Source organism: Bufo gargarizans, chromosome 5 (genome assembly GCF_014858855.1).
Source record: "Bufo gargarizans isolate SCDJY-AF-19 chromosome 5, ASM1485885v1, whole genome shotgun sequence".
Taxonomy (NCBI): domain Eukaryota; kingdom Metazoa; phylum Chordata; class Amphibia; order Anura; family Bufonidae; genus Bufo; species Bufo gargarizans.
The window spans coordinates 115,204,892-115,349,070 of NC_058084.1; the positions used below are offsets into that span (position 1 = coordinate 115,204,892).

Sequence of the window (144,179 nt, forward strand, 5' to 3'; positions counted from 1 at the left end):
TCTCGATTGGGTTCAGGTCCGATGACTGTGGAGGCCAGGTCATCTGGCGCAGTACCCCATCACTCTCCTTCATGGTCAAATAGCCCTTCATAAATGATGGTCCAACTAAACGCAAACCGGATGGAATAGCATGCCGCTGCAAGATGCTGTGGTAGCCATGCTGGTTCAGTATGCCTTCAATTTTGAATAAATCCCCAAGTGTCACCAGCAAAGCACCCCCACACCATCACACCTCCTCCTCCATGCTTCACGGTGGGAACCAGGCATGTAGAGTGCATCCGTTCACCTTTTCTGCGTCGCACAAAGACACAGTGGTTGGAACCAAAGATCTCAAATTTGGACTCATCAGACCAAAGCACAGATTTCCACTGGTCTAATGTCCATTCCTTGTGTTCTTTAGCCCAAACAAGTCTCTTCTGCATGTTGCCTGTCCTTAGCAGTGGTTTCCTAGCAGATATTCTACCATGAAGGCCTGATTCACACAGACTCCTCTTAACAGTTGCTCTAGAGATGTGTCTGCTGCTAGAACTCTGTGTGGCATTGACCTTGTCTCTAATCTGAGCTGCTGTTAACCTGCGATTTCTGAGGCTGGTGACTCGGATGAACTTATCCTCCGCAGCAGAGGTGACTCTTGGTCTTCCCTTCCTGAGCCAGTTTCTTTGTAGCGCTTGATGGTTTTTGTGACTGCACTTGGGGACACTTTCAAAGTTTTCCCAATTTTTCGGACTGACTGACAGTCATTTCTTAAAGTAATGATGGCCACTCGTTTTTCTTTACTTAGCTGCTTTTTTCTTGCCATAATACAAATTCTAACAGTCTAATCGGTAGGACTATCAGCTGTGTATCCACCTGACTTCTCCACAACGCAACTGATGGTCCCAACCCCATTTATAAGGCAAGAAATCCCACTTATTAAACCTGACAGTGCACACCTGTGAAGTTAAAACCATTTCAGGTGACTACCTCTTGAAGCTCATCAAGAGAATGCCAAGTGTGTGCAAAGCAGTAATCAAAGCAAAAGGTGGCTACTTTGAAGGACCTAGAATATGACATATTTTCAGTTGTTTCACACTTTTTTGTTATGTATATAATTCCACATGTGTTAATTCATAGTTGTGATGCCTCCAGTGTGAATCTACAATTTTCATAGTCATGAAAATAAAGAAAACTCTTTGAATGAGAAGGTGTGTCCAAACTTTTGGTCTGTACGGTATATATTTATATATATAATATATTTGCCATTGACTCTACCCCTCTTACTTAGGGCAACCTAACACACATTGTACATACATCTTCGGGTGGGGGCCCTCCATAATGAGTTTATTTCTTGCTATGTCCTTCAAGGTCTTCCCACTCCTATGGTATTAGGTCTTCCCTGGTTGGTACCATATAATCCTGTTGTTGATTTGGCAGGGCAGGGAGATATTGGATTGAAGTTAGCATTGTAGGGACAATTGCCTAAGTAGAATTTGCTCAGCCACCTCCATTACAACTTTACCAGCATTTGTGTCCAACTTTGAATATGTTTTCTCTGAGAAGAGGTGTCAGGACTTACCACCCCATCGTCCGTATGATTGCCCAGGTAACCTGTTCCCTGGAGCAAAGTTGCCTAAGACCAGGTTATATAATCTTTCTGCATGTACTGCCAACTTATGCCTGTGCTTAAAATAGGGTTGCTAGGCATGGTCCGTCTATGTGTTGAAGGACGGAGGACGCAGAAGCAGGCTGCGTGCAACGTCAGATTACAGACAGCCAGGGACTGTAAGTAAATGATTAAAGCCAGGTCCTCTCCAGCAGCTGATAACAGTGCCTGGGCTGTGTGCACCTCTCCCTGTCCCTGTGCTTGGCAGACGCTCCCTCACTCAGCAGAGCTGGAGAAGTAGAGTCGAAGCAGCGCACAACAGGGAAGGGAGATCTGCCATCTGCTCAGTGTATAAATGAAAGCAACATGTGGTAAGAGGACCCCTTTGTGCTGCAGGAGATTAACCCTTTAGGGGGAGGGCTGTTGTTACTGACACTTTTGGGAGGCTATTGTTACTGGCTAGTGAGGGCAGGCGGGATTAGCCTCAAGGTGAGGGCAATGGCGGCCATCTTAACTGAATAGTGAAATTGCAGTTTTATGCAGACTGGTTGCTAAGGGCTGAATCTTATTAAATATGGGGTAAGTCAGTCTAATAGTAACTGTATCTGGAATATCATGTTATTAGTAACTACATATATGAAAATTGAAATTGAAAGTTTGACAGTTATCCTTTAAACCAGAAGGACGGCGCCACTTCAAAATCGCAGACAGATTTTCAGGATCCATCTATAGGCCAGACTATTTTTTCTTAGCCTTTGAAGGACCATACGAACCTGCTTCTGATAGTGACCGCCACGGGTGTTGTAGGCGGTCTTCCACTCGTCCCCTTGACAAATTCGGATCAAGTTGTAGATCTAATTTGGAGAAGATCTTAGCTCCTCTGAGGCGGTCAAACAACTCTGGAATAAGGGGAAGGGGATATTTGTTTTTGATAGTGATTTTATTTAGGCCCCTATAATCTTTGCATTGCCGGAGAGAACCGTCTTTTTTCTTTACAAAGAAGTCAGCGCCAGCCGGAGAAGAAGATAAATCCTCTGTCAAGATTTTCTTTGATATAGTCAGACATGGCTTGTGTCTCTGCTGGTGACAGAGGATAAATGCGACCACGGGGAAGTGAAGAACCAGGAACCAGATCAATAGGATAATCATAGGGCCTGTGTGGAGGTAACGTCTCAGCCTCCTTCTTATCGAAGACGTTGGCATAGGAATGGTATGCTGTAGGCAGATTTTCAAGATTTGGTGGTAACCAGGGTGATGGAGCAGGCTGAGCAGGCTGAACAGGAGAAATACACTTTCCAAGGCAGTACTGTCCCCAACGAAGAAACTCACCAGACTTCCAATCAAGAACAGGTTCATGGACATGGAGCCGTGGTAGCCCCAACAGGAGAGGATGAGAGAGACTTTGAAGAATCAAGAACAAAATTTCTTCTGTATGAAGAGCTCCTACGTGTAGTTTCACAGGTTTAGTAGAAAATTGTACGGACTCAGATAGTGCCTTTCCATCGATGGGTGACACCATCAATGGTTTCTGCAGGCCTCGGACTGGAATATGATATCGATCCACTATGGCTTGCTGCAGGAAGTTTTCTGCCAACCTGGAATCCAGAAGAGCCGTCTCCGTGAACCGATTATCTACAAACTACAAAGTTGCCGGCAGAGTCAGGAGAGGAATTATCTTCAGACAGAGGGCGTGTATGTGATGCCTCATAGTTGAAGAGAGACATACCCACACAAGCTCAAACACCAGTACAAGTCTCCAGCAGGAAGGAAACTCTGGCATGGAACATGGATAGCATAGTTAAGCTACCTGCTGCCAGCGAGGAAAAATAGGGAGCCCGGCGCCTGTGCCCGCAGATAGGGGCAGCGGCTCCAGCACGACCAACTCATTTTGTGTCTACCTATACGACCTGTCCACATGCTAAAGTCACTCATACTTTTCTGGTGGGTCTCTTTTGCAACTGTTCATTCCCAACAGACCGTGGACACACCTGTTGATTAGATTTTATTACTGACCTACCTGTATCTGCGGGTAAAAATATTATCCTGGTAGTAGTAGACAGGTACAGTAAAATGGTGCATTTCATTGCCTTACCCACATTGCCAAATGCTAGAATCCCGGCTCAGGTTTTTATCAGTGAAATTGTGAAGCTTCACGGGTTCCCTTCTGAAGTTGTTTCGGATAGGGGAACCCAGTTTATTTCAAAATTCTGGAGATCTTTTTGTTCTTGTCTTGGGGTACATTTGTAATTTTCCTCAGCCTTCCATCCGCAGTCGAACGCCTAGACCGAACGTACTAACCAAAACCTAGAGACTTACCTTAGGTGTTTTGTGTCTGAAAATTAGGAGGAATGGTCATCTTACTTACCTTTAACAGAGTCTGCTATAAACAATCTCTGTCAAGAATCAAATGGTAAGTCACCATTTTTTGGTGCATATGGTTTTTCATCCTCAATTTCAGTGAGGGGGGGGGCCTTCTGGGATTCCAAGGAAGAACGGTTTACGTCATCACTCTTTTCTGTATGGTGAAAGGTTCAAAGCAAGTTGAAAAATATGGGAGGCAGATATAAACGTATGGCTGATAAAAAATGTTTGCCAGGTCCGGACCTAGGGGTGAATGGCTATGTGTGGATGTCGACTAGAAATTAAGTTAAAGGTTCCCTCTTGGAAATTGGGTCCTAGGTTTATCGGTCCTTATTTGGTTCTTCGCTCCCTTAAATATCTGGTGCATTGGAGGGGTTACAGTCCGGAAGAAAGAATGTGGGTGCCAACGTCGAAAGTAAACGCCAGAAGGTTAATTTGTTCCTTCCACATTTCTCATCTAGAGAGACCTGGACCTGAGTGTCCGGTGGCCCCTCGTAGAAAGGGGAGTACTGTCATGACCTATCGCTGACCCTGTTGTGCCTGTGGTCAGAAGGTTGCAGTGGGTGGCTACATGCTTGGTTTCTCAAGAAATTGCTCCATGACCTAGTGGTGAGAATAGATTCTGGTCCAGGTTTTCCTGCTTAGGTTTGCAATTCTTTTTGTCCCATTTAGGAATCTGTAGCTTTCCCTCTCAGCTGTTCTCTGTGAAGCTGTTGGATCTGGTGCTGGTGCTGTCAGATCTATGGTTCTCTCCTGTTGTGGTTGTCTCCCTTCGGGGATTGTGTATTGTGTTGTTTGTCTTTTCCCTGTTGTTACCCTAGGTGTCAGTGGTGAGGACTAGTGCTCCCACCACCCTACTCACTACCTAGGGCTTATTTCAGGGTAAGCCAGGGGCAATGCATGTGATCGGCGTATGAGTTAGCAGCTTGTCTAGGGATGTCAGGGCGGTCACGTGCTAGTGCCAGGTGAGCTAGGGGTCACCACTCCTCCATCTTCCTAGTGGAAGGGAACTCCTCTTCCCTCCCCTCTGCGCCGCATGTCTGTTATCTGTCATATCAGATGTGATAGTCCACGTTTCGGAGCCTGCACGCTCCTTCATCAGTGGCCACTAATAAAGGAGTGTGCAGTCTCCAAAACGCATCTGGTAATGTACTAAATGCAATCTAGCAAGATCTTCTGAAAAATTCAATACCGAGACCCATAGCCACAGATAGAACCAAAATAAAAGAGGAGACTGCTTAACTAAAGACAAAAGAAAAGAACCATTGATAACACTCGACTGGAGTGAAATACCATTGACCTAAGAATTAGCAGCTACCTAGCAATCTAAAATACAGGCGGAACCAGCAACACGTGGGACGCCAAGTCTGGAAAAGAACTATCGTGGCTATAATGCTCGGTACAGGTGAAGTGGTTCCCATACAAGCTGCCCCCGCTATAGACATCAAGGCGGTAACGTAACTATATAATGGCAAACACGATCCGAATTTGTTTCACTTTGAAAGTCTGAATGAACATTCTATTATAATAAGGAGCATAACAACCCAGCGAAAGATTGACAAATCACTAATGATGAATTGAAATCAAGATGAATTGAGCTCTATTTATTATTGTTATCTTCCCAATTTTTTTCACATTTTTTCTATTTTTTGTTACAAACACAATTTTTTTACAATAACTGGGTATGAAAAATATACTTCTGGACTAATCACGTGAACTATGAACTTTTGCTCCTATTTTTAATTCAGACTAAATCATGGAACAATAGAAAGGACATCAATTATTCATTCAGGGAATTGAACTATTTCAGAATAAATATATTTTTCATACCTTTTCTTTTTATATTATATTTTATGAGTTTTTTATACAGTACAGACCAAAAGTTTGGACACACCTTCTCATTCAAAGAGTTTTCTTTATTTTCATGACTATGAAAATTGTAGATTCACACTGGAGGCATCAAAACTATGAATTAACACATGTGGAATTATATACATAACAAAAAAGTGTGAAACAACTGAAAATAGGTCATATTCTAGGTTCTTCAAAGTAGCCACCTTTTGCTTTGATTACTGCTTTGCACACTGTTGGCATTCTCTTGATGAGCTTCAAGAGGTAGTCACCTGAAATGGTTTTCACTTCACAGGTGTGTCCTGTCAGGTTTAATAAGTGGGATTTCTTTCCTTATAAATGGGGTTGGGACCATCAGTTGCGTTGTGGAGAAGTCAGGTGGATACACAGCTGATAGTCTTACTGAATAGACTGTTAGAATTTGTATTATGGCAAGAAAAAAGCAGCTAAGTAAAGAAAAACGAGTGGCCATCATTACTTTAAGAAATGAGGGTCAGTCAGTCTGAAAAATTGGGAAAACTTTGAAAGTGTCCCCAAGTGCAGTCACAAAAACCATCAAGCGCTACAAAGAAACTGGCTCACATGCGGACCACCCCAGGAAAGGAAGACCAAGAGTCACCTCTGCTGCGGAGGATAAGTTCATCCGAGTCACCAGCCTCAGAAATCGCAGGTTAACAGCAGCTCAGATTAGAGACCAGGTCAATGCCACAGAGAGTTCTAGCAGCAGACACATCTCTAGAATAACTGTTAAGAGGAGACTGTGTGAATCAGGCCTTCATGGTAGAATATCTGCTAGGAAACCACTGCTAAGGACAGGCAACATGCAGAAGAGACTTGTTTGGGCTAAAGAACACAAGGAATGGACATTAGACCAGTGGAAATCTGTGCTTTAGTCTGATGAGTCAAAATTTGAGATCTTTGGTTCCAACCACCGTGTCTTTGTGCGACGCAGAAAAGGTGAACGGATAGACTCTACATGCCTGGTTCCCACCATGAAGCATGGAGGAGGAGGTGTGATGGTGTGGGGGTGCTTTGCTGGTGACACTGTTGGGGATTTATTCAAAATTGAAAGCATACTGAACCAGCATGGCTACCACACCATCTTGCAGCGGCATGCTATTCTATCCGGTTTGCATTTAGTTGGACCATCATTTATTTTTCAACAGGACAATGACCCCAAACACACCTCCAGGCTGTGTAAGGGCTATTTGACCATGAAGGAGAGTGATGGGGTGCTGCGCCAGATGACCTGGCCTACACAGTCACCAGACCTGAACCCAATCGAGATGGTTTGGGGTGAGCTGGACCGCAGAGTGAAGGCAAAAGGGCCAACAAGTGCTAAGCATCTCTGGGAACTCCTTCAAGACTGTTGGAAGACCATTTCAGGTGACTACCTCTTGAAGCTCATCAAGAGAATGCCAAGAGTGTGCAAAGCAGTAATCAAAGCAAAAGGTGGCTACTTTGAAGAACCTAGAATATGACATATTTTCAGTTGTTTGACACTTTTTTGTTATGTATATAATTCCACATGTGTTAATTCATAGTTTTGATGCCTCCAGTGTAAATCTACAATTTTCATAGTCATGAAAATAAAGAAAACTTTTTGAATGAGAAGGTGTGTCCAAACTTTTTGTCTGTACTGTATGTTAGACAATTGTTTGCTCAATGCTATCATTTGCAACAGATTCATAATGCATTTGTAGCTGCTGCGGAAAATACTGTCCCATTCTTGGCCCTGTCCCAAATAGGATCTTGAATGGGGTCAGTTGTGTGCAGCCTTGGTGTGTGCCTAACTGAAAAGAGTGTTATAGGCAAGCACTGAACCCAATTAAGCCCTGTCTCCTTGGTCATCTTCAGCATATTTTATTTCAACACCCCATTCAGTCTTTCAACTTTGCTGTTGCTTTGGGGTCGGTGAGAGGTGTGAAACGCTAGGTGTGACCCTACCATCTTCCAGACCTCTTAGGCTAGACTAGCAGTGAATTCTGTGCCCAGATCACTCTCAATGACCTCAGGTACCCCGAACCTACAGTTTCCTGCATTAGTTTCTTAGCATTGGTGGTTGCTCTCTGGTTTCGGACAGGGTAGGCTTCTGGCTACCACTAGTCTATCACTACTAGCACATATTGAAACCCTTGGCACATTGGCATCTGGATGTGGTCAATTTGGATCCTTTGGAATGGGTACAGAGCTCTGGAAAGGCACTTGGTGGGCGTGGGTTCAGTCCTGCCTGGGTTGCACTCGGCACGAATGAGGCAAGACTGAGTATGTCTTACCAGGACCGGGGTGATTCCTGGGGCCACCCATATTTTGTCAATTAGTTCTTTCATTATGGTTTTAGATTGGTGGGTGGGCCTATGGGCAACTAAGGCTATCAAGGGATCGAGGGCTCTGGGTAGGCACACTCTCTTTCCTTGTGCCCAGAGTCTTCTTCTAGGGCTAACTCTTCCAACCAGGTTTCCTTTTCCATGGGAGGGGCCTTTTTCTGCATTTGTTTCAGTGGGTCCCATGTGACTTCTGTTTCAGGTCTTCCTGTGCTACCATAATCTGGTCTGACTGGACTCTTTTCTCTTCCACTGCTGCTTTCTTGGCTGCTTGGTCAGCTAGGGCGTTTCCTCTGGCCTAAGAGGTGTCATCTCGAGTATGGCCCTTTACCTTGATAATTGCCACTTGGGTGGGCAGGACTACTGCTGCCATTAGAGCCGCTACTGCTGAAGCATTTTTTTATTGGGGTTCCTGCAGCTGTGATGTGATCCCGGGCTTTCCATAATACTCCAAAGTCATGAACCACTCCAAAGGCATATTTAGAGTCTGTGTAGATATTGGCGGTAGAGTCTTTTGCCATGAGGCAGGCTTCAGTGAGGGCAATGAGTTCAGCCTCCTGTGCTGACTGGTCTGGGCGCAATTGTCTTGCACATAGCACCTCATGCTCACTAGTGACCGCCATGCCTGTATGGAACTTTCCTTTGTCATCGGCATACCTTGAGCCATCCACAAAGAGAGTCCAATGCGGGTTTGTAAGAGGAGTGTCTTGGACTGATGGTGGTGTCCCTACTTCAGCTTCCATCATATTATGCAATCATGCCAGCGAGGACGGTGTGTGGGTTGGGGACAATAGGTGTCTCGAGGACAGTGGCCTCGTTGACAGCTCAGAGATCCTGAACCATGCGATAAATAGGAGGTTGTCCCTTCTCCCTCTTCTTTCGGACTGGGTAAAGGGATGAGTTATAGGGAGAGGTAGTGATTTTGATTGCCCCATTCTGCAGGAGGGCCTGCACTTGGAGTGTAATAGCATCCTGTTGTGAGACAGAAAGCGGATATTGCGCTTTGTATGGGAGGACCTTGGGGTCCTTCAGGGTCAGCACCAGATCTCTGAGAAGCTCTGACAGACGTTCTTCAGTACCTCTTGCTTGAGGTTCTTTTGTTTTGGTTTCGTTTTGTCTTCTCATTTCCCTCTCTCAGCTGTCATCTAGTTGCACTGATTACATCCCTTTATATCCCCTCCCATACTGCATCACTTTGCGGTTTATACAACTTCCTGGATTGTGCTCACTGCTAGATGCTGCAACTGCTGGTTCCTCAGATATTTATTTTCCTTTATTTGTGTTTTCCTGTTGGCTTGATTCTAGGTGACCCTGACTCGCTCCGTATTAAGTGCAGAGAGCCGGTGGTTGTGTGTCACCACCAGACATCTGAGAAGCTCTGACAGACGTCTAGAACCTCCTCCTTGAGGTTCCTTTGTTTTGCTTGCATTTTCTCATCTCGTTAGCCTCTCTCAGCTGTCATGTAGTTGCACTGATTGCATCCCTTTAAATCCTTTTCCCATAGTGCATCACTTTGCGGTTTATACAACTTCCTGGAGTGTGTGCATGCTGTTCCTACTTCTCAGTCTTCTACAAGATAAGTTTACTTCATTTATTTGTGTTTTTCTGTTTGCTGGATCCCAGGTGACCCTGACTCCCTCCGTATCTAGTGTAGGGAGCCGGTGGTCGTGTCCCCTCACTATTATAGGGTATTCAGGTGTTATACAGTCGAGGTACGAGGATATGCGATCATCTACCATTGGGATTTTCGCATAGGCTGAGCAGTCAGGGAGAGAGCCAGGTCTGATGCAGGGCTCTCCCTTTTGTTCCTTAGTTTTGAATCCAGTCAGTCGTATATTCATTTTGTGTTTTCTAGTTTCCTGCACACCTTCCGTGACATCGTGTCCCCTCACTAATGTAGGGTTTTCAGGTGTCACTCAGTTTAGGTACGAGGGCATGCAATTTTCTATCTTTAATCCCGTTGCCTTTCGTCTTGACCTTCCTTAGACTTGGAAGATCCATAATGTTTTTCACAAGTCCCTATTAAAAGCTTATGTCCAACCCACTGTACCCTCCTCTTTGCCTCCTCCTCCGATTGTGGTTGATGGTAATCTTGAATTTCATGTCTCTAGGATTGTGGATTCTCGCATTATCCGCGGTTCTCTCTAGTACCTCGTTCATTGGGAGGGTTATGGTCTTGAGGAGAGGATGTGGGTCCCAGTGGCGGACATTAAGGCCACTCGTCTCATCAGGGCTTTCCATAGATCCCATCCTGAGAGGGTGGGCTCTGAGTGTCTGGAGTCCACTCGTAGAAGGAGGGGTACTGTCACCACCAGATCTCTGAGAAGCTCTGACAGACGTTCTTCAGTACCTCTTGCTTGAGGTTCTTTTGTTTTGGTTTCGTTTTGTCTTCTCGTTTCCCTCTCTCAGCTGTCATCTAGTTGCACTGATTACATCCCTTTATATCCCCTCCCATACTGCATCACTTTGCGGTTTATACAACTTCCTGGATTGTGCTCACTGCTAGATGCTGCAACTGCTGGTTCCTCAGATAAGTATTTTCCTTTATTTGTGTTTTCCTGTTGGCTTGATTCTAGGTGACCCTGACTCCCTCCGTATTAAGTGCAGAGAGCCAGTGGTCGTGTCCCCTCACTATTGTAGGGTTTTCAGATGTCACTCAGTCTAGGTACGAGGGCATGCAATTTTCTATCTTTAAGATCTTTGCATGGGCTGAGCAGTCAGGGAGAGCTCTAGAGCTTTTATAGGGCTCACCCATATGTTCCTTAGTTTGGGATCAAGTTAGTTGGATCTTTATTTGTGACTTCTAGTTTTCTGCAACACCATCCTTGACACACAGTGACTAGTGGGACATTAAGGCGTCAGATATCCTGGGGTCCTTTGGCCCAGAGGGTATCGGGGATGAGGTGCAATATGGTTTGCAGCAAATCCCCTTGCTCATATGAATCAGTGACCTGAAGAGTTGTTAATGCCATGAGGAGGCAAGTTTATTCCGGGTATAGGGCTGTACCGAGGGTGACCGTCCCGTCCTCTCTGAACTGTATGTTAGCTTGGATTTTCTGAAGAAGATCAGAGCCTAACAGATTGAAGGGGCATGTTTGGCTGACAACAAATTGCGACATGACTCCTGCTGGAAGGTGGAGCCGAGGGGTTTTAGCCTGGGAGAATCCAGGGGAATTGACTGAGAGTGGCTTGGTAACGGGGTTATGCTGCACGACCCCTTCTAGTCCAGAACAGGGTAACTGAATGTCAGTGAGCCAAGAAAGAGGTACGGCAGTCTCACATAAAACACTGCGGGCGGCACCAATGTCTACAAGGAATGCAAGTTCCTTCTCTGCCACCTCGAGGGGTTGAAGGTCAGACCCCTTAGGACACGGGTGTCAAACACAAGGCCCGCGGGCCGAATCCGGCCCGCCAGACCTCGTCATGTGGCCCGCGTAGCCGCCGCCGGCTGCCAGCCTTCACCTTTTAATTATCACTTCCTGCAGGTCGGCCCCTGCAGGAAGTGATAATAAATCGCATAAGGAGCGCTGTGTATTACCGGTACTTACAACTACAAGCGCTCACCGAGAGGAGGCAGGCTGGGAGGATGGGCGCTGGCAGTGTGAGTCATACGTCACGCGCCTGTGCCGCCCACTTTATGAATGAAGCAGGCGGCGTGGGCGCATGACGTATGACTCACGCTGCCAGCGCCTGTCCTCCCGGCCTGCCTCCTGCCTCCTCCCTCCTCTCGGCGAGCGCTTGTAGTTGTAAGTACCGGTAATACACAGCGCTCCTTATGCGATTATATACATACGGTAACCATTAACTATTAGAGATACGATTATACAGTGAGCGGGGCCCGTGTAGTAGAATAGTCACTGCACGGGCCCCGCTGTCATTATAAAAGCAGATGCCGGCCCCTAGCCCGTGTATTGAGGGTCATTCACTACAGGGACACTTATGGAGGGGATCTGTGGCTGACACATAGCATAAGATGCTATATATGTGTCATCCACAGATCCCCCCCATAAGTGTCACCCACAGATCCCCCATAACTGTCACCCACAGATCCCCCATAACTGTCACCCACAGATCCCCCATAAGTGTCACCCACAGATCCCCCATAAGTGTCACCCACAGATCCCCCATAAGTGTCACCCACAGATCCCCCATAAGTCCGATACAACCGACCCTTTGAGGGTGACCAAACTGCTGATGCGGCCCCCGATGAATTTGAGTTTGACACCCCTGCCTTAGGATATGGGTGGGGATATGGTCCATTATTAGTGAAGAATACTCCCCTGTCTTGTTTTCCACAATACTTTGTAGGTCTGACCATGTACATCTATACGTTTGATGTACCTGTGACAGTTTCCTGAAAAAGGGCTGGGATGGGTTTCGGGATCTGGCAGCAGGTTCACCATGGTGAATAACTGCTGCGGGGTAAAGGACACATATTCTGGAGGTTCTTGTGATCGGGTAAGAGCTATGGCTTCCTTTACAACTTTGAAATTGCCCCTTTCTAAAGTTTGCATATTCCTTTGTAATTCATTAATCTGTTCCTGGAGCAGAGTTGGTCTGGACAGGCTCAAGGGTAGGGTGTTGGAGCCACTATAGTCTATTGGGGGTGGTCGCTTAGAGGTTTGTATGTTTGAGTCTACAGGACCAACAACACTGTCCGGATTCTCTTGTTCAGGTACTTCTGACTGCCCCTATAATGACTGAGGCAGGAGGTGAATTGCTAGGGGCCATAAACGTGCCGTCTGGATTTATCATGGGATATAATGGAGCCACTGGTGAGACTACAGGGGCGACAGGAGGATCAGGGCTGAAGGAGATTAATGGTCCAGCCGTGGACGTCGACTGGGAATAAGATGGCGCCATAGCAGGGACTGGGAGGAAATGTTTGGGGCTTACAGGGGTGTGACTATGTGGGCGTGGAGCACCACAGGCAAAACACGTCTCTCGGGAGGTGGGATTTTGCTGACAACAGACATTACAGACCCACCCACTTATTTTCTTCTCTGCGCCATTATAGGGCGGTGGCTGCCCCAGCCCAAGATTACCAGGTTTACAATATCTGCCACTAGCTTCATCAAGATTTTGCTCTCCTCCCGTCTGTTCAAATTCCTTGCTACAGTCCAGGCACACTCGGACTGTATCCACTAACTTCTCATCTTCTAATGTACCTTTCTTTTCTGTCAGCAAAGTTTGCCATGTTGTACTACACAAAGTACCACCTTTACATATACCATATCCTTTCTCTAGCTTGATCAGACTTTTCACAATTAATTTTCCTCTCCTGTCCGCCACATACTGCTCAGGTGAGCAGTAACCCTTTGGGACACTTGCGTTATTTCCCATCGTCTCTCGCAGCTACTGGAGCAGTCTAGAGATCTCTGTATAGAGTAATCACTGGACCTGATGAACCTTTGAGTCCCAGACAAGCACACTTCTGGGCTGTTGCAGACCGCTCTCCCCCCCCCCCCCCCCCCCCCTTCTGTGATCGAGTCAAACAACCGGGCTGCATTCCGATACAGGCAAATAGGAGAACTCTCTGTGTCTCAGTCAGTGATACTTGTCAACAGTCTTCACAGTTTTTAAACACAGTACATCAAGAATTTAAAACACATGGGGTTCTTACTTTCATGCCCTGAAGGACACCTCAAGCTGACATGGCACCCCTCCCTCAGACAGGCACAGATGGACTACACCAAAGAACACAAGGAGGCAAGATAACACATTGTCCTACCTCTTATCATGGGCCTGCAGTCCCGGTGTCCGTTAGTGAGGTCCTCCTTGTCTGGTCATCAGGGGTACTGGATCAGGGGGTCATGTCCTTCGAGCCCCACGTTGGGTGCCAACTGTTTTGGATCTGGTCAAGATACCAGGTAGGTTGATGTACTGCTCCAAATTAGTAGAAAATTCTCAGGAAGACCGTTGGTTCACTGTGGTATGCTCGGTCCCTCTGAAGGATCCGAGGGGCGGGGCCGCCACATGTCAGACCCTTGTCGATCTGATATTGATGACTTATCCTGAGGACAGGTCGTCAATAGTAAAATCCCAGAAAACACCTTTAATACAAGGCATTTACTAATGTATTGTGATTGTCCATATTGCTTCCTTTGCTGTCTGGATTGATTTTTCCATCACATTATACACTGCTCATTTACACTGGTTACGACCACCCTGGAATCCAGCAGTGGTGGCCATGCTTGCACACTATAGGAAAAAAGCGCTGGCTTCTCTGGTGACCAGGAACATGGTAGCGTGCATAGGCACGAATGCACAGCAGCTCCCGTCCCAGCCACCTCATATCTACACTGCATCAGTGGTCATAACCCCTGGAAACGAGCAGTGTAAAATGCGATACAAAAGTATGAAGACAGCAAAGGAGGTAATATGGACAATGACAATACATTAGTAAGTGTCTTGTATTAACTTTCTCTACATGATAAATGTAATTTGATGACGTGAGATAACCCATTTAAAGGACCTTCTGTCAACATCTTGATGCAAGAGGACACCTTCAGGTATTGTGCAGTCCATGCCTTATGTATTGTTAGGCAGTTAGTTTTAATGTTACAGCTCCCATATACACAGTCGGCACATTATTATAACTACCAGCTAATAACCAGACTAACTGCCATGTGTGGCACGGACAACAGCTAGACGGGCTGGCAGTGACTCAATAAGGTCCTGGTGGATTATCACAGGTATCTGGAGCCATGCTGACTGCAGAGCATCCCACATCTGCTGGAGGGTGTGTGGTGGAGAATTCATAGAGCGAACACGAGGATCCAGGTGGTCCCACAGATGTTCAATTGGTTTAAGTCTGGGGAATTAGGGGGCCAGAGTAGTACTTGGAAGTCTTATACCCATGACAGGAACGAGGGATATGTGTGTAGAAAGCCTATCACACACCTTCTACACGCACCATGCCAGCTCATGACATGTGACTTCCTTCATGAGCTACAGGCTGCCGGTTCGCCCGTGTATATAGTTGGCATGCAGTAAAGGTGCTAAGATATGGTCAGGCTTTTTTATGCTGTTTTTGAAGTCAAACTCAGGAGTGGATCGTAAAAAGAGAGAACGTATAAATGACCCCCACTACTCCTGGTTTTGGCTTCAAAAACTGCAGCAAAAAACCTTAATATGTGGGATCATCCTTATGTCTCAGGCAGATATGTAACTAATTACAGTGTGGTCTGATTAGACGCTAGGTCTTGCGTAAAAGAGCTTTCCCCGCTACCTATAAAGAGGCTCTCAGAGACTCCTTTTGGGTAGTGTACTTCTTGGTGAGAGATCGTTGACTACTAGACCTCCCTCTATGATACCCTCAAAGACATTTTGCTCAGTTGACAGACTTTGAGAGGCAACACATCATAGGACTGAGAGAAGCAGGATGATAATTTTGATCAACTGCCCACCATCTAGGCTGTCCTGACCTGTTAGTAATAGTGGTTACGTGAGGGCACACATGGCGAACAGGCACAGACAGTCAACCAGTAAAGAGTCTCATGTCATCAAGCAGCTCCCACAATTTCGTTGTCCACCATCCAGACACAGGTGGCCCCTTCATTACACACCCCTGTCTCTGCCCAGGCCTGGCACTGAGTGGAAAGAAATTTGGTGTTATAGTGACCATTACGTGTCCTGGCATTGACAGCCAGCCACTGTCACTTCATCTTCGCTTGGAGTGGTGTTGTGAATAGGGCTGCAACGATTAATCGAAGTTATCGATAATATTCGATAACGGGATTCGTTGTCAATGAATCCAGTTATCGAATAATCGGCCGTTTCGTTGCTATCTGGGGCGGGAGCGGGCGGTCAGGGTCCTTCATCGGCAGTAACTTTTACTTCAACATTAAATCAGCCCATCTTTATTAACTTACAGTGAAGCTCCGGTAACAGGCAGAGCGGACGGCGGCTTTACGTCACTTACTCACGTGACGCGCCTGCTCCGCCTGCTTCAGCCATAAAGTGGGCGGAGCAGGCGCGTCACGTGAGTGAGTGACGTTACGTCGCCCCCCGCTCTGCCTGTTACCGGAGCTTCATTGTAAGGTAATAAAGATGGGCTGAGTAAAAGTCACTGACAGTATAGTCTGCTGTGAGCAGCGGGGCCGGGGCTGTTATGGGAGGGGGATCTGTGGATGCCGCTGTTATGGGGAAGGGGATCTGTGGATGCCACTGCTAGCATAAGATGCTATATAGTGTCATCTATAGATACCCCCATATCAGTGTCATCCACAGATCCCCCCCTCCCCATAACAGTGCACAGATCCCCCTCCCCATAACAGTGCCATCCACAGACCCCCCTCCTCATAACAGTGCACAGATCCCCCTCCCCAAAAAAGTGCTATCCACAGACCCCCCTCCCCATAACAGTGCCATCCACAGACCCCCCTCCCCATAACAGTGCACAGATCCCCCTCCTCATAAACGTGCTATCCACAGACCCCCCTCCCCATAACAGTGCCATCCACAGACCCCCCCTCCCCATAACAGTGCACAGATCCCCCTCCCCATAAAAGTGCTATCCACAGACCCCCTCCCCATAAAAGTGCCATCCACAGACCCCCCTCCCCATAAAAGTGCCATCCACAGTTCCCCCCATAACAGTGCCATCCATAATTTGTTTTAATATGGCCTTTGAACATAATTTTTTAAGTAAAATCATATAAACCTCTTTTTTTTTCTCATTTTGGTGCTTTTCCCGATTAATCGATTAAATTATCGACAACTAATTGATTATTCAAACAATCGTTAGCTGCAGCCCTAGTTGTGAATGAGAAGCCTGGACTGCTACAGATTGGAACCATAACGACTTTAGCGACAAATCCAGGTTCTATTTGGGATCCCATGACAGTTTGGTATTGGAGGCCTCGTGGTGAACATTTCAACCCCGCCTTAGCTGTGGAGCGACACACTGCCCCAACTGCTGGTGTGATGATCTGGGAGCCATCGCATACAAGTCCGTCGCCCCTAGTAGTGATAAGAGGGACACTAAAGGTACAACCCCGCGATCTGTTCAAGAACCGTACAGCCAATTAGGATGCAGCTGCCTGATATATAACTGACGAAGCCTGCACTGCATAGGCGGTTTGAATTGTTGATGGGTACACGGTATTGAGGGGATCATGAGCGCACCGTATGGTCGTACCCTAACAGCTCAGCGATACGTGCAGGACATCCTGCGGCCACATGTGTTCCTCTCATGGCAGGGCTTTCAGCTGGTACTTTTCAGTAGGATCACACTGCAAGGGTTTCTCAGATTGCAACACTTCCCTTGCCGCCCAGTCATCAGATTTATCAGTATGTGTGTATATAGATATTATTTCTTTTTAAAGGGCTTCTGTCACCCCCCAAACAGCAATTTTCAGCGATGCTTCTTTTCCAGGTGTAGGGCTGACGTCATCGGCGCAGGCGCATGGAGAAAGGAGTGGGCAAGCGAGCGTCCTTCTCTCAGAGCGCCTGCGCCAAATGAGGACCGGTATGGCGCAGGATTTTATGGGCAGAAAGGGCCAGCGAGAGGAGGAGAGCGCTCGCTGGCCCTGTCAATCAAGTGGAGGAGGGGGCGTTTTTTTAGACCGAGGATGCGGCGGCTACCGGCAAGTAACCGCCCAACTTGCTGGTAGTGAAGAAATTTGCATATCACAAAAGTACGATTTTTAAAGAATTTAAAGCACAGCCAGAGGTAAGAGGGGTATATATGGGCTCTACATTAGCAATTATAAGTCCAATATGGAGAACTGCTGTTTGGGGGGTGACAGAAGCCCTTTAATGCTTAATTTGCGCCCACCCGCAGAGGTGCCCTAGGCAATAGCCTATGTTGCCAACCCCTAATACTCATTCCCATTTATATGCGCTTTGACTCCTATGAGAGAAAAGCGCTTTACAAATGTTATTATTATTATTATTATCTTCCATTATAATGTGTAATAAAGTACACCATCAGGCCCTGAGGAGCGCCATTTTCTCGGCAGCATCCACCCCACAGCACGGAACGTCTCCTCTCCCCATCACCACCACGACCAATGACGACGTGCTACTAATAGTATCTTCTATACGACAACTGTAGGTAACCAGGGGAGCCCTGACAGCGCATGCGCGTTCGGTCACGCTGGCGAGGGCTGTCGTGGACGAGCCCGTGATTACGTCAGCGCGGCCGTTAGTAGCAGTGACGAAGAGGCACAGATCATCCGGACATGGCGTACGCTTATCTCTTCAAATACATTATCATCGGTGACACCGGTAAGAAGCGGCGCGGTGTGTGCGGGTGGCGGGGCCGTGTGCGGTGTCGCCGCGCTCAGGACGTGGCGGGTACGGCTGCGTGGCCGTGTCACGGGGCAGTGCGGGCGGGGCCGGCCGGTCTAACCATTTCCGCAGTGTTGGAGTGGTTGACGTGGTGGATGCGAGCAGTGCCAGGGCCCGGGTCCTGTGTGAATGCAGGCTGACGTGACCGGGGCTGGGTGGTCTGGGGGGGCACCTGCCTCCTCCAGCTGGCTCTGGTATGCCAGGAGTATGGTTGTCAGTTGTCACTACCCAGCAGGACACTTATTGCCTCTGACATCGTCCAGGAGCCCATTGTCCTTTAGCAGGGCTGTGAACCTGTAAGGGACACATCATGGCATTGGGCTTCTGTCTTCATCTGGCCCCATCCATGGCATCGGGCTTCTGTCTTCATCTGGCCCCATCCATGGCATCGGGCTTCTGTCTTCATCTGGCCCCATTCATGGCATCGGGCTTCTGTCTTCATCTGGCCCCATCCATGGCATCGGGCTTCTGTCTTCATCTGGCCCCATCCATGGCATCGGGCTTCTGTCTTCATCTGGCCCCATCCATGGCATCGGGCTTCTGTCTTCATCTGGCCCCATCCATGGCATCGGGCTTCTGTCTTCATCTGGCCCCATCCATGGCATCGGGCTTCTGTCTTCATCTGGCCCCATCCATGGCATCGGGCTTCTGTCTTCATCTGGCCCCATCCATGGCATCGGGCTTCTGTCTTCATCTGGCCCCATCCATGGCATCGGGCTTCTGTCTTCATCTGGCCCCATCCATGGCATCGGGCTTCTGTCTTCATCTGGCCCCATCCATGGCATTGGGCGCAGTGTTGTTTCTCTAGTCATGTCACCTGGGACCGCTATGGTTGCACCGTCGCTGCGGCCTAGTCAGCGCCTTGGACTAAGGGAGACCGTTATCCGATGATGTGTGTAATACAGGGTCCTGGTCGTGCCCCTTAGGCTAGGTTCACACCTGAGCATTTTACAGCGCGTTCCTACGTGCTGTAAAACTCTCAACAGGCAAAAACCAATGTTTCCCTATGGGCATGGTTCTCACCTGAGCGTTTTACAGCGCGTACGAACGTGCTGTAAAATGCCCTACGCCCCAAGAAGTACAGGAGCTTCTTTGGGGCGTATTGTCGCGCGTAGCACCTGTTTTTCATTATACTCCTCTGTGGTCAATAGCAAGAACGTGCGTACGACGCGCGTTTCTAAAATACAAAAACGCCCCAAAATACTCCTCAAAAACGCCTGTAAACAGCGCTTATCGAATATGCTCATGTGTGAACCCAGCCTAAGAACTGTCATTGGGCCCACAGCTATCCCTCCACGCAGTGCACTCGGCTGAGCATGCATGTGTGTGCTCGGCGGGCCACTGACAGGCATCTCTGGTGGTGGCTTGAGAACAAAGTAGCGGACATGTTAGGTTTCTTTAGTTTTTTCCGTGCATCTACCCTTGGGGCACAGTTGGGACACCCCCATGCACACCAGCTGGTTGGTGGAAATCTGCAGAGTTAGGTGATGTCTATGGCCACCTTAAAGGGATTGTACAGGATCAGAGAAGCACGGTGTCCTTGAGAACACTGTGCCACCCCTGTCCATGGGTTGTATCTGGTATCGCTGCTCCGCTCCACTGAAGAGAATGGGTTTGAGCAGAAGTAGTATAACTTGGGGACGGGCCTATTTATTTAACACTGGATAACGCCTTTACTCTGAAGACTCGGCTACGATTGCCTGTGCCCCACAGTAATCACCGGTAGGGATGTATTAGGGGCCGAGGATCGGGAATGAACATTTCTACAAGCGCTTGTTCCCGATAATTGTCCTGTGATCGATGAACGTGACGTCACGGGCCTAGGGTAAGATGTAAGAAGGCTGCTGTGCCCCAAGGAGTGCCAATGCCTTCTCTGAAAGCTGATTGGCCAGTGTCCCCAGAGTCAGACCTCATCAATCAGATACTGATGACCTGCAAAGTCTACCACAAAAATCCACTCCTCTGTTCCCTGCCGCTCCATTCTGCGCTCCTTCTGGCCCCCGGTGTATAAACTTCCAGATGGCATCAGATGCAGCTTGGGGACCGGTCACCCCTGAAGCCACGGTGCACATGAATCCATCCTGAAGACTGCGTGTTGAAAAGGAGCGCCAAAGGGTGGGGATTTTTTATTTTAGTGCCACCTTTGCAGGTGATGTGGAAAAATGGGGTTAGAAGCCAGACCCCCCCCCCTTTCCTTAAAAGGGTTGTACAGCCGGTACACAGGCTCATTACGCTGTGAAAATAAAGGCAGTCATCCCCGCCTCAGATCCCACCGAGGCTCCTGATCCAACATTCTGCAGGTCCCTGCCAGAGTCTGCCACCTCTGCTTTCTGGTCCCCCTTGTCAGTTAGGAAGTGGCCACTTGGCTCATCGCTGACACACTGACTCAGCTCAGCAGGGCGGCCATGAGTCGGGTAGGTGACCGAGGTGACCATGGAATACTCACGGCAGGGGATTGGTGAGTTTCCGAATTATCACCCAGTAGTTATAAGTGAGTCTTCATCAAGCCTCATAACCTGAGAAGTTCTAAGTGACCCCCTGACATGTTCCCATTTAGGCGCTAATACATTTGCTATCTCTGCTAGACTTTGCCCATAATGTTGGTCAATTGCTTAGCAAGAGTTGTAGCCACCGAAAGGTGACTACCCTACATCTCCCCAGCCTGTAGACGCCCAGGTGATAAATCCCCATCACCACGGCATGAGATATAAACATGGTAGGTACCAGCAGAAGGCACTTTGGGCTTTTCCAGGATTTTGGCTGTTTTTACCTTTCGCAGCAGACTCACTCGCTTGCTCTCCACCACCCTGTTCCAGTGCCGCAGCTCCGTTCGATGATCTTCCAGTCCCTTTCGCGTTGTGCCGGTCATCTAATAACCCTTATCTCTAAACTACTGAGAGGTCATAAACACTTATTTAGCAACCTTCTTATGGTACTTTCACACTAGCGTTAGAAGAATCCATTACCGGAACTGCCTGCTGGATCCAGAAATCCATATGCAAACGGGTATCATTTGTTTCCGGGTCCGGATGCAGATCCGTCTGACAAATGCATTTCAATACCGGATCTGTCTCTCCGGTGTCATCCGGCAAAAAAACGGATCCGGTATTTATCTTTTTCACAGATTTAAAGGTCTGCGCATTGGATCCAGATCCGGCATTAATACATTTTAATAGAAATGTTCCGGAATTTTGGCCAGAGAAAATACCTCAGCTGCGGCCAATTACCGTAAAAGGGACTAAACTGAAGACATCCTGATGCATACTGAACAGATTTCTCTCCATTCAGAATGCATTGAGACAAAACTGAAGCGTTTTTTTCCGGTATTGAGCCCATAGGACGGAACTCAATACCGGAAAACTTTAACGCTATGTGAAAGTGCCATTATCAGGAAGATAAAAACTGAGTTATAATGAGTGTTTATGATGTCAGAGAGCAGAGATAAGGAGGCCAGCAGCTCCCCAAATGACGGAAAGGACAGAAAATCCAAAGGGTGCTTCTAGAGCATGTCAGCTCTGTACAGAAAGAAATGAAGCCATATTTTGAATAAAGACCAATTAAAAAAAATATTTTTAGCTCAAAATGAGTACAGTGCAATAATTTAAAAAAAGTGCCCCCAAAGGTGTACATCGCCTTTTATAGAGGACCTGTCCCCTCTCCTGACATGCCTGTTTTAATAGTTCCATGCCTTCCCCATGTAATCATTCTGGAGCATCTATTCTTATGGTTCTATGTTGTGCGATTCCTTTATTATTCCTACTAGAAGTTATGAATGAATTGCTAGCAGTCTGCAGTAAGGGTACAGAGGGTGTGTGTCTGACTCTATCCAATCAGTGCTGCCATTTTTGGACTCTGCAGGTACACCATCCCCCAACTGGTTACCTCCCCTCTGTACCCTTACTGCAGACTGCTAGTAATTCATTCATAACTTCTAGTAGGAATAATAAAGGAATGGCACAACATAGAGCCATAAGGATAGATGCTTCAGAATTGTTGTTACAGGGGGAATGCATGAAGCAATTAAAACAGGAATGTCAGGAGTGGCGACAGGTCCTCTTTAGAAAGGATCTGTAATCGATATTTAAATTGAACATGGTTTGTATGGCAAGAATTCCCCAATTGCCGCCTAATTCTTTCCGGGTTACAGTATGTAAATGCGGAGCCTAGGTCCAAAGGGGCGTAGACCCCCGCTCTGCTCAGTGTGCGCCATCACTCTGATGCGGCCCCGCTATAGTGGACAGAGCGATGCAGAGGCAGCCTGATCTCATGAAAACCCGGGTCCTCTGTTATGGAGTGTACCAAGGAGGACTTACTGTCCTACAGTGTCGCATCATTCAGGTAAGTGTTCTGTCCCTCACTAGGGACAAGCAGATGCCAGGTGGCAGCATTTTCGGCCAGCACCCTTTGGAAACAGGCTGCAAAGCTGCATCTGTCCGTCAGTAGTGAGGAAGAGAAACTCTTAGCTGAATGATGGGAGTCCTGCTTGGTCGGCTCCTCCACCGAACGTACCTTCTTCAGGACCTGCTGCTCCCCCTGTGATGCCGCATAACAGAGAAACTGGGTTTTCTGATTTCAGCTTTTACTTTTCTAGAAAAATGACCATACTCTACACTGGCAGTGTAAGGCCTCTTTGCACACTGTTTCTTGTTTTCCCGTTTACGCTCCGTTTTTTGTGTTCAATATACGGACCGTATACGGAACCATTCATTTCAATAGATCCGCAAAAAAAAACGGAAGGTACTCCGTATGCTTTCCGTTTTTCTGTTCCGTTCAAAGATAAAACATGTTATTGTCCACATAATGGACAAGCATAGTACTGTTCTATTAGGAGCTGGCTGTTCCGTTCTGCAAAAAAAAACTGAATGCACACTGACTTTATCCCTATTTTTTGCGGACCCTTTTTTTGCAGACCGCAAAATACTGAAAAAGCCATACGGTCGTGTGCAAGAGGCCTAAGGGTAACTGTGGATAACAAGTGCGGATTACATGCAGATAGTCATGTGGAAAAACCGCCATGTAATACAGACCCAGCAAAATGAGTTTTGCTGAATCTCAAATGCACTTAGCTTTTTTTTTCTTCCTTGCAGATATTGCCGCGCCACTTGGTTTTTAAAATCTGCGGCATGTCAGTTGTTTGTGTGACTCCACACCGGTAGACTGGTTATCCCCATAGACTTCAACGCAGTTGCCAAAATAAACAGAAAATCCACAATAAAAACAGCACAAAACTTTCATCATTACTTGCATATAAATCTGCACTGTGTAGTACATGGAGTTCACACTCTGAGATACTGAAGATATTAGGTACACAAAAAAATCTGTATTTGTGAAGTATATATTTTTTATGAAGGTCGGTGAGATGTGTTTTTAAATTTTTTATTTTTTTTGTCATACTTTCTCCATTTACATAGTACATGACTTTCTTTCGTTGATCAATAGCTGTAAATGCCTTAGGCCTTTATTCTGTTTGGAGCATATCGATATTGTGCACATCAGATGGGTCCAGGAAATGCTTTTTGTAGCAACTGGGATGCGGTGATGTCAGCTGATCCTTAATAGTGGACTATATATTTTATACCTGTCAGCAGTCCTTGGGGACTGGACTCCGAATCTTCTTATCCTTCATGGAGTGTGGTACTGTACATTAGTCTTTAATTGTGCTAATCTGTGTCTTTGGGTTTTGATGTCTAGAGGTTACTGCTGAGCCATATGGGTCTAACTGGCCTCTTCAGTCTCCAGTAATTTGGCTATCCCTTCAAACAGTCATCTTTCCAACAGTGATCTCCCCTGAGGGGTTTCGCCAACCATTATCTGTTGGCCAGTGTCCACCCCCCCCTGTCATAGGAGTGTCCAAGAAGCAAAGCTAAAGTCATTTGGTGAGGTCTCTTTGGCTTCCTTCCTACTTGGGAACAGCTGATTGGCTACCGAAAAGCTCCACAAATTATCCCTGTGCTATAACTTCACTGTGTCGCCATCTCTGTACCTCTGTGACATCACTCTACGTATTATTGTGACACCACAGTGTGCTTTATCCTGGCGCCGTGAGCTCGCCCGCGGAGGCTGCCCCTGCGCCGTGAGCTCGCCCGCGGAGGCTGCCCCTGCATGTTAGGGAGGTAAAAATAATTATAAGATTGTCATGTTTTGAAATTGCTATGAAAAATGGTTATGGTAGAGTGGGGTCTCATTACCTGTTTTGGTTACTTGTAAGGCCCCTGGCTGACAGTGACATATTTATATTTTCACATGACAAATGGCTGAAGAAATACACTGACTTTCAGCAAAAACTGTTCACTCTTATTAATCTATTGTTTACTTAAAGGGGTTTTCCATGTCTTCTATATTGATGATTTTATTCTCAGGCTAGGTCATCAGTATCAGATTACCAGAGGTCCGACTCCCTGCATCCCTACCGACCATTGTATCGCGGCTGTGCTTGGTATTCACTTGATAAGGTCATCAGTATCTGATCGCTGGGGGTCAGACACCCAGGACTCCTTGCCAGGCAGCTGTTTGAGAAGGCACATCACAGTAGCGCCACAGCCTTCTTTCTAGTTGCTTGGCCTAGTACCATGTGACGTCACGCTCATTGGTCATAGAAGTGAATGGGGCTGAGCGCGATACCAAGCACAGCCGCTATATGGTGTGCTGTGCTTGGTGAGGTGAGAGAAGACTTTGGCACTACTGTAAGTACCTGTACCTTCTCAAACAGCTGATCGTCGGGGTGCCGGTTGTCGAACCCCTACCGATCAGATACTGATGACCTATCCAGAGGATAGGTCAACAGTAATAAAAACTCAGAAAACTCCTTTAAAAGGGTCTTCTGGGTCCCTGATATTAGTAATTAACATCAGGAGCCTAGGAAACTCCTTGAAATGGGTTATCCTTGTATGAGAGGAGCTGCCCAAGAATACCCGCTATGAGAAGTACCATGTGTGGACTGGGTTGCCTGCCCAAATACTGTGACCCCCTTCAAACAGCTGTTTGGCAGGGTACTGAGAGTCGAACACCAAGAGATCTAATGGTGATGGACTGGGCTACGGATAGGTCATTGATTTTTAAATAACCTGGATAAGACCATTTGCGATTTTGGATCCTCCCTGGATTCTTCTCACCTTCTCTGGTTGTGAACAGGTTAGGTCAGGTGTTTCCAGACAGGCGGCGTGTAAGCCTCTGATGTGGACTGACCGCCTGTTTACATTAAAACCTGTATTTCCACCGTATCCTACCACGTGTAAGACTCACACTTCATGTGTCAGGACTGATTCTTAGTCCATATGTTCACTATGCACATAATACACGGTCCATGTACTGAGGTGCAAAATAAGAAAGAAAAAAAAAACATCTCTGAATCCAGTGGTGGCGAACCGTTCAGAGACCGAGTGCCCAAACTGTAACCCAAAACCCACTTATTTATCGCAAAGTGCCAACACGGCAATTTATCCTGAACACTACAGTCCAATAAGTATATCTTCCATGTACTTCCAGGGTGCGAGTGCCCACAGAGAGGCATGTCCTAGTAAGGATAGTACTGTTCTGTCAGGGGCCAGCTGTTCCATTACGCAAAAAATGGAATGCACATGGACGTCTTCCGTATTTTTTGCGGGTCCGTTTTTTGCAGACCGCAAAATACTGAAAAAGCCATACAGTCGTGTGCAATAGGCCTAATTCTGAGTTGGAGTCGGCATAAGAAACTCGGTGTGAACTGGCCTTTAGGTCACACCGCTATGGTGCTGGTGTAAAATGGCCCTTACCCCCTCTCTCCAGGGAGAACACCATGCATGTATGTATGTGGATAGCGGTCGTCTCTGGCCAGCTGTAGTGTACTGTGTAGTAGGTAGGAGCAGATGCCTCTTGCTTCCGCCTCTCCTTGAATAGCTGATTACTAATAGAAGACTGTATATGTTCTCAGGCTCGCTGGTTGCACAACCGCCTTTACTCCAGATGGGCTCATGTGACTTGTCACGCTGCAAAAATCCCTGACTGAACACCGTCTGAAATAGAAAACATCTAGGCCTTCAAGCCGTGGGCTAAAAGAAAAGATGTCTTCCGACTTCAGGGCAACTTAGTATTGTCAGGGCATTGCCTACTGGTTCCGCTAATGTCACACTTGTGGCATTGTACTGGCTACTGCGTCACAAGCAGCTCCAAGCGGACATTTGTCATAACCCGGACCGTCTGATGCATTAGTAGTGATCTGCACATACGTAAAATGCCTATGACCTTAGAAGGGGTCAGGGCGCTAAAAGATGACTTGTAAATATCCCCTTAAAGGAGTTCCATGAAGAAAATGAATCCCCTATCCACAGGTTAGACCATAAGTGTCTGATTGCTGGGGCCCCCCGGTCATGCATACCCACTGCCAGAGATGGCTAAGTGCTTGTACCCAGCTATCTACAGCCGCTCCATACGGTGGAATAGAGCGGCGGATGTGCATGGTTGTCTGCTGCTCCATTCAAACAGGAAGCTCGGGCCCCCTGATCGGCGGGGGTCTCAGCGGTCAGACTTCCAGCAATGAGAGACTCCCTATTCTGTGGCTAGGGGATGAGTTGTTTTCATGGGACAACCCCTTTAAAGTGTAAGAGTTATCAGAAAATATTCTTATTCCAAAAAATAAAGAAGGGTGAAAATTATCCACACATTGTCAGAATTTATTTGAATCAAGTTTTAGAAAAGACAAATACCGTGTTTTTCGCCTTATAAGGCGCATCTGCCCATAAGACGCACCTAGGTTTTGGAGGAGGAAAAAATATATATTTTTAATTAGCCCTCAGCTCAGAGCCCCAATTAGACCCCCCAATATTAATCAGACCTCCAGTGTTAATAAGACCCCCAGTCAGAAATTTCAACTCAGATCCCCAATGTTAATAAGACCCCATTCAGCTCAGCTTAGACCCCCAATTGGACTTCGGATCAATAAAACAGCTTGCCTCTCCTGTTCCGGACACCGCCGCTCCCGAGATCCAATGTTCCTCCTGCTGCGCATCCCCAGTCACTGCTGTGCAGGTTGTATCCGTTCATTTGTGACTGAAGTGCGAGAAACAGTGGGGATTTGCATGAAAGAAGAGCAGCGTGCGAGATTAGTTTTATGTGGTCTCAGAGTGTGCCTGGTGCCGATATTTATCCAAGACTTTGTGCACGGTATGCAGAAAGGGGGTCATTTATATAACAACTCTATATCTGGCGGTGGATCCACCAGCGTTATAAACAGGCGCAGGCCTCCACATAACTTCTGCGCATCCAGCGCCAGTGTAAATGTAAGCCAGCTTCCGAGCGTCTTACATTTAGACAATTTTCTACACCTAAAACGGGCATAGAAAATGATGAATGAGACGGGCCTGTCCCCTTCCCCACCAACGCCACACCCACCTTTTTTAGGCCTGGGTTTACTCCAGGAAAATAAATGACCCCCAAAATGTTTTGTCTTGAAGTGTGTATGAATAAATAGAGAAGTTCAAGGAAGGTTGCACGAGTGTCGGCCATGAAGGAGCCGAACACCCATCCTTCTCTGATGGTGACATTGAGCGTGCACGTGAACTAGACAGACAAGTGACATTGGATTATGCGGCTCGTCTGATGAAGAGGTGAAGACAGCGATGCATTCATGGCTCACAGCTCAGCCTAAAACTTTTTTTTTTTTTGTGAGGGAATACTAAACCTTTTTGGCAGAGGGACAAAGTGTATAAAAAAACAGGAAGATTGTCAAAAAAAATTGTCGTCTTCGCTATACACACAATGATGCAGGGACTGCTGTCAATCTTCCTGTGTGGGTGGAGCAATAAGGATCCTAAGGCCTCTTTCACAGCGGCATGTGCATTGTGGGAAACCCGCGCGAGTGCGCACGCAATTTGTCAGTTTTGCAAACGCGTGATAAGAAAAACTGAATGTGGTACCCAGATGCAAACCCGGACTTCTCCAGTTAAGTTTAAGTTTGGGTTAGGTGTTCTGTAGATTTTATTTTCTCTTATAACATGGTGATGAGGGAAAATAATAGCATTCTTAATACAGAATGATTACTAAAATGTTGCTTGAGGGGTAAAAAAATAAATAAACAAACTCACCTCATCCACTTGATTGCGCAGCCGTCATAGTCTTTTCTTTTTTCAGGACCTGCAAAAGGACCCCATGACGTAATCGCGCTCCTTTTGCAGGTCCTGAATGAAGAAAGAAGACTATACCGGCTTCACGATCAAGTGGATGAGGTGAGTTAATATTTTTTTTTTTAACCCCTCAAGCAACATTTTAGCAAGCATTCTGTATTAAGAATGCTATTATTTTCCTTTATAACCAGAATATCAGGCAAAATAATACAGTGAATTTACTTTAATGGGGTCCGGGGTTGCTCAGCCCTATAATCTCATAGCAGCCATGCGTGAAAATCGCACCGCATCCGCACTTGCTTGCAGATGCTTGCGATTTTCATGCAGCTCCATTCATTTCTATGGGGCCTGCATTGCGTGAAAAATGCAGAATATAGAACATGCTGCGATTTTCACGCAATGCACAAGTGATGCGTGAAAATGAGCGCTCATCTGCACAGCCCCATTGAAGTGAATGGGTCCGGATTCAGTGCAGGTGCAATGCGTTCACCTCGCGCATTGCACCTGCGTGGAAAACTCGCTAGTGTGAAAAGGGCCTCAGACCTCATGCAGACGAGCGTGTGTCACGCTGCGAGTCCTCAGCTCAGCTTCCAGCCTGACCTCCCGGCACTACCGGGGTCACATAGCATTATATTGATTTATGATGCTATGTAACCCTTACAGTTCTGGAATGTATTGGATAACACTGGCAGCGTTATGTCAGTGTCATCTAATAAATTCCAGAACTGTAAGGCCCCTTTCACACGGGCGAGTATTCTGCGTGGATGCGATGCGTGAGTTGAACGCATTGCACCCGCACTGAATACCGACCCATTCATTTCTATGGGGCTGTTCACATGAGCGGTGATTTTCACGCATCACTTATGCATTGCGTGAAAATCGCAGCATGCTCCTCTTTGTGCGTTGCGGTGCGATAATCCACGCAACGCAGGCCCCATAGAAGTGAATGGGGTTGCGTGAAAATCGCAAGCATCCGCAAGCAATTTACGCACGGTTGCTAGGTGACGATCGGGATGGAGACCCGATCATTATTATTTTCCCTTATAACATGGTTATAAGGGAAAATTATAGCATTCTGAATACAGAATGCTTAGTAAAATAGCGCTGGAGGAGTTAAAATAAAACGAAAAATTATTTAACTCACCTTAGTCCACTTGTTTGCGTAGCCCGGCATCTCTCCTGTCTCCTTTGCTGAACAGGACCTGGGGCGAGCATTAATTACAATATTACATGAACAGGACCTGTGATGACGTCACTCTGGTCATCACATTGGTAAAAGATCATGTGACGGACCATGTGATGACCGCAGTGACGTCATCACAGATCCTGTTGATGTAATTAATGCTCACCCCAGGTCCTGTTCAGCAAAGGAGACAGAAGAGATGCCGGGCTACGCAAACAAGTGGACTAAGGTGAGTTAAATAATTTATTTATTTTTAACCCCTCCAGCGCTATTTTACTATGCATTCTGTATTCAGAATGCTATTTTCCCTTATAACCATGTTATGTCCCAAGCCTGTTTCTCCTTGGAGTCCTGACATGAGTTCACGTCACAGTTCTGCTGACCCTGCACGCAGCACGTTTTCTCCCGCCAAAATTAACTGATATCTGACAGAAGTGACACAAACTGATCATAACTGATGCTCAAAAAATGATGTATCAGATATTTTGTAGATGCGGAACGGAAGCACAGAACGGAACACTATGTAAGCACTACGGAGTGCTTTCTGGGGTTCCGTTCCGTGCTTCCACACCACAAAAAGATCGAACTTTCTCTATCTTTTTGTGGAACGGAAGGATTGCGGACCAGTTCAAGTGAATGGGTCTGCGATCCCCATGCGCCTGCCCCACGGACGGAGCTCGTGTATTGCGGACCGCAATACTTGTGAAGGCTAATGGGCCTGTTATTGCAATCTCCTGTTAAGCCCTGCCAATGTCAGATCTTAATTGAAAGACATCACAAGCACCCACCTGAAAATGTGCGAGCAATTGAAATCTGAAAGTATTTATCCTGCATGGTGAACGCTGGAATGGAGAAATAAAGATGCCCAAATTGCTGGTGTTATTTTGTCACCTCATATCCTCCCCAAAAAAATCTGTAGCTCACCCTTTAAAAAAAGCCCTCACTCTGCTCTGTAGAAATACACAAAGGCTCTGGTGGCACAAAGTAAATTGTCAGAATATGGTGACGCAAAGCACACTTTTTCACTTAAAAAAAAAATATTTTTAAAAGTAGTAAAGCATAATAAATATGTCTACAAATTTGGTAATGCTGTAATCCTATGGACTTTAAGGGTACTTTCACACTTGTGTTAAAGTTTTCCTGTATTGAGTTCCGTCCTAGGGGCTCAATACCGGAAAAAAATCTGATCAGTTTTATCCTAATGCATTCTGAATGGAGAGCAATCCGTTCAGTATGCATCAGAATGTCTTCAGTTTAGTCACTCTTAGGGTATTTGGCCAGAGAAAATACCGCAGCATGCTGCGGTATTTTGTCCGTCCAAAATTCCGGAACACTTGCCGGAATGCCGGGTTCGGCATTATTTTCCATTGAAATGCATTAATGCCGGATCTGGCAACTAGTGTTCAGGCAAAACAGATCCGTTTTTCCGGTCTGTGCATGTGCAGACCTTTTTAAAAATGCAAAAAAATAAATATTGGATCAGTTTTTCCGGATGACACCAGAGAGACGGATCCGGTGTTTCAGTGCATTTGTTAGGGTACTTTCACACTTGCGTTTTTTTTTTCCGGCACGGAGTTCAGTCAAAAGGGCTCTATACCGGAAAAGAACTGATCAGTTTTATCCCCATGCATTCTGAATGGAGAGCAATTAGTTCAGGATGTCTTCAGTTCAGTCTTTTTGACTGATCAGGAAAAAGAGAAAACCGGTTTTATCTCCGGCCAAAAAGCCCGAAGACTTTCCTTGGCATTTTTTTTCCATAGGAATGTATTAGTGCTGGATCTGGCATTCAGAATACCGGAACGCCAGATCCGCCGAAAAAAAAGGTGACAAAAATAAATGCTGGGTCCGTTTTTCCGGATGACACTGGAAAGACGGATCCGGCATTTCAATGCATTTTTCTAACTGATCGGGCATTTTTAAGACTGATCAGGATCCTGATCAGTCTTAGGGCTCTTTCACACTTGCGTTCTTTTCTTCCGGCATAGAGTTCCGTCGTCGGGGCTCTATGCCGGAAGAATCCTGATCACTTTTATCCTAATGCATTCTGAATGGAGAGAAATCCGTTCAGGATGCATCAGGATGTCTTCAGTTCAGGACCGGAACGTTTTTTGGCCGGAGAAAATACCGCCGCATGCTGCGCTTTTTGCTCCGGCCAAAAATCCTGAACACTTGCCGCAAGGCCGGATCCGGAATTAATGCCCATTGAAAGGCATTAATCCGGATCCGGCCTTAAGCTAAACGTCGTTTCGGCGCATTGCCGGATCCGACGTTTAGCTTTTTCTGAATGGTTACCATGGCTGCCAGGACGCTAAAGTCCTGTTTGCCATGCTAAAGTGTAGTGGGGAGCAGTATACTTGCCGTCCGTGCGGCTCCCGGGGCGCTTCAGAGTGACGTCAGGGCGCCCCACGCGCATGGATGACGTGATCGCATGGCACGTCATCCATGCGCATGGGGGGCTCTGACGTCATTCTGGAGCGCCCCGGGAGCCGCACGGACTGTAAGTATACCGCTCCCCACTACTACTATGGCAACCAGGACTTTAATAGCGTCCTGGCTGCCATAGTAACACTGAACGCATTTTGAAGACGGATCCGTCTTCAAATGCTTTCAGTTCACTTGCGTTTTTCCGGATCCGGTGTGTAATTCCGGCAAATGGAGTACACGCCGGATCCGGACAACGCAAGTGTGAAAGATCCCTTGCCAACTGATGGCATTTGTATACGTTTTGCCGGATCGCAGTACGGTGACGGAACTGCTTGCTGGATCACTCTGTCGCAAGTGTGAAAGTAGCCTTAGACGGATCTGCATCCGGATCCGTCTACAAATACGATCAGTTTGCGCACGGATTTCCAAATCTGGCCTGCATTTCCGGTGACGGAACTGCCTGCCGGATCTTCACAACACAAGTGCGAAAGTACCCTAAGAAGAAAGTAACACGTCAGGTTTGGCAAAGTGAAAGTAAAACTAAAAATAAGACCTATTGCAAACGACTGTATGGCTTTTTCAGTATCTTGCGGTCCGCAAAAATACAGATGTGTGCATTCAGTTTTTTGTGGAACTGAACAGCTGGCCCTGATAGAACAGTCCGATCCTTGTCTGTTATGCGGACAATAATAGGACATGTTCTATCTTTGAACGAAAATACGGAAATGGAATGCATATGGAGTACCTTATGTTTTTTTTTTTTTTTTTGCTGCAGGCCCATTGAAATGAATGGTTCTGTATATGGACTGTATACTGAACGCAAAAAAAGGGAAGAAAAAAAATATATAAAGTTTGTGCGAGAGGCCTAAGGCCCCTTTCACACGAGCGAGTATTCCGCGCGGGTGCGATGCGTGAGTTGAACGCATTGCACCCGCACTGAATCCTGACCCATTCATTTCTATGGGGCTGTTCACATGAGCGGTGATTTTCACGCATCACTTATGCGTTGCGTGAAAATCGCAGCATGCTCCTCTTTGTGCGTTGCGGTGCGATAATCCACGCAACGCAGGCCCCATAGAAGTGAATGGGGTTGTGTGAAAATCGCAAGCAAGTGCGGATGCGGTGCGATTTTCACGCATGGTTGCTAGGTGACAGTCTATTCACTGTATTATTTTCCCTTATAACATGGTTATAAGGGAAAATAATAGCATTCTGACTACAGAATACATAGTATAATAGTGCTGGAAGGGTTAAAAAAATAAAAAAGTTAACTCGCCTTATCCTCTTGTTCGCGTAGTTCGTTCCCGGTCTGTAGTTTGCTAGCTGTGGGCTTGGGCTAAAGGACCTTTGATGACGTCAGATCACATGCTCCATCACCACGGTGATGGACCATGTGATTGGAGCATGTGATCTGACGTCATCAAAGGTCCTTTAGCCCAAGCCCACAGCTAGCAAACTACAGACCGGGAACGAACTACGCGAACAAGAGGAGAAGGTGAGTTAACTTTTTTATTTTTTTAACCCTTCCAGCACTATTATACTATGCATTCTGTAGTCAGAATGCTATTATTTTCCCTTATAACCATGTTATAAGGGAAAATAATACAATCTTCAGAACATCAATCCCAAGCCCGAACTTCTGTGAAGAAGTTCGGGTTTGGGTACCAAACATGCGCGATTTTTCTCACGCAAGTGCAAAACGCATGACAATGTTTTGCACTCGCGTGGAAAAATTGCGCATTTTCCCGCAACGCACCCGGCTCTTATCCGGGCAAAAAACATGACGCCCGTGTGAAAGAGGCCTAACAGTGGCAGAACATATATATTATTTTTCAATTTTACCCAACAAATAATTTTTTCCTTTTAGTTTCTAAAGCCATATGGCAAATTAAATGGTGCCACTAAAAAGTACAAAGAGTCCCGCAAGAAGAAAAGCTCTCATGGCTTTTAAAATGTGAAGAGGAAAAAATTTTAAAATGCCTGCAGCGCCAAGGGGTTAATGGCCTGAGTTCTTTGAATAAAATCTATCTCCATAAGGCCGCATTGACACGTACATGATTTTTCACGGACCACGGTCTGTGAAAATCCACGTATGTGTGAGTGCGGCCTAAAACAGGAGGTGTGATCAGACTGAGGCGTCACGTCCTGTTGGGATGCACTGAGACACTTCTGGTGGTGTCATTGTATATGATGTGCTGCATCTCAGTCTAACGAGCATTCAGTTATAACTGGTGCCGGGTATGGAAACCACTCGCATATATACCGTATCTGGCGCCAGCTATTGTGAATGCGTGTCTGGTCCTAGGCCATGTGTGGCCCCTAGACAGTCACAAGTCCTCTGATGACGCTGGGCAGCGGTTCTAGAGACAAAGCCTTGGTTCAGTGCGGCAGTATGACATCAGCACTGCCGTGAAGAGTGGGCACCATATACATAGGTTAGGATGCCGCTGATATCAGCTGCAGAGATGCTTGGGGGTTCTGTGGTGAATAAAATCCTTCCTTTTCTCTATTGCAGGTGTCGGTAAATCATGCCTACTGCTGCAGTTCACAGACAAGAGGTTCCAGCCAGTTCACGACCTGACAATTGGTAAGTGCATAGCCCTATATTGGTGTTGGTCCTGGCCTACTCTCACACTTGCGTTGTTGTTTTCTGGTATTGAGATCCGGCAGAGGATCTTATTACCGGAAAAAAAATGTTTCAGTTTAGTCCTCATGCATTCTGAATGAGATCTGTTCAAGATGTATCAGGATGTCTTCCGTTCCAGCCGTGTTCCGTTTGGGACCGGACACACAACCGCTGCCAGCTGCAGTTTGGATCCGGCACTGAAAACAAGGTAAGTCAATGGTGACAGATCCGTTTTTCTTTATATTTATTTTTTTCTTTTAGGAGCCTAAAAAAACACATCCGTCACCCATTGACTTTCAATGTATTTAGTGACAGATCCGTTTTTATTTCACACACCCGCATCCTAATGGAACAGATGCCTCCTGATGTGCAAAATCAAAACAAATCTGTTTAATTCCAGTATCGAGATCGTATGCTGGATCTCAATACCGTAAGTAACAGCGCAAGTGTGAAAGTGGCCTTCGTCATAGAGACTGTAGTTAAATAGGCGGGTATTCAGCAGGGTCAAATTTGGTAGCTGTGGTAAATATGTACATCTCTGCTCATGCACCCAGTGTACCCCAGAGGTGCCCTCTTGCGTCTTCATACCCTTTTTCCACCACTGTATAAGAAAGCATGTCCTGCTGCTCTTTCCTTGAAAATCTATGGCGCCAGCGTTGCGTGAAAAACGCAGAATATAGAACATGCTGCTATTTTAACGCAATGCAGAAGTGATGCGTGAAAACAAACGCTCATGTACACAGACCCATTGAAATGAATGGGTCCAGATTCAGTGCGGGCGCAATGCGTTTGCATTGCACCCGCATGGAATACTCGCTCACGTGAAAGGGGCCTTACTTATCCAAACCGCTCAGATTGTTTGCTCGCGATACATTGTACTTTGTGAAAGTTAGAGTCGATATAATTCACCTTTATTTATAAAAAATGACAGAAATTAGCAATTTGAATTTCTCTGCTTTTAAGGCAGACAGTAATGCATCATAAAGAGTTATTACCTTGCATTCCCCATATGTCCACTTTCATGTTGTCATCATTTTGTAAATTTCATGTTATTTTTTTAGGATGTTTTTAAAGGGACACTGACAGGCCCGATAAGCATATTTAGTTATTCCTCTACAGTCATAGGTCTATTAAAGGGGTTGTCCAGGTTCAGAGCTGAACCTGGACATCCCTCCATTTTCACCCCGGCAGCCCCCCTGACATGAGCATCGGAGCAGTTCATGCTCCGATGCTCTCCTTTGCCCTGCGCTAAATCGCGCAGGGCAAAGGCATTTTTCTGAGTTCCGGTGACGTACCGGGGCTCTCTATGGGGCTGACAGGAACCAGTAAAACGGCTAGGGCAGAGCTAAAGCCCGCCCCTCAGAGCCGGTGACGTCACCGAACACACTGCTGGGCGGAAGTTACCGCCCGGCAGTGTGTTATTGTAAACACAAGAGCCTGTGCCCTGCACGATCTAGCGCAGGGCACGGGAGCGCATCGGAGCATGAGATGCTCCGATGCCAGGCTCAGGAGGGCTGCCGGGGTGAAAATAAGGGTATGTCCGGGTTCAGCTCTGAACCCAGACAACCCCTTTAAAGTGTATTCCAATCACATAAGAGTACACCCTGTCCGCATTTTAAACCATGTAAAAACAACTTTATAATCGTCTGTCAATCACCTTCCTTTATGCCCAAGGGGCGTTTTTTCACATTTCTTTATGCCCAAGGGGCGTTTTTACTCCTACCTTTGTGCCCAGCCGCGCCCCAACTGTCGCTTCCTAGCGCAGCCCAGCTCATTATTATTCACTGCGCTGGGCGGCTTTTACAGTCCTCGATCCTCCCGAGCCGACGCTGGCATTGAATAAGGGACGCAGGTGCACTGCAAGTGAGGGTGCCGGGCAAGTTATCCGGCGCACGCGCAGAAGGTACAAGTGAGTTTAATGCAGCAGGAGACCCTGGTATTGAACTCAAACTTTAACCCTTTAGGTGTTCCACAAGAATTAAAGGAAAAAGGAGATGACATTTTAAAATTTTACTTTTTTTTTGGGAAGATTTTCCATTTCAATCTATTTTTTCCTGTAGCACATCAAGGGTTAACAGCCAAATAAAACTCAATATTTATTACCCTGATTCTGCAGTTTACAGAAGCACACGGCAGGTCGCAGAAGGAAAGGAGCAACATGTGGATTTTGGAGGGCAGATTTCACTGCCATGTGACATTTAATGAGGACCTTTCATCAGTCCAAACATTGTGAACTAAGTATCATGACATACAGCGGCGCCCAGGGATCTCACTGCACTTACTATTTATCCCTGGGTGCCGCTCCGTTCTCCCGTTATGTCCTCCGGTATGTTCTGGGACTTGGTTATAGTAGGAGGAGACTGCCCTTGTTCTGCTGGGCGTCTCCTCCTCCTAGGCTGTAGCGCTGGCCAATCGCAGCGCAGAGCTTACAGCCTTGGAGTTTTTTGTCTCCCAGGCTGTGAGCTGTGCGCTGCGATTGGCCAGCGCTACAGCCTAGGAGGAGGAGACGCCCAGCAGAACAAGGGCAGTCTCCTACGATAACCAAGTCCCCGAACATACCGGAGGACATAACAGGAGAATGGAGCGGCGCCCAGGGATAATAGTAAGTGCAGTGAGATCCCTGGGTGCCGCTGTATATGTCACGATACTTAGTTCACAATGTTTGGACCAATGAAAGGTCCTCTTTAAAGACCCCCTACAGTAGAAACTCCCAAAAAGTTACCCAATTTTGGAAATTACAGGATAAGGTGACGGTTTTATTGGTACTCTTTTGGGGGTACATATGATTGTGAGGCAAGGTAACCAAAAAATCGCTGTTTTGGCACCGTTTATTATTAATTTTTATAACATTCACCGGTTAGATCATGGATATTTTCATAGAACAGGTTGGTACGGATGCGGTAATATGTAATTTGTCCATTTTCTTTGTTTTTCTTTCAAAATGCTTTTATTGTGTAAAACAAAAATATGATCGTGTTTTTGTGTCTCCATTTTCTGAAAGCCATATTTTTTATTTTTTTATTGGGCGATTAAAGGGGTTCTGCACTTTCAATTAACTGATAAATCTATCCTCTAGATAGATCATCAGCTTCTGATCGGCGGGGGTCCAACACCCGGGACCCCCGCCGATCAGCTGTTTGAGAAGGCAGCGGCGCTCCAGCAGCGCAGCTGCCTTCTCACTGTTTACCGCCGGGCCGCCCGCCCACTGACGTCACGACTTGTATCAACTAGAGTGGGCGCGGCTAAGCTCTGTTCACTTGAATGGAGCTTAGCCGCGCCCACTCTAGTGATACAAGTCGTGACGTCAGTGGGCGGGCGGCCCGGCGGTAAACAGTGAGAAGGCCGCGGCGCTGCTGGAGCGCCGCTGCCTTCTCAAACAACTGATCGGCAGGGGTCCCGGGTGTCGGACCCCCACCGATCAGAAGCTGATGATCTATCCAGAGGATAGATCATCAGTTAATTGAAAGTGCAGAACCCCTTTAACTTATGTAAGGACTTATTTTTGCGGCGTGAGGTGATGGTTTGATTAGTACTATTTTGAGATACATACGACTTACATACATGGATTTCTTGGCACAGTCTTTATTTTTTTAACGGTGTTAAGGGTAGATAGATCATGTGATATTTTTATAGATCAGGATGTTACGGACGCGGCCATACCTTGTGTGTGTTTTTTTTTTTTTTTTTTTTTTTTTTTTTTTTTTTTTTGTTCTTCTATTTACAATTTTATGTCTCTTTTTTTATGTCAAAGGGGCATTTTTTTATTTTTTTTACTTGAAACTTTATTTTTTTTTTCTGTTTAAAAAAAACACTATGGGACTGTTTCAGTGGACTACAATATATCTGTTTTGTACTGCATTGACTTTCAGTACAAAACAGATATACACAGTATAATACACTGCAGGGTGGATAAAAATCAATTATTTAAAAAAAAAAGAAAAAATAATCTTTTTTTTTTTTTTTTATAAAATGCTTTTTGAGGAAAATATATTACCGTCCAAAGGTTATTCCATCATGAAATAAAGATTCGTTTTTAAATTATGTAGAATAAGGCTGTATATGTTTAATTTTTTTGTAAATAAATTCCATTAATCCATTCACAATATCATGCTCTTCCAGAGGTTTTTGTAAGATTATTGGGCAGTTTCTCTGCCTACAAGATGTCACAGATGCTTGGTTTACTTTTGCAGTTCTCAAAACTGAATTTGACTCAGCAGAGATCACATGCCTCTTCTTCACAGCAAAAATGTTATAACATGAACAGAGTTGAGAAAAATGCCTTAATCCTAACTTCTACAAACCTATGAATACAGAATCAACCTAATCAAACTAATATATGAAGTTATTCTAAAAATCTTCATCTACTTGGATATTATAAGTTATACCAGCAAGAATTAGTCTTTATGTAGAAAACTAGGATTTAAATCAAGCCTTACTGACTAGTGATTTAAATCAAATCCACCCTGATACACTGACAGTTTGCCTATGAGACTCAAAGGTCTCCATAGCTGCTGGGCCCCAAGGCCTTTGAAAGGCTTGGGGCTGGCATGGCAACCATTGGGTCCCCGTCAACACAGCGCGGGGACCCGATCAATGAGGGGTTAATCCACCGGCATTATTGTTTTCATCGATGCTGGTGGATGCAGCAGGAGTCCGGCTGTTAGTAACAGCCAGGCCCCTGCTACTGATGAAGACGGCACGTGTGGGACCGCAGGAAGAGAATGCTCGTTCTGGAGCGCCAAGTACCGGCAACTTAGAACGAGCATTCTCGTCCAAGGTCCGTAAGGGGTTAAAGGGGTTTTCCAAAACTTTAAAGAGGATTTTCAATTTTTTTTTTAAGTACTTTTACTTGCTGATGCTGCCAATTTTTATTTTTTTATTTTTTGCACCAAGTATGTTATGCTGCGGTCCAGTCACAGCAAAGAGCATCACAGCCAGGGAGAAAAAACAGCTCACCTTCTCCCTGGCTGTGACGCGCTCCGCAGTGGTAAAACCCCTTTAATAATGACAAATATGGTAAAGCATTGATGAAGAGCAGGGGTACTCTAGTTTTATTAAAGGTCCACATACCCGGGTCTGCCGTTAAAGGTCCGAGCTGAATGCCAACAGGACAGATGAACACCCCCCATTAGTGCCCCCAGTAAGAATAATGCCCCATCTCTTTTTTTTTTTTTGCAACAGCGCTTACCTCCTCCATTTGCTCACGCCACGGTGAACACTCTGCTGACTGGAAGCTCAGGAGAGAACCAGCTCCAGTGTGATGACGTCTGGCAGGTCCTGTCCTGAGCTTCCAGTCAGCAATGAGCATTCCCTACAGCGTGAGCAAATGAGGTAAAGGCTGTACTAATGAGCGCTCTGCAATGGACGCGCTCATTAGTAACAGTCCGTACAGAACAATACCGGCAATCTAGAGAAAAATTACCAGCACCAGCAGGGCCACTAAAATACCGGCCTTGCTGGTGAGCTACTGGCCAGGTGGCAACCCTATGTATTTTTGTTCCACATCCAATCCCCATTATTGATGTATTGGATGCGACCCCTTCAATTCAATGGGGCCACAAAAGATGCAGACAGTACACAGTGTGCTCTCATCTTTTGCGGCCCCATTGAAATGAAGAGGTCCGCATCCAAATTATCAATAATGGGGATTGGATGTGGAACAAAAATACCATGGTGTGAATGGAACCTTATCTTTATTTCACCATCAGGCTACTTTCACACTTGCGGATTTGCCTGATCCGGCAGGCTGAGCAAAAACGCTTCAGTTACTGATAATACAACCGTCTGCATCCGTTCAGAACGGATCCAGTTGTATTATCTTTAACATTGCCAAGACGGATCCGTAATGAACACCATTAAAAGTCAATGGGGACGGATCCGTTTTCTATTGTGTCAAAGAAAGCTGATCCGTCCCTTTTGACTTGCATTGTGGGTCATGACTGATCTGTTTTACTCCGCATCCCATGACGGGGAAAAAACTGCAGCATTCTGCGGTTTGCTCTCCAGTATTGGAACGTAACCAAACAGAACGAAATGCATTTTGGAGCATTCTGTTCAGTTACGTTTTGTCCCCATTGACAATGAATAGGAACAAAACAGAAGCGTTTTTCTCCGGTATTGAGATACTATTACGGATCTCAATACCGGAAAATAGAAACGCCAGTGTGAAAGTACCCTTTCACAGAGAGGCATCGGCAAGATGGGAACACGCCACTGGCACTGTGGAGTCCTTTCCTGTATTCAGTTTCCGCCCTGTCTGTACCCTCAGGTAGCTGGCAGTAGCGTTGTCATTTCCAGCATGTAAGGGTCCTTTGGAGCTTGAAGCTCCCTTACGTGTTGCTGCTGAGAGAGATGGCTTCCACCACGTGAAAGCACCAAGAGAGACAAGTCCCGGTGCCTGCATGTGGAGGGACCGGTCTCTTTCAGCGCGCGCCTCCATTTCCATCCAGCGCCTGCAATGGGAGCAGCTTGTGCCCCAGCTCTTTCCGGCGCACTGGGAGATTAAGAAGCAGCCTAAAGTGCTGCTTCCTATGGAAGGGATGGCAGGTTTTCGGAAAGCTGGCGTCCGCGTTCCGCTAGTTGAGAACCCCTGATGTAGAGGTTAATTTGAATCCACACAAGACTCTTATACCACTGGACCTGACAGAAATGTGAACAGAACATGCTATTGGACTCCCTCAATAGTCTGTTGTAATTGTTTGATATATACTGTGTGTATGTATATGAGAGAGAGAGAGAGCGAGCGCGAGAGAGACCTTGGTGGGGTGGAAGCCAGAAGCTAGTTGTCCACTGACTAAGAATTTGCGGATCCGTCATGGATCTGCAAAAACGCTTCTGTTACCATAATACAACTGTATGCATCCGTCATGAACAGATCCAGTTGTATTATGTCTTCTATAGCCATGACAGATCAGTCATGAACACCAATGAAAGTCAATAGGGGACAGATCCGTTTTCTATTGTGTCAGAGAAAACGGATCCGTCCCCATTGACTTACATTATGTGTCAGGATGAATCTGTTTGGCTCTGCTTCGTCAGGCGGACAGCAAAATGCTGCAAGCAACGTATGCATCCGCATTTCCAGAGCGCGCCCCCGATCTTCCGGTCCGCAGCTCCGTAAAAAAATAGAACATGTCCTATTCTTGTTAGCAATTGCGGACAAGAATAGGCAGTTCTATGGGGGTGCCGGTCGGTTGTATTGCAGATCCGCAATACAAGTGAGCAGCAGGAAGCAGGGTGTGTCTGTGGAGTGAGAGGCTGCAGATCACACCCTGCAAGGCAGATGTGAAGGAAACGCTGGCCTGTGCACTGATTACCTGACCCGGCTGCAACTGAACTGCAAGTTGGCTGGAACATGCAATAAACAGTGTTGAAGAGACTTTGGCGTGCGCCAAAGGATCTGGAACCCTGTGGCGGGGAGCAAGTAAGTACGCTTCCCTCTGCAGTTCTGGCGACATCAGGGTTTTGTCAAGAGGGCCGCAGAGGTGCATAACCCCTTTTTTTAAAGCACCACAACTATGTCCTTTATGTAGCGGATGAACCTGGTTAATACGGCACTGATCCCATTAAAGTCAGTGGATGGAGCTGTCTAGTTTCACCACTGACTTTCTCTACCAGGTAACAGCTGATCAGAGGGGGTCTGGAGTGTCTGACCCCTGCTGATCAGTTATTGATGATGTACTGAGGTTAGGCCATCAATTTTAAATCTTGGAATACCCTTTTAGTGCTTCGTCATCATATTAGTAGAAGGGTCCATTCACACGTCCGCAAAATGGATCCAGATCCGGACCCATTCATTTTCAATGGGGCTGAAAAAGATGAGGACAGCACATAGTGTGCCGTCTGCATCCGCACTTCCGTTCCGCAAAAAAATAGAACCTGTCTTATTCTTGTCTGCAGACACGGACAAGAAAAGGTATTTCTATTAAAGTGGTGGCCTAGTGCGTTCGGCAAAATGCCGAATGCACATGGCCGTTGTCCGTGTTCTGCGGATCCGCAATTTGCGGCCCACAAAACACTTGGGTACGTGTGAAAGGACCCTTAATCTAATATGAGTTGCCCTATGTATAAAAATATGACAGGGAAGAATTTGCCACGTAAACTGTGCAGGCGATAGTCTCCAAGAACATGGAGGTTACTGACCTGCTGGACTAGCTGATTGTGTTGGAGCAGTTACCGATTCTCACAGGACCCTAAATAATAAAGCACATGGCAGTTTCCTGGTATAGAAGCCGGAGTGTTCCACATAAAATATGAACAGCAACCTGTTAAAATATTGTAAAATGAATGTAAAGACAATTAAATTTAACATCCTTTATTCTTCATTCTCAGGTGTAGAATTTGGTGCACGAATGATCACAATTGACGGCAAGCAAATTAAACTCCAGATATGGGACACAGTAAGTATTGTTTCTAGTAACCCTTCTGGTTTTTCAATGCCTGGACTTAACCCAGAACTGAGAGTGTTATGTGTGCACCCTTGGGACATCCAATATAGTGATTGCACTTGGCTGCAGTCTTCATACAAATATTGGGGAGGATTTATCCAACCCTGCACTCTAGAATTCTGTCTCCAAAGTAGGGCTATTGCAACTCTTTGGGATCACTTGCGCAAACTTTTTATTTATTTATTTTTATATATATATATACACCACTCACTCCAGTTTTGAAAAGTGCAAGGGAGAAGGCACACAAACGTCCTAAAGTCACTCCACTAGGGGGTTGTGTAGAAAACTGGCATAGCATTTCTAGCAAAAAGTGTTAGGTTTCAAGATGCTCCAAATTGACGTGCAACATTTGATAAATTTGGTACAAAGTAAATCTCCCCCCCCACCCACCCCACTCTGTTGGATTGTCCTATTTATTTATTTATTTAAGGCAGTGAAGGTATTAACATAATAGAAAAAATGCTTACACTCCTCATTCCTCCCCCCACCCCCTTCTCTTCCAGTCCTCCCTGCCAGGCTTTGTTCTCATGACTGCAGTTGACGAGCTTTTATATTGCACATGACCGTAGCAGCCAATCAGTGGCCTCAGTGATCTCGTGCCATATTTCGCTAGAGATTGGTTGCAGTGGTCACTGGCATGTCATCAGTTAAACCTACACCATGACGACATTGCTGCAGCAGTGGGGAGCACCAGAGTTGTGATGCTGGAGCAGTGGGTTCTGAACAGTGTATTTCTTTACTTCCACATTGAACTCAGTGTAAAAACAAATCAGCGTAAAATATTTACATACTGAGAATTTAAAGGATAACTGTCACACTTAGACCCTAATTTTAATTTTCATATATGTAGTTACTAATAACATGATATTCCAGAATCAGTTACTATTAGACTGACTTACCCCATATTTAATAAGATTCAGCCCTTAGCAACCAGTCTGCATAAAACTGCAATTTCACTATTCAGTTAAGATGGCCGCCACTGCCCTCACCCTGAGGCTAATCCCGCCTGCCCTCACTAGCCAGTAACATTAGCCCCCCAAAAGTGTCAGTAGCCAGAGCCCTCCCCCCTAAAGGGTTAATCTCCTGCAGCACAAAGGGGTCCTCTTACCATATGTAAGGAGGGTAAGGTGGACTTCTGGTCTTGTTACCTTTCCCTCTCTCTTCCATCAAGTGGACTGCATATTTGCGCTGTAACATATAGGATTTTCTTTTCTTTTTTTTTTTTTTCCTCCTCTCTCCAGCAATGGAGTGAGAAAATGAGCACTTGTCCATCTAATCATCCCTCTTCGCCAAATTAGTCAGTTTATTGACGCCACTCTGTCAAGTCACACCAAACACTTGTACCCCACACCAAACACCAATAAAGTTTACATTTTACACTGTTCCTCCCATCCATATCGTATCTTTACCGCATAAAATGCAGAGCACTTGTCTAGGTTTACCAGTTACACACTACAGTAGGGGCCTATGCACACAACCGTATGTATTTTGTGGAACGGAACAGTTGGCCCCTAATAGAACAGTCCTATCCTTGTCCATTACGCGGACAATAACAGGACATGTTCTATTTTTATTTATTTTTTTGCAGAACGGACATACGGAAACGGAATGCACACAGACCCATTTTTGTGGGCCCATTGAAATGAATGCTTCCACATACGGTCCGCAATAGCTTTTATTATTAGAGAGAAATCTTATACATTATCTCTCTCACCGTTGTGTAGTCAGAAAAATAAAAAATGTTCTTCGTCTTTGAATGCAGCAACACAAAAACAGATTATTTTGTAAAAACAAGTGTAATTATTATGCAAGTAGCATAAAATCATAAACTACATTTGCAGGAAAAAAAATTTAAACGTTATTTAATACCGCATATGTACTCCAAAATGATTGCTAAAAGGCCTCATAGCTAAATTGAGGGGGGAGTTATGAACGCTGGAACACAGAGGGGGGAGAAATATTACTGGTCCTTAAAATTAAAATACTTAAATATTACTTTATTATAAATATATTACTAAATACCTTTCTTTAGTTATAATGGTTCGTTTTGTTTCTGGAGCGATCTTTGGGAGGAATGGAGTTCATGAGTACAGAGAAGATGGGCAGGACAGGCTGTAGTAATGTGGGGTTGTGATAATGGAGACTGCATAGAAGTGCTGCTGCTTATTACTCACATCTCCACCTCCTCTCTGTACTTCATGTCTCCTTATGAACTCCATTCCTGCAGAGATTCAGCTGAAGGAGTTCATGAGGGGACATGAAGTACAGAGAGGAAGATGGGGATGTGACTGATGAGCAGCAGCACTGGCATGCAGTCTCCAGTACCACAGTCTGTCCGGTCCGTCCTCTCTGTACTTCTTGTCTCCTCATGAGCTCCATTTCTACAGAGATTCAGCTGAAGATCATCTTAAACTCTTTTCAGGATAGCAGTTGCATAGCAGAGAAGGAGGATGAGGCAGCTCTTCACCTCAGTGTTGTGAGGTAACTTCCTCTGCTGTGTGATTAGGACAGGTTTTGTGTGTACTAATAGGATGGCTGCCATTTAATTTCACCTATTGATCGCTCCCTAGACAAAATGAGCAATTAAAACTAATGAAAGGTACTTGGGGATATGTTTCTAATAAAGTAATATTTAAATAGGTTGTCCTGGGATTTTTATATTGATGACCTGTCCTCAGGATAGTTCATCAATATCAGATCAATGAGGGTCTGACAAGCCCCCCCCCACCGATCAGCTGGTTTAAGAGAAGGCCGTGCTCTGTGTGAGTGCAGCCTTCCCTTTATTGTTTACCTGCTTGCCGTCGACATCGCAGCGGTGAGCAGGTGTAATTACAAGCCATCCCGTTCATTTCAATGGGACAGCTCCTTCCTATACACTTCAATACTACAGAGCCGTCCCATTGAAGTGAATGGGACAGCTTGTAATTACACCTGTTCACCGCTGCAATGTCAACGGCGAGCAGGTAAACCATGAAGAGAAGGCACATAGCGTGGCCAGGTGTTGGTCTCACGACGATCTGATATTAAAATCCCAGAAAACCTCTAAGTATTTTCAGCAATTTTATTCTTATTTCTTAATTCCTGAGAACCCCTTTAAGGCTGAAATGTTAAAATGCCCTTCAGTCACCTGTGTTGCGCACCAGCTATAATCTACCTTAAACAGCACGTTTTTGGAAATGGGAAACGCGCGTCCTTGCGATTGACCACAGAGGCGTCCAATGAAAAACAGCCATGTCTACACTGAGGTGTCCAATGAAAGAGACTTCCTGCGGAGCACCATCACCCTTTCCTGTGTGTTTATGTACAGAGGAGAGTGTGTTGGTGTGGGTCTCTGCAAACGACAACGTATTTTGCCCGCATTCCCGTTGAAGTCTATGGGCGCGAACGCGCGACAATACGCCCCAAAGGAGCTCCTGTACTTCTTTGGGCGTAGGGCGTTTTACAGCGCGTTTGTACTCGCTGTTAAACGTGCAAGTAAGAACCATGCCCATAGGGAAACATGGGTTTTCGCCTGTTGAGTGTTTTACAGCGCGTAGGAACGCGCTGTAAAACGCTCAGGTGTGAACCAGGCCTTGTAATACGCCCCGAAAACGTTCAACAAAAACGCGCGTATAAAATACGCTGAAGTGAGAACCAGGCCTAAAGAAAAGTAACGACGTCAGGAATGTTTTTCCAATTTTAATGTGACTGTTGGAGGGTAGGTTATCAGTACTAAATACTCAGACAACCCCTTTACGACTGGCGTGTAATATGCCGGTCTTAATAAATGTTCCTATTTTTAGGCATTTAATGAATCGGTGATATTTCATTACTGTATGTCACTGATATCTGTAGATCTGCAGTATAAGGTTTCAGATCCAGGACTTGGTAACATCTGGGAATGGTGTCTGGTTTCCATTGTGTATATTTTTTTTTTTTTTTTTTTTTTTACTTTTTGTTACGTCAAGTGACCAATCGAACAATTTGGGCTGTCATTGAATTTATTTTTGTTTTTTTCTTCTAAACAGATTAGAGGGGGAGAAGTGACAACAGTAAGGCAGGGGATTGCTGGGAGGCTGGCTGCTGCTTCCGATATAACGGATAAAATCTGCATCCTTGGCCTTCCAACAACCTTTACGCCAGCAGATGGTGGGCGTAAAGATGTCATTCATCATTTATTTACAATGGGCTTTATTTATTCCAGTGTCAACAGCTGCCCCGGGGAGCAGGTTATTGAATTGAAATGCGCAGCCCTGGGTTATTTGCTTCCTTTCAGATTTGTCTTGAGAGCGCAGTTGCTAGGAGTCCTTTCTGTGTTTTAATAATGATTCATGTATTGTGAAAGCTATTCAGTAAATTGGGATGTCAGGGATCGCCGAGGAAGGGCTGCCTGTTCCTAGAAACAAATGGAAAGCAGTAAGGACGGCTACCTGCTCCCGTCCTCCGCGTCTTCATCTTCCTCGATAAAGAACATTATATCTATTGCCGTCTCCTCCGGGCACCTTAGACACCAGAGAAAGTACTGTAAAATGTCAGCATCCGACACCTATAAAAAAGTGAGTTATAGTTGGAAGTGCCTGGAGAGCTTTCTATATGCAAGGTGCAGAAGCTATTTTCGGGGTGACCGATTCAACATAGACAGGACCAAACGGATTGCTTTCCGGCTGCCCTTTTGAGATTGGACGTCCATTTAGTGTGCGGATGAACAGTTGGGCGTCCACGTAGCCATATGCTGCTAAGGGCTGATTCACCCAACCGTGATCGGCCTGGGAACCACAGCCCGCATGTGGGGCGCATCTCCCGGGTCGAACGTGGCTCCACTGGCAAGAGGCTACATCACTGCTCCTGCTTGAGCACCTTCAGCTAATGCATAGCATAGTAGTGTACGAGCAAGTGTGCAGGTGCCTAGTTTGTCAATAAAATTGTAAAAAATGTTGTATATTAGGCAATTTTCACACCAGCGTTTTTGGTGGATCCATCATGGATCATCAGAAAAGCTTCCGTCATCATAATACAACTGTCTGCATCTGTTATGAACGGATCCGGTTGTATTCGCTCTAAAATAGAAATGACGGATCCGGCACTAAAACCATTGTCAGTCAATGGGGGACGAATCCGTTTTCTTTTGTCTCAGAGAAAACTGATGTGTCTCTATTGACTTACATTGTGAGTCATGATGGATTCGTCTTGGTCCGCACCACGTCGCGGACAGAAAAACTCTGCTTGCAGCATTATTCTGTCCGCGATGGGGAGGCAACCAAACGGAACGGAATGCATTCTGGTGCATTTCGTTCAGTTCAGTTTTGTTCCTATTTACAATGAATGGGGACAAAACGGAAGCGTTTCCCCCGCTATTGAGATCCTATGACGAAAGGGAAAGCGCAAATGTGAAAGTAGCTTTACAAAAAAATAAAACTGTGGGCAGTTTACAGCAGTATTTAATGAAATGGTTCAAAAGGTTAATTACCCTTTAAGGTCCTTTTATGTGGGCCAGTGATTGGACAGATGAGCAAATGTGCGGCGGGCAACATAAACTGCAAGGGGGACAAATGATCGTCGTAGGGATTGTTTGCCAACCCCCCCCATGCATTTTATTTTTATTTTATTTTTTTGCATTAGCTGGTGGGTGGGCTCTTTAAATGAGCATTGACTGACTTATTTTACATGGACCTCATTGGGCCACGTAAAACCACCCTTAGTATTGTCCATCAGGATCAGCTAGGTGCATGCCAATGCTGCGCTCTGAAAATTGCCGCTCATGGAGGCTTCATTTACACTGGGGACAGACGGGAGAACCAGTGTAAATGAACGGAGGCCGCTGATGGACAGATCCCTCTGTCAGTAGCCATTTTCGGAGTGCAGAGCTGGCACGTAGGTGAGCGCCCGGTGCATAAACATGAAGTATTCATATTAAACTGCCGATAGTTTAATAATGCTTATTGCTAGTTGTATGCATCTGCTCTTCTTCCCAGCACGTTTGCAGCTAATAATGTATATAGTGACCAACCCCTTCAACCTTCAATAATTCTGGGGACGTTTTTTTTGTTTGTTTTTTACATTATCTGAAAGTGTGGAAGCTGTTGTGGATGACTACCGTTCATCTCTTCTTCCTTTCTTCCAGGCTGGTCAGGAATCTTTTCGCTCTATCACAAGGTCATACTACAGAGGCGCCGCCGGTGCATTATTAGTTTATGATATTACAAGGTGAGATTTGCTGTGAGTTCTCGCTTATGATATAGCTCTAGGTGCACATCCTTATCTCCTTTATTATACGTCCACACGTGACTGAAATGCTGCACATTTGCTGTGATACACGGTCCTGCGGCAAATCCTCAGCGTTGTACAGTACCAGCAAAGTGAGTGAGTTTTTAGCAATTCTTCCCCACGTGCTGCAGAAGAAAATCCATTGCAAAAATTGACCTTGTGGCGCACGTTCTACATCTTCATGGCGGATTTGACACTCTTCAATGCAGAGAGTGAAGTCTGTTTGAAATCGGTAACATTTTCTCCATGAAATCCGTAAACGCATTTGCCGTGGATTTCTAGAAAGAAAAATCTGTAGCATCTCAGTCACGTGTGGACATGCTCTAAAGGGGTATTCCCAACTCCGCCATTGATGGCTGCCATCAGAATACACTTGCTGTACTATGACCAGAGTCATGGAAATGGCTGAGCGGGCTGTGGTTTTTTCTTTTTCCCTAAGACTATGTGTGTGCATCACATTTTTGTCCCTTGTTTAGAGGGGTATTCCGGCTGTTAGACGTTATCCACAGGATAGGGGATAACTATTAAATCGGTGGGGGTCCTACAGCTGGGACCCCCACCGATCAAGGGGGGCCCCATACCTGCTCTGAAATGAACAGAGCGGCCGCTCGCACATGCAAGTGGCCACTCTATTCATCTCTGAGAGTTCCGGAGATAGGTGAAAGCTGTACTCTGCTGTCTCCGGAACTTCCATAGAAATGAATAGAGCAGCCACGCATGTGTGCAACCGGTTACTCTGTTGTTTTTGGGGGGCTGCAGGGGTAGGACCAGTGGGGGGTCAGTAGTCCTGTGGATAGGGGATAACTTCTACCAACCGGAATACCCCTTTAATGTGTACACATGGCGTATGCAATGAAGGATGCAACACAATGGACAGGCATTTCTTGCTATATCTTTAGTGTTTTTTTTTTGTTTTTTTTTCTCCTTCTAAAATGTGTGGTAAACATGATGTGACTACAGCCTAACTGCCTTAGAGTTGAAGGGGAGCCCTTTTTGTAGTGATGACTTATCCTAGTGTGAAAGGTGTAATGTCGACATCGAGCAGGTGCACACAGTGCCCAAGCCATGCGGTCTCGCCATTGGGTGCTGGCGGTCAGTCCACCGCTGATCTGATATGGACTAATCCTGAGGACAGGGTATCAATATTACAAAAGGGGACAATCCCATTTATTTTATTTTTTCCCTTCAAACAAGTGTGATTCAGAATCCTGCCCGTTTCTGCTGTACTGCCAACTCCTTATCTACCCAGCGTATCCCACCGTGCTGCAAGGATGTCACTTCACAGACCCTCTTCTAATGGGGCTCACCGTCACTGGCACACGCCTGCTTCATAGGAACCATGATTTTGGAGTGTGCAAAGAAACTAGCATTTGTTAAGGAATTACATGGGACAATTGACCCCAAGACTGGTGTTAACATTCAGCCTGACCCGTTTTTAACCCCTTCACTGACAGTGTAGGCTGATCTATGCAACTACATGCCAGTACATCTGCTATAGACTACCATTAATAAAAAAAAAAAAAAAAGACATGTACCCTGCACAGATTATATTTGTATTTGAAAAGTGCAATCCACTACAATTATCTATATAGCTGGCTCTAATGCAGGATCAGCAACCTTTTGGCACTCCAAACTACAACTCCCAGCATGCAAACATGCTCCCACAGAAGTGAATGAAGCATTCTGGGAGTTGTAGTTTCTGAACAGCTGAAGTGACGGAGGTTGCTGATCTCTGGTCTATAGGATCCCAAAGGGCCACACGTACAGCAAAGGGGAAGATTCTTTTAGGGTAGGTTTGCCCACTACAATCTCTGGGCATGTTGTCGCACAACTTACCATACGCATTTAGAAGCATTGGCACATTGAACAGAACTGGTCCTAAATAAACATATCGTTTTGTATTTGTACCTAGGAGAGACACATTCAATCATCTGACCACTTGGCTTGAAGATGCCCGTCAGCATTCGAACTCAAACATGGTGATTATGCTAATTGCCAATAAAAGGTAAACTAATTGTGTGTGTGTGTGTGAACTGTATCCCTATGTAAGCTGACTGGACCCCGGGACCCCTACCCTGTTCTATCAGCTAACTAGTAGTACTGCATTTACTGTAACCCTAAGGCTGAATCCCTACATTGACTACATTTTTCTACCACAGATCTCATGGCAAATTTGGTGCCGTTTCACATGTTACATGCCGATTGTGCTTTGGGTTCGCCACAGATATACATTGAAGGGGTGCAGTGAAAATCCACAGCATTTCCATTTTAAAATCAGTTGCATGCTCATTTTTTTTCACACAGGTCCTTTCCCGAATCTTTGCTTTTGAAAACCCGGTCCGCATGTATTGTATTGTAAATTGCAGCGGACTTACAGTGCAGCATCTGAATTCCCCAGAGAGCACATGAATGGTTAGCTTAGACGTAGTGATCTGTAGAAATGTGCTGCACCAGGAAAAAGGCCACCTATTTCCGCGATCCCCTCTTAGGGCTCATGCACACGACCATTGCCAATTTTGCGGTCCACAAATTGCAGATCCGCAAAACAAGGATACCAGCTGCGTGTGTTCGGCATTTAAAGGAACGTGCTGTCATCTATAGAAGTGTCCTAATCTTGTCCGTAAAATGGTCAAGAATAGAGTATGTTCTATTATTTATTTTTTGTGGAGAGGTTATGCAGATGTATGGACACAAAATGCGCAGAGTCATTTCTGGTTTGTTTTTGTTTTTGCAGTCCAATTGAAGTGAATGGTTCTAGTCTACGATTTCACATACCTTGTTTTTCGCCCTATAAGACACACCTAGGTTTTAGAGGATGAAAATAAGAAAAAAAATATTTTTCATTAGACCTAAGAACATACCTCCAATGTTAATAAGACCCCCCAATTAGTCCTCAGATCAGACCCCCAATGTTAATAGGACCTTTAATCAGACCCCCATGTTAATCAGATCAGGGGGGTGGGGAAATCAACTCTCCTCTCCTGCTCTGGACACTTCTGCTGCTCCTGACAATCGTGTTCCTGCTGCGCTGTGACCCGAAGTTGCACAGCATGAGGTCACAGAGTGCGCCAACCTCCTCACGTTGTGCGCAGTTCCCAGCACAGCATACAGCCGGTGAAGATCAGGGAGTGGCGAGTACAGAGCCCACACAAGGAGCGCTGCATTTACCGCTCCCCGGTCCTACTGTACTAATGAGTGCTTCCATAATGGAAGCGCTCATTAGTATTCACTCCCATAAGACACACTAACATTTTTTCCTCACATTGAGGGGAAAAAGAGCATCTTATAGGGCGAAAAATACAGTATCTGGCACTTTTATTGATAGTTTTGTCTTGTGTAGAAGTGGTGCTGACAGCACAGTCCTTTCAAAAGTATATTTGTTAATTAACGAAGACCTTGAGCCACGGGGCAGGAAGAGGCACTGCGTTCAGTATGCTAACAAGTGCAGCATCTTTCCTCATTGCCCTGCAGCTCCTGGGCCATTGCTAATTGTGCTTAGCTGATCTCATTAAAGGTATTGAGATGAAAGATGAAATGGATGCAGAAAGACGTTGCCTACAGTTGTGAACACCACCTTCTGTGTCACCAGGAACAGCTGATTTCCCGTCAGCATGATTTGGGCATATATTTTGGTGTTCTATGCATCCGTTAACTTTCTGTAGCTTAGATATTATAAATGTTACTTTTTTTTTTTTTTTGGACTGATTCTGCAGAGCCAATTGCAGATATCTTTCTGATGTGTACATTTTACCCACAGTGATTTAGAATCAAGGAGAGAAGTAAAAAAAGAAGAGGGGGAAGCATTCGCCAGAGAACATGGTCTAATTTTCATGGAAACCTCAGCAAAGACGGCTTCAAATGTGGAGGAGGTAAATGACTAATCTGGCTAGAAATTGTCATCACGTTGTATTGATTGTACATCACCTTACAGCAGAAGGCCAAACTAAAAGGGGGGGTTGTAAACCTCTGCTAAATTAGATTTTTGGAAAACACCTTTAAAGGGGTTTCCAGGATTCGAAAAACATGGCGCACCCACACACCACAAACAGTGCAACACCTGTCCCCGGTTTCACTCTCTCCCTCCCCCTGTGCCGTACTGCCAATAAGAATAGAGAGGAGCGGAGGAGGGGCCGGCGCACTGCGCCACCAATGATAATTAACGTCTAATACAAATAAAAGAAGGCGGTGCCCAGCCTATATGACAGGAAACTGCGATCAACAGCAGTTAACCCCTCAGGTTAACTGCTGCCGCTGATCGCAGCTCCCTTTCAGAGGCAGGGTGCCAGCTATGTGATTTTTGCACCAACACACCCGCCTCCTGTATTAAAAGTTAATTATCATTGGTGGCGCTGTGCGCCCTACCCAGTATTAAAATCATTGGTGGCGCAGTGAGTCTCCCCCCAGTATTAGTCATTGGTGGCAGTGGCCACAGCCACTGAAGCCCTGGCTGCCATGGTAATTTCTCTGGTGCTGTGTGAACAGAGCACAGGCCAGTAGGGAGAGTGTTAAGTCCTATTCACTCTAATAGAGCTCTATCAAGGTGAATAGGACAAGGGATGAAAATATCTAGGGGGGAAATAGTAATAAATAATTAAAAAGTAAAAAATAAAAAAAAGTTTTAAAAAAAACACCAAAATATTAAGTATAAATCACCCCCTTTCCCAATTTTACATATAAAATATATAAATAATAAATAAACATATCACATATTGCCACGTCCGAAAATATTTTAAAAAAATCTATGTGGTGAACGCCACAACAGAATTATTATTTGTATTTATTTTTTCAAAAATGAAAATGCACAGAATATCGGTATAAATTATTGGCTATCGGCCTGAAAGTTCACAGGTTATCGGTATCTGCTCTAAAAAATCTATATCGGTCGATCCCTACTGGGCAACCCCTTTTAAATCTGTCTGAAAGTGAGACGTTACATTGCTGCATCACTGACACACAGCAATATTACATTTTGGATCTCCTATTTCTAAACAGGCAAGATACAATGTGACTAGAAGATGGTGGGCCTTGACCCCTAATTTATTGCTATCACCGTTGGGACTGAAAGCATACCGGAGCCTATTTCCACGCCTAGATTTAAAGGGGTTGTCCACCTTGATGATATTGATAGCCCATCTTCAGGATAGTGATGACCTTTCCTCAGTGGCTGTGTAGGGTGTTTACAGCTGTTCATCCCTTTCACTTGAATGTGAGCGGAAGCTGTAATTACCCTACACTCCCGCTACAACATAGGCCAATTTCACACGAGTGTGAGTATAAGACAGCTCCCGTCATAAACTCCTAGCACTGCCGGGGTCGCATAGCATTAACAGCATTATGTCAGTGTTATCCAATACATTCCAGACCTCTAAGGGTTACATAGCATTATAAATCAATACAATGCTATGTGACCCCGGCAGTGCTGGGAATCCAGGACAGAAGCTGTGTTATTCTCACGCTCTGAGTCCAGAGTGTACAACTCACTCCCTAGATAGCGTGCCGGTAAACATCGAAGAGGGCGCGGCGCTCGCACAACCGTCTCAGCTCCTTCAAACAGCAGATCAGTGGGGGTGCCAGGAGTCAGACCCCCACCGATCTGATATTGGTGACCTATGCCAAGAGGCCCTCAGTATCATGAAACCGGAAAACACCTTAGAGAGACAATAAAGGATACAGATATGTTGATGGTCCTTTGTGGATATCTGGCTAACATACAATAAACTTCCCACATGGTTTTTAAAGGGAGTCTGTCAGCACAATATGAAGATATACAGCTCTTACATTGTCCTGTAGCACACTTATACTTGACTGTAACGGCACCTTTGTTATTTTCTTTACACTTGCAGAAGCTGGAAAAACGATGTTTAAATCATATGCAAATGAGCACTCGCAAGTGCCTAGGGGCGGCGTTCAGTGTGTAGGAGCCCAGGCTGCTCTGCCTTCTTTCATGGTTACTTCTCCCCACCCTCCTATTCCCTTGCGTCATCCCTAGTTCCGTTCCTGAATGGTGTCCGTTCGCCGGCTCATGCACACTAGTTGAAGCGACGCAGTGCCCGCAATGGGCATCGCAGGCGCAGGATCTCGACCGGACCTAGGGATGACGCAAGAGAATAGGAGGGCGGTCAAAGGCAGAGGTTGGGGAGGAGCAGCCATGAAAGAAGGCAGAGCAGCCTGGGCTCCTACACACTGAACGCCGCCCCTGGGCACTGGTGAGCCCTCATTTGCATATGAAATGGCATTTTTCCTGCTTGTGTAAGGCTGGGTTCACACCTGAGCATTTTACAGCGCGTTCCTACGTGCTGTAAAACGCTCGACAGGCAAAAACCAATGATTCCCTATGGGCATGGTTCTCACCTGAGCATTTTACAGCTCGTACGAACGCGCTGTAAAATGCCCTACGCCCCAAGAAGTACAGGAGCTTCTTCGGGGCGTATTGTCACGCGTAACACCTCTGTTTTTCATTGTGGTCAATAGCAAGAACGCTCATACGATGCGCGTTTCCAAAATACAAAAACGCCTGTAAACAGCGCTTATCGAATACGTTCAGGTGTGAACCCAGCCTTAAGAAAATAACAAAAGGTACCATTACATTCTAGTATAAGGCTGGGTTCACACCTGAGCGTATTCGATAAGCGCTGTTTACAGGCGTTTTTAATCGGGCGTATTTTGGAAACGCGCGTCGTACGCGCGTTCTTGCTATTGAACACAGAGGAGTACAATGAAAAACAGGTGTGACGCGCGACAATACGCCCCAAAGAAGCTCCTGTACTTCTTGGGGCGTAGGGCGTTATGCCCATAGGGAATTATTGGTTTTTGCCTGTTGAGCGTTTTACAGCACTTATGGAACGCGCTGTAAAACGCTCAGGTGTGAACCAAGCCTAAGTGTGCTACAGGAGAATGTAAGAGTTGTATATGTTCATATTGTGGTGACAGACTCCTGATACATCCCATGGCGTTTGATCGAATCCTAGTTGCCAGCTATGCCTGCTGCCTTCAATTATTTTCTATTAGTGCCTGTGGAAGCACTTATTACCTGGGCACCTGTTGTCTCCTTACTGGCTACATCCATGCAATGACATCCTCCATAGCAAAGTGCGGTGGTTGTGGTCACGTGATACAGACTTTTAATATGGCTCTTTTTAATGCCCCTCCACGCTGATCCAGAAATCGGTTATGCCATGTGCTCGGTTGACAGTGGCTCAGTGGGGAGAGGTGGCCGCATGGTCATCTTTCATTATAGTCTATGGGACTGTCTCCTGCAGCATATAATGGAGAGTGTGTAAGAGATATATATATATATATATATAATTACGCACATGCCTCCTCTTTCTGCAGTAGACGGTCGTCCTGATGGATCCCATTGGTACCATAATATGTTGAATTATCAGCCATTGGTCTGTTGCTTAGATACATGTCATGTCTGTAGGGGGGTACTGTCACTATCTTCCCCAGTTCTGAGCTTTTAATGTTCAGCCTTGCATATGGCCTTTACATTAGGAGTATTTTTTTGAATACGAGGCACATTATACAAAAAAACAGTGGGGGTCATTTACCATCAGACATAAGGCAGTTTTCTGGCACATATCTGTTGCAGATTGCGGCACAATGGTTATTTGCGCTGCAATCTGCGACTTTTCCCCGCTTATGGCAGGTCTAAAAAAAAAGGGGGGGGGGGGGTCGGCTGGGAGCGTGGCAGGAACTGGCCAGTAGGCCTAATGTATTGTTTTCTGCACGTAGAAATGATCTAAATTTAAGCCAGCAAGGAAGCTGTCTTGCATTTATACCGGCGGTAGATGTACCAGAGTTATGTAGAGGTTGGTGCCTCTTCCTAACTTCAGTCGAACCACGCTGGTCATAATAAAAGAACTCCAATGTGCTACATCATAAATTTCCAAAAATAAGAAACTCACCACATCATACCCGTACATTGGGAGTAGTGTGATATAATGTATTTAGTAAGAAATCCTATCTTGGGGCCAACACTAGAACACTTTGTACAGCTGAGGACATAGGTTCTCATTTCATTGCCAACTGTTCAGACCCTTTTTCAGCTGGAAGCCCTTAGTATAATGAGGTAAGTCTCAGCTTCTTGCAACCCTTGCGTTTCTGACCACTTACTGACACTTATGTCGGTCTAAGGGCACATGGAGAGGAGTATGTCGGGGTGCAGTGAGCTCTGATGTGGCTTATGGCACGTCTGCTGACCTATTTGACACTCGTAAGACCCTTAGGGCTCTTTCACACTTGTGTTGTCCGGATCCGTCGTGTACTCCATTTGCCGGAAGTGCCCGCCGGATCCGTAACACCGAGTGACATCAGAGCCCCTCATGCGCATGGGGGCTCTGACGTCAGAGCCCCTCATGCGCATGGGGCGCCCTGACGTCACTCTGAAGCACCCCGGGAGCCGCACGGACGGTAAGTATACTGCTCCCCTCTACACTTTACCATGGCAAACAGGACTTTAGTGTCCTGGCAGCCATGGTAACCATTCAGAAAAAGCTAAACGGTAATGCGCCGAAACGACGTTTAGCTTAAGGCCGGATCCGGATCAATGCCTTTCAATGGGCATTAATTCCGGATCCGGCCTTGCGGCAAGTCTTCAGGATTTTTGGCCGGAGCAAAAAGCGCAGCATGCTGCGGTATTTCTCCGGCTAAAAAACGTTCCGATCCTGAACTGAAGACATCCTGATGCATCCTGAACGGATTTCTCTCCATTCAGAATGCATTAGGATAATCCTGATCAGGATTCTTCCGGCATAGAGCCCCGACGACGGAAGTCTATGCCGGAAAAGAACAACGCAAGTGTGAAAGAGCCCTTTAACTATATGCACAATCAGTATTTTCAGTTGAATCAGTCTCTGATTCCTCCATGTATCGACCTTGAGTTGTTTTTCATGATGAACTGATAGACTGCGCCTAAGTGTCTGCTCCTCAGTCATTAGTCCCATTCCCACCTAAGCAGGAAAAATCGCCGCCATTTCACCCTGTGACACCTGAGCAATACGCAAGCTCGTGTCTTCCCTCAGGCACCTGCAGACAAATGGTGGAAATCACAATGTCCTCTTCAGTTGTGTGCTCTCTGTAATTAGAGGGTCGTTCCTGTGGCCAAAGGTTTGTTACATGACGCTGGTTACAGTAGGCAGGGAGGCTGCTCATCTATCCGCTCTCCACTTAAGCACATACATCTTGGCCTATGTTTGTCTTGTACACCTGGGGCACAGGCGCTCGGTGTCTTTGGCAGCAGTTTTAAGGGGTTACAGGATATTAGAGAAATGTATCTGACAGAAGGAAAAAAGATTTATCACTTTTATCCAAGGGTTGGATCTGGTGTTGAAGCTCGTCAACAGGGCTGAGCTGAGAATGATAATGAGAATAGGAGCCATAAACCCTTTTGGTGGCAACAGGCAGCTGAGTATTTGTAAGACTGCCGGTGAAGGGGCAGAGGGTCAATGAGCTTCACAGAGCGAGCAGCCTAGTCATCATAAGTGTATGAGTCCTCTCCATTGGACAGTACAGCAGACCGTGTATTTCAGCACAGCTCTAAGTGCTTACAGCGAGGCAACCAGGGGCGGTAGGAAAGTAAAAAATAGTTATCTGCAGTACTGCTCATGCATTACTGATGACAATAGTCCAGAATTGGGGGCGACAGATTCCCTTTAACACGAAGGATCATTTCATTGAAATCACAAGCACTGCCTCTAATGCCACCAGATGTAAGGCGCCTATCCTAGGAGTCAACGTTAGACCCTTTAAATAGGCCTTGAGACATGGCTTGGATGTTAAATAAGCCAGCATCTCATCTGCAGACATCTGTTTCCCTTTTTTCCCAGAGGAGCATGTATGGCCTCTCACCCAGTTAAAGGGTTTCTGTCAGCAGAAAAATGGGTATTAACCTGGCTGACATTAGTGATGTGCTAATGTCAGCTGAACATAACTACATTAGTCCCATTTCACTATGTGCCGCCGTTATATATGTATATATATAAAAAAATAACTTTTATAATATGCAAATCAGCCTCTAGGAGCAGGGGGGCGTTGCTCCTGCTCCTAGATGCTCATTTGCATATTATAAAGTTTTTTTTTGTTTGTTTTTTTATAGAACGGCGTCACATAGTGAAATGGGACTAATATATAGTTATGTTCAGCTGACATTAGCACATCGCTAATGTCAGCCAGGTTAATACCCATTTTCCTGCTGACAGAAACCCTTTAAGCCAGTCCTCTCTGCTCAGCACTGATGAGAGGTAATCACCCAGAAATAGCTGTCTGCAGATGAGATGCTGGCTTATTTAATATCCAAGTCATGTCTCAAGGCCTATTTATAGCTGCCTTACATCTGATGGCATTAGAGGCAGAGTTTGCTAAGAGCTCATTTGCATACCTTCTTCCCAGAATTCCAGAGGAGCATGTATGGCCTAGAAGTCTCCTCAAGCCGATTAAGGCGGCGCCCCCCCCCCCCCCCCAAGGAGAGATGGTGCCCCCCAGGTATTGAAATCCTATTTAACAGAAATGTAAGGTAGATTATATTTACAAACTTGTGCCCTACACCTATTGGTCCTGTGCACAGAAGTGAGGTGTACTGTCCTCGGCCTCCTTTACACAATGCACATGCACCTGATGCCCCTTCAGAGGATTCCTGGACTCCTCTCCATTACGTTCTAACTTCTTTTTCTTACTAATCTCGAAATGACAGGTCTTCACAGGAGCATCCTTAGAAAGCTAAACCCCAAAGCTAGTGACCAGTTCATTGTGACATGTCAAATGTTTTGGTCATGGGGGTCCGGATTCTCAGACTCCCAGTAATCCCTTGAACGATTTGGCAGAAGCGTTCAGCCAAGCACGGTCTCTCCGCACTAGCCGGGGACTGGCCCACAGAATGTCTCTGAGCCCATCTTCAGCTAGCTAGTCATCATCACTCAGCACTTTTTCAGCAATTGCATGACAAAATACAGAGTAGATGCAAAGTTAAAGCAACCTTTTACACGCAATGCAGATGACATACACTATAGTGTCCTGTCACCATGCACTATAGGACTCGTGCCCACGACCATATTTTTTTCCCCACATCCAATTCACATTTTATTTGTGGATTGGACATGGACCCATTCATTTCAGCTGGACCTAAAAAATGTGCTGTTTTCATTCATATGCCCATCCCGCTTTTTACATGTGGTCATGTTCATGAGGCCTTATTAGAAAACTGGTTGAATCAGACATGGGCAGACTGTTCCTTGTATGACCAGCTTTAGACATGCAGTGCGGGGAACCAGGTTGCCCATGCCTCTAAATCTTCCAAACTGGTGATCACCCCTGTAAGTACACTTCCAACAGAGCAATATTCTCTTTAATTCGCTGTGACGGGGAAGACGTAAGGAGCAAATATTCCACTAGACAAAATATAAATTTAGATATTTGAAACTGCAGAAATAATTAACCAGAGTTCTGCTTAATTGCAAGTGGCATCCCATTAATTAGGTGCTCAGAAAGTTTCCGCTTCCTTACCTTTTAATTTTTTTTTCCTGCTCCTTCTACAAGGGAGGCTTGGGAAGGAATGTGGAAAGTCAGCCAGCTTAGCAGGGTCCCCCATCAACATGACAGCTCATGATTAATTAGCAGTTCAGCCATAATGGAGATACATCTTCTCACCAAGATTTAGTTTTCCATAGCAGATTTATCACTTGAACACAGCCAGCAGGGGTTTATACTAGAGATTGCTTCTCCAATACTGGGGTCACTGGATGTGGTAACTTTCAGTAGAAGGGGGATCACACTGTAGAGTCACTAATGTAGGTGAACATATTAACTCTGACCATCTGGTCCTGCAGTGAATACAGAATTCTGTATCTGTTCTTCACGCATGATGACCTTTTTTTCCATTAACACCCCACTCCATTAATTGTTGAAGGCCATGATGCTAGGAAAAGTACTGCATGCAAATTTGATACTGGTTTGAGCCAATAGACTAGGATGCGAGTACCATATCTCTCCAATAGAGTCACCCTTGTCCAAAGTATTACCCGAAAATTCCCCAAATAATTGAGCTAGTGTTGTTCTGACCAGATACTTGGATTTGAACACTCTTCAGAACCACATCATTCTTCTTGTAGCAGAATACCTTCCTTGCTTTAGCGTCTTCTAAACAAGAACACCCCTTTAAATATCTGATTAGAGAATCTTGAATTAACAGTGAGGGTTCCTGCGCTCTTGGCACCAAATAGTGTTGCACTCTGGAGGACTTGGCGCATTCATGCGTCACTCTAGATCAGGCATGCTCAACCTGCGGCCCTCCAGCTGTTGTAAAACTACAACTCCCACAATGCCCTGCTGTAGGCTGATAGCTGTAGGCTGTTCGGGCATGCTGGGAGTTGTAGTTTTGCAACAGCTGGAGGGCCGCAGGTTGAGCATGCCTGCTCTAGATAATCCTTTGATTTCACTGGGATCTTTGCAGTGTTGTGTTTGTCCTGTGGTGGCGCTGTGGGGGAATTGCTGACTGATTCCCGTAAGAAAGGACGTCTTGTGATCAGCTTATCGAGGGGGTTGTCCAATCCGGTCACATTCAGGTTGCTGTTATAGCGGAGGGGGGGGGGGGGGGTGCTCATTTCACCAAGCTGAATTTTGAGCTTTGTACTTGGCATTCACTCTGCTTTTCCACAAGGTGGCAGTATAATACATGGAATCTGAAAATGCATATGACTTGCAGATCGGCGATGGCATCGACAAGTTTTCTTAGAGAATTGATATAGTCATTTATCTATTTATGTAGAACTTCTGTAAATGGTGCAAATACAGTTTAAATAGGTTCATTTCATCCATAGTGATAAGCGGATGACTCGCGTAGAATTATGTGGAAGGTCCCTGTAACTGTGGAAGAGTAGAACCTCCTTAGCGGACTTGACATCTGCATCTATTAGCCCACAGTTACCTGTGCTCCTGGAACGCCTTTTATTGTGTAAACTATATATAGCCATTATATGTCGTTATGTGCTAGATTTGCTTGTGTAGTTTCGATGTCTGGTATATACAGGCCTCGATACAAAGTTTGTTAGTTCTTTTCCTCCAGACAGCTGAAGGTGATCCTGCTTCTTCTCTCATTAGTTATTTGTGAAATGTTAGGTGAGGGTCTATAGCTCGGTACTGTAGCCAGTGGGGTGCCTGACTCTATCCTGTAAAATTCTGTCGGACAGCAGATGCCTAAATATTGAGGTGCCATTAGAGGTGACTAGCGAGGACGTGGAAATTGAAATAATGTTTGATCCTCTATGGAGGGAGCTGGTGTTATAAGGTGGGTGTGAGCCTTTCCCGAAGAGACAAGCTCCATATAAATAATACCTTGGGGAAAGCCAGTGATGAATGAGCCTGTCATCTGCCTTCAGTTTCCCGCTAGTATTTCAGCCTCCCACTAATCATCCCGGCTCCATTTTCTGCCTTGTGATGTTCATTTCCGCACCAAGTATAATAATACATCCTGGTGCTTCAGTATGGACCCAACCATCAGAGCGGTACTATGCTATTTTTGTCAGGATATTTGCAATCTGGTTTCTGCTTTAGGTGAAAATTATACAGGTAGTTGTAGCTTCATTTTTTATTTTTTTTTATCCTAAATCAACCCTAAGCACAATTTGGGGAGATGGCAACCAATCGGCTCCGTGCTCTTATTTTTCTCATGCGTTTTTTTAATCAGGTTCCTGATGGTTGCTGAGGGTTTCTATGAAGCCTTTTCTTTAAAGCAGCGTTTTAATTATATTGTCAATCTTCAGTAAAATAGTAATGTTCAGAGCTGACCCCGGACACATCCCCTTCTTCCCCCACTCAGCCCCTCTGACATAGGCATTTCATACTCCAATGCTCTTCCTTGTCATGCGCTGAATTGCGCAGGGCAAGGGCTTATTCTGGAGATCTAGTGATGTACCGCGCTCTCCATGGGTAAGCTAGGCAGAGGCTTCCGCTTAGCAGTGAGCCCGGTGACATCACCGGCGCTAATGGGCAGCTTTTAGTGCTGCACTAGACTGTAAAACAGCTAGGGCAGTGCTAAAGCCTGCCCATCGGAGCTGGTGATGTCACCAGCAACACTGAGGGGAAGCCTCCACCTAGCAGTGTAAAAATACAAACAAAAACCCCTTGCCCTGCGCGATCCAGCATGAAATGGGGTGGGGGGGGGGGGGTTAAATCTGCAGAGCTTTGGGGTGCCAGTTAATTATAAATTAATAAAATAGCTACTGCTACTTCAAAAGGGGATTAATGGTACAGGAAATTGTACATAAAAGGTTAACTAACTAAAGGGCAGGAACAAAGGGAACCTTCAGGTCAGGGGTATGGCATCAGAGAACATGAGCACACTGCTGTCAACGCGCTTATGTTCCCTCAGCAGCACAGGGGAAAAGAGTCGCTCTCTCCCTCCCCCGTGCCACCGCTACTGCCAATAAGAAGAGAGATGGCGGGCGCGCTGCGCCACTACTGATAGTAGAGGACCTTTCATGGGTCCAAACATTGTAAACGAACTATCAGGATATGTAGCGCGGCACCCAGGGATCTCACTGAACTAACTATTATTCCTGGGCGCCTCTCCGTTCGCCCGCTGTGGCCCCCGATATATTCTCCCGCTCTGTATGCTAATTTCTAGCATCGAAGCAATGGGGAGGAGACTGCCCTTTTTCTCAATGGGCGTTCCTTCTCCCTGGCTGTAGTGCTGTCAAATCAAAGTGCAGAGCGTCACAGCCAGGGAGAAGGTACGCTCATTGAGGAAAAAGTGGGGGCGAATGGAGCGGCGCCCAGGAATAATAGTTCAGTGAGATCCCTGGGCACCGCTCTACATATCCTGATAGTTTACAATGTTTGACCACAGGGTCCCCTCCCCTTCTCATTGGTGACAGTGGCAGCTTCTGATCAGAGCCCCAGCAGTGTAATCCTGGGGCTCCGATTGGTTACCATAGCAGCTGGGACACTACTGAAGCCCTGGCTGCCATGGTAACATCCCTACTGCTGTGTGCACAGTGCAGCAGGGACAGTGTGAAGTCCTATTCACCCTAATAGAGTTCTATCAGGGTGAATAGGACAAGGGATTAAAAGATCCCAGGTTCTAGCCCCTAAGGGGAGAAATAGTTATTAAATAAAAAGTAAAAAATAAAAATAAACACCCAAGTACTAAGTATAAATTGCCCCCTTTACCAATTTTACATATAAAATATATATACAATAAATAAATAAACCTATCACATCACCACGTCCGAAAAGTCCAAACTATTAAAATATTTAAAAAAATCTATGCAGTAAACGCTGGAACATTTTTTTTAAATGCGGAATGCACATGGCTTTTTTGGTGTTTTATTTTTTCACGAGATATTGAATGGTATAGAATATTGCAATACTTTCTTATGGAATCGAAATCGAATCAAAATTTGGGTATCGCAACAACCCTAGTTGTCCAGGACTTTTTGAGTTCCCGAGCTCACCAGTGCGTTCTTTTTTTTCCCATCTTAGTCTGTTTCACTTCCATTGAGAGCTTCTTTTTTTGACCACATGTTGTGGGTTCACAGCAACAGCTTCCAAATGCAAATGCCACACCTCAAATCAACTCCAGACCTTTTACCTGCTTAATTGTTGATGGATTAATGAGGGAATAGCCCATGCATCCCATGAAATAGCTTTTGAAATATTTGTCCAATTACCTTTGGTCCTTTGAAAAAGAGGCAGCTACATATTAAAGATCTTTCATTCCAAAATACTTCCTCCAATTAGGATGTGAATACCCTCAAATTAAAGCTGAGTCTGCACTTTAAGCCCATATTAATTATATAACTGTGTCTTAAATATGTTTTGGTAAAGTGCTAATATGCCAGAACTTGTCACTGTCCAGATTTTTCTGGACCTAACTGTACAATGTCTCAGACTCTGATCCAAACAGTCGACATGGCCATTTCACTGGTAAAACACCTTTATTTGTTGTGTAGTGACTCCTGTGCAGTACTACAGTGGATGTTAAAATGTCAGGTTATTATGATGTAAAAAAAAATGAGACAGATAAATCATTTCAGAACTTTTTCCACCTTTTAATGTGACCTATAAACTGTCCAATTAATTTAAAAACAAACTGACCTTTTTTAGGTAGAGGGAAGTAAAAATATAAAAATAAAATTATATGGTTGCATAAGTGTGCACACCCTTAAACTAATACTTTGTTGAAGCACCTTTTGATTTTATTACAGCACTCAGTTTTTTTGGGTATGAGTCTATCAGCATGGCACATTTTGACTTGGTAAGATTTGCCCACTCTTCTTGGCAAAAACACCCCAAATCTGTCAGATTGCAAGGGCATCTCCTGTGCACAGCCCTCTTCAGATCACCCCACAGATGTTCAATTGGATTCAGGTCTGGGCTCTGGCTGGGCCATTCCAAAACTTTGATCTACTAGTGAAGCCATTCCTTTGTTGATTTGGATGTATGCTTTGGGTCGTTGTCATGCTGAAAGATGAAGTTCCTCTTTATGTTCAGCTTTCTAGCAGAAGCCTGAAGGTTTTGTGCCAATATTGACTGGTATTTGGAACTGTTCATAATTCCCTCTAGCTTAACTAAGGCCAGCTGAAGAAAAACAGACCCAAAGCATGATGCTGCCACCACCATGCTTCACTGTGGGTGACAGGAGGAGGGGGGAGCAGGGTCACCAGTGGGGGTGACAGGAGGAGGGGGGAGCGGGGTCACTAGTGGGGTGACGGGGGGAGCGGGGTGACTAGTGGGGTGACGGGGCAGCGGGGTCACTAGCGGCGGGAGCGGGGTCACTAGCGGGGGGAGCGGGGTCACTAGTGGGGGGAGAGGTTGTGACGGGGGGTCACTAGTGGGGTGATGGGGGGGAGGGGGGTCACTAGTGGGGTCACCGGGGACCAGTCACATGAGTCCACGCTCCTTACCTCTCCAGCGGCCCTGTCATGTTGCCCAAGGTGCTCGGGCAGTGTGCTCCGCTCTCCTTCCTACAGCCACCACGGGAGCCGGCCCCTACTCCTTCCAGCTCCTGCCGGCTTCCCCTGCCCCCCTGGCGCGCTCATACCAAGCAATAACAAAGCTCTTTGCTGCGCTGCCTGTGCTGTTCAGTGTTCACTTCGCCGATGAATGTGGAGAAAAAGTCGAAGGCGTATTGGTACGCCTTAGACTTTTTCCAGGGAGTCGCACAGGCCGCATGAAACAGCATCGCGGGCCGGATTTGGCCCATGGGCCGTAGGTTGGGCATCACTAGTATAAAGGGAAGATCTGCACCTGTTTTTGGCTCCCAATAACTGATCAAATAACTGAAGTGTGAACCTTAGGACTCGTTCAGTCGTCCATATGTGTTTTACGATCCGCAAAACAGGGATACTAGCCGGTGTGCGTTCCGCAATTTGCGGACCACACATGGCAGCCACTCACAGAAAATGCCTATTATTGTCCGCAATTGCGGACAAGAATAGAGCTTGCTGTATATATTTTTTTGCGTGCCCGTGGAACGCATCTGCGGATGCGGCATCTTTTGCGGCTCTGTTGAAATTAATGGGTCCGCACCCATTCCGCAATTATATTGTGGACCTGTTCATATGGCCATGTGATCGGGCCCTTAAACATCTTGTCCACTAAGTATCATGAACTTACTCTGATTTATATATTGGTTAAACTTTATAACTGTGTCGGTGCCCTTTAAATTTAAAGAGGACCTGTATGTTCTCCTGACATGTCTGTTTTAGTATCTAGTTGCTTTACCCGTGTAATAATTTTGGAGCATCCTTTTCCTATAACTCTATGTTGAGCTGTTCCTCTGTTATTCCTTCTAGAAATGTATGCATGAATTGCTGTGAGTTTGCAATGGGTGTTGGCAGTTTGTGATGTGTACCCTACACAGTCTGACACTGACAGACTGACCCCCCACCAAACTGGTAACGCCCAGATGGACCTTGATTGCAGACTGCTGGCACTTCATTCATAAACTCTTAGAAGGGATAATAAAGGAATAGATGCTCCAGAATTGTTATTACATGTCAGGAGAGGTGACAGGTCCTCTTTGTTCTATATATTTACTCGCAGCTGTGTGTTACCCGTGTGCATCCTTAAGTCCACCTTGCGCTTCCTATGGAAGTAGACATTTGACCTGCAGAAAGTAATGGTGGATCCTGTCACGAGGACACAGAACTTGATGCGTTCTGTGACTATCCCCTTTAAGAATACTTCAGCACTGTCTGTGTCCTGGCAGCTTTGGTTTCTCGGCCTCTTCTTCGCCAGCTTGGTGTTCTCTCCTCTTCAGCCAAAATGTGCAGCCCAGGAAGCATCTAACAAATTGGGATTTATTAATTTTTTTCTCGCCAAGAGGAATAGTAGGCAGGAGTGTGATGCTAGACAAAAAGAGTTCACGTAGACGTATATTTTTGTAATTTAGCTTGATGTGTGTTGAAAGATTGAATATATTGCGGCGAACAGTAGGGGAACGCCAAGGTATGTTAGAGTAAGTGGTGCATGTGATTCCAAACATCTGGAAGCGCGGCCGCTGCACGGGGATTCATCTGGTCCTCGTTCCCCTAACAAAGCTGGTTTGTTTAAGCCGGCGACAACATAATGCACTGGAAAGAACAGCTTCCATGTCATTTTTTTGATGTCTGCCATTGAAAATTGGAATTGTCTGATGTTTATTTGTGGGTAATTGCGGCTAAGCAGCATCTTGCTGTAAAGTTACAGTAATCCTTTCTTGGTGCGGCCGCACTTACAGTACGAGGTTTCTGGAGACATAAATCAGCATATCATTTCGCCCAACCTAAAATAAACTGAGCTTGTCGACTTAATTTAACAGATATTTTTATTTTTTTCCCTCGTAATGAAAGCCGGGCGGGAGGAAGCGGGGCGCACGCACTGTAATGCTTCCCTCCACTGTGCCAGTTGTTAAGTGCTTGTTTACATGAAGTTATCATAACACATTTTCAGGATTTCGTGGCTCTGTTTAATGTTTTACCCCATACGGGATCCCAGCTGGTTGGATTTCTGCAGCTTTTGACCGCCGTTTTCAATTAGCACGGTTTGTTAGGCCATCGCGATAATTGGTATGTTAATCGTATGCCCAGGATTCCTCCCCAATTCCGTCCCCCCCCCCCCCTCTCTCCTTCACGTCCTTATTTGAAAATTAAACTACTATTGGGTCGTGAATAAATTCGTGGCTGGCTCGGCGCCAGTTTTTTTTGGTTTTATCTCCCTCTATCCCTATCCTAACGGCAAGCCTGAAAAAAAAAAAATGCGCTTGCTTCCCCTAAGTGCTTGACGAAAGTGTGAGATGATTTATTCCTTTCATTATTTTGCTGCAAATTCTCCTGACCCCTCTATGATGATTCGATCACCCACTTAGAGCCCATGCATATTCATATTGCCCTCCGCCTGCTGCAGCCACCCTCTCTGCCTTATTTAGCTGCGGCCCGAGCCCGCTGCAGTAATTGAGCTGCAGCAGATTGATTGCTCTGGGGAGCTGTAAGGCCTTTAAAGGTGAAAACATATCAGTCCTGTTAATTAGGAAACAAAGCTCTGGTGGCAAGTTCAACAGTCAAATGCTGCACTGTTCAAATGAGGAGGACCATGATTAGTTTTTCCACCGTGGACCCTGTTTACTTTCTTAGACGTGATTGAGATCCCTCTATGTGCAGACCTTTCGAAGCCCATCATATAATCGTGCGGCATCAGTACAGCTCAATATATGCTCACACAGGACGGATAAAGCATTTGTGGTTAAATAAGCCGTGTTGTAAACCTTGCTCTTGTGCACATAGAGGTGCTGCTGCGTGTATAGGTGTCATGTCATATACCTGTGGCCTTATGGGTACCAAGGACAAAATGTTAAAAGAACACTAAATATACAAAATGCACACAAAAATTCCAGCAAATCCTGCATCCTCCTCTTCTATTATATTCAAATTAGAACTTAGAAATATAAAAAAAAAATGTTCAGTGTCTCAGGAGATCAGCCATGACCTCCCTACTCCTTCTCACAATCCTCTGTCTGGCTGTAAGATTGCTGGCTGGAGCAGAAGCCTCCTTGCTGTCTCCTGGCTGCGGTAAGACAAAAAGATTGCTAAGCCCTTCCTGCCAGCCAGTGTCCTGTCAAAAATTTAACAAATTGGCATGACATTAAAGGGGTTATCCACCCTGGAAATCCCCTACTTGTTAGAGGGGTCCCTTGACAATTAACTGTAGGGCAGTCACTGTGTTTCAGCCGGGATTCCTAGCAGTAAGATGTAATCTGTAGGGAAACCTGCCAATAAGTATTTACTTTCTCTGTAGAGCTACCACAGGGGCCCCGAACATGTCCAGTTACACTTCAGCAGCTGCTCCATAATGGAGGAGGTCAGGAACAGCCCAAGGCGGTCACATGACCTACAGGACCACCTTGATGGGATGACATCTCTGATGCCGGAGGCCTTCAGCTAGACAGTAGGCAGTCACTAGCATGTACAAACATTACGGTTTATGGGCTTTTTTATAAATGTACGTATTGTCCAGTCCCATGAAGGAACTGTTGTCCAGTCCCGTTTGATCTAATAGTGATGGTTATGTTCCAGAAGGCTTTTCCTACTCCAATATAGTAAAACTGGATGAAGCAGCCATTCACCGGGGGTCTTGATTCCATGTGACCCTTCTCAGAGCTTCTGATTTGGCAAGGATAAGGTTGTCCCTCACTGCGGTAACTATTTATATATGTTCTGGAGGAGAGTGGCATTTACTGAGTACAGTTTTTGGCGCTGGTTTAATTTTTTTTATTTCATCTGAAAGTAGCTTCTCCAGAAAATCCTGAATTCTACAAAATCTTCATGATATTAACTACAGTGAAAGTGAAATTATCCCATAAAATAATAAGGGAAGCAAATAATTGCAGGGCCTGTGCTACAGCCAGGGAGAAGAAGACGCCCATTGAGAAACAGGACAGTCTCCTCCTCCCTGTACCGATGATATTCATTTCCATACCAGGCGAAAAAAGTAAAAGGGGGGAACGGCGCGCCGGACAGATAAGCTAGTAAGTGATCTTACATCCCTGCACTATGCCCTACACAACACCCTACTTATTTCATAAAGTCTGGACCCATAAAAGGTCCTCTTTTTAATGTGGCTTTTTCAGTTTGGCGCTTTAAGAGCATGTTACACAGGCTGATTCTCGGCCAGATGATCACTAACAAGCGTTCATAGGAACACTCGTTTAAATTATCTGGCGGTGTAAAAGTGCCGCCGAATACCCAACGAACAAGCGAAACGCTCATCCATCAGGTTTTTGCATCATTCATGCGGTCACAGAAATCGCTGTTTGCCGGCAGTAGATTGTGTCGTCTAAACAGCCCCTGCTGCCGGCAAACAGTGTCTGTATGGGGCCGTAGTACAGCCCTTGCCTCCACTGACGAGCAAGCTATCGTCGGGATGGAACACTTCCTTGCCGATAACTGCCTGCTAAATAGCCCCGTGTAAAGGGACCTTTTAATGTTGCTCCTGGGGGCAGTGCGTTGTATGTATTACTTGCTGTATTGGAGGGCATGTGCCTGCTCTAGTCACTACATGACTGTTGTAGTGAGTATTACGCGGCTGCTGCCATACAGGTATACATAGCCTAAAGCCAAAGCTGACGCAAACGCCCTGGTCAGAAATGCAGTAAAATTGCCTTCGCCCTATTGTTTAGTCTGGTAGTTATGGAAATGTTGATAATAAGAGTCAGAACTAAATAGGACGCTCCACACGCTCCGTGGGTGAAGGATTATGCTGAAGAGGCATCTCAAACTTCAGAGACGAGAGCACAAACCACAAGACGGCTAATCCTCCGAAGAATCTGAGAAGCATCTGTCTTGATGTATGGATTGATTGGCCTGGCCACGTATTGTCTGTCAGCATTTGTGTATTATCAGTCAGCAATCATTTACATCTCCCTCATCTGACCGGAATTACTAATACCGCGGGGGGGTCATGTAGCAGAAATGCTTTATATTTTTCATCCGCATTTGTAGATGGAAGATCCGCAGCGCATTACAGCAGAAGAAAACATTGGAGTAGACTTTTAGCAAATCTCCTCCATACGCCTTGGAAATACAGACGTGGACAAAATTGTTGGTACCCTTTGGTCAATGAAAGAAAAAGTCACAATGGTCACAGAAATAACTTTAATCTGACAAAAGTAATAATAAATTAAAATTCTATAAATGTTAACCAATGAAAGTCAGACATTGTTTTTCAACCATGCTTCAACAGAATTATGTAAAAAAATAAACTCATGAAACAGGCATGGACAAAAATGATGGTACCCCTAACTTAATATTTTGTTGCGCAACCTTTTGAGGCAATCACTGCAATCAAACGCTTCCTGTAACTGTCAATGAGACATCTGCACCTCTCAGCAGGTATTTTGGCCCACTCCTCATGAGCAAACTGCTCCAGTTGTGTCCGGTTTGAAGGGTGCCTTTTCCAGACTGCATGTTTCAGCTCCTTCCAAAGATGCTCAATAGGATTGAGGTCAGGGCTCATAGAAGGCCACTTTAGAATAGTCCAATTTTTTCCTCTTAGCCATTCTTGGGTGTTTTTAGCGGTGTGTTTTGGGTCATTGTCCTGTTGCAAGACCCATGACCTGCGACTGAGACCAAGCTTTCTGACACTGGCTAGTACATTTCTCTCTAGAATTCCTTGATAGTCTTGAGATTTCATTGTACCCTGCACAGATTCAAGACACCCTGTGCCAGACGCAGCAAAGCAGCCCCAGAACATAACAGAGCCTCCTCCATGTTTCACAGTAGGGACAGTGTTCTTTTCTTGATATGCTTCATTTTTTCGTCTGTGAACATACAGCTGATGTGCCTTGGCAAAAACTTCGATTTTTGTCTCATCTGTCCACAGGACATTCTCCCAGAAGCTTTGTGGCTTGTCAACATGTAGTTTGGCATATTCCAGTCTTGCTTTTTTATGATTCGTTTTCAACAATGGTGTCCTCCTTGGTCGTCTCCCATGTAGTCCACTTTGGCTCAAACAACGACGGATGGTGCGATCTGACACTGATGTTCCTTGAGCATGAAGTTCACCTTGAATCTCTTTAGAAGTCTTTCTAGGCTCTTTTGTTACCATTCGGATTATCCGTCTCTTAGATTTGTCATCAATTTTCCTCCTGCGGCCACGTCCAGGGAGGTTGGCTACAGTCCCATGGATCTTAAACTTATGAATAATATGTGCAACTGTACTCACAGGAACATCTAGTTGCTTGGAGATGGTCTTATAGCCTTTACCTTTAACATGCTTGTCTATAATTTTCTTTCTGATCTCTTGAGACAGCTCTTTCCTTTGCTTCCTCTGGTCCATGTCGAGTGTGGTACACACCATATCACCAAACAACACAGTGATTACCTGGAGCCATATATATAGGCCCAATGGCTGATTACAAGGTTGTAGACACCTGTGATGCTAATTAGTGGACACACCTTGAATTAACATGTCCCTTTGGTCACATTATGTTCTGTGTTTTCTAGGGGTACCATCATTTTTGTCCATGCCTGTTTCATGAGTTTATTTTTTTACATAATTCTGTTGAAGCATGGTTGAAAAACAATGTCTGACTTTCATTGGTTAACATTTATAGAATTTTAATTTATTATTACTTTTGTCAGATTAAAGTTATTTCTGTGACCATTGTGACTTTTTCTTTCATTGACCAAAGGGTACCAACAATTTTGTCCACGTCTGTATTTCTGCACGTAAATTGCCGCACAGTGCAGATTTTAAATTCATTTAGCAGATTTTCACCAAGGATTTCACTCTTTGCAATAACGGTGGAATCTGCGGCAAATCGGCAACAGATTCTCTTCATCATGTGTAGACATATCCTTAGATATCTGATTTGTCTTGAAAGGGGTTGTCCGATTGTGTAATATTGATTGGCACCCCTACCAATCAGCTGTTTGAAGTTAACGCAGTGCTCGTACGAGCGCTGCCTTCTCTCTTCTGTTTACCTGCAGTGAGCAGTGTAGTTACAGTGCCGCTATTCACTTCAATAGCTCCTTCCTGCTCCAGTGAATAGGAAGCAGCTGTCACATTGAATTGAACGGGACATAGCACTTATAATTGCACTGCTGCAGTGTCTACAGTGAGCAGGTAAACAGTGAAGAGAACGCGGTGCTTGTACGAGCGCTGCGTTCTCTTCAAACAGCAGATCCCCGCTGATCTGATATTGATGACCGATCCTGAGGATGCAGCATCAATATTACACAAGCGGACTAGGGCTGCAGCTAACGATTATTTGAATAATCGATTAGTTGCCGATTAATTTCTACGATTAATCGGCAAAAACGACAAAATTACAAAACAGAGAGGTTTATATGATCTTACTTGAAAAAATATGTTCAAAGGCTATATTAAAACAAATTGTGGACGACACTATTATGGGGGATCTGTGGACGACACTATTATGGGGGATCTGTGGACGACACTATTATGGGGGATCTGTGGACGACACTATTATGGGGGATCTGTGGACGACACTATTATGGGGGATCTGTGGACGACACTATTATGGGGGATCTGTGGACGACACTATTATGGGGGATCTGTGGGTGGCGTAGTTATGGAGAGGGGGATCTGTGGGTGGCGCAGTTATGGAGAGGGGGTTCTGTGGGTGGCGCAGTTATGGAGAGGGGGATCTGTGGACGGCGTAGTTATGGAGAGGGGGATCTGTGGACGGCGTAGTTATGGAGAGGGGGATCTGTGGACGGCGTAGTTATGGAGAGGGGGATCTGTGGGTGGCGCAGTTATGGAGAGGGGGATCTGTGGGCGGCGTAGTTATGGAGAGGGGGATCTGTGGGTGGCGCAGTTATGGAGAGGGGGATCTGTGGGCGGCGTAGTTATGGAAAGGGGGATCTGTGGGCGGCGCAGTTATGGAGAGGGGATCTGTGGCGGCGCAGTGGAGGGGGATCTGTGGGCGGCGCAGTTATGGAGAGGGGGATCTGTGGGCGGCGCAGTTATGGAGAGGGGGATCTGTGGGCGGCGCAGTTATGGAGAGGGGGATCTGTGGGCGGCGCAGTTATGGAGAGGGGGATCTGTGGGCGGCGCAGTTATGGAGAGGGGGATCTGTGGGTGGCGCAGTTATGGAGAGGGGGATCTGTGGGCGGCGCAGTTATGGAGAGGGGGATCTGTGGGCGGCGCAGTTATGGAGAGGGATCTGTGGGCGGCGCAGTTATGGAGAGGGGGATCTGTGGGCGGCGCAGTTATGGAGAGGGGGATCTGTGGGTGGCGCAGTTATGGAGAGGGGGATCTGTGGGTGGCGCTGTTATGGAGAGGGGGATATGTGCACTGTTATGGGTATAACAGTGCACAGATCCCCCTTCCCATAGCAGTGCCATACACAGACCCCCCCTCCTCCCCATAGCAGTGCCATACACAGACCCCCCCTCCTCCCCATAGCAGTGCTATACACAGACCCCCCTCCCCATAGCAGTGCCATAGACAGATCCTCCCCCCTCCCCATAGCAGTGCTATACACAGACCCCCCTCCCCATAACAGCCCCGGCCCCGATGCTTATAAGTCGGACTAATCACTGCATCTTTATTTTACCTTTTTACAATGACGCTCCTGTAACAGCCAGGCAGAGCGGACGGCGGCGTAACGTCACTCACTCACGTGACGCACCGGCTCCGCCCACCTCATGAATGAAGGAGGCGGAGCAGGCGTGTCACGTGAGTGAGTGACGTTACGCCGCCGTCCGCTCTGCCTGGCTGTTACAGGAGCGTCATTGTAAAAAGGTAAAATAAAGATGCAGCGCGCGCCCGCCCGCATAGCAACGAATCGGCGATTATTCGATAACTGGATTCGTCGACAACGAATCCAGTTATCGAATATAATCGATTACATCGATTAATCGTTGCAGCCCTAAAGCGGACAACCCCTTTAAAGGGGTTTTCTCATCTCGGACAATGGGGGCATATCGCTAGGATATGCCCCAATTGTCTTATAGGTGCGGGTCCCACCGCTGGGACCCGCACCTATATCGAGAACGGAACCCTGAAAGTTAAGGAGACTGCACTGTGCTTGCGCAGCCGCCCTCCATTCATTTCTATGGGGCCGCCGAAAATACAGAGCGCTGGCTTCTATGGGAGAGGTGGGGATTAGCGCTTGGTGGTGGACGGACCCGGGAAATCTGGGGTCCTCCAGCCACATCGCTCCCCGCTCCGTTCTAGATATAGGTGCGGGTCCCATCAGACAGTGGAGGGGCATATCCTAGCGATATGCCCCCACTGTTTAAGGTGCAGTAACTATGTGCTATCGGGTGGAATACTTCATTCTATGAGGCCAAAACCCATAAAATGCAGACTTTTTACATGAAGCACTTTTATTGCCTGCATTGGACAATGGAAGGTGCCGTCTGCTTGTCTCATACGAGCAACTATTTTATACATGAGGCCCAGTGTCACTGTCAGCAGTTACAGATGTGGCTGTCTAATAATTTGACAGCTTATTTTTCCCATTTAAAGTTCCATATTATACACTTATTAAAGGGAATCAGTCACCAGGAAATTCACTGTTAAACCAGACACAGGGGGGAAGATTTATCAATACTGGTGTTAAGGAAAACTGGCTTAGTTACCCATAGCAACTAGAGTGCACAAATGAGCTTGGTGAAAGGTGAAATGATTGGTTGCTAAGGGCAACTAAGCCAGTTTTGCATCATAAAAAAAAAATCTACCCCTATGTCTTGTAGGGCTAGCTGAGCTGGATGTAATGATACTTTTAACTTAGCGTTGCTTGATTCTGGAGAACAGTATAGAATAGGTAAGTAAAGATTAGGACATGTTCGTGTTTTTTTTATTTATTTTTTTTCGGGGGGGGGATGGACATGCAGATGCAGACAGCACATGATTGAAATGAATGGGTTCACAGCAGAAATGCAGACTGCAGACTAGATTATAGAGCAGGTTAACATTTTTTGGAAAGGGCGCAAAATAGGCTGAAATGCTCAGCCAATCACTGGTCACTGTAGTCACCCGCCTCTGCCAGTGATCGGCCAGGAAGTGGAGACCAGCAGGGACCCAGTATGCATCTGAATGGGAGCAGTGGGGAAATGAGTGATGTGTAGACTTTTATTCTTCTGTGTTGTCCCGTTAAAGCCCCTACTGTTCTTCATACTCTGTATGACTGGGATGTAGTGCTGGATTCTTACTGCATTACAGAATCTCATCACAGCAGTAATGTTCTGTGACCTGTTATCTGCATGGTGCGGTGTTACTCATCTTCTGCATCTACTTGTAGGCACCGAGAAGGTGCTTCGTAATGTAATTGTCCTCCCCTGCAAACATGTTGTGGACAAATGCGGCTGCAAGATACAGGACATAAAGCATTGCAAGTGCCGTCTTCTCCTGGTGCACGCTGCTGAAGCGGAACATCTCTAGTGTCTGCTGCCCAATGTTAGTAAGGTCACCATTAATATTTAATGGCTCTAGCTCGGCAGCAGGCAGCTCGTAAAAGTGTGCGCCTGCTATCTGTTACTGCGGTGACTTCATAGCTGCTCTGTAATTTCACCATTGGTTAATATAGCTGCCTTCCATGGCAGTACAGGAAGGAGGGCTGTGGAATCGATGCTTCAAAGGCCAACCTAACGCTCTCCGCGGCTGAAGCATGTCCTTTACTATGAGCTGCTGTTTTATTTCTTTATTATTATTTTTTGTGTGTGTGTTCATTTTAAGATTTAAATTTTTATTTTGTGTTTTTATTTTATTTGACTTTTTACTGAGAATATATTTTTTTTTTCTTTGGATGTGTCCAGTGCCAACAAGTGTTTTCCTGGTTAGCACAGGTCCAGGCAGGAATAAGTATTAAGTAGGCACTGCATAAATCTATAGTACAGGTCTACCTTATGTGGGAGAAAAATGCATGTTTTTCACTTAGGGGCCACTTCTCCTCTCTTCTGCCACCTGAATTGACTAATCACCGTCAATTCACAGCTAAAATCTGTCTCTATAGAGTAAACTGATTATAATTATCAGCTCTCTGAGGGGTAGGATTACATGGTGCCTATTAGATGTCTATGGAGAGGTGGAGGGAGGAGTGAGCTGCTGGAGGGAGACCAAGTCACAGACACAACCATGCCGCTATTGGCTTTAGTAAGTTTTCTTAGTCATCGAGTATTGGATTCACAGCTACAGTACTCGGTACTGCTGTATAATGTCCTTCATGCTTCTGCTCGTTATGGGCTCTCCTCTGTGTATGGCAGACATCACGAAAGGTAGTCTTCACCCACTAGCTCATAAAAACTGGGCACGTTGGTTGATTCTTTTATGGTGGTGTGGATTCATTTCATCTCCAGACAGGTTGGTGATGGCTGTCCTTCAGTAGCGAGTATGCGTCGTATAATTACTAGTTAATGCTCAATATTTTTGTCTTTCTTTTTGTCTCCCAGGCTTTCATCAACACAGCAAAAGAAATTTACGAAAAAATTCAAGAAGGTGTCTTTGACATTAATAATGAGGTAATTTTCAGTTCTATGTCTGTATTTACACGTGTGCTGGCTTGTACAGTGATAAAGTGAAATCGCAAGAGTAGCATTAAGGTTAAGACTGGCCATTCACATTCAGAGTGATCGGCAGTGCTGCTATATTCCACTGCGTTTTACAGACATTAGCATCAGGCTGTCCCCAATGGGGCTCACAATCTAAGTTCCCTATCAGTATGTCTTTGGAGTAATGGAGGACACCGGAGTACCTGAAGGACACCCACAGAAACACGGGGAGGACATGCAAACTCCATGCAGATGTTGTCCATGGTCGGATTCAAACCTAGGACCCCAGCGCTGCAGGGCACCAGTGCTAACCACTAAACCACTGTTCTGCAGCGACCATGTCTATGAGAGCCTCCTGACTATTCTCCAGTGGAGGTTCTTCAGGAGATAGACTGCCGCCACATACAACTTTCTCCCCACTCAGAACACATGCACACTGTCTGGACTGAGCCAAGCATGTATGCAAAAACGCTTCCGTTACTGATAATACAACCGTCTGCATCTGTTATGAACGGATCCGGTTGTATTATCTTTAACATAGCCGAGACGGATCCGTCATGAACTCCATTGTAAGTCAATGGGGGACGGATCCGTTTTCTATTGTGTTAGAGAAAACTGATCCGTCCCCATTGACCTGCATTGGGGGTCATGCCGGATCTGTCTTGCTCCGCATCCCAGGACGGAAAGCAAACTACAACATGTTGCGGTTTGCTCTCCAGTATGGGAACGCAACTAAATGGAACGGAATGTATTTTGGTGCATTCAGTTCTGTTTTGTCCCCATTGACAATGAATGGGGACAACTGAACCGTTTTTTTCCATTATTGAGCACCTATGACTGATCTCAATACCAGAAAACTAAAACGCTAGTGTGAAAGTAGCCTAAAAGGGTTTTCTGAGATCTTTATACTGATGACCTATCCTCAGGCTAAGTCATCAGTATGTGATTGGTGGGGGTCCGACACCTGGGACCCTCGACAATCAGCTGTTTTGACAAGGCACCTGCAGTCCTGTGAGCGCCGCTGCCTTCTCTCAGCTCACAAAGCACAGCGCCGTACATAGTATAGCAGCTGTGCTTGGTATCTCACTCAGCCCCATTCACTTATATGGGGCTGAGCTGCTCCTAGGCCACGTGACACATAAACGTGTCATCACAGGCCTAGGAAAAGCTGAGAGACTTCTGTGGCGCTCACAGGAGCTCCCATGCTTTCTCAAACAGCTGATTGGCGGGAATCCCTAGTGTCAGACCCCAATCGATCAGATGGCTCTATCCTGAGGATAGTGGAAAAAAGGAGGAATATGCTCTCCTATGCTTTTTTGTGAGGTGCCGTGGTGTACGGGTCTGTGCCCATAGATACTTGTATAGAGAAAACCATGCACACTCAATAGATTGAAATATGCAAAGTACACTCCAAAAAATGTGAAAAAATTGTGTAAAATAAATAAAGATAAATTGGAGATAAATTCCCAGTTGATTGCCTTAAACTGCAGGCAAGTATTGTCTGATGACCGACGTGTATTACAGCTCTAAATTCCCGGTTTTGCCGTATGTTGGATCGTTAGTCTTGTCCAATGAGGCTGCTATATGTTAGACGTTTCGGTCGTTGTTGACCTTTATCAATCGCTATAACATAAGTATCTAGAGAGTGCCTATAAGCGCTGTATATAAAGGAGGGCGTGCGTTATAACGGTGTTCACCTTTACCCTATTTCCTGTATTTAGTGACTGAGCTGTAACCAGTGAGAGTACATTATAGTTAGAGTATGTGATTGAGCTATTCAGAATATTAACAATCTAGATGTTGGCTTACAATTGTAAGGATAACACTGCTGTATATCTCGGGGTACGAGGTAGAGAGGGGTCGTAACTACCATAGCGGAAGACCAGGCAACTGCTATGGTGCCCAGACAAGAGGGGGCCCAGTCTTAGTTGGGATCATCCCCTCTTCTACTGGAGGTGAAAACGTGTTCAGGACTCTACCCTCTACCTGCAGCTCTCCAGCTGTTGTAAAACTACAATCCCCACCATGCCATGCTGTAGGCTGATAGTTGTAGGCTGTCTGGGCATGCTGGGAGTTGTAGTTTTGCAACAGCTGGAGAGCCGCAATTTGGCCAGCCCTGCTCTAAAGGAACAACTTTTAGCAAATGAAGCAGTGGAAAAAATGGCCCAAGGGTCATTGAAAGGGGTTTAGGCAGAAAGCCTTCTGTCCTGTGTGGGGGGCCTGGTTTAATCCTTGCTATGGGGCCCTTACTTCTCTATGTACTCCACTGCTCAGAACAATATAGGTAGACCATGGGACAGGTGCCGGGTCGGAGGAAAGGGGGCATGAGGGAGAGGAGGAATGAAGCTTACCAAGGGATGATCTGGTGAAGCGATGGCAGTCCAAATGTGGACTCAATGTAGAGCTGCTGTGTGGGGCTGTGGTGTGTTTGTATGTGTAGATGTGGTGGTGGCCATCTTAGAAGTTGGTGGGATGTATGGAATAAGTATAAGGAAATGTAATATGTGTATAGTAAAGAGAAAAGTAACAAGTAGAATAGATATGTAGTGTGAATGAGTAAAATAAGGATAGTGAGTAAGGTAAGAAAAAATGGAAAATCATAGAGAGATGTGAAAGAATCTGAAAAAATATATAAAAAATAAACAATTGAGAAAAAAATAAAAAAAAGAAAGAATGATAGGAAAAAATAAGGAAAAGAAGGAGATAAGGGGAAAAGAGGGGGGGAAGGAAAACATAGAATGGAAAGGAAAAGATAGGAAAAGAAGGAAGCGGAAATGAGACAAGGAGAAGAAGAGACTAGATGAAATAAAACTAATGGGGGGGGGTAAAAGAGGGGGATACAGAAAAATGGAGTAAAGGTGAACACTGTTATAACGCACGCCCTCCTTTATATACAGCACTTATAGGCACTCGCTAGATACTTATGTTATAGCGATTGATAAAGGTCAACAACGACCGAAACGTCTACAATATAGCAGCCTCATTGGACAAGACTAACGATCCAACATATGGCAAAACCGGGAATTTAGAGCTGTAATACACGTCTGTCATCAGACAATACTTGCCTGCAGTTTAAGCAATCAACTGGGAATTTATCTCCAATTTATCTTTAATTTTCTAAAAAAAAAATTGAATTTTTTGGCGTGTACTACAATACTTCTGCTTTGCCTATTTCACTCTATTGAGTGTGCGCGGCTCTCCTGAGGTTAGGACACCAGTATAAAAATTTTGGAAAACTTCTGTAAGGCTCCACGGTCACTTTTGAGTCATTGGCCGCCCAGCATAATTATTGAGATTGTCCCAGGACCTTCATTTTTCAGTATGAAGGCAACAATTGCAGGATTTCTCAGGTAATGCATCCTCATACTAGTATTAATGTATGAAGCCCTAATAGTCCAGTGCCGTTTGATTACAGCCTAATTAGGTCATGCCTGCTGTCATTGGCTTACTATAGTGATTTTGTCAATTAGAATTCAGACTTTATTGAATATTTACTACCTAAATCTGCCACTTGGGGGAGTTGACTGCATACAGCTAGAACCAGCCCTGTACCTCACATGAATCCAGAGATCACCAGTTGTTCTGCTAGATTTATTTCAAGCTGGCAGCTTAGGGGGTGTGTCCTTTCTCAGAGGGCGTTCCCTGTCTGCTGCAGCTAGTGGCAGTTGATGGGTGGAATTGAGCATGTGCTTCCATCCCAGTCAGCAGGACAGAGAAATTAGAAAAAGGGCAAACAGCAGGTTTGTGAGTTTTTGCCAGACAACTGGGGCAGGTTGACCCTTTAATCGCCCTGTGTGTTGCGTCGTCCTCTAGATTAGCTTCACACCACATTTTGCATCCTGAACAACAGTGCGTGTTTTTATTTTTCTAGTAAAGTGTTGAAAATATTAAACGGGTTGTGTAATCTGAGACATTGGTGGCATATCGCTAGGCTATACAACCCGTGTCAGGTAGGTGCTGCTGGACGAGTGAACGAGAGGCGCGAGCCAGCTATTTTCAGAACTCCCTTAGAAGTGAATGGATGGTGGTCGTGCTTGCGTGGTGTGCGCTCGTTCATCTTAAAGGGAACCTGTCACCTCTACTATGCTACCCTCACTGAGCCTTTCTAAATGTTCATTGTGTTACCCATAACATATAAATTTTAATTTTATTTGCAGACGAATTCAATAAGTATTATGCATTTTTGTACTTATTAGCATAAGTGTCATATCTTACTTGTGTGACCAGAGAAGAGTCATATTTTCAAGCTCTGACTCGATAAAAGCACACAGAGCTATGGGGACTGGGTATTGCAGATTGGCTAGCGGCCATCTAGCATCCCATGTCCTCAGCGCTATACACAAAATCCAAATGACGGGTTCCCTTTAAGGACCCATTTAGAGATAGGTGTGGGTCCCACATCTGTCTGACATTAGTGGCCTATCCTAGCGATACGCCACCAAGTACATTTTCCGGCACATACAAATATATTGGTAAAAGTGTTGCACAAAGTGCTGAAGGAACTCCATGAATATGGTGTTCAGTCGTTGCCCTATATTTCAGTTAAATTGCACTAGAAAACTGGTGTGCACATTAATAAATCTGCCCCAAGATGTATTTTAAGTTTGGCCTGAGTGGTGGCACACATGTATGTATGTGAGGAGACATCTGTATGTATGATGAACGACCTCGCACCTTTCAGGACAGGATATCGGAGGCGCTCGGCAATGCAGCCTCAGGCTTGGAGTCTCATCCTGCAGCCCAGGGCAATAGGAAAACTTGCAAAATGCATTCATTTATTGGACGTGCCTCCTTTGCTCCTTCTGCACCCGTCTTTGTGTAATATCATATTAGGGGATTTGTCCACCACACCCTTCTTGCTAGTGTGGTGGCTGGGATCACAGGAGTGCGCATATTCCAGCGTGCACGCCAGTTCCCATCCCAGCCGCTTGCTCCAGCGCAACCTGTTTTAGTAGTACAGTTCCAGGTTATGCGCAGGAGCTCTGGTGCTGTTCTGCTGAGCTAGTACCGATACGGCTAAGGCTACTTTCACACTGGCGTTTCTGGGTCCGCTTCTGAGATCCATTTCAGGGCTCTCACAAGCGGCCCAAAACGGATCAGTTAAGCCCCAGTGCATTCTGAATGGATAAGGATCCGTTCAGAATGCATCAATTTGGCTGCGTTTGGTCTCCATTGTGTTTTTTAAGACTGTCACTAAAACGCAGCTTGCAGCTGGATGACCCGTGTTTGATATACCCTTCAGAGGGTTTGTTCACATCCATGTTGACTTTTCCATTATTCTGTTAGGCCAGAGGAACAGAAAACAAAAAGGGATCTGTTAAACGGATTGAATGAGGGATATAAATTAACACCGTGGGGGACGTTTTCTATGCATGGTGCGCCATAATTATGGCATAAAATGCGCCAAAAAGAATGGCATTTTGATTTGCGCCAAATAGTTCGACCAGAAATTAGTTATAAATGTCAAAGTGGGCCGGGCTATCAAATTGGCGCATATTACGCCTCATTTATCATCCTCTATCGTCAAAAAAGGCTCATATTGTTGTGGACAATTAGACCAGCTTATGTGGGAACAAGTGACAGGTAAGTATTAAAACAGGATGATATAAATGAGCTGAACAGCAGGGTTTTGTCAGTAAAGTGATATCCAACACGAAAAAATAGAGGCCCGAGTCTGAGAAAAAGTCCCAATTTACCACTGGAGATGTCACAAATATGCTTCAAAAGTGGCAAGTGTAGTAGGCAGGGAGGGGTGGCTGAAATGGCACGTTTCAGTTCAAAATTAGCATTTTAGTGCTATTAACATCAAAATGTCGCAAATCAAGAGAAATAGGCGGATAATACCGTTTATATCATCCGTGTGTCTCTAACAGTTATTCATTAATAATGTTAAAGCACATTTTTGAAAGGTCCTTTCCATGTTGTATCTGTTATTTTTGGCGAAAATAATAGTCCTGCCAAAGCATCACTGATGCTTGAAAGCGCTCATTTACATAAATTGGGATTAATTCGGATACTTGCCCCCCGCATTTTTTTTCTGTTCCTCTGGTGTAACAGAATAACGGAATAGTCAACGCAAATGTGAACAAACCCCAAGACTGCATCAGTCGTCAAAATTCTGGCAAAGTCGTAGAGAATTCCGTGTGTTTTTGTTTGTGTGCAGCAGTGACCAGAATCTCGGGAGGCTCCTGGAGGAGCAGTACAGCGATATTATTCTCTTTTGGGACTTTTCCTGGACTGTTTTGTTGATATACAACATGTTCATAAATGGGTCCTGCAGGAGATTTAGTTCTAGACTCTCAGCCGAGGAGTAGCCACAAGGAGGTGCAGTGGAAGCACTCTCTGAACGGCCGTGGGGTCAGGGCTCGCAGACGTTGGCAGGGCATTGGCGGCCCTGCAGCTGCTTACACTACATGTGGCCTGTGAGTAAATGGAGGACTTAAATTTCAAGCACTAGCTGTTGGTAAAGCACAGATACTCCAAGGGTCGCCACCTGGCTCAGCGCGGACTGCCACAGGACTTGTACTCTTTTGTCTGCCCGTTTTTTGATACAAGATTGACTGCTGGTTTTGGATCATTAACAGTTTGCAGTCTGTTCAAATACATTTCCCCCCAGAGTTTACTATTTGGAGGGAGATCTTTGAAGTTTCTTTGTGCGCCGCCTCTGTTCTCGGAGCATTTATTATCCATTTGCTCTGAATGGAATCATTATGCTAATACACTGTAGAGGTTGTAATAACTCATTTATGGTTAGCAACCGCTTCTCCAGCCCAGGTCCGTGTGCAGCCCTAGTGCCTAACTTCCCAGCTGCAATGGTTTAGCTTCAGAAACGCCGCTTTTACTCTATCGGGTAAATAGCATTTTTACAGTGACTGTTAAAGGGAATGCAAAATCAAAAATTACCTTTTTTTTTTTTTTTTTTACACACATCCAATTTTCTAAAAATAAAATAATTTTATATGTATATATATTTTTTAAACTAACTGTATCATTACATCGTTATGATTTTAATGCCGGAGGACTTGATCAGGTAGGATAGTAGCTGTAATACACTAAAAATACAGGTAAGGATTGTATGTAGTTTTCCTGGGGATGGGATGTAGACTGCAGTAATCTATGCCATTTCCCTGCCGATTGACTCCCATTCTTTTCAGCTGCCGTAAATAATTTTACTGTACTCTATATACAAGAATAAAGTGTTTCCAATATGGACACTACAGGGAAGGTTTAAAATAAAAGACCAAACTCCTTACTGCTTAATCATCTATATACTGTGTTTTTTAGCCAATACAACGCCCATGACCATAGGACGCACTCGGGATTAGACAGAAAAAAGTATTTCCTGGCCTAAGGAAGTGGAGGGGTTAATGGTGCTGACTTTAGTTATTTCAGTGCATCAATAATATTAATAATGATAGCCATCACAAAAATGCTACAGGCCACCCGTTAAGGGCTGTTGTCTTTCTTTAGAAGATTTCATAGTCCATTTTTAAGGTGGTCATAAACGCATGAGTAGGAGCTATGCCTGAGGTTTTCGAGGTGTTTAATATTAATGGGCCATCCTTCGGCACCCCCGCCAATTGGCTATGGCTGCACCCTCTGCACTTTGACAGGGCCAGGCAGTGTCAACATGATCACTTCTGGCCCTGACTTCTTCTAGTTTCGTGCTGGGCCATGCGCTTCAGTATCTGGCACAGTGCCGAAGAAAACTGCCAGTGAGCCTCTTTCCTGTACTGCGCATTAAACTTTATGTGCCTAGTGACCGTGTTCTATTGCATTGTACCAGAGTGGCAGCAAACCGCCACCTCCGTGTACCTAAGCGCAGAGTCACCCCAAGTTATGATCATTAGAAGTCAAAGTAAATGGAGAAGGAGTGGATAAAAAGTGGCTAGGACTCAAAACACTCAAGATTTGACCTCACTAACGTTAAGGGTTCAGCAGAAAAGTTTGCTGAGGTTTTTGCTGATTTCATAGTGGATTTCACCCTCTGTTACAAAGGGTGAAATCTGCAGAAAACAGCATCAGCTGCAAATTTCATAGCATTTCGGTTACGCGTGGACCTAGTGTAATAGTGTCAGAAGTAGTTAGTGTGTCACGTATAGTAGGCTCTGTCTACAACCACACGTGCTAAATGAGCTGCCGCACAATACCCCTGGAGACTTAAAGGGGTATTCCAGTTACATTAAGATATGTGGATAGGGGATAACTATTATATTGAGTACCGTGCTCGGCCACCTCTGTAATTCTCATAGAAATGAATGGAGCGGCCACACACGCGCCCGACCAGTTGCTCCGTGCATGTCAAGGGTGTACAGGGCCTCCTTTGTGATCGCTGGGGGTCCCAGCGGTAGGACCCTCTCCGATCTGATAGTTATCCCCTATCCTGTGGATAGGAATAATGTGACAGGAGTATCCCTTGAATAGTTTGACTTGCAGGAACACAGACAGGGCCTTAGCAGTCACCAACGAGCAGATGAGTGGGACTGGACCGGCCACATGTTCCTCTGCGTGAGGTAGGAGAGGCACAGTGCACAATGCTCATCCAGCGCAATGTGTCTGAACGTCGAGGGGATGGAGCTGTAGTCTTGCCCCTTCTCCTCCTCCACAGGACAGTGTCTGCTGCCCCTGACAGCACCCCTCGGCACAGTCTTTTATGGCTGCCAGCTGCAAACAACCCCCCCCCCCCCCTTAAGGGACCCAGAGATAAGGCACTAGCAGCCTTGACGTGCGAGTATGGTGAGGGACAACTGCGCGCCTCCCTGGGGCCTGGATCACATCTATTACAGTGCAGTTCTTATAGTGAACCAACATAGCGCTCCAGTTGTATTTTGGAACTGCACTATGAGCAGTTCTCTACTGTAATAGTCATGTGGATCGCCCTTCACAACAGGGAGCAGTTCTAATAATCTTTAGGGAATTTATTTGACAAGACTTGTGGTATAGAACAAGGGGATTGACGATAGAAATCCTCCATGTTCATATATAGTGTTCCATGCACATTGATAGCATCGGATTAAGGTCTGTGTGCTCGAGCCCTTAAAGTGATTATCAAGTTAGCTGCAGGAATATCCTCTCCACATGGAGACACACAGAGCCCCTAATATCCTGTCATCTGTTTATTTTATTTTCTGTTTATAGCTCGCCTCGGTGCCGTCCCCTCCCCCACCCCTTCCTCCACTGCTCCTTTTCATGCATTTTCCATGTCATTCTCCTTGCCTATCTTATGTTTTCTCCTCCTTGTATACATTCCTTTGCTCCTTCCTGTGCAACAGAGTAGACATGGAAAGAGGGAATGAACATCCACACCATGGAAGTGTGTAAAACCCAAGGGTTCTGAGTGCCGGTCATGTGGGGGATGTGTAACGGTAACGTGCTTGGTGCAAATTGCAAAAAAATAAAAAATGTTATAGAACACGCAAAGATCATGGAGAATCATACTGGTATGCTGTCCCTGGGAATGATGGGAATAGTTTATTGATGTTTGGAAACTACACTCACCATCTTAATAGTCTCCCCCTATGCCCATATATACTTTACTTAGCCATATACTTGCAAGAGCTTTTTCCACGAGCAAGCCGTTGTACAACAGTTTTATTTTCTGAACGTCCTCATACACTTGCCTGCTCAGTTCAGCCATGAGAAGATTAAGCGTTTTCCAGAAACTTCTGGTGACAGCTTATTGACCATGTTCAAATTCAACATGTCCAATTCTTCTTTTTCGGGCACCCCTATCTATCTAAGATATCCTGCTGAAAATGACGTTTTGGCGGTTCCAGTGCATTTGGAATGTAATCAGATCCTTTCACTGTTTTCACATTTTGTCTTGTGCCAAAATAACAAAATTCTACTTTTCCCCATCAATCTGGACGAAATCCCCCTTGATCAAAAAGTGAAAAGAGCGTTTCAGAAATGTTTGCAAATTCATTAAGAAAATAAAAAACTAAAAATTTCCCACGGACATAGGTATTCAGACCCTTTGTATGATGCTTGAAATTTAGCTCTGGGGGCCTCCCATTTCTCTTGATCATCTTTGAGATGTTTCTACACCTTGATTGAACTCCACCTGTGTAAATTCAGTTGATTGGACATGTTTTGTAAAGATGCACACCTGTCTATATGAGGTCTCACAGCTTACAATGCATATCAGAGCAACAACCAAGCCATAAGGAAGAAAGAACTGCTGTACTGAAAGCTCCCAAGAGCACAGTGACCTTCCTAATTCTTAAATGAAAGAATCTTGGAACAACTAAGAGACTTCCTACAACTGGCCACCCCACCAAACAAAAGGGGTTGTCCGTTGTCCGAGTTCAGAGCTGAACCTGGAAAACACCCTTATTTTCACCCAGGCAGCATCGGAGCATCTCATGCTCCGATGCGCTCCCTTGCCCTGCGCTAAATCGTGCAGGGCAAGCGATCTTTTATTTACAATAACACACTGCCGGGCGGAAGTTTGTGTGTTCAGTGACGTCACCGGCTCTTTGGGGCTTTGTGGCAAAATGGCCAGAAAGAAGCCTCTCCTCAGTAAAAGACAGGTGAAAGTCAACCTGGAGTTTGCAAAAAAAAAACTTAAGACTCCCAGACTGTAAGAAACAAGATTCTCTGGTCTGATGAACCCAAGATTGAACTTTTTTACCTCAATTCTTAACGTCATGGGTCTGGAGAAAACCTGCCAAATACTGTCTCTACAGTGAAGCATGGTAGTGTCAGCATCATGTTGTGACAGTGTTTTTCAGTGGCAGTACCAGGGAGACTGGTCAGGGATTGAGGGAAAGTGGAATGGATCAGAGAACAGAGAGATATTCTTAATGAAAACCTGATCCAGAGTTACCTGGACCTCAGACTGGTTTACCTTCCAACAAAGGGATGCAAATGAGCTCTATTTGCATCCCTTTCTTCCCAGAATTCCAGAGGAGCAGGTGTGGCCTAAAAGTCTCCTCACTCATATTAAGGTGCTCTCTCCCCAAGGGGAGATAGTACCCCCCCCAAAACCTTCCAACAAGACAGTGACCCTAAGCACACAGCCAAGGCAACACAGCAGCTTGGAAGCTGTAATCTCTGCCAAGGGTGCGTCAAGTCCTCTGTAAAGGGTCTGAATACTTATGTCAATGCAAGATTTTCTTTTTTTTTCTTTTCAATAAATTCGCAAAGATTTCAAACATATTTTGTTTTCACTTTATCAGTATGGGGTATTGAGTGCAGATTGAGGGATGAAAGTTTGTTTTTTTTGTATTTTTATTTTAGCACAAAGCCACAACATAACAATGTGAAGAAAGTGAAATGGTCAGAAAACTTTCTAAATGTGTTGCATGTGTGTGGGCAGTATTCATTCAATATTCTCATTATGGAAGCATATTCCTTCATCACACCCACGGACCTTTCAGGCAGACCCCTTCCCCCCACTAACGTGGACGGACCTGCAGAATTAATCAAACTGCCGAATCTGTGCCATCCTTCGTTCCCCTACCGCTTATGCAGCTCTCCGGTTTCCTCATAGAAACCTTCAGTTTTCATGCAGGTCATGTGGCCTTTGGCCCTGTAGTAGGATGTACAGAACCAGCCCAAACTTATATCTGCTAAGTGTATACATACACTGTTACACCATATTGTACGAGATGTACTGATGCTGCAACCAGTGTTCACTGTCTCCTCTTGGATGATTCACTTGTGTAATCCCATCCGCCTTCCAGTGCCCCACTTGTCCGCACTCCCTCAGCATCCACCAGAAACCCCCCACCCCCAGTGTCTTTGTACTGCCGTTAGCTCACCCTCCCTGTCTCTCAGCTATTATCTCATTCTCTTTGTCTTTCTGAGTGAGAGTGGATATGACACACGGGGGAAGGGAGATCATGCATTATTCTAAGCCAGCAACGCGAATATAAAGAGCTGTAGGAAAGTTGGGCAGGTCGTGGTTCATTTGTTGGCGAAGTTGGTTCTTCATGTGTAGCTTAATGCAGCACCTGACTGCTTCACTGTGCCTTTATGGAGCTCTGATTGCAATCTGCCGTGAGAGCCAGCCGTCTGTGCTACTTAATTGGCGCAGCGCCAAGTCTGGCTCTTGGAGTGCTCAAGAACTTTGCTACCAGCCAAGAGGGGGGCAAAACCAATGAGCCATAGGGCATGCTTTTTATTAAAACAGTCAAAGAAAGACCCGAAACCACTTCAGCTGCTGTCAATACCCTGCCATTGCCAGGAGCCCCAAGGCTACTACAGTTGCAGAGCAACTGCCAAGTGCTTTAAATCTGAGATTTAGTGACGCAAAGTTTCCTTAAGGGCTTAATTTCTGAAAGCTACTGTATTACTCCTCCCCGCGCACAAAGTGCTGTATTCTTCAGTAAAACCCACTTGAGGTAGCAAGCGCTAAGATAAGACGTGTGATCTTGATGAATGAAAAGAAGCGGCTCCGTGTGTGGGTTGCTGGCAAGCTGCCATGTCTTTGGGGATCATAGAAATTATTGATGGCACTGAACACTTGTATGCATCTATACAGCTGACTCAACGCGGAAAATACTCGCTGCAGCTGTGAAACTTGTAGCTCGCTCCCCATTTACTTTCTTTGTATCTCTGAAACTTTATGAAAAGTTTAATCATGGGTCATGAGAGTAACGTAATAGAGCTCTGTATGTAATGTAGGTGTTCGGGGCTTTATCAAACTATGACCAGGTTTTTTGCTATGATAATATGGCGCGTTATGGCTGATGACTAACTCTTCTAACCCGTTATGCCCCCTGGCACTTTTTTTCCTAGAAGCACTGCTGTTGAATAGGAGCAATATTTAGTAACGTTTATTGGTGATTGCAAAGTAGTGCCCGTTTTTCCTGGCTTTTCCTACTTTATTGCCGTGAGGAATTTATGGATTTCCATTTTTCTTATTCAGAAAGTTTTTAAACGTTTCTCACCACTTCTAGGCTATGATGGTGTCAACCAAAGCGAATAAAGTCATAGGGTGAGCTTTGGTGAATCTGTGTGTTTGCAGTGCTGATATTTCACTGCTCGCATCATTGGCTATCATCTAAAAGTGGTCCTAGACTTTGGATTTTTTATATTTATCCAGTGCTCTCAAAATCGGGATGCCTGTGGCTTTCACACACCTTCAGCCAAAAGCTTAAAGGATATTCAGGTTATCAGGATAGAGGATACATATAAGATAGTCCTACCACTGGGACCCCTAACTGATCATATAAAATTTGATTAAATGGCCCCAAAAAAAGGGAAGAAGGCATGAATGTGATAAAAATGGCCAAAAAAAAGGGGAGAAGGCGCTTATAGTTAGTGGTGAACAAGATATTGTTATCTAACCAGGGTGAGTGATTGCTACTCACCTTGGTTTAGTTAAACTGTGTGTAGTGCAGCTCTGGTAGAGATAAGAGTTGGGGTAATCTGGGTTGGTGCAGCCGAATATTGTCCAAGTTGACCATGGGCGGGAGCCAAGCGGCCACTTTGGTGCGTATTGTGATATGTGAAGGGACGCTCGTCTGCAGGCTGCACGTGCAGAAGCGCTATTATACTAGGACACCCACCAGCCGCATCTCCCAGCTATGCCGACTGCTATGCCCTTGAAAAGGGATTTCAACAGGAGTGCCCCACAGTAAGCCTACGGTGACAAGGATACAGACTTGATAAAGGGGTCCTATGTACCTCAAAACACGTTGTCTTTGCTAAATAAAAAATACTTTGTATCCACAATTGGGTTGTGAACTGCGGCTTGTGTCCATCCGCTCACCACACGAACCCAGTGCAGACTAGCTCCCCTTTACTGTTCATATGAACGACGGTCCCGTATCGCTCAGAGCCTTTAAAATGAACAGAACGACAGGTCGGGAATGTGAGCTAGCACTGCGAGTACCGGAAATAGCCGAGCTCTGTCTTTGGAACTCCTGTAGAGATGAATATACTGGCAATGCACATGCCTAACCTGCTGATTCATCTCTGGGGGCTCCAAGAGATACAGGGTTCCCGTTCTCGTGATCAGTGGGGTTCCAGCAGTAGGACCTGCAGAGGTTTAATAGTTATCCCCCATCCTGTGGATAGGGGATAACTTATACTGACTTTTTAAGCTTTTGGCTAACTGTCTATGAAGGCTAAGAGTTGTGAAAGTTTTCCGGCACGCCCAACATTGACCCTTTTTGGTTATGACTGTTGAGAGTCGGCATTATGGGCACACAATGTAAACACTTCTGTATAGTGATAATTAATGTGTATGGAAAAGAAGTGTTATAAGATATATATTTTTTGTAACTTTTTTTATTTTTATTTTTTATTTAGGCAAACGGCATTAAAATTGGACCACAAAACCCAATGCCTGGACCTCCTGGACCACACAACGCAGGACAAGCTGGTGGCAGCTGTTGTTGAGCCTGTCCTTTTTTTCACCCACTCTCCGAGGAGCCTGCTGTGGCTACTTAACTTGTTCATAGGCTATTTACATGTACTTTTACCTATTGCCCCGCCCCTCCTCCAGAGTTTCAATGTTCACTTTAAAGAGAGATTTTGGAAATTGTATTCATACTGTATCTATTTGCTTTTTTGATTTCTAGGTTTATTGATTGTGATTGTTTCAATGTCGTCTTGTTCCCTTGACTAAAAACTGAATTCTCAACACTAAAATGTTTTCATAGTATTTTAAATGGTTTGTGTGACTAGGATTCACAGATCTGTGGTGACCTGTTCAAAGGGACTTGAAATCAAATAATAAAGAACATTTGGAGACGCCTTTTTTCTCTCTACCAATATGTTTTTAATGATGGAGACTGGGTGATCTATCAGTAACATGATTGTGCATGCTATAATTGTTTCCATATGTGCTGCCCATACTACATTGTCTTCTCGTTAGGTGGACAGTATTGTAATGATTGAGATGCTTAACTGGTGAAGTCACCAAGGGTTTGAGCCAAGATCAAAACTTAAAGGGGTCGGCTTATCTCACACATTGATGGCATACTACTAGGATATGGCACCAATGTCAGATAGGTTCGGGTCTCTACTTCTTTGTGACCTACTCCTGTCTCCAGAATGGGGCTGCCGAAGTGACCGGAGAGCAGCCACACATAAGCAGCCACCTTCCGTTCACCGTTGTGGGAGTGTCAAAAATAGCACAGCATCAGTTCGGCTATTTTCAGCAGTCCCATAGCAGTAAGTGGCTGCTTGCGCGGTTTGCCCTCTATTCACCGCTATGGGACTTCCGATGACAGACAGTCATGTTCACTCGCCTATTTTCAGAGCTCCCATAGCAATGTATGGAGAGCATGTGGTCTTCACTTCAGGGTCCCCGTTCTGGTAATTGGAGCAGGTCCCAGAGGTGGGACCGCTACCTATCTGACATTGATGGCATATCCTAGCGATGTTCCACTAATGTGAAATAAGACAACACATGCACCCCCTTCCTTTTAACCATGTCCATAGGATAGGGCATAAGCATCATATTGGTAGGGTCTGACTGCTGGGACCCCCACCGATCATATGAAAGGAAGTTTCAATTCCCCTCAGCAAATGAAGCGCTGAACTCTATTTCCAGAAAACACGTAGAGAATGAATGGAACTGCAGTGCTGTTTTTGTGGAATCTGGATCCCCGTTCATATAATTACTGGGGGTCATATAATTACAATGATCAGACCCCCCTTCCCCTTTCCCCACTAGTGAGATGCTTATCCCCCATATCGCGTGCATAGGAAGTTTTGATATTGGTAAAACCATTTAAGGGTTATTCTGGTTCCAGCAAATAAAACATTCATTTCATTTTCTGAACTTTTGTAGCACACTTTTGGTTGCACAATTTTCAAACTCTTTGCTTGCAGTCATTGAATGGGAACCTTCAGTGTGCACTTCCAGGGGATAAAAATCTGTCCTGGTCATGGGATCATATAGGTGAAGGGCTCTATCTACTGTGCACCTGTGTGATCATTATATGACCAGGATAGATCTCGATCACCTGTAAGCAAGCAATGAAGGTTCCTAATCAGTGACAACAAGTTAAGATCTTGGGGGGGGGGAAAAAAGGTTTACTAGAAATTGTGAAACTTTTCATGATACACCAAATATGTTTAATTTGCTGACACCGAAACACCCCATTGACTTCAGGGCAGGCTTGGAGGGTGATTTTAAGGTTTCGTAACACTTTCAACTGATAGTTGGGGCACAGTACGGAAACGGTCAACAGAACAGTGGGAAAGTCAGAAGAGCCTTAAGTAGTTTACTTTAAGAATAGCTGGGACAGACAAAGTTTTTAATTTCTAATATTGGTAGACAGGAAAAATTGCTGTAACCAAAATGTATTTACTCATGTACAGTGTGCATAGTCCTAACATGTAATGCTGCCAGATACACACAATCAAGGTGGAAGAGTGAACGTGGTGTTTTATTAAACCTGATGAATTCCTGGAGAGAATATTCCTAATCTGCTTTAGTCCTGCTTTTTTTTTTTTCTCATGAAGTAAGCCAGTTGTATCGTCATTATCTGAACTAGCGAGAACATTCATAAGGTTCTTATTCAGTTACAGACTTCTTTAGATTTTCTTGCACTGTTATCATTTTGCACATCTTATTGTGAATGAAGTGACTTGTCGGTGTAATATTGGGGTGGTCATGATGATGTAATGTGCTGCTTTTACATGCCCTGTGTATTCTTTGGAAAAGGACACTGCAGTTTTGCAGCTGCAGTAAAGTGATTGGCAGAGCCCTTGTAGTCTCTGACAACTTTCTCTCACCATGGAGGGTCAGTGCCACTGGGATAGTATTTACTGCAATTTGTGTCTCTGTAAACTGCATTTAAGCTTAAGTTTGTAAAAAAAAAAATGTAGGAAATAACTGCTGATGTCCAATAATATATGCGTATATGGGGTCCTTTATCCATTGTTCTATGAAGTTTTAACAATGTTCTTTAAAGGCAATGTACACCTTTTGGGGGGTAATTTTTCTATTATTGCATTTTATTCATTTTGAGCTAAAAATATTTTTTATATTGGTCTTTATTAAAAAATATGGCATCTTTTTTTATGTACAGAGCTAAGATGCTCTAGTAGCACCCTTTTGGATTTTCTCTCTTTTCCGTCAGACCAGGAGCTAACTGACTCCTTATATCTGCTCTGACATTACAACACTCTTACTGATAAGAATGTGGTTTTAATAAGTGTTTATGACCTCAGTAATTTAAAGATGAGGTTTATTAGATGACGGCACAAAGTGAAAGTATCAGTCGCACAACTAGAAAAACTGTTAACCCTTTGTAACAGAACACCTCAATATTTTTAATAAAGGCCAGTTGAAAAAATGACTTTTAGGCAAAAATGCAATCGCAAAAAAAAAATTGCCTCCGAAGGTATACATAGTGTTTAAGTACACAATTTATTTTTCTGTTCTGATGCATTACCCCATCTTAAGGTGGCCATACACATTCAGTAGCTGTCGACCAACAGCAATCTCTCTCGACTTCCTCACAACTCCCTCATACATGTTTGACTCTGACAAACACGTATGTGTATTTAATGGGGAGAGAAAGCTGCTGCCAAACACTGTTGGCTGCAGCTCATCTCTGGGGAGACTAAAAGGATCGGGCAAAAATATTTAGATGTCAGGAGCTCCCCATACACATTAAACCAGGCATGCTCAACCTGCGGCCCTCCAGCTGTTGTAAAACTACTGTACAACTCCTACAATGCCTTGCTGTAGGCTGTTCGGGCATGCTGGGAGTTGTAGTTTTGCAACAGCTGGAGGGCCGCAGGTTGAGCATGCCTGCATTAAACTGTAAGACTAGTTTCATACTAGCGTTCCAGCTGGGAACAACCTGCCAGATCGGCATTGCCGGAAGCTTGTAAGTCTCCATACAGCCCCAATATAATGGGGACTGGCTAAGATTTGCACACATTCTGATAATTATGCAGAGAATTGGGCGGAAGGAAACTGCTGCCTACCGGATGGCTAGTGCTAGTGTGAAACTAACTTGAACCAATCCCGCCGTTCTTGGTGGGTTCGCCTGACAAAACACTAATGTGTATGGAGGCCTTCACAGTCTCTGTGCATAGCAAGTACTGGGCCTAATTTATCCGAAAATGGTTCTTGGTGCCTATAACCAAAAATTAGGGCTCACCTTTCATTTCTTAAACTACTGTCAAAATGAAAGCTGGTCTCTGAAAGTTACATAGCGAGGCTCGAGATTTGCTATGTAGTGAGACTTTTCATTTATCCTGTACTATTATTACTGATGATCACGTGTTTTGTTTTTCCCCCACGTTTAACATATCTTGAGGGAAAAGGAGGTTTCCATCCTGCAGAGTCCAGCCAAAAAAAATTGTATGTAAAACGGATCCTTTATTTTATTTTTTATAATGGGACAAAAAGCTGATGTGAAAACAGCCTAATTCGCATTAAATAAAAAAAAAACTGATGGAGACTTTTATTCCGTATTTTGCAAATTTGTGGACTAATGGATCGCCCCTTTTTAAAGTAAACAGGATTAGAAAACGGTGCCGCACTTCTCCACCTGATTGTACATCAGCCATATATTCACTTCATTGGGGCTGAGCGGCAATACCAGACACAACCTGTAGACCGGTGTGGTGCTGGTTCTAGAAGCAAGCAGCTATGCTTTTCTAATCCTGTACCTTAAATCCTATTTGTGTGTTTGCATTGATCTGATCTTCAGCATATTTAACAGAACATGACTCCTGGGTGTATACACAGATGCAAAGTGAAATCTAATAATTCCTCTAATTACATAATCGGTAGGCCTCATGCATGTAGGTCGCCTCCACTATATGAAGGCTACATGTGCACTTTAATGTATGATACATTCCAGGTTCTGAGTTGTGAAGGGGGTGACCCAATTGAGGTGTAATCCATTGGAGATGTAAATGTCAGTTTATTAGACGTAGGTTCGGAAAGTGGAGGAGATGAGTCCAGTGCGGCATGGCAGGACTGGAAATGGTATGTTCAGTATTTTATTCTTTGCAGCCCATAATCTCCATTCTTTCCATTTTCTTTTGCGTGGGTCATGTCTGTAAATACATGGGATATTTTTATAATGCAGAATATGTTATCTCTAAATGCTTTCTCTTTAATCCTGGCATGATCATGGTTTACTGCTACTGGAAATCTTTTCTTTTGCCTTATTACTGTGCTCTGTGTTCGCAATAAAGATTTATTTCACTGTAACCTTGTGAGAATTTGAGGTCAAAGGATGTGTTTTTTTTTTTTTGTTTGTGACACACAACATATGTACCACCAGCTATCAGTCAATACTTCATCATCTGAAGGGTATTCATGCTCTACACACAGTGGGAGGAGGCCATTTCTGATCCACTACCTGAACCTGGGGCATCAGTACTGTGATATCCTGTAACCTCTGACTTAAATGTCCTCATAAAGTCTAGAGTACCATTATCAGTCATGGTACAGGTTGAAACCTTTCCACTTGTGGCTCTGTTTCGGTTTGTTCGGTAACTGAGGTCCTACAATTAAAGTGTACAGTTTTTCCTACCCAAGTCTTAAAATGCAGATCACAGAATGTCCTATATGTGGCCATGTTGAGATCTGATACCCGAGACGTTGACCTGGTCTTATATTTAAGAGAAAAGCTATCAAGTGGAATGGCCGATTATTTCATGTGGTCTTCCAAAAGCAAGGGTCAAACTAGAAGGGAAATTGCATGTTAAATTTCAACTTGTCCCATCCTATGTTCTTGTTGGAATTGGTAGTCGGACCACAGATTACTTCCCAGTGAAACAAACATGCACACTTGGCCAACCATGCAGGTATGTTATAGTGGAGTTGGCATGAGTAGTTAAGCCAGCATTTGCCCAATAATTCATGTTGTATGGGCAGCAAAACCAATTTGAATGTATGTATTGAACACTGTGTGTATACCATAGGTACCCTTCTAAAGCTGGCCCCAACAGTACCAGAGATATACTTTACACTGGGCATACGTACACGAGTGAATACATGTCCCTATTCATAAAACCAGTTAACAAAAAAATAAAGCCAATTCTAATTACTGCTGTATTTATCATTTACATATTGTATATAACATAAGATGACGTGCCTTGGTGTATATGCTAAGCTAAGGTTGCTATCAATTTACATTTGATTTTAAGAGCATTGCTTTAGGATTTGCTTTGGCATGTTCATCCCAGTCCAATGGCTGCTTTTAATGTACAGTATGTTCTTTAGCATACCAGTTCAAGTAGAATTGCGTGCCAATGCTTTGGGAAGCCTGTGTAGTCTGAAGAAACATGGCTAGTCATCTGTTAAGGCTCAAGTATTACAGGCTTTTCACATATGGAAGACTATATTTTTTGTCTTAGTTTTTCATCTAGCTCTCTGTTCAGGTGGACTTTGCAATGTGTCAGATTATGATGTCATAAATGTAAAGCAAAAAAACTAAATAAAAGTACTTTTCTTAATATTGTAAACCACCTCTTTAGTAACTGCTATATTTTTTAACAGCTGGTACTTTACATCCATATCTTCTGTATTAGGTTCCAATTCTCTCCATTTCTATACACCATCTTGTTGGTAGCCTGTAATTTTACCAGTAGGCACATTAACACGATTGGAAATAATATTTCATTGACAATCTCCCAGAGTTGTTTTTTTATTTTTTTATTAGAAGGTTCCTGCTTCTGATTACTTGCCCATTTATATCCACAATGGATTCTGCATCTGGAAGTCATCTAGTATCTTGGTTTTCTCAATGTGTTTTTTTTTTTTTTTTTTGCCCTCATTTTTGTTTGTGTCAGTTGCAGTAAAGCCAGTGAGGGGAAGTTAGTCCTATTTTGCTGGAGTCTTTGGTGCCAAATGTCACCTGTCGCCGGAACTGCCTGCCGGATCCAGCAAAACGTATGCCAACTGATGGCATTTGTAAGACTCCGTCCTTCTGGTGTCATTCGGAAAAACGGATCCGGCATTGATTTTTATTTTTCACTTTTTTTTTCGGTCTGTACAGAGCAGAAGGACGGATCCGGCACTAATACATTACTATGGAAAAAAATGCCAGATACGTCATTCAGGCAAGTGTTCAGTTTTTTTTTTTTATCGGAGATAAAACCGTAGCATGCTGCGGTTTTATCTCTGTCCTGATGCATCCTGAACGGATTGCTCTCCCTTCAGAATGCATGGGGATAAAACTGGTCAGTTAATTTCCGGTATAGAGCCCCTAGGCCGGAACTCTGCTGGAAAAAAAAACCTAAAGTGTGAAAGTACCCTAAGGGCTGTTTCACACAAGCGGATGCCGTGCGTGACATCTGCTGCGTGAATGACAGCCAAGACCCGATGTGGACAGCAGAAGCACGGAGCATTAACATGATTGATGATGCTCCGTGGCTCTCGGTGATCTCTTTACTACAAAATCACAGTGAGATAAAGTTGTCACCGTGATTTCGTAGTAAAGAGATCATAGAGAGGCACGGAGCATTATCAATCATGTTAATGCTCCGTGCTTCTGCTGTCCGCATCGGGTCTAGGCGGTCATTCACGCAGTGGATGTCACGCACGGCATCCGCTCGTGTGAAACAGCCCTAAGTCTTCAACTGTTACAACATTTTCTCCACCAACCTTTTACCGGTGTAAGGCCTCATGCACACGACCGTTGTTCTGGTCCGCATCTGAGCCGCAGTTTTTGTGGCTCGGGTGCGGACCTATTCACTTCAATGGGGCCGCAAAAGATGCGTACAGCACTCCGTGTGCTGTCCACATCGGTTACTCCGTTCAGTGGCCCCGCAAAAAAAAATATAACCTGTCCTATTCTTGTCCGTTTTTGCTACAATGGGCCACCTGTTCTGTTCCGCAAATTGTGAAAGGCACACGGGCGGCTTCCGTGTTTTGCAGACCGCAAAAAACTGAACAGTCGTGTGCATGAGGCCTAAGATTGAGATTATTTTTGCAACATTTTCAAAAAATTGCAGTTGATAAATCTGGCTTAAATCAGCTGTACATGCTAACTATACCCAATTACCCACCCATTTTTGAGAACTGGAGTCGGTAGTGAAAATAATGCTGCAAAATTTTCACGTAAATAAGCAAAATGTTGCAATGCCCTATTTTGTGAGTTTCTTAAGCCAGAATTGTGGATTGTGGGGCTTAATAAATTCCTCCCAAAGTCGTTAAGCACCTCAAGCTAAAGTCAGGAGTATGGGGTAAAATACAGAGTAACTTCAAATTTTGACGTGGCAGAACTGAAAGTGTCGTCGCTGTGAAGTGGAAGAAGCCACAACAGCTTGGCAGTAGTAGGCCACAAGCTCGCGATGAAAACCAGATTTTTAAGTGTATATATCACAAAAAACAAGTAACTTTACTTACTTCTAGAGTGCTTCTTGGCAAGATTTCAGTACTCAAGTAGCCACATACACAGCCTGAAAATACTATGTATAATGACTAGTTTGACACAGAATTAGGAACAGTGAAAGTGTATTCTGACTCCCATTATATTACCATAGTTGTATGTTCAGAGGTAAGTAACCAAGGTGGTAAATGGGATTACAGTTAGATTTATTTAGTTTCTAAAAATTATAAATGTCAAGAATCAATACAGAGATATGTCATGATCTCTAGGCTGTTAACGCAAGAGGGCAACAACTACAGTATGTCTAGAGGAATAAAGGTCTCGCCATCATCATTACAGATATTTACTGTAAGAGCAGTGAGACTATGGAATTTTCTGCTAGAAGATGTTTTGGCTAATTGTTGAAAGGTTTTAAGGGGCGTATTCATGCTTGGAGTCAGTTGTTTTGTTTGTTTGTTTATTTTGTTTTTGTTTTTTACCCCTGATATGATGAAAGTTTGCTTCTGTCCCATGAGAGTTTTGACTTTTTCTGGTTCAACACAGTTGGAGAATAGGTTGAACTCTTTGGACTCCATCTTATAAACTTACAATGCTACTATGCCCTCATTTGGAAATAAATGCAATGACATCGTAGAGAATGGTGATCTGCTTCAGCATTGGAGTTGAAGAATCAGACGTCTTCCTGCTCAAGCCCTTTTTGAATGAATTACATCTACAATATCGGTGCTGAGCCTCACTTTTCTTCAGATGCTTGAAACCAAAACGCTGGTTCCCACATTTCGCCTATTGGGTAGTAGAATGCTTTGTGGCAAATTGCAGTGGCTTTACCTGTGATTTGTTGCCGAGAAAAACCGCAAGTACAGGCAAAGCGCATGGCAATTTGTGATAAACCACTGGGTTTGCAGCACAGTTCCCAGTTGTTCCATCTGTGTAGGATCCACTTTTCCTGCAGACCTATATGAGTGTATCTTGGGGGGGGGGGGGGGGGGTGGAGAAGACCAAAATACATTCTGACAAAAAAATAATAATAATTTGGCACCCAGATAGAAATGTCTGATTGCTGCAAAACTCTACATGCAGTTATCTCTCAGGCAGAAATGTAAATGATTACAGGTAGGGTCTAATTATACATTGGGTGTTGCCACAAGGCAAGGGTAAAGTGCTTCCCAGCTGCCTTATAAAGATGCTTTCAAAGGTTACATTTGGGTAGTGTACCGCTTGGTGAGAGATCGATGACTGTTAGAATATCTCTACCACGCACACAAAGACATTTTGCTCAGTTGACAGACTTATTTCAGGCATCATTGGACTCAAAGTAAGGCTACTTTCACACTGGCGTTTTGACTTTCCGTTTGTGAGATCCGTTCAAGGCTCTTAAAAGCGATCCAAAACTAATCAGTTTTGCCCTAATGCATTCTGAATAGAAAAGGATCTGCTCAGAATGCATCAGTTTGCCTCCGTTCTGTCTCCATTCCGCTCTGACAATGCGGAGGCAAACTGGTCCGTCCTGATACACAATGTAAGTCCATGGGGACAGATCCGTTTTCACTGAAGCAATGCAAAACGGATCCGCCCCCTATTGACTTTCAATGGTGTTCAAGACTAGTGTTGAGGTGGAGGTGCCATATTCGATTTCGCGAATATTCGATTGAATATTCGTCTTATATTCGTCGAAATCGAATATTCGTCATTTTTGTATTTATTGCAATTAATATGCGATTTAATCATTCGCATATTGTGATTTTTAAGCTTAGAATTAGAAGTTATAAATTATAACTTCTAATTGCCTTATAACTTAATAATAAGGCAACTTTCCTATTCTTTTAATCTTGGAGATCTAGAGTTAACACAAATATAGCGCTATATTCTATGTCTATATTAATAAAAGAATCAAGATAGCGAAGTATTCTTTATTCTACATCAACGGAGATAGCAAAGTATTCGACATCAACGAAGATACGACAATGTAGAATACTTTGCTATCTTCGTTGATGTAGAATCGACATCAACAAAGTATTTTACATCTTCCTCAATTTAAGTTATTATCGCATTACGCTATAATGACAACTACGTCATTATCGAGTAAGGCAATTTATCTCCCTATGTTTAATGCTCCACAAAATGAATATAGTACTATATCTAAGAATAGTGGATTATAAATGTTGGATTCGCAATGCGGTTAATAATAATAGCAAATATTATCGCATTGCGATTACAAATTAGCACTGCTAGATTCCATATTCGTTAACTTCATTTATTCTAGCAAGCTGACCCATTCCATTAGACACCCAGCAGCAGCTTCAAGTTAAAATCGCAATGTGATTAATATAACTTGAATTAATCGATTGGGATTTCAACTTAGACCTGGTTTACTTAATCACTTTCAATTAGCGAGGGTGACGAATATATTTATTAGGCTCCTTTCACACCTGTGTTCAGGTGTCCGCTCGTGAGCTCCGTTTGAAGGGGCTCACGAGCGGCCCTGAACGCAGCCGTCTCGCCCTAATGCATTCTCAGTGGAGGCGGATCCACTGAGAATGCATCCGCCTGCCAGCGCTCAGCCTCCGCTCCGCTCAGTGAGCGGACACCTGAACGCTGCAAGCAGCGTTCGGGTGTCCGCCTGGCCCTGAGGAGGCGTGCGGATCCGTCCAGACTTATAATGGAAGTCAATGGGGACGGATCCGCTTGAAGATGACACCATATGGCTCAATCTTCAAGCGGATCCGTCCCCCATTGACTTTCAATGTAAAGTCTGAACGGATCCGCTCAGGCTACTTTCACACTTAGAAAATTTATCTGAGTTATAATGCAGACGGAGCCGTTCTGAACGGATCAGATCGAACGCAGGTGTGAAAGTAGCCTTAGTCAAAACGAAATATTCTCCATCTTTGCTAATTCAAGAAAGCCAACCATTGAAAACCAGGTACAAGTTAAAATTGTTATGCGATTTATTCAAGTTATATTATTTGCATTGCCATTGCAACTTGATTCTCAAATCCGACAGTACATTCTAGCATGGAGTCATTCCCATGGTGATGGGGATGCTCCATGCGCACGGGAATTAGATAGAGGCGGCAACGGGCACTGACTTGAGCGGGCAGGGAGCAGGGAATCATCTCTTGAAAGTACCGCCTTTTGAAAAGCTAGGGTATCAATAAAATAACGAGTATATAGCACTATATTCAAAATATTTGCGAATTAGCCAAGTGCCGATATTCGATAAAAAATTCGAACCATTCGAATATTCACGCTCAACAGTATTCAAGACGGATCAGTTTTGGCTGTATTATCGGTGCGGATCCGCACTAAACGCGAGTGTGAAAGTAGCCCAACAGGATGGTCGTTTCGATAAATTGCCTTCCATCTAGGCTGTTCTGACCTAGTTGTTAAGTGGTGTTGGGAGCAGTGGTTACCCAAGAGCAGACAAACCAACAGTAGAGCGGATCGCTCTGACAAGCACCATCATCTCCCACAGTTTAATTGGCCACCATCCAGACACAGACGGCACCTTCATGACACAACCTTGTCTCAGCCCAGACCATTTCCAGGAAATATAGTGTCACAGCGCCCATTACGTGTCCTGCCATCGCCTTCCTTTGCAGTGGTTTTGTGACTGAGCACTTGGACTGCTATAAACTGGAATCGAATCCAGGTTATGTTTGGGATTCAACGGCATTCGAGTTAGAGTACGGAAGCATTTCAATAATGCCTTTGATGTGGAGTGACACACTGCCCCAACTACTGTTGTAAGTACAGCTTTGGCAACCTATGAGTGTGCAGGATCTACAGATGTAGCTGCAACATCTGCGGGCAAATGTGCAGCTGGATACCATACAGAACCTGTATGCCTCCATGACCAGCCATATCTCATCTTGTATCCAGCTAGAGTAAGCCCAACAGGTGCTAGAGCCTCCTTTAAATTGTACAATTTTCCCCAACAAACTTATAATTACTTACATATATTATCATTACCATCACACATTTAAAGTTTCATTAGATTCCAACAACAACTTCTTGGCGCATTTTATTTCTTTTTTTTTCAATGAGTGTAGAACACATTACGATTTTCTATGTTCAATCTATGTAGAAAATAGGTCATGTAAATATACGCACTGAATTTATTGGGTCACTTTCCAGTAGAGAATGGACAGCACCTGGATGGAAACATTGCCGGTCTGAAAGGGGCATAAGGGTTTATTCCAAGGCAGCAGATTTTATGAAGAAATTTCAGCAGTTGAAATATATATATTTTTTTTAAATCTGAATGGAGTATTTTTGATGGCAAAGCACATGGCTATCTGCAAACTCCATTCAGATTTACTGATACATGTGTATACACTCACCTAAAGAATTATTAGGAACACCTGTTCTATTTCTCATTAATGCGATTATCTAGTCAACCAATCACATGGCAGTTGCTTCAATGCATGTAGGGTTGTGGTCCTGGTCAAGACAATCTCCTGAACTCCAAACTGAATGTCAGAATGGGAAAGAAAGGTGGGCTACAACAGAAGAAGACCCTACCGGGTACCACTCATCTCCACTACAAATAGGAAAAAGAGGCTACAATTTGCACGAGCTCACCAAAATTGGACTGTTAAGGCCTGGAAAAATGTTGCCTGGTCCGATGAGTCTCGATTTCTGTTGAGACATTCAAATGGTAGAGTCCGAATTTGGCGTAAACAGAATGAGAACATGTATCCATCATGCCTTGTTACCACGGTGCAGGCTGGTGGTGGTGGTGTAATGGTGTGGGACATGTTTTCTGGGCACACTTTAGGCCCCTTAGTGCCAATTGGCCATCGTTTAAATGCCACGGGCTACCTGAGCATTGTTTCTGACCATGTATCCATCCTCTGATGGCTACTTCCAGCAGGATAATGCACCATGTCACAAAGCTCGAATCATTTCAAATTGGTTTCTTGAACATGACGATGAGTTCACTGTACTAAAATGGCCCCCACAGTCACCAGATCTCAACCCAATAGAGCATCTTTGGGATGTGGTGGAACGGGAGCTTTGTGCCCTGAATGTGCTTCCCTCAAATCTCCATCAACTGCAAGATGCTATCCTATCAATATGGGCCAACATTTCTAAAGAATGCTATCAGCACCTTGTTGAATCAATGCCACGTAGAATTAAGGCAGTTCTGAAGGCAAAAGGGGGTCCAACACCGTATTAGTATGGTGTTCCTAATAATTCTTTAGGTGAGTGTATATCCTAATATTGAAACCGATTTTTAAAAGTGTGTGGTTTTATCAATACTGATAGTAACACAGATATCTGCAGGATCAAGGCAGGGGCTTCATGGCGACTAGGTATTTTAGGGCTGTAAAAACAGCAATGTCACAGAAAATTTGCGTGTCGTATGGAGTAAACGTTGCGTGTGACCTGTGACAAAAAATCCTTCCGATTTGGATTCCCTTCTACTGACGTGTTGCAGTCATGGCATGTTGCACTGCAAAACCATTCACAATCATTAGATCCAATGTTGCCATGTAGCCTCAGCCTTAGGGCTCATGCACCCGAACGTATTTTCTTTCCGTGTCCGTTCCATTATCTTTTTTTTTGCGGACTGTATGCGAAACCATTCATTTCAATGAGTCTGCAAAAAAAAAGGAAGTTGCTCCATGTGCATTCCGTTTCCCTACGTCTGTATTTCCATTCCGCAAAAAAAGAAAACATTTCCTATTATTGTCCGCATTTAGGACAAGGGTAGTAACTGTTCTATTAGGGGCCAGCTGTTCCGTTCCGCAAAATACAGTATGCAAACAGATGAGTTGTTTTTCACCTACCATCCCAGCGTTCAGGAAAAATCGGGCTCCATAGGAGTGAATGGGGCTTATGTGAAAAACTGAAGGCATCTGGATGCAATGTGTTTTTCACTGATAGTTACTGGAGATATAGATTTTGATTCAGTTTTCACACGCGTGAAAAATGCATCAAAACTGATTGCATCCTCCCGGAAAAAAACAAACACACTCAATGCAATTGCAGACAAAACTGATGGATTTGCACACAAGTTCAATCAGTTTTTTACTGAACAGACCCTGACACAATTCATATTGCTCACATGAAAGAAGCCTAAGGCCCCTTTCACACGAGCGAGTTTGGTGCAATGCGTGACGTGAATGCATAGCACCCGCACTGAATCCTGACCCATTCATTTCAATGGGTTTGTGTACATGAGCGTTGTTTTTCACGTATCAGTTCTGAGTTGCGTAAAAATCGCAGCATATCTATATTCTGCGTTTTTCACGCAGCCCTGGTCCCATAGAAGCGAATAGGGGCTGCGTGAAAAACGCATTGCATCCGCAAGAAAGTGCAGGTGCGATGCGTTTTTTACTGATGGTTGCTTAGGGCTCTTTCACACTTGCGTTGTCCGGATCCGTCGTGTACTCCATTTGCCGGAATTACACGCCGGATCCGGAAAAACGCAAGTGAACTGAAAGCATTTGAAGACGGATCAGTCTTCAAAATGCGTTCAGTGTTACTATGGCAGCCAGGACGCTATTAAAGTCCTGGTTGCCATAGTAGTAGTGGGGAGCGGGGGAGCAGTATACTTACCGTCCGTGCGGCTCCCGGGGCGCTCCAGAATGACGTTAGAGCGCCCCATGCGCATGGATGACGTAAACCATGCGATCACGTGATCCATGCGCGTGGGGCGCCCTGACGTCACTCAGGAGCACCCCGGAGCCGCACGGACGGTAAGTATACTACTGTCCCGCTCCCCACTACACTTTACCATGGCTGCCAGGACTTTAGCGTCCTGGCTGCCATGGTAACCATTCAGAAAAAGCGTTTAGCTTAAGGCCGGATCCGGATTAATGCCTTTCAATGGGCATTAATTCGGGATCCAGCCTTGCGGCAAGTGTTCAGGATTTTTGGCCGGAGCAAAAAGCGCAGCATGCTGCGGTATTTTCTCCAGCCAAAAAACTTTCCGGTCTGGAACTGAAGACATCCTGATGCATCCTGAACGGATTTCTCTTTATTCAGAATGCATTAGGATAAAACTGATCAGGATTCTTCGGGCATAGAGCCCCGACGACGGAACTCTATGCCGGAACAGAACAACGCAAGTGTGAAAGAGCCCTAAGAGATGTTGTTTGTAAACCTTCAGTTTTTTATCACGCGCGTGAAAAACGCATCAAAACGCATTGCACCTGAGCGGAAAAAACTGAACTGAACGCAATCGCTGAAAAAACTGACTGAACTTGCTTGCAAAATAGTGCGAGTTTTACTGAACACACCCTGAACGCATCCGGACCTAATCCGTCACGCTCGTGTGAAAGAGACCTAAGGACCCTTCCACACGGGCGAGTTTTCCACGCGGGTGCAATGCGTGAGGTTAACGCATTGCACCCGCACTGAATCCGGACCCATTCATTTCTATGGGGCTGTGCACATGAGCGGTGATTTTCACGCATCACTTGTGCGTTGCGTGAAAATCGCAGCGTGCTATATATTGAGCGTTTTCCATGCAACGCAGGCCCCATAGAAGTGAATAGGGCTGCGTGAAAATCGCAAGCAAGTGCGGATGCGGTGTGATTTTCACGCATGTTTTCTAAGATGACAGTCTATTCACTGTATTATTTTCCCTTATAACATGGTTATAAGAGAAAATAATAATACAGAATGCTTAGTAGAAGGTCAATTGAGGGTTAAAAAATAAAAAAAATTAACTCACCTCCTCCTCTTGATCCCGTAGCAGCCAGTCTCTTCTTACTTTTTTAATCACAAGCTGCCGGCTAAAGGACCTGTGGTGACGTCACATTTTTTAACCCTCAATTGACCTTGTACTATGCATTCTGTATTAAAGAATGCTATTATTTTCCCTTATAATAATCATGTTATAAGGGAAAATAATTACATCTACACAACACCTAACCCAAACCTGAACTTCAGTGAAGAAGTTCGGGTCTGGGTACCACATTCAGTTTTTTATCACGCGCGTGCAAAACGCATTGCACCCGTGCGATAAAAACTGAACAACGGAAAGCAATCGCAGTCAAAACTGACTGCAATTGGGTACCTACTCGCGCGGGTTTGCCGGGACGCATCCGGACCTAATCCGGACACGCTCGTCTGCAAGGGGCCTAAAGCTCTCACTTGTGCTGAGACACACACACTTAGGTCATCTGGTCTTGATCAAAGTGGGTTTTCGGCCTACAGTGTAAACAAGAATATTTAACTGGTGAAGAACTCAAAAAAAAGCTGAGTCATCAGAAGTAGTGCAAGGAAAACTCGAGCAGTTGCCCATAGCAAGCAAACATTAACCCCTTAAGGACAGCCTATTTTTGCAAATCTGATGTGTCTCTTTATGTAGCAATAACTTTGTAGTGCTTTCATTTATCCAAGTGATTCTGGGAATATTTTCTCATGACACATCGTACTTCGTGTTAGTGGTAAATTTGAGTTGATATATTTTACCTTTATTTATTAAAAAAAAATCCAAAATTTACCGAAAATTTTGAAAAAATTCCCTATTTGCAAAAAAAGAATTTCTCTGCTTTTAAGAGAGATAGAAATACCTCTGTCTTCTCACCATATCTATTCACCATATGTCTAGTTTATGTTGGCATCATTTTGTAAATGCCTTTTTATTTTTTGGGACGTTAGAAGTCTTAAAATTTTAAAAACTTACTTTTTAAAGTACCAATGCAGGTTTGAAGTCACTTTGAGGGTCTTACATAATAGAAACTACCCATAAATGACCCCAATTTAACATCTACAGCCCTCAAATTATTCAAAACTGGTTTTAGAACTTAACCCTTTAGGTATTCCACAGGAATTAAAGCAAAATAGTGGTGCAAATTAAATTTTTATGTGCAGTTTCCATTTTTATAAATTTTTCCTGTAACACAGCAAGGGCTAACATCAAACCACAGCACAATATGTATTAGCTTAATTCTACAGTTTACAGAAACACTCCACATGTGGTCGATTACTGCTGTATGGGCACACAGCAGGGCTAAGAAGAGAAGAAGCACCATATAGTTTTAGGTGGGCAGAGTTTGCTGGAATGTTTTTTTATACACCATGTTGCATTTGAAGAGACCCTGAGGAACTCCTACAGTAGAAACACCCCAAAAATGACCCAATTTTTTAAAACTACACCCTTCAATGAATCTTTTGAGGAACGTAGTGAGTGCTTTGACCCAACAGGCATTTTATAGAATTTAGAGACACTTGAAAAATGTCATTTCTTCCAATAAAATGTTGTTTTAGCCCCAAATTTTATGGGCTTGAAACCTTTATTTTTTCATTTTTATAAAACAATTTTATTGTTTTACTTTTTATTCTAGGCTTCCATACATGCCAGGGTCAGAAGCCTATGTAAAGCTTTTTGGTGCCATGGCAAACATCGACACCCTGCAATTGCATCACATTGAGTCAATGGGTTCAGAGAGGGAGCCCCCTCCTGTAAGCTCCTTAGATACAGTGGTCAGCATGGACTGCGGCATCTAAGGGTTGAATCCATCAGCATCATTCACCATTGCCAGCACATACAGCAGGGGCCTGGCTGTTACTGAGATCTTGTGGCCACCCAATCACCATGCTGTACTATTTTGGCACTTGTCAGGAACTTATGTCCTGCAGCACATACATGTACAGCAAAGGATTAAAGGTTTGCTTTTTCATAGCCATTTTGTAGACTGCACCATTTTGGAATTCTTGCCTTTTCTCAGTACAGAGCAAGGTACTCGTTGGCTGGATGAGATGCTTTGGGGAGGGAGTCTGAAAAAGTCTAAAAAGCTGCTGTCTACACAGGTTGTCTATGTTTTGGCTGGTCTTAGCTAATTGCCTGAAAAAAAAAAAATCTCCATATAACGCTGTCTCTTTGATAAAACAGTACCTCTCCCAGCTGTGTCTAAGGCATCATTCACAATTCAATATTTGGAAGCTAAAACTAGAAGTGGGTCCAAAACATGAAAGATGTGCAAATCCTCTACTGTAATTTTTCTTCATGTGGTTAGGCCAGGAACTGCAGTCGTAATACTGATGATAAAATACAGCGACTTCAGCAAGAGTCTTGTATTGGGCACAGGGGTCTGCAAAAAACAAAACAAAACACTGCATGGCCCGACAGACATGTTTGGGCCAGTGTGCCAATAGTTTTAAAAACAGCACAAGGGGACATCCTCTGCGTTACGAGGGGACATCCTCTGCGTCTGGAGGAAAGAAGGTTTGTACACAAACATAGAAAAGGATTCTTTACGGTAAGAGCAGTGAGAATATGGAACTCTCTGCCTGAGGAGGTGGTGATGGTGAGTACAATAAAGGAATTCAAGAGGCGCCTGGATGTATTTCTGGAATGTAATAATATTACAGGCTATAGCTACTAGAGAGGGGTCGCTGATCCAGGGAGTTATTCTGATTGCCTGATTGGAGTCGGGAAGGAAGTTTATATTCCCCTAAAGTGGAGAAAATTGGCTTCTACCTCACAGGGTTTTTTTTTTTTGCCTTCCTCTGGATCAACTTGCGGGATAACAGGCCGAACTGGATGGACAAATGTCTTTTTTCGGCCTTATGTACTATGTTGCTATGTTACTATGTTATGTTAGCACACTGAAGGAAATTATGGTGGTGTGCAAAAACCCTTACTGTGAAAGCTAAACTTTTTAGATGCACCATTGGTGCTCCTTAGATACAGTGGTCAGCATGGACTGCGGCATCTAAGGGTTGAATCCATCAGCATCATTCACCATTGCCAGCACATACAGCAGGGGCCTGGCTGTTACTGAGATCTTGTGGCCACCCAATCACCATGCTGTACTATTTTGGCACTTGTCAGGAACTCATGTCCTGCAGCACATACATGTACAGCAAAGGATTAAAGGTTTGCTTTTTCATAGCCATTTTGTAGACTGCACCATTTTGGAATTCTTGCCTTTTCTCAGTTACAGAGCAGGGTACTCGTTGGCTAGATGAGATGCTTTGGGGAGGGAGTCTGAAAAAGTCTAAAAAGCTGCTTTCTACACAGGTTGTCTATGTTTTGGCTGGTCTTAGCTAATTGCCTGAAAAAAAAAAAAAAAATCTTCATATAACGCTGTCTCTTTGATAAAACAGTACCTCTCCCAGCTGTGTCTAAGGCATCATTCACAGTGCAATATTTGGAAGCTAAAACTAGAAGTGGGTCCAAAACATGAAAGATGTGCAAATCCTCTACTGTAATTTTTCTTCATGTGGTTAGGCCAGGAACTGCAGTCGTAATACTGATGATAAAATACAGCGACTTCAGCAAGAGTCTTGTATTGGGCACAGGGGTCTGCAAAAAACAAAACAAAACACTGCATGGCCCGACAGACATGTTTGGGCCAGTGTGCCAATAGTTTTAAAAACAGCACACTGAAGGAAATTATGGTGGTGTGCATAAACCCTTACTGTGAAAGTTAAACTTTTTAGATGCACCATTGGTGACCGAGACCTATAAGAATTAACTATATGGTCAAATATTGGTGGACGCTTGACCGTCACATTCCAAAACCATGGGCATTAATGTGGATTTGAACCCTGTGGCTGAAGCTATAACACTGTTCTAAGAAGGCTTTCCACAAGATTTTGAAGTGTCTTATTCAGCGCAAATTTTGTTTCAGCCCAAACGTTTGTGACGTCAGGCACTGATGTTAAATGAGAAGATCTGTCTTGCGTTTGGAATTCTATTCTTACCAAAGGTGTTTGATGGGACTGAGGTCAGAGCTCTCTGGAGGTCACTAGATTTTCCCACCAAACTCGTCAAACCATGCCTTTGTGGATCTTGCATTGTGCACAGGGCCACAGTCATGCTGGAACAGAAAAGGAGCTTCCTGTGTGGCTGCCTCAAAGTCAGAAGCATACAATTGTCTGCAATTTCTTTGTATATAGAATTAACCCCTTCCCAACTTCTACTGTACATGATGTCCTTACAGAAGCTGAGTGCATGCCATTGCTGCAGGGTGCCTGCTGTTTTACACAGCAGACATCCAGAGGCAATGTCTGTGATCGTCGATAAAGCCAATCACGGTCATTTAAAGGGGTTGTCTGGTTTCCTATATTGATGACATATCCTTAGGATAGGTTATCAATATCAGATCAGCGGAGATCCAACTTCCAGAACCCGCATGACTCGTACTTTTTTTCCTGCTCACTATCGACATTGCAACGGTGAGCAGTGTAATTGCAGCTCCTCCATCCCCATTCACTTCCATAGAAAGGAGCAGACAGAGTGTAACTGCTCCTTTCCATTAAAGTGAATGGACACAGGAGCTACAATTACACCTGCTCGCTGTTGCGATGTCGACGGCGGGCAGGTAAACAGTGAAGAAGCTGGGAGTTGTGGGCTGCTGGGAGTTGGACCTGCGCCGATCTGATATTGATGACCTATCCTGAGGTTGCATGTTAAAGTCCCCTAGGGGAACCTAAAAAAGTAAAAAAAAAAGTAAAAAAAAGTTTTTAAAAATATAAAAATTCTAATCCCTCCCTTTTCCTCCATCTTAAAAATAAACATCATTAGCACCAAAATACCCATGCTAATAAAATATAAACATATTTATCCTGTACAGTGAATGTTGTAATGGAACAAAAAATCTAAATGGTCCATTTGCTATTTTTTCATCATTTCACCTCCCAACAAAACTGAACAAAAAGTGATTAAAAAAAAGTCATACACACTCCAGGGTTTGAATGGTCTTTAAGGGGTTAATAATTTCTTCCATAAGTTGTAAGAGTCCTAGCCTAAACCATCAAAAACAGCCCGATACCACTGCTCCTCTTACTAAGAATAATGGTGTGGCACTATGCATTCTGGTAAATAGCATTCTCTGGGCATGCATCAAACCCAAATTCATCCATCAGATTGCCAGATAGTAAAACATGAAGGTTTTGGCTATATATTGTATCTATTCCTGGGATCTCCAGCAATCCCAAGAATGAGAAGTCCCCTCTCTGAATGGAGAGGTAGTGCATGTTGGTCCATTGTACTATCCACTTCTTTGAAACTGATGAAGAGCTGTCTGTCAGTCCCATAGAAGTGAATAGAGTGATGACCCGCTATGCGCGGTACTACTTTATTCAGAGGGAATTTGGTGACCCCTCATTCATGGGATCGCTGGGGATTCCCTGCAACTTAACATTTATTGCCTATCCTGTGGACAGGTGATAAATTATTTTTGTCACCCCCCTTTAAAGTGGTTATCCAAGACTATCCAGACCTCCCAGAGTGGTTGACTCACGGTGGTGATCATACTTACCAGGTTCCCGCCACTGGGGTTGTTCTCTGTCTCTTGTTCTCTGGCTCTTCTTCTCTCTGCAGCGCTTAAATCAACATCCATCGTCAGGGGCTCAAGTGACCTTTGCAGTCAATCACAGGCCAAGGTGGTGACCTGCTTCCCTTGCGTCACGTGACCAGTTGTGACGCAAAGGTAGCAGGTCACCACTGCAGCCTGTGATTGTCAGCAGCGGTCACGAGTCCCCTCGGTCAACGGATGTAGATTTCCGCACTGTCTGGAGAGTAAGAGCCACCACGCTCCGACAGACACTGAAGCCAGCTCCAAAGACCAGGTAAGTATGATCACCACCATGGGTCGGCCACTCTGGGAGGTCTATGTTAGTCTTGGATAAACCCTTTAAATACAGTTCTCTTATATATAAGTTATAAATCTCCAAAGGTGAAGGTGACTTTACTGGCAAGCCAAAAACAACTTACATGAAGCTGCCAGAAAAAGTGAAGAACCTAATCACTTAAAGTATCCCCAATATAAATAGTGAATATCTGAGTAAATAATTATTATGGGTAGCAGCCTGCAATCAGTGGATCTTTCATGTCAGAATGGCACGCTGCTGTTACTCTTTAATATTAATAGGGAAAATGACTATTTATCCTAAAGTCAACAGTTACACTAATGGCAAAAATTAAAGAAAAATTGTCAGTCAAACTCTAATTAGGACAAGTCTTACGCAGAGCACACTTCCAGTCGATGCCTTTCTTGGAATCTGTCTTACATAAGATCATCTATCACAGAGCAAATCTTCAAGGAGCTAATGTGGCACCAAGAATCTCCATGCTGTCCAGCTACAATGACAAGTGGTAATTTCTGACCTAAACAAATACATGTACAAAGCCGTTGCCTTTTTATTGTCAGCTAGCCAACTTGGAATCCTTTAATTACTGACAACTATATTACTCTACTAAAAAGAGCAGTTCATAGTAATTATTCCCAAAGTAACATTCATTATTTGGTTCCCAGGGAGAGCTCATATTGCAGATTACAGTTACCGTAATTGTTCTTCAGTTAACTGGAGCTCTCAAGCTTTGATGAACCATAAGTTCCAGATTCCTCGCTGTAAAAAAACAAAGCATCAGTGAAGGCATTCAGTCAAAAAGTTACGATAGAGGTCAGTGGGTGACATTTGCAACTACATGGTCATTTTTTTATGTTCTGCTTAGTTTTATCATTCATTTCTAGGTTTAATATTCTTTGAAATGCCATGCACATGAGTTGTTGATGGAGGTCTCCTCTATTTGCCCCAACCCACAGTGTGACTGTCAAGCTCTGGAGACCCATCTTTATCCATTGCAATGGACAACCTCAAATTTCATTGTGCATTTCATGCCAGTTTTATGAAAAATTAGGAAATGTATTGTAGTTTCCCAGCAACTGATGATTGCTGGATGGCAAGGAGGGAGCCCAACAGTGGGACATCATTTCTGGGTAACAACATTTGAAAAGGGGTTGTCAAAAACTGAAAACCCCTTTAAACATGGGGTTAATTGAACCATTAATCTAGTGATGAAGCTAGTACGGTATTGACTAAAGAAAGCCAGTGTATTCTTGCTGTTTAAAATAAGGCATCTGCTGTTAGTGATGGACGAACATCGGCCAGAAAGGTTCGCAAACGCGATCAAATGTTCGCAAACTGCAAGTTTACGGCGGGCCCCATTCACTTTAATGGCAGGTGAACCTGAAAAACCTTCAGCTCATGTTTGCAGCCACCAAATACTTAGTAGAAGTGTACAAATAGTCCCACAACATGGACAGTGACATACTAGAGGGAGATCAATGACAAAAATTCCAACAAAAAATATGTGTCTTATTCAGGGGACATTTTTATACATCATGAAATGTGCCCTGTTGGAGCCTAGAACATTTTTATTTTAGGCCACAGGAGTGCGGGCCTTAAAAATTCACCTGACATAAAAGAAATTGTGATTATGTGGATCGAGGTACATTATGCGGTCACTGAATAACAATTTTATTGTAGCCCACTTTTTACTTTTTTTTTGGGGGGGGGGGGGCAACTGGTATATCACACCAGTAGAAATGATTTGTTCCAATGTCGTTTGTCACTATCTGTAGCTGCAGTAATACAGCAAAACCGCAAACAAATGCTGCACTACCCAAATGCACTATATAGAAAGTATATAATTGGTATATAACACCCCTGCTTCAGTCATTTTTCTGGGGGGGCAACTGGTATAGCACACTGGCAGAAATGTATTGTTCCAATGTCGTTTGTCACTATCTGTAGCTGCGGTAATGCAGGAAAACCGCAAACAAATGCTGCACTACCTAAATACACTATATAGAAAGTATATTATTGGTATATTACACTCCTGCTTCAATCAGTTTTTTTGGGGGGCAACTGGTATATCACACTAGTAGAAATTAATTGTTCCAATAGCGTTTGTCACTCTGTATAGCTGCGGTATCTCAGCAGAACCACACACAACTGCTGCACAGTACAAATGCACTATAATATACTTTCTATGTTAGAAAGTCTATTATAAGTATATCACACCCCCTTTTTTTTTATCTTTATTTATTTTTTCCAAACAACAACATATAAAAAAGACAATAAATAATGGGGGGAAATCATGATACATATGTCTTGTACATCTCCAATTGTATAAGGACATTTATATACATACTAACAAAGTTCTTCTGATATAAAACAGTGGCCTTATAGGCCGATTAGCATATAAGAGTACAAGATCCCCCCCAGGCCCGGGCACGGCTTCTACGGGAGTGGCGGGCGACTCCACTCTCTTTCCAACCATTCCATGATAAAAAAAAACATCCTATATTCCCCCAATGTGCGCGGATACTACAACCTACTCGTTCCCTGAAAAATTTAGGTATAATTAAAATATTCGCTATTTAATTTTAATTTTAAATTAACAGTCATCAGCTCCACTCCAGCTATGCCACCTTCCACTATGTACGGTGTTTCTCCCCTCTACATTTAACAGACTCAAATTATTTTACTCTTTGCATTAATCTTTCCCACTCTTGTAGTGTGGGAGCCCTTTCTGTCACCCAGTTCCTGAGGATTAGTACCTTGGCCAATAGGAGTCCCTTTAACCAACCAATTTGTTCACTTTTTAATGCTTTATGTTTAAATTCAGGGGGTAGAAGTCCTAATATGGCAACTTCAATAGTTGAGGGGGGGGCTGTTTTCGATTATTGCTCCTATGCCCTGAAATATACTTTGCCAGAAGATCTTGATAACCGGGCAGCTCCATAACATATGGACATATCCAGCATCAGGAAGGGAGCATTTCAGACAGCAGAATTATTTTCCTTTTGTTCCATACATTTTAGATAAGAGCCCCGGTGTAAGGTACAAACGGTGTACTATTTTAAATTGTGTCAACTGGTGTTGGCGTGAGAGAGAGGCCTTCTTAATATTTTGATATATCTCACGCCATTGAAGTGGGTTGAGTTCCCCTAAATCCATTTCCCATTTGTCAACACTTTTGAATTTAGTAGTAGTGCTTAATTCCTTTATTAATCTACTGTAAATTTGTGAAACCCTAACTTTTTGTCCGAAATGACCTATAACAAAAACCTAACAGTGTCTGTGTTCCTAATATTTGAGGAGTTTTATTTTGCATGTATGTGAGTGCATGCTTAAGTTGAGCATATCGATAGTGTATTAATGCAGTGATTGGTTCCTCGTGAAAAATTTCCCCTATGGTTTTTAATTTTCCCGCAGTGCATATATGTGAGAACATCGTGATCCCTTTCCGGGTCCAAAAATTATTATCATTTAAAGCTAAGAATTCAGTTAGGAAAGGATTATCCCATAACGGGGTAAATTCCTGTGCTTGTGTAACCTGCAACAAAACCTTTATTTTATTCCATACCTTCTGTAACATGGAACCTATAGGACTAGTGAATTCGCCACGACCCAAGAATCCAGTCTCCAGTACGCTAAATATATTCTGTATAGGACACTGCTGTTGTTTAGTAAGGTAGGAGATCAATGCACCATCTCCGGAATTAATACACCACTGCAATTGTGAACATAAGTAATAACTTTGAAAATGTGGGAGTCCAAGGCCACCATCGTTTTCGGCCAAACACAAATACTGTAATTTGATGTGAACCCTTTTTCTGCCCCATATCAGGTCATTAATCAATCTCTCGATCAGGTTGAAGGCGCTGTCTTCTATCCAAACGGGGCAGGGGCCGACCACATATAATATCCAAGGCAACAGGATCATTTTAATCAGTGCGATTCTATTAATCTGTGAGAGGGGAAGTTTCTGCCAAACCCTAATCTTCTCCTTTACTTTGTTTACTAAGGTAACAATATTTAATTTGTTGTAATCCTTAATTGAGCTACCAATCTTTACACCTAAATATTCCAGGTGGTCTAATGGGGAGATGATTTTTACCTTTAAGTCATTTTGTGGGGGTACACGGTTTAGAGAGAAGAGGACGGATTTAGACCAGTTTATCTCATACCCGGCCACTTGGCCGAATTCATCTATTATTTGCATAACACATGGGACATTTCTCCACCCATCATTTAGGTAAAGCAATACGTCGTCCGCATATAAACTGATTTTATCCTCCGCCCCCCTTCCCCCAAATCCCACAATACCTTGGTCAGCTCTAATTCTGCATGCTAGAGGTTCCATAAAAACTGCAAAAAGAAGTGAGGAGAGTGGGCAACCCTGCCGTGTACCACGCTGCAAGTGAACGGCAGGGGAAATTGCCCCATTAACCTTAATTCTAGCCACTGGGCCATTATATAACATTTTCACCCATTCAATAAACTTTTGGCCCAAGTTCATCTTGTACATGGTCTGCCAAAGAAAGAACCACTCCATCCGGTCGAAGGCCTTGGCGGCATCTAGCGACAGGATGGAGCGGTCCTCTCCCCCCCATCTGCACGTTCAGGAAGGTCCTCCGTATATTGGTCTGAATTTGTCGCCCGGGGATGAATCCCGTCTGGTCGGTGTGAACTAAGCCTGTTATTACCTTTTTTGATCTGTTTGCGAGGACTTTGGCAATAATTTTGTAATCTGCGTTGAGCAGGGATATAGGTCGATAAGCCTCAACTTTATTTCCATCCCTTCCTTTCTTCAGTTACAGTGTGATAACTGTTTTCCACTAGGACAGGATTCATTTAACACCTGCAATAGCCCAGGTAGGAGGATCTCTGCATGACTCTTGTATATACCAAATGGGAGCCCGTCCGATCCAGGGACCGAGGAACCCTGAATTCCCATTATAACCTCCTGCAACTCCCCCAAAAGAATGGGGGAGTTCAGGAGGGCCGAATCTGGCTCCGACAATGCTGGAATTTTGATTTGTTGCAGGAAATCTTCTATATTGGTCCCTGTATCATCTAATTCAGAACAATTGTATTGAAATATTTTACAAATTCTCCCTCAATTTCCAGTGCGCTTTCCAAATTCCGACCTTCGCCGGCTTGAATTTGTCTAATCTTTTGGGGGGCTTTTTGGTTTGATATTATGGAGACTAGCAATTTACCTGGGGTACCTCCCTCACAAAAATGCTCATATCCTTGGAAGAACAATTTATTCTGTGCCTTATTCGTCATGTAATTTCTATATTGATCATTGGCTACTTTTAATTTGGCCCGTATATTCTCATCATTATTTGTTCTAATCCTCCCTTCCAGGTATTTTATGTTTTCTTCCAAACTTTTTTCCTCTTTGAAAAACTCTGTCCTTTTCTTTTTAATTATACCATAGTACCACACGAAGTGAATATGCGTTGTACCAATGTTTTCACACCAGAAATAAGCAAGGTCCTTATTAATCCTCTCGGTGTCTTTTAAAATGGTTAACCAATGCGTGTTCAATCTAAACGGTCTGGTTATTGCAGATTGTCCCCCTATTTTAATGGCCAATAAGATCGGTGAATGGTCCGAGATGCCATGGATCTCGTATTTCATTTTCAAGATTTGAATAAGCATCTCACTATTGGCTAGGGCAATGTCAATTCTAGACATGGCATTGTATGTTTTACTAAAACAAGAGAACACCTGCTTATTACCATACAGCCATCGCCAGACATCATTTAACCCTGCTTCCTCACAAAACCCTCGAAATAGGGAGTGTTTTCCCTGCTTATATTTTCCAACAGTAGACCTTCTATCTATTTCAGGGTCTAATACACAATTGAAGTCTCCACATACCAATACCGGGCACCGCTCTCTATTATTCATGAACAACATCAACTTAATAAGGACTGTCATCGCAAATGGAGGTGGGATGTATAAAAAAGCTAGAATGGACTTCTTACCATTCCACCGACCATATAAAAAGATAAATCTCCCATCTGTATCAATCAAGTGTTTCAGCGGCTTATAATCCACACTCCGATGGACATATACACTAATCCCACGAGAATATGACGAATATCTGGAGTGGAACTGATACCCTTCCCATTTTTTTGTCAAATAATCAGGGATCTCTGGTGATGCGTGTGTTTCCAATAGTGCTACTATTGCGGGGAGGTGTCGAGTAATCAGATCAAAAACTATAACCCGTTTTGTTTTATCCCCTAAACCGCATACATTCCATGTTAGGACTTTTCCACTCATCACGTTATAGAGCTATAAGAGAGTCGTCCGCCACCCCTTAATAACAACCGTGACCGTGCCCATTGCCCTCCCTTCACTCCCCCGCCCCTCCCCGGTCCCTCTCCCCCATACCCCCAGCCTGGCTCACTGGTGAAGCTCACCCTGTCAACCTCTTCCATAACGCCGCCCGTTGCTGGGCACCCGCCCCCCCGCCCCGCTCCCCCGCCATCCCACCAACCCACATCGATATTCTAATTCTCCTTCTCTACAGAGTCCAACCATTCCAGAGCATCAATCGCCTTTGCAAAAAACATAACAGTATCCCTGTAGATCACTCTTAGTTTGGCGGGGTACATCATGGAATACTTGATATTGGTATCTCGCAATCTTTTCTTTATATCATAATACTCCCTACGTTTGTTTTGTGTATCGCCAGAAAAATCTGTATATATCAGTATCTTATTCCCATTATAGTCAATCTCCTGCAACTCCCTCTTGCGCCGAAGCGCCCAGTCTCTATCACTTGAGCACAGTAGTCTAATCAGGAAGGGGCGAGGGGGGCCACCAGCTGGAGGCTTTTTAAAGGGAATTCTGTGGGCTCGCTCCATGCAAAACGTGGTTGAATCCCCTCCCGTTCCCAATGCTTGTATTAGCCATTTTTGTAAAAATCCAGCCGGGCTTTCTCCCTCTACACCTTCAGGAAAGCCCACTATTCTCAGATTGTTCCGGCGTGCTCTATCCTCCAGGTCAGTCAGTTTCATATTAACCCGCCCATTTTCCCTATCTAAGTCGCCTATCGTCTTGGCCATTTGTCTCTGTTCTGTTTGGACCTCCGCCAGTCCGGTTTCTACGTTTTTAATCTTAGTCCTAATTTTATTAATGTCATCCCTAATTAGGGTAATATCTATCTGTAGTGCCTTCCCAGTGGTGGAAATATCTATCACAGATTGATTCGTAGTCTGAACCACCCCCAATATATCCACCAACTTGCTGTCAATAGTGTCTAATCTGTCTGCGTCTATTTCCCTCAATCTATGAGTTGCCTGCTCCAGCTGCAATGGGGGATCCATCAAGCCCTCCACTACCTCTGTCTTTTTTTTTTCCTCCTCTGGGTTTAGATGTAGGTGATTTCAAATATTTTTCCATTCTGGCCTGTGGGCTACTTCCCACCCCAGCTTTAGGTGATCCAGTGCCGACCGATTTTCTACTATATTTCGGCGGCATATTGTTGGTTGCCCTATCCTGATATCAGGCAGTTTCCCAAAGTCTCACAATAAGAAGGACCAAGGGATATCCCCAAGATGTGCAACCTCTCGGTGCCACACCCCAAGGTTCTACAGAGAATAAAAACATAAAGCATCCAACAAAACGCCACCCACAGACAGATTACAATAGTATATAAAGGCAAATATTCACGCCGGTGGACAATACAATCAGTTGCAACGTTAGTGATGACTATAATAATTCCCACCACATCGCCAAAAATACATAAATAACTTATCTATAATCCCACATGTTTCAATCAGTTAGTATATTAGTTGGGTTATATATTAATTCCTTGTTAGTTCCTGGAGTCAATCCGGGTGGGTCAGTGTATGTATATAGAAACAAACAGTTAAAGGGGGAGTAGACCCTCCACAAAACCCCACACCTCTACTCCATTTAAGCCAAGAACCCGAATATTATGGCTCCAGCTAGTAGTCCGATATATGCCAGTATCTTGTAAATAATTTCCCCCAAAAAGTCTGAAGACTACTATTCACCCCAAGTATCAGGTATATAAGTTTGATATATTGGCGTCGATTGTATGGATCTCCAGCAGTGACGACACAGTTTGTATATGGCAGCCAAATTTTACAAACAGTCCGAGGGGTCGATGTATATATGAAGAGCAGGCAGCAGAGTGTCGGGGGGGGGGACTCAACGGCACACAGCCTCTCCCCCAAATAAACCGGGACCCCGGACGTCAGGGGTAGGACTAGTGGTGGACTATCAGCGAGTGCTGTTCTATCAGCGTATCTGCGAAATACGCCGAATCCAAATTAGCTGGTATAGTGTCCATACCCCACAGCCCACCAAACTACCCATGGACCAATGCGCTGAACCGCATAAGATAAAGTTATATAACAGCGGATTAATAGTTATTGTATGTTAGTAGTGGATTAGTAAAGCCGTGGGCGACCCACTCTCACCAAACTTCGGTCGGCCGACCTGGAGCAAAACGGTGTTGAACAGTCGCTGAATATTCTTAACCTGCGGCCGCTTCACTTGGTGCGCAGATCCTGGGTTGTAGAGTGCACTTTAAGTGCAGGAGATATAACAACTTGTGGGGGCCACTTCTTCAGCGGCATCCTGCCCAGTGCAAACAGGCCTAAATCCCACTGGTCCCCAGCTCACACGATCCGCACCTTATCCTGCTCTTGCCGTGCTCCGCCGCCCAGTCCCAGCAGGGGGCACTCACGGAGCACGCCAGTCTTCTTTCCCCCAGCTCCCTGGCACACCGGCGCCCCACACATATGCCTCTCAAGTCAGACGGATCAGCCGGTCAAGTGCTCAAACTGCATGCCGTACACAGCATGCCGAACGGAGGTGGGAGCGGGAGAGGGAGCAAGCAGGCAAGCAGGCAGGGGAAAGACGGGGAGGGGGGGCGGCACCCAGGCGGACGCGCGGCACACCTACGTGGCAACTCCGCTACGTCATGCCGCTATGCAGCCAATTTAATATAGCACCCCTTAATATAGCACACCTATCGATAGCACACCTATACCAGTCCTTAAAATGACTTTTGTGGCCCTATTAGCTAGCGTTTGGTGTCTCTAACAGCCTGTCCCTGCTCCACACAGCAACCTCTCCATACACTGGCAAAACACTGAATGTAAAATGGCGCCCAGATCAGGTTTATTTATAAGGTAGGGGGTATGTCCATGTGCTGAAACATCTCATTTGGCCGTCCTGTACCACTTGATGGATGTGTCATGGGTCAAAGTTCTTCACAATGTAAAAGAATATGGCACAGGCGGACATCACCATATGGTCACCCGTTCGGAAAACCGCGAACGAGCAAAGTTCGCCGCGAAACGACCACCGGGTGAACCGCCAGGCCACTCTATCTGCTGTCATTTTGAATGGGTTTTCCCACAATAGGAACAGGATAGGTGTCTGATCACAAAATGGTGGGCATCATGCCTCCACTTGTATGCAGTGGTGGTCACGCATGCATACTACCAGTATATTTATTGTCTATGGCACTGATCGACATATGTGTGTACAGCACTAAATTATCTCCGTCCCATAGTCAGTGCATGGAGCAGTTGCGTGCAGGGTCAGACTGGGGCTCCTTTCAGAGGAAATTATTCTCCAGGCCTGACCCCTGTATCATCATCAAGTCTAACAGGTTTTGAATCAAACATATAGACCCTAGTGGCAAGTGATTGGCTACACAGGCAGCAAAATGTTTGTTTTAATTCCTGGATCTTTGGAGCTCACTATGGCATTATAGTCTGATACTCTTTTGGGCCAGTCTGACCCTGGTTGTATGCATGCATCAATTCACACAAAGTACATGGGACACCCATTACTGTGATTGGTAGAGGTCCAGTGATGGGAATCCAAATGCTTAGAAATTTATCCGCAGGATAGTTTTATGGTGGAGCAATAATGTCTATAGAAAACTTCTGACTCTCCCCCAACTGATGATGTCGGGGAAGAGAAGATTAGGTGTTTGGTATATATTTTTACCAGAATTTTTCCTCACCCTGGGAGATAAGCCGCCATCGGAGGTCTGGCAGCAGCTTTCTCCTCTCTCCCCATTGAAAACACATACATGCTCGGCCAAACTGATGGGGGAGCGAACGTTCGGCTGACAGCAATTGACAGTGTATGGGCACCTCTTGAGCAAATATCCAGTTCTGTTGGTGCTCTAGATGCACTTTGTGATAGTAATGGACCCTGTATACGAGGTAAGCTTTTGAATGTAATTTACTATAGAGACAATGATGTAGGGTAATTTTGGTACTGTCTATTGACCCCACATAATGTTTACTGCTCCCACAGTCCAGTCCCTGGAACACATTTATGCAGACCTCAAGCTCAGTTCAGCAGATTTTGCTAACGCTATGTTAAGCTGAGTAAACACAGTAGTGATTGAAAACTGAGGTGTGAAGTGCATCATACTCATGGAAATGTAACTGTGGGTGGCATGGAAACCCTTTACATCTGTTCTCCGCAGACTGAAACCCGGCTGTCAGTGCGATAACAGCTGTAATCAAGCCAAGAGGAGCCTGTGGAATTCCAGACTTCATGCCCAATTTCCATTGCAAAGGTAAAATTATTCAATGGTAATTTAGACTAAATTGTGTTTATGACAGTTTGTGGCAGCATGCAGTTTTGCATAGCACAACACAAATAGGCTGAGTGACGGGACAAATACTCCCTGACAAGGCTTTTTGGAAGAGTGAGACGTAAAATGCAAGCATTAGTGTTATCTGCTTTTAGCAACAGAATAAAGCTCATTTTTCTAATGTTCTGAATCTTTAGCGACAAAATAATTTTTTGCATAAATATTCTCTATAATATTCTCAGCTGATAATCATTTGCATTAAATTAACCTTAAATACCTATTAAAGGAACATTTGCTTTTATTCTCTTTTTATGTTATATTTGTGTCTCCAAGTTAACCCGGACATTGACTCAACTATGATGAACGTAAAGGGGATTTCTACTTTTCAGTTCTTCTGATGTGTCCGAAGGTCATATTGTTTCTGAATTGTCACTTCCCTTCATCTGTGACCTTTTCGGCTCTGACCAGCACCAGACTTTGAGTTGAGTTCTAACGTATCTAAATGACATATCAGAGGGTTTGAAAAGTGTATAAGCATGTTAAAGATCAGCCATCACCATCGGTCAATTGAAAAAGCAATTTCTGCGGGTTGAAGCAACACTATTAATGCTGGATTCCATTTTGTAGCTAAAGCAGTGTCAGCCCGGAGTATTGGGCCTATCAATGGAACAAGTCATCCGTAAACTACCACTGATCAGGTATGAATGGTCAACTTCGAAGACTGGGATACACTTGGCCACTGCAGTGGAAGTATATAGTCAAAGGGGCAACGGTGATCACCACGTTGGCATCTAAAGAGGTTGTCTGCAAATCTACTGAAAGATCGGCCCTGTTTGAAACCAATACCACTCCATTAGTGTTTTATTTGAGATGCTGGCTTAGGTTGAATGTCTGGTAAGTAAAATAAATTTAGGTTTGCAGTTGTTTATTATTAAAGGCCACTCTCCTTGTCCCTCTGGTTTCATAGGGACGTTGGAGTATAAGGGTTCCTTCACGTGCAACAGATTTTGTTGCATACATTTTTGCAAATTAAAATCAGTTTCATTCACCGATACAGGCTCGCAGAAATCCATGTGTTTGCTTTAAAATAAAATCCCATTGAGATGAATATACATTTCAGTCACAGGAATTTTACATTTCTGCAAGAAAATCTGCTGAGTGTGAAGGCATCCTTCTGCTCCATTCAGTCATTTGTGTATGCCTGCATTATAATTTTCTTGCTATACCATGTTGTAAGTGGAGAAGTATAGGACACCTTTGTACTGTTCTTGTGGCAGATCTGGATTTACATGCTAAGTACCCCTTAAAGAAAGTTATTTTTTTTAACTATGTATCAATGAAGTGTAGAATTTAACCATTCTAATTCATGTAAATCCATTTGTAGACTTTTGTTTTCATTTTGACTTTACTGATAATGCTTTGGCTAGTATTACAATCCTTTACACCTATGGACCTATTGATGTTTTATTATGTCTAAGTTTTTAGACTAGTTTCATATTTTATTTTATTTTGTTTTGCAGATTGTTGCATTTTTGGGCCTTTTTTGTACCTTTTTTCAGCTTTTTTTGTACACCACTTTAAAGTCTATAATGAACTATGAAATCTATTTTTGCATGTTTTTTTTTGCATTCTTAGCATTTTTGTTCTAGGTATGGCATTTTTTTCAGGCATTTTTTCCCTCAGGAATCTCTTTGGGGGTTGAAAACTGTCTGAAGAAATTGTCTCTAAATTGTCTTTTTAAATTTTAAAAAAATGAAGAAAAAAATTTCAAAAGTGCTAAAAACACAAGAGGGGGTCATTTACGAACAGATATAAGCCACTTTTTGGCGTATATCTGTTGCAGATTGCGGCACAAAGGTTTTTTGCGCCGCAACCTGCGACTTTTTCCTCTTTTCTGCCGCTCACACAAGATCTAAAATAGGAGGCGGGGTGTGGGCAGTGGAAAAGGGAGGGCTGGTAGGCCCGTCTCATTCATCATGCTCTACGCCTGTCTGTAGGTATAGAAAATGGTCTAAATCTACACCAGCAAGGAAGCTGGTGTAGATTTGGACAAGTGTAAAGTCCACCTAAGTTATGTAGAGGCCCTTGCAGGTCTTCATAAACGTCCCCGAGGAACTGTATGATATTAGAAAAACATTACTGCTTTCTTCCATTCAGAGCAACACAAGCTATGAATGGCATTTCTGCACAGTCCCACTTATAGGGGTTTTCTGGGTTCACAGCTAAACCCGGACATAACCCGTTTTTCAGCCCGTCTGACATGAGCATCGGAACATTTTATGCTCCTATGCTCTCCCTTGTCCTGCGCTGAATCGTGCAGGGCAAGGACTTTTTCTGGAGATCCGGGCTCTCCAAGGGTAAGCTATGCAGAGGCCTCCACCTAGCAGTGTGCCCGGTGAAGTCACAAGCACTAATGGGCGTGCTTTAGCTGTGCCCTAGCATGTAAAAAGGCTACGGCAGCACTAAAGCCCGGCCATCAGTTCCGAGAACATTGCTAGGCAGAGGCCTTCACCTAGCAGTGCAATAATGTAAAAAAAAAGCCCCGATACAGCGCAGGGCAAGGAAGAGCATCGGAACATGTCAGAGGATCTGAATGGGGGAAGAAGTGGATATGTCCCAGTCCAACTCTGAACCCGGACAACCCCTTTAAGTGAATAGGACTACGCTGCAATACCAGACATAGCCTGTGGCCTGTGGCCAAAGCATCCATTGTTTTAATCTCATACAACTTCTTTTAATGTTATAACATAATAAAACATTGATAAGTCTGTAACAGTAAATTATTTTTAAACCATCCAAGCTTAATGACCACTTTACACTTGTGTCTCTGTCTTTCTCTTCAGAGTCCTAAATTGCTACTGACATGAGCTTATCCTGCTGGAAGAGATACACGGTGTACAACAGAAGTTGTTGGTGAAGGTTCTGTTATGTCTGACCAGTGTACAGCTTGTGCTCATTCTAGTTCTCCAGTGGTCCAGCCCGAGTTAATGGCACTTGGTCATCAATATAGTTTTGGAGCCAATAGTTTAGTAGTCGCTAATTGAATTACATCATGGACCCTCAGACCCTACTAACAACTGACTAACAACTGAACTGAACTTAAAAATGGCACAACTTATTAATAAATGAAATCGGACGCAGTATTTATTAAAGGGGTTGTCTCACGTCACACTACAGTGTGCAAGCACAGTCACCGCTGCTGAAATGCAAGTTGGTCGTAAGCTTTAGAAAATAAGCAGTGTATAATGTGATTAAAAAATGAATCTAGCCAGCAAAGGAGACAATATGGACAATCCCAATATATTAGTAAGTGCCTTGTATTAACTTTCTCTACATGATAAATGCCATTTGCTGAAGTGAGACAACCCCTTTAAGGTTAATAAACCAGAAATTAACTTTATTAACATTAAATATCAATAGCCATAGTATTAACCCCTTAAGGACCTTGCAATTTTTCACCTTAAAGGGACACTGACAGGGCCAATAAGCATATTGAGGTATATATATGGCACTACAGGTCTTATAATGGGTATTACAATCATATAAGTATCCCCCCTGTCCACATTATACATACAGTAAACTTTAAGTTTTATAACCTGCTCCAACGGTCTTCAATCTGCCCAAGGGGCGGCGTTTCACCTCTCTTGCGCCCAGCCAGCCTCCCCCCAACTGCCACTTTGAAGCGCCGCCCAGCTCATGAATATTCAGTTTGCTGGGCGGCTTCTGCGGTCTCCGCTCTGAAGCGCTGCGCTGAACAGTGCCCTGCGCATGCACCGGATCTTGTGAAGTCGGGGACAGTAAGCGCCGCCCAGCGAAGTGAATATTGATGAGTTGGGCGGCGCTTACTATACCGGACTTCACAAGATCCGGCGCATGCGCCGGGCACTGTTAAGCGAAGCGCTTCAGAGCGGGGACCGCAGAAGCCGCCCAGCAAACTGAATATTCATGAGCTGGGCGGCGCTTCAAAGCAGCAGTTGGGGAGGCTGGCTGGGCGCAAGAGAGGTGAAACGCCGCCCTTTGGGCAGATTGAAGACCGTTGGAGCAGGTTATAAAACTTAAAGTTTACTGTATGTAAAATGTGGACAGGGGGGATACTTATATGATTGTAATACCCATTATAAGACCTGTAGTGCCATATATATACCTCAATATGCTTATTGGCCCTGTCAGTGTCCCTTTAAGGACAAGGCCATTCTTTTTGGAAATTTGACATTTCACTTTTATGTGGTAATAACTTTGGAGCACTTTTACGTATCCAAGCCATTCTGAGATTGTTTTCTCATGACACATTGTACTTCATATAGAAAAAACACGGGTAGACAGCACTCCTAAGTAAAAATGCTGCGGGTGCTCATCTCCAAGGGAGGTGGTAAAAGACCCCCCAATATTAACAACTTGTAGATGAAGGTGAATTTTAATTTCAGATGCAACGTTTCGGCTTGGTGATAGCATGCTTGACAAAGGCTATCATCAAGCCGAAACGTTGCATCTGGAATAAAAATTCACCTTTTTGGACGTGCTGTCTCCTTTCTTTTTCTTTTTCTTTTAGGACATCTACACATTGTACTTCATGACAGTGCTAAATTTGAGTCAGTAAAATTCACTTTTATTTATAAAAAAAATCTAAATTTACAGAAAATTAGGAAAAATTAGCAATTTTCAAAATTAGAATTTCTCTGTTTTTAAGGCAGATAGTGATATCTCATAAAATAGCTATTACTTTAAATTTCCCTTTATGTTTGAATTTAGGAGATGGGCTACCGATAAAGATTGGAATGATCCTGCTCTCCGTAGCCAATTCTGTCACGGTCTCTTTGAGAGACTGCAGGACGCGTTGGCTTTTCATGAAAATCCTGAGTAATTGGAAGCAGCTGTACGTCTTGATAGACGCCTGAGGTAGAGATCTAGGGGTCCTCACCTTCAGGACGTACTGTCCAACAAGTGCACTGCTTCCTTTGACACTTATGGTGGAGAGACACTGGTGGTTGCGCCTTGTGATGAGCCTATGCAGTTAGGAGGAGCTACTCCTGGAACTACTGGCAAAAGCTTGTGTCATGTGAAAGGAGTCTGCTTTTGTTGTGGCAAGAAGGGACATTTTGTGAATATTTGTCCGTTCTTGCAGTATCAAGGTGTAAACAAAAAGAAAAAGATGTTTAATCCCAAAATTACTATTGGTGGTGTGGGTGGGGAGCAAGAAAACCTACTTTTGTCTTTTACTGGTAGTAACCGTTTTCTCCTGTCAGCCGAGGTGGCGCTAGAGTCAAAAACTGTGAAAATTGAAGCATTTATTGACAGTTGGCAGGAGTTAGGGTCCATTCACACGTCCGTTTTGGTGTTCCGCATCCGTTCCGATTAAAAACGGAACGTTATGCGGATCTATTCATTTTCAATGGAATCAGCAAATAATCGGACAGCACTCATGGTGCTCTCCGATTCCGTGATTCCGTTCCGTTCCGTGGGTTCCGTTTTTCGGATCCTGAAAAAAAAAAATACCCTGTCCTACTATTTGTCCGATTTTGCGTTCCGTCATCCCATTCTAGTCAATGGATCCGTCGAAAATCTGGAAGACATGCTAAAAGCATCCTCATGTCATCCAGATTTTCGGATCCGCAAAAAACAGGAACGTTTATCTGGAAAGGTAAAAATACTGACGTGTGAATGCACCCTTAACTTGATTGATGGGCAGTTTGTTCGCATTCACGGGTTGACTACTAATGCATTAGAGAAAAGTATTCTGTATTTGCAATTGACTCAGCACCTCTCACTCAAAAATGGCTGTCGCAGGTAGTGAATGACATTCATTTAAGAGTGGGTGATTTTCATCAGGAATCTATCTCCTGTTATGTGTTGGAGGGTCTACCTGCTCCGTTGGTATTGGGTCTACCATGGTTAAGCAAACATAACCCTAACATCGACTGGCAAGCGAGAGAGATTCTCAATTGGAGTGATTTTTGCATGGACACTTAATGCATTGTTCTCTATGGTTACCACTAAAACTGTACCCTCGTTCATTTCAGAATTTTCTGATGTGTTCTCTGAGAGTGGTAATCAGGAGCTGCCTCCCCACCGGGAGTATGATTGTCCCGTCAATCTTAATCCCAGAGCTAAATTGCCCAAATCTCGGTTGTATAATCTTTCAGAAGCCGAAAGAAAAGCCATGCGAGAGTATATCACCGAGAGTTTGGCAAAGGGACATATTAGACCATCCAAGTCCCCAGTGGCTGCTGGGTTTTTCTTTGTAAAAAAAAGGATGGTACCCTGAGGCCATGTCTGGACTTCCGTGAGCTCAATTGTATTACCGTCCGTGATCCTTACCCCCTTTCTTTGATTCCAGATTTGTTTAGTCAGATTGTTGGTGCCAATGTGTTCTCTAAATTGGATCTGAGGGGGGCATATAATCTGGAAAGGATCAATGAGGGGGATGAGTAGAATACCGCATTTAATACCCCTGAGGGTTATTTTGAAATCCTGGTCCTGCCCTTTGGGTTAACCAATGCTCCTGCAGTTTTTCAACACTTTGTCAATGACATCTTTCATCATCTCGTGGGGAGGTTTGTCGTTGTATACCTTGATGACATACAAATTTATTCGCCTAATATGGAGACTCATCAGGATCATGTGAGTCAGGTATTACAGATCCTAAGAGAGAATAAGTTGTATGCTAAGATGGAAAAGTGTGTATTTGCTGTACAGGAAGTGTAATTTCCGGGTTACTTGCTCTCATTCTCAGGTTTTCGTATGGATCCTGAGAAGGTCCGTGCCGTGTTGGACTGGGATCAACCCGAAAATCTGAAAGAGCTTATGCGGTTTTTGTGGTTTACCAACTACTACCGTAAATTTATCTTGAACTATTCATCGGTGGTTAAACCTTTAACAGACATGACTAGGAAGGGTGCTGATATTTCTATCTGGTCTGATGCGGCATTACAGGCCTTTTCTGCTGTGAAAGAATGTTTCGCTTCGGCCCCTATTCTGGTGCAACCAGACGTGTCTCAGCCATTTATTGTTAAGGTTGACGCATTCGAGGTAGGGATAGGAGCAATCTTGTCGCAGGGTCCTTCACCCAGTTAATGGCGACCATGTGCATTTTTCTCTAAAAAACTCTTGACCGCTGAAAGGAATTATGATGTAAGGAATAAGGAATTGCTGGCCATTAAGTTGGCGTTCGAGGAATGGCAGCATTGGTTGGAAGGAGCAATTCATCCTATTATGGTAATTACGGATCACAAGAATCTGGCCTACCTGGAGTCGGCTAGACGACTAAACCCAAGGCAGGCTAGATGGTCATTGTTTTTCACCAGATTTAACTTCATTGTCACTTACCGCCCTGGGGTTAAGAACGTCAAGGCGGAAGCTTTGTCGCGTAGCTTTCCTGGGGGGGTTAGTCTAATGACCCTAGTCCTATTTTATCTCAAGGGGTAGTCATATCCGCTCTTTATCCTGGTCTCGAGGCCAGGGTGTTGGAGGCACAGGAGGATGCTCCGGAATCTTGTCCTCCGGGAAAATTGTTTGTTCCCTCTGATAGAGATGTGTACTGCATTTTCTGATTCAGCTAAGAAAGCTCCCACATACTTTAGCTCTCAGGCAACACCTTATCTTCTCTAGAGCACTAAGATTCCATCCTACCCAAAAGAACACGCCTCCTTGCTACGTCATATATGCTTTTTCTGTTGTGAGAGAACTCCATTACCAGACGGCGCCTATAGCTAGATATTTAAATAGTTCACATACTACAGTTAGTAAAACAATGCACAATGGGCAGACGCTAAGTGTTATCTCTTTATTATTTTGATAAGTTAGCCAATGTAACAATGCCACATGCCTCAGATTCTGGGGTGGATAGGTCATGGGAAAATTGGTTTGAAAACTGGATTAAGAATTGGAAACAGACTTTGTTACAAATTGGAACGGTTATAATCATGGTATTATTGAGCCTTTGTCACGACCCTTGGTCAAGGTCGTGACTCCTTGGGAGCCGCATGCAGTTGCCCGTGGTTTGGTGTTGTGTCAACCGCAGCTGGGGGCACTTAGTTGTTTGCCTCAAGTGCGGTTGCCGCGGACAACAGGTATGCGTGCGGTTGCCCTTGGCAACGTGTGTTTGTGTGCACTTCCCTTGTCTGGTGTGCACGGGGGTTATTGTGTGCACTTCCCCTTTAAGTTGATGTTTTCCCTTCCCTGGTGTTGGAAGGGTTAACTTCCTTCCTAGTGTGTGTGTGTGCACTGGGTGTGTCTGACTGTTGGGTGTGGCTTCTTGGACCTATAAAGCCTCAGTGGAAGGCAGTAGTCAGAGAGGGTGCTTCAGCCATGCTTGCTGGAGACATCCTCCTGGTTATTTACCAACTGCCAGTGGGGGCCACCCTTCTGGTCATAAATTGTTACCTTGTCTGATGTGATGTTTATGTGTATGCGGTTGCTTGTTTATTGCACCTTATGGTTTCCTGGTTTCCCGTGTGATGTATGGTGTGTGCTGTTGTCATTTGTGTTGGTTCTGGATAGCAGCACTTGCACATGGGTTCCAGGCTGTGTGTATGTGGCAGGTAGGTGAGGTTGTAGTTTCCACGTACCTGCCACTGCCATAAGTTGTATTGGTTTCCCCTTATTTACAGCTTGGCCATTCTAGGCTCCTGTTCCTCTATGTCCAGGAGGAACAGGTAGTCTACCCAGCTCCTAGCTTAGGGACCTGCGGAGGGTTAGTAGGGACCCGAGGTTCCAGAGCATGAGTCCTCCTACCTTTAAGGTCGGCTCATGCCGCTAGGAGTTAGGGTCAGATTAGGGAGGCTTTAGGAGGTGACCTGCTCCCTGATCCTGTGGTCCTGGCCAAGCAGCAACCAAGCATCTACGGGTACCACACGGCTGAGGGTTTCCCCCATCCCCAGCCGTGACAGCCTTGCAGTAATTGTTTATTGTGTCATCCCCTGCATTAGGAGGCTTCTGCTCAAAGCCATAGCTGAGGCTACCCTGGAGATGATCATGAGAGAATTCTATAAGGATGGGAGACAAAGTCCACTCAGCTCTGTTGGTCCCCCCCCCCCCCCCCTGCTTACGAAGCCACCTGGAGATCATCGACCATAGGGACTGACATCTGACTTTCCCATGCTAAGTCCAGTATCATGGGAGTCTATACACAAGGCTAGGTTGTCATGGAAGCTGGCGAAGAGGATTCGAAGCATGGGGACAGATGTGCTAGGCTTTTGTTAGGGAAAGAATGAGGTCCAAAGGGGGACTGATAGAGATGTGGACTACTTTCTTTGATTCAGCTAAGAAAGCTCCCACATACTTTAGCTCTCAGGCAACACCTGTCACGGACGGTGTACAGGAAACAAGACAATGCAACATGCATATATGACTCACTGGATCCAAAGCTAAGGAACCAAAAGGGAGACCCCTGCACAAAACCTGGCACTTTCCCTGGCTGCTCAGCCTATGCAAAGATCCCAAAGGTGGATGGTTGCATATCCACGTACCTCGACTATATAACCCCTGAACACCCTACAATAGTGAGGGGACACGACCACTGGCTCCCTACACCAGACACGGAGGGAGTCAGGGTCACCTGGGATCCAGCAAACAGAAAATAACAGATAAATGTACAGCACTTAACTTTGTAGCAGACTGGGAAACAGGATCAGCATGCACACACACTCCAGGAAGTAGTATAAGCCGCCCAGTAATGCATTATGGGGCGGAATTTAAAGGGATGCAATCAGTCCAACTACATGACAGCTGAGAGAGGCTAACGAGATGAGGAACTGAACACCACAACAAGGAAAACTCAAGGAGGAGGTTCTGAAAGGCTTCTGTCAGAGCTTCTTAGCTGTCTGGTTGTGACAGTACCCCTCCCTCTACGAGTGGACACTCAGAGCCCACCTTCTCAGGATGGGACCTATGGAAAGCCCTGATGAGACGAGAGGCCTTAATGTCCGTCACTGGGACCCACATCCTCTCCTTAGGACCATAACCCTCCCAATGAACAAGGTACTGGAGAGAACCGCGGACAAGATGAGAATCCACAATCCTAGAGACCTGAAATTCAAGATTCCCATCAACCATAATCGGAGGAGGAGGCAAAGGCGAGGGTACAATGGGTTGAACATAAGGTTTCAATAAGGACTTATGAAAAACATTATGGATCTTCCAAGTCTGAGGAAGATCAAGATGGTAGGCAACAGGATTGATGACAGACAGGATTTTGTAAGGCCCAATAAACCTAGGACCCAACTTCCAGGAGGGAACCTTCAATTTGATATTCTTGGTAGACAACCACACCAGATCACCAACATTCAGGTCCAGACCAAGCACACGTCTCTTATCTGCCACACGCTTATATCTCTCACTCATGCTCTTTAGATTATCCTGAATCTTTTGCCAAATAGATGACAAAGACGAGGAGAATCTGTCCTCATCAGGTAAACCAGAAGACCCCTCTCCCGAGAAAGTCCCAAACTGCGGATGAAACCCATATGCACCAAAAAATGGTGACTTATCAGAGGACTCCTGACGACGGTTATTTAAAGCAAACTCAGCAAGGGACAAAAAAGAACACCAATCCTCCTGATTCTCCGAGGCAGGTCCGTTATGAAGTCCATGGACAGATGTGTCCAAGGACGGGAAGGAATGGGTAAGGGAAGGAGAGGACCTGACGGCCGTGAATGAGGGACTTTGGCACGAGCGCAAGTCTCGCAGGCTGCCACAAAACCCTCAACCGACTTACGAAGCGCAGGCCACCAGAATCTCAGAGCGATGAGATCCAGTGTGGCTCTTGCCCCCGGGTGCCCAGCAAGGACCGTATCGTGGTGTTCCTTAAAAATCTTGTGTCTTAAAGCGAGAGGCACAAACAACCTCCCAGGAGGACAAAGATCAGGAGCCTCTGACTGGGCTGCCTGCACCTCTGCCTCCAATTCAGAAAAAAGAGCAGAGACCACCACACCTTCGGCCAAAATGGGACGCGGGTCTTCAAAATTCCCGCCTCCCGGAAAACAACGTGACAGGGCATCTGCCTTCACATTCTTAACCCCAGGGCGGAACGTGACAACAAAATTAAATCTTGAAAAGAACAAAGACCATCTGGCCTGTCTCGGGTTCAGACGCTTGGCTGACTCCAAGTAGGCCAGATTTTTATGGTCAGTAAACACGGTAATAGGGTGTCTGGCTCCCTCTAGCCAATGGCGCCATCCCTTAAAAGCCAACTTGATGGCCAACAATTCCCTATCTCCCACATCGTAATTTCTCTCTGCGGAGGAGAGTTTTTTCGATAAAAAGGCACACGGTCGCCATTTGGCAGGAGAGGAACCCTGAGACAAGACCGCACCCACACCCACCTCAGAAGCATCAACCTCAACTATGAAGGGTAAAGAAATATCAGGTTGCACCAAGATGGGAGCGGAAGCAAAACTCTCCTTGATATTAGAAAAAGCCTTACGCGCCTCTACCGACCAAGAAGAAAAATCTACCCCCTTTCTGGTCATATCAGTGAGTGGTTTAACAATATAGGAATAATTCAAAATAAACTTCCTGTAATAATTGGCAAAGCCCAAAAAACGCATCAGCGCCTTCTGATTCTCAGGAAGCTCCCACTCAAGCACAGCGCGGACCTTCTCGGGGTCCATGCGAAAACCAGAAGCGGAGAGAAGAAACCCCAGAAATTGAATTTCTGGAACCGCAAACACACATTTTTCCAGTTTCACATATAATTTATTCTCCCGCAGGATGAGCAAGACCTGACGTAAATGTTCCTTATGAGTTTTGAAATCAGGAGAAAAAAATCTAAATGTCATCCAAATACACTAATACAAATTTTCCCATCAAATGATAAAAAATGCTGTTCACGAAATGCTGAAAAACGGCTGGGGCATTCATCAAACCAAAAGGCATAACCAAATTTTCAAAATGGCCCTCAGGGGTATTGAAGGCCGTCTTTCATTCGTCTCCTTCTCTGACCCTGACCAGGTTGTATGCCCCTCTTAGATTTAATTTGGAAAATACTTTAGCTCCAACAACCTGGTTAAACAGGTCCGGGATCAGAGGAAGCGGATAAGGGTCACGAATAGTGATACTATTCAGCTCCCTGAAATCCAGACAAGGTCTTAAAGAACCATCTTTTTTCTTAACAAAGAAAAAAACAGCGGCAACAGGTGACTTCGAGGGTCGTATGTGTCCTTTTCTCAGACTCTCAGAGATATAAGCACGCATAGCGATCCTTTCAGGTTGGGAAAGATTGTATAAACGAGATTTAGGCAGCTTGGCGCCTGGGATAAGATTAATAGGGCAATCGTACTCCCTGTGCGGGGGCAAATCCTGAACTCCACTCTCAGAGAAGACATCCGAAAATTCAGAGAGAAAAGATGGTATAGTCTTAGTAGCAACCTCAGAAACAGATGTCGTGAGGCAATTCTTTCTGCAAAAGTCACTCCAACCATTTATTTGCCTCACTTGCCAATCAATGGTGGGGTTATGTTTAGTGAGCCAGGGTAGCCCCAAAACTAGAGGAGTAGGCAAACCGCTAAGGACGAAACATGACACATCCTCAACATGAGCATCACTCACAATTAAACGGATATTGTGAACTATGCCCTTTAATGATTTCTGAGAAAGTGGAGCGGAATCAATAGCAAAAACAGGAATATCCTTTCCCAAAGTGCACACCTGGAAACTATGAGTTATTGCAAATTGATTATCAATGAGATTGACCGCTGCTCCACTATCCACAAAAATCTCACAAAAAATGCTCTTGCTCTCTAGCGCCACCCTAGCAGGCAGGACAAAACGGGAATTACAAGCAAACGGAAAACCTTCAATTTCCGCCTCAACCCTGCCAATAGTAACAGACGGAACATTTTTAAAAGATTTTTTCCTCTTTGTTTCTTTATTACTCCCAGAGAACTGCCTGAATCTCCTAGAGGGACAAACATTTGCCAAATGATTTATACCTCCACAACAAAAACAAACCCTCCCATGTGGGCTGAATCTTCTATTGTCAGAAGCAATCAACCCCAGCTGCATGGGCTCCTGCTCAGAAGGGGCTGACAGCGACTGAGACCCCTGCGCACAGAATGGGACCGCTGCACTGTCCTGGGACTGAGTATGACAGGAAGGAGAGATATCTCCTCTCTCTCTAAGACGCCTGTCAATACGAACGGCCTGAGACATAGCAGAGTCCAAGGAAATAGGCCTTTCATGAAAGGCAAATGCATCTTTCAATCCCTCTGAAAGACCATGGCAAAATTGACTTCGGAGTGCAGCATCAATCCAACCAGTATCAGCTGCCCATCTCCGAAATTCTGAGCAGTATATCTCTGTGGATTGTTTACCCTGGCATAATAGACGTAGTCTAGACTCAGCCAGAGCAATACGATCCGGATCATCATATATCTGACCCAGGGCTAAAAAGAATTCATCCACTGAACGGAGGGGCTGTGCCCCCTCCGGCAGCGAAAAGGCCCAGGACTTAGCGTTACCCCTGAGCAGCAATATAATGATCCCCACCCTCCATTCCTCATCACCAGAGGAATGGGGAAGAAGGCGAAAATTTAGTTTGCAAGCCTCTCTAAAACACACAAAATTCTCACTACCCCCGGAAAACGTATCCGGGAGCGAGATCTTAGGCTCAGAACAAACTCCATGAACGCCAGCTGAACCGGTCACTTGAAGCTGAGAAAAAGTCCTGCGGAGATCAGCTACCTCCAATGAAAGACCCTGAAGGCGTTCAGCCAAAAGTGAAACCGGATCCATGCTTGAGACGGTTTTGGCGGCTTTTAATGTCACGGACGGTGTACAGGAAACAAGACAATGCAACATGCATATATGACTCACTGGATCCAAAGCTAAGGAACCAAAAGGGAGACCCCTGCACAAAACCTGGCACTTTCCCTGGCTGCTCAGCCTATGCAAAGATCCCAAAGGTGGATGGTTGCATATCCACGTACCTCGACTATATAACCCCTGAACACCCTACAATAGTGAGGGGACACGACCACCGGCTCCCTACACCAGACACGGAGGGAGTCAGGGTCACCTGGGATCCAGCAAACAGAAAATAACAGATAAATGTACAGCACTTAACTTTGTAGCAGACTGGGAAACAGGATCAGCATGCACACACACTCCAGGAAGTAGTATAAGCCGCCCAGTAATGCAATTTGGGGCGGAATTTAAAGGGATGCAATCAGTCCAACTACATGACAGCTGAGAGACGCTAACGAGATGAGGAACTGAACACCACAACAAGGAAAACTCAAGGAGGAGGTTCTGAAAGGCTTCTGTCAGAGCTTCTCAGCTGTCTGGTTGTGACAACACCTTATCTTCTCCAGAGCACTAAGGTTCCATCCTACCCAAAAGAACATGCCTCCTTGCTACGTCATATATGCTTTTTCTGCTGTTAGAGAACTCCATTACAAGATGGCGCCTATAGCTAGATATTTACATAGTTTACAAAAAACAGTTAGTAAAACAATGCACAATGGGCAGACGCTAAGTGTTATCGCTTTTATTATTTTGATATGTTAGCCAATGTAACAATGCCACATGCCTCAGGGGGAATGACTTTATAAACTGCTGTACTTCCTGTAATAAATGAGAATTTGCTTTGACTCCAGTGTGTGTGTCATAGTTATTTTCTTCTTGGGTTACTACTAATTTGGAGCAGTAGAGCAAACATGATCGGCCCTGAGTTAGGGGCATCTTTATCACCTCCGAAATACGTGTTCGAGGAACATCACTGTACGGTGCTTGCTGGGCACCCTGGGAGCAGATCGACTGTCGATCTTATCTCTCGCAGATTCTGGTGGCCGGGGTTGCATACAGACGTGGACAAAATTGTTGGTACCCTTTGGTCAATGAAAGAAAAAGTCACAATGGTCACAGAAATAACTTTAATCTGACAAAAGTAATAATAAATTAAAATTCTATAAATGTTAACCAATGAAAGTCAGACATTGTTTTTCAACCATGCTTCAACAGAATTATGTAAAAAAATAAACTCATGAAACAGGCATGGACAAAAATGATGGTACCCCTAGAAAACACAGAACATAATGTGACCAAAGGGACATGTTAATTCAAGGTGTGTCCACTAATTAGCATCACAGGTGTCTACAACCTTGTAATCAGCCATTGGGCCTATATATATGGCTCCAGGTAATCACTGTGTTGTTTGGTGATATGGTGTGTACCACACTCGACATGGACCAGAGGAAGCAAAGGAAAGAGCTGTCTCAAGAGATCAGAAAGAAAATTATAGACAAGCATGTTAAAGGTAAAGGCTATAAGACCATCTCCAAGCAACTAGATGTTCCTGTGAGTACAGTTGCACATATTATTCATAAGTTTAAGATCCATGGGACTGTAGCCAACCTCCCTGGACGTGGCCGCAGGAGGAAAATTGATGACAAATCTAAGAGACGGATAATCCGAATGGTAACAAAAGAGCCTAGAAAGACTTCTAAAGAGATTCAAGGTGAACTTCATGCTCAAGGAACATCAGTGTCAGATCGCACCATCCGTCGTTGTTTGAGCCAAAGTGGACTACATGGGAGACGACCAAGGAGGACACCATTGTTGAAAACGAATCATAAAAAAGCAAGACTGGAATATGCCAAACTACATGTTGACAAGCCACAAAGCTTCTGGGAGAATGTCCTGTGGACAGATGAGACAAAAATCGAAGTTTTTGCCAAGGCACATCAGCTGTATGTTCACAGACGAAAAAATGAAGCATATCAAGAAAAGAACACTGTCCCTACTGTGAAACATGGAGGAGGCTCTGTTATGTTCTGGGGCTGCTTTGCTGCGTCTGGCACAGGGTGTCTTGAATCTGTGCAGGGTACAATGAAATCTCAAGACTATCAAGGAATTCTAGAGAGAAATGTACTAGCCAGTGTCAGAAAGCTTGGTCTCAGTCGCAGGTCATGGGTCTTGCAACAGGACAATGACCCAAAACACACTGCTAAAAACACCCAAGAATGGCTAAGAGGAAAAAATTGGACTATTCTAAAGTGGCCTTCTATGAGCCCTGACCTCAATCCTATTGAGCATCTTTGGAAGGAGCTGAAACATGCAGTCTGGAAAAGGCACCCTTCAAACCGGACACAACTGGAGCAGTTTGCTCATGAGGAGTGGGCCAAAATACCTGCTGAGAGGTGCAGATGTCTCATTGACAGTTACAGGAAGCGTTTGATTGCAGTGATTGCCTCAAAAGGTTGCGCAACAAAATATTAAGTTAGGGGTACCATCATTTTTGTCCATGCCTGTTTCATGAGTTTATTTTTTTACATAATTCTGTTGAAGCATGGTTGAAAAACAATGTCTGACTTTCATTGGTTAACATTTATAGAATTTTAATTTATTATTACTTTTGTCAGATTAAAGTTATTTCTGTGACCATTGTGACTTTTTCTTTCATTGACCAAAGGGTACCAACAATTTTGTCCACGTCTGTAAGTGTGTGTCAGCCTGTGGCACCTGTGCACGTGCTAAGGTGACACATACTCTGCCTTCCGGATCTCTGCTTCCATTGCCCATCCCGTCTAGACCTTGAACCCATTTGTCCATGGATTTTATCACAGATTTACCAAATTCTTCGGGGGAAAACGTGATTCTGGTGGTTGTCGATCGTTTTAGTAAAATGGCACACTTTATTGCATTACCTGGTCTACCCAATGCTAAAACTCTTGTACAGGTGTTTGTCGACAACATTGTAAAACTACATGGCATTTCCTCTGGGTGTATAATTGTCCTTCTCTTTGGCTTTTCATCCTCAGTCGAACGGACAGACGGAGCGCACTAATCAGAATCTAGAGACTTACTTAAAATGTTCTGTTTCAGAGAATCAGGTAGAGTGGTCTTCATTTTTGTCGTTAGCTGAGTTTGCTTTAAATAACCGTAGACAGGAATCCACTGATAAATCGCCATTTTTGGGGCATATGGGTTCCATCCACAGTTTGGTACATTTTCTGGTGCTCAAAATTCCGACATTCCTGAGGAGGAACGATTTTCCTCTTCTTTGTTTTCTATTTGGCGGAAAATCCAAAATAACCTGAAAAAGATGGGCAACAGGTATAAGCGTGCGGCTGACAGGAGACGCATGAGTAGTCCGACCTGAGAAATGGGTGATTCTGTGTGGTAGTCAACAAGAAACATTAAACTTAAGGTACCTTATTGGAAGTTGGGCCCAATATTTATTGATCCATATAAGATCACTGCCATTGTTAACCCCGTAGCCTTCCGTCTTGAACTTCCTTAGGCTTTGAAAATCCATAACGTATTTCATAAATCTTTTTTAAAGAAATGTGTCAAACCTGTTGAGCCGTCCTCCTTACCTCCTGCTCCTGTCATGGTGGACAGCAATTTAGAATTTCAGATCAGCAGGATTGTGGACTCCCGAGTTCTTCGGAGATCCCTCCAGTATCTCGTTCATTGGAGAGGGTACGGACCAGAGGAGAGGATGTGGGTTCCAGCGACCGATGTTAATGCTAGTCGTCTGGTGAGAGCATTCCACAGAGCTCATCCTGATAAGGTCGGTCCTGGGTGCCTGGAGGTCACCCATAAAAGAGGGGAACTGTCACACCTGTGACAGGTGTTAGAAGGTCTGAAAGACTGACTGCACATAAGTGATCTGACAGCCTCTTTTGGTTTCACTTTGTGTGTTGCTGGTATGTCCACACCTTTGGTTTTGGAAGAGCTGGAGTGTGGTTCTTGTTGAAGTCCTGTTCATCCATCATCCTCAGAAGTTAAGTGCTCCGCTTGTTGTGTTTTGTATTCCCCCCCCCCCCCCTTTGTTGTTTTCTAGGCCTCAGCGAGATGCTGGTTTCTTCACCAGGAAAGGAACGGGTTGTCTCTGCCCTGTCATTACCTTTAGGGCATCCGAGGGTCACCAGGATTTTCTAGGTTCATGTGTAAGGGAATCTCTACCATCGAGAGGTGCCCATATGGATAGGAGTTAGAGCAAGGAGCAGGATTTTATAGGTGGTAACCCTTTTCCTTCCCAAGTGGTGTCTTTCCCCTTCCTTCTTGTTGTCTTTTGGTGTTCTCCCCTACTACATCCGTGACAATATGTCTATTATTTTATTTTTTTGTTTAGTTTTACAGAGTAAAAGCATTTTTGACCAAATATAAATAGTTTTTGTGTCTCCATTTTCTGAAAGCCATTTTTTTTCCTGCAGATTGTCTTGTGCATAAGAGTGTTTTTTGCAGGAAGAGTTGACGTTTCTATTGGTACCATATTTCGGTACATATGATTTTTTGATGTATTACACTTTTTGTGGCATAGTGACCAAAATTTTTTTGTTTTGGCACCATTTTTTTTTTACGGTATTCACCTTAGGAGGTAGATCATGTCATATTTTAATACAGAAGATAGTTATGGATGCAGAGGTGCCTAATATGTCTATTTTTTATTTATTTGTTTGTTTTATGCAATAAAAGCATTTAAAAAAATCATGTTTTTATGTCTCCATTTTTTGTGAGGCAAAGTGACCAAAAATGGCTATTTTGGCAGTGTTTATTTAGTTCACCAGATGGGGTGGATCATGTGATATTTTTATAGGGCCGGTCGTTACAGACGCAACAATACCTAATATGTCTGTTTTTCTTTTTTGGGCATTTTATATGTGTTTATTATGGGAAAGGGGCGTTATTTTCTTATTATGAAAAACACTTTTTTTTAAACTTTTTATTTTTTATCCCACTGTGGGACTTCAACTTTTGGAGGACTGTTCCCCTCTACAATGCAGTACAATACATCCCATATTGTAATGCATTGACTGTCAGCTTTTACACTGACAGAGTGCCTATGAGACCCAGCCTAGGGGCTGGATCTCACACACTTCTGAAGAAGGCAAGCCCCGGTAAGGGATCAGGCTGCATTCCCAGCCTTCGGGTCACCACAGTGCGGGGACCTGATGGGTTGAGGGAGAGTGCCCATACCCTCCTCAAACCCTGTGCATGCAGTGGTCAGCTTTGACCACGGCATACAAGGGGTTGCATACACAGCAGCGTCTTATCTCCTGAACCTGCCCGATCACAGCGCCATACCTGTATGGTGCTGGTCCTTAAGTCACGGCCCCCAGCACTGTACATGTATGGCGCAGGTCACCTACGGGTTAAAGGAAACATAACGGGGTTGTTTGGGATTAGAAAGAAAGGTCTGCTTTTTCTTCAGACACAGCCTATGAGCAAGTTCAACCCTTGTTCATGGGCTAAGTCACTGCCCATAGACCCTACAGGGAAATTTCCCGGTGGGCCGATGCCCAAGGGGCCACCTGAGCTCTCCTCATGGCTTCTGGCTGGGTACATAAAGATCTAATGCTCTCAGCATTAATTAAAGCAGAAGCATCAGGTACTTATGCACCTGACCAACGACAGCAGCTGCCCTTCTGAATTCAACTTTATCAGCATCCTCAGAACAATCATATAGTTGAATACTGTGGCGAGGGCGACAATTTTTTGCAGCACGGTAGCATTGGTATCTGCTGAGCCAGTAGTCTGTGCTGCACTGTGGTATTTGGTTTTGTTGTCCCTGCCTACTTATGTTGGCCCTACCTATTTGTGCTGACGCACTTTCTGTCAATTTTGACCCTCCTACAACATTGAGCCACTTTTAGTTTTTTTTCCAGCGCCACTTTGAGTTCCCAGTCCATCCGTGATCCATTGAGTATGGATCTGTATCTGAAATTCCAGACAAATCCTTTAAACTTATCATGTATCATATGACCAAGTACCAAACAACCTTTAACACCCAGCCCAAGTCAGAAAAACAAACCCCTCTAACAATTACTTTGAATGTTGGGGTTGGTGTACAGGTGATTGAGGCTGCACACAAGTGGTGACAAA

The 144,179-nt window shown here is 44.5% G+C and overlaps 1 protein-coding gene across 1 annotated transcript; it reads left to right on the plus strand.

Annotated features, from left to right (window-relative positions):
• Window positions 1-18,220: 18,220 nt before the first annotated feature.
• Window positions 18,221-98,330, plus strand: RAB2A (RAB2A, member RAS oncogene family). The gene is made up of 8 exons (XM_044295708.1): window positions 18,221-18,351; window positions 34,634-34,705; window positions 43,076-43,143; window positions 49,292-49,374; window positions 51,347-51,439; window positions 53,192-53,303; window positions 77,826-77,894; window positions 92,187-98,330. The coding sequence occupies exons 1-8, from the start codon at window positions 18,306-18,308 to the stop codon at window positions 92,274-92,276; spliced, it is 633 nt and encodes a 210-aa protein (XP_044151643.1). The 5' UTR covers window positions 18,221-18,305; the 3' UTR covers window positions 92,277-98,330.
• The last annotated feature ends 45,849 nt before the right edge of the window (window positions 98,331-144,179 follow it).

Coding starts and splice junctions, on each gene's coding strand:
- RAB2A (XM_044295708.1), top strand. CDS start 18,306: ATGGCGTACGCTTATCTCTTCAAATACATTATCATCGGTGACACCG. Junction 18,352..34,633: donor CATTATCATCGGTGACACCG/GTAAGAAGCGGC, acceptor TCTCTATTGCAG/GTGTCGGTAAATCATGCCTA. Junction 51,440..53,191: donor ATGCTAATTGCCAATAAAAG/GTAAACTAATTG, acceptor TTTTACCCACAG/TGATTTAGAATCAAGGAGAG.